General features: G+C 39.8%; 1 protein-coding gene across 1 annotated transcript; it reads right to left on the bottom strand.

The window, feature by feature from the left end:
* Nucleotides 1–11403: 11403 nt before the first annotated feature.
* LOC124606093 (fatty acid synthase-like) lies at nt 11404–78045 on the bottom strand. The gene is made up of 5 exons (XM_047138058.1): nt 78013–78045; nt 70064–70241; nt 66978–67178; nt 18529–18767; nt 11404–11519 (listed from the first exon to the last, which is right to left on the bottom strand). The coding sequence occupies exons 1-5, from the start codon at nt 78043–78045 to the stop codon at nt 11511–11513; spliced, it is 660 nt and encodes a 219-aa protein (XP_046994014.1). The 3' UTR covers nt 11404–11510.
* Between the last annotated feature and the right edge of the window lie 24960 nt (nt 78046–103005).

The following is a 103005-nucleotide window of genomic DNA, read 5'->3' as shown; positions in this document are numbered from 1 at the left end:
GAAGATAAACACGCTACGATAAGACCACGAGACATATTGCTGACACTCGCCTACTTCGTTAGAGCGACAAGTCAAATAATCTGATGGTGTGTGTACCAAAGGTCTTACAGTTCGCACACCACATTGGCGATGAGGTACTAAGGAAACAGATGATTTCAGCACAATTACAGATGACCACGTGTGAGCCTGAAATAAAATAGATTACAGTGGACTTATGGAAGATACATACTTGACTGCTAACCTGCTCTCGTGCAGCTAAAATATCATTATTGCATTAATCTAGTCGCACTTGGAATTTTCAGATAACCGTGGACCTCACGGCGCAGATCGTAAATCTCATGGCACAAATACAACAGACACAACAGGCGTTGCTTACAAGAGTCGAATGTTTGGAGTCGCAGCCTGCTGTAGCGTCTCCGCTACAAATTAAATTTCCACCACCACTTTTCGCAGTTTACAACAGCAAGGAAGAAGCGTGGCCGGACTATGCAGCACGCCTGGAAGAGCACTTCCTCACACACCAGATATCAGGTGATGTAGAAAAAAGATCTTATTTTTTGGCGAATTACAGCGCAGCTATCTACAACCTTCTCTTAAAACTGAGTCCGACTTGTGAACCAACAAATTTTTCATTCCCAGCTATTAAAGATTTGCTCGAAAAACACTTCGACAAGCAAACGCATGTCACTGCTGCAAGGCATAAATTTTACTTATGCAAGAAAAAGGCACAGCAGACATACACGGAATGGATTACACAGTTGGAAGGATTAACTACGAACTGCAAATTTATTTGTGAAAACGAAAAGTGTAAAAAGTCCTATGCAGATTCTTTAATACGTGATATGCTCATAATGCATTCACCAGACAAGAAATTAAGGAAAGAGCTCCTTAGTTTAATCAATGCGTCCTTGCAAGATTGTTTACCAATCATTCGAGCACATGAACAAAGCCAAGCTTGTGTGAGTGTGGCACAAGACGATGGCTGTGACGTGTTCGCAACACAGGCATGCGAAATGGGGCAATGCGGCCCGCGTACCCATGGCCGTAAACAGGACAGCAAAGCTAGGCTCACGTGATCTAAGAACGGGTCACACACCCAAACTAAAAGACTAAAGTTGAAATCATGTCGTAAATGTGAAATCAATCATCACAGAGACAATTGTTACTATCGTAACGCACATTGTGACTTTGGCAAACGTAAAGGGCACAAATCAGAAGTGTGTAATAAGAAAAGTGTACAGTCTAGAAATAAGTTTAGCAATAAGAAAGGGCTTCATTTTAAGAAGTATACCTCCAATGCATGTGATGATATGAATAGGCAAGACTATATTCAGGTTTCAAAAGTTAAAGACAAAGTTAATGCTATTGTACAAAACAGGAACAAGTCTTTGTATATCACATTACTGGTGAACAAAATACCTATCAAATTCCAGATTGACACAGGATCGTCGATCTCTATCATAAATCTGCACACGCATAAACGACTAGGTTCTCCTAAATTGCAGCATTTTGAAAGCTCGCTGTACAGATACAGTAATGAACAAATTCCAGTCAAAGGTGCACTGACGACGGATGTAACTTACAAACAGTTTACCAAGTCAGCTACTTTAGCAGTAGTTAACACCCCTAAGGCATCACACTTGCTGGGTCTGGATCTCTTTACCAAATTAGGCTTCACAATCCATGAAGCGAAACAGGTCACACATGAAGTTCCAAAAGGAAAATAACAAACAGTGTTGCAGAAGTACGACGATATTTTTTCCTGCACGACAGGCAGTGTAACGGCTTACCAGGCACACATTACGCTGACACCGAATGCAGTGCTGAAGTTTTGTAAAGCTAGAACTGTCCCTTACGCAATGAAAGACTTGTCCGTTTAGAAGGGAATGGTATTATCGAACCAGTCACATGTAGCACCTGGGCAACACCAATCATTGTCATAGAAAAGCCAAATAGATCATTACATATCTGTGGAGATTTCAAGAATACTGTCAATTCACAGTACATTATAGATACATAGCCGATTCCAAAACCGGAAGAACTGATGTATAAATTACCAGGGGGTGTGTATTTCGTCAAACTGGATTTAAAGGAAGCATATCTGCAGATCCCTTTAGACAAAGATACATAAAAGTTTATGGTCATAAATACTCCATTTGGATTGTACAGATACAAGTGCTTACCATTTGCTATCGCTAGCGCACCAAGCCTCTTTCAATGTTACTTGGAACAATCAATTAGAAACTGTCCTAACGCAGTTAACTATCTCGATGACATAATCGTCTCAGGAAAATTTCCACGAGATTTACTAGATAACCTGGAAGAACTGTTCAAGGTTCTCAGAAAGGCCAATCTCAGGTGCAACAAGGACAAATGTATATTTTTTGTCAAGAAAATCCAGTATTTAGGACATATATTGTCAAATAACGGAATCAGTCCGACACCACAGCATATAGAAGCCATACAGAAATTGCCAGCTCTGAAAGACTTAAAGCAACTAAGAGCTTTATTAGGCCAAATTAATTATTACTGGAAATTCATACCGAAAGCAGCTGAAATTTCCGAACTGTTGCACAGATTGCTTCACAAAGGAGTCGCGTGGAATTGGTCCAAAGAATGCCTGCACGCTTTCGGCAAACTGAAACAAAGTTTAGTAGACGCAAAATGTCTTACAACATATGACCCGCAAAAGCTGATCACTATTGCAGCAGACTCATCAGATTACAGGATCAGTGCAGTCATGTCCCATAAACATCAAGGAATTGAATGACTGATTGCATACGCATCGAAAACATTAAACTCAAGTCTACGAAACTATAGCCAAGTAGGAAAAGAGGAACTCGCAATTATCTTTGCAGTGAAGAAGTTTCATGACTACATATATAGACAAAAATTTATTCTGCTCACAGACCATAAGCCATTGGTGACAATATTCGGACCACATAATAGTGTATCCACTAAGACAGCACAGCGTTTATGACATTGGACATTGCTACTGTCTATTTACAACTACGAGATCTTATATAGATCGACGGCAAAACATGCCAACGCCGATGTACTTTCACATCTACCGGCGGGTCAAGGTGAACATTTTGACAAATCAGAGGATGTATGTTTTCAGATAGATGTAATCAGTGAGGACGTCATGAAAAATTTCCCCGTCAATGCCACCTTAATAGCTAAGTTAGTGCTCAAAGATCCAGTGTTATCAAAGATAAAGCAGTATATTCTTATGGAATGGCCAACCGATAAGAACATGTTAGCTCAGCAAGAAGTGAAATTTTATTGGAACATGAGACATGCTCTCACAGTGCACAAAGGTGTCATATTAGTTCACAGTGAAATGGGAAAAACAAGAGTAGTTATACCCAAAGCTCTCAGTGCTAACAATGCTACACCAATGTCATTGGGGCATAGTATGCACGAAACACATGTCCAGAGAACATTGCTACTGGAAGAACATTGATAAAGATATTGAAACAATGCTTTCTAACTGTCAATTATGTCAGACGCATCAATCAGCTCCACCAAGACAATATTTTCTGTGGCCACAGGCAACAGAACCTTGGTCAAGATTGCATATTGACTATGCAGGTCCTTTTCTTGGAACTTCTTGGTTAATTGTCATTGATGCATTTTCCGAATTCCCTTTTGTACTACAAATGCGTACAACTTCTTCAGCGAAAGCAATTCAAGCGTTCTCAAAGATCTTTTCAATTGAAGGATTGCCTCAAACCATAGTGACCGATAACGGCACACAATTTACGTTCAAGAATTCCAGTTATTCTGTCAGATGAACAGAATTGCATATTACAGGATTGCACCATTTCACCCTGAGGCTAATTGACTCACCGAACGATTCGTACGAACGTTCAAGGCACACATGACAAAGTTGGTGCAACAATACAACAAAGAGACTTCCTTATTAATTTTTCTGTCACAATACAGAGCTACTCCGCACGAGGCACAGTAACCAGCAGAAAAACTGCATGGGCGACAACACAGGACTTTCATGTCCCTCCTAAAACTCACTATGCATCCAGAAAATGATCAACGAATGTCAAAAGGACAATGATTCCACGTAAACGACAAAGTCCTCGTAACTGTCTACAGTCGAGGAATGCTTAGTTGGACACAAGGAACCATTGTAGAATGCATTGGAAATGTCATGTATAGAATAAGAACGCAAAGAGGCATAGTTATTTGTGATACTAATCAATTATGGCAGCAAAGACAGCAGTCACATATAGGCAGAACTCCTAGGCTGTTTTATTTTGCAGACTCAGAAGCCGATGTCAACCCCGAGCAGCTCGCAGGGTTCCAGACGCCATCACCAGCAGCCGCCGCCACCGCCACCACAGCCAATGCAGACACAGCACCTTCATGGGCAGCCGATTACACCAGCCTTCCACAGCCGTCAGCCCCAGAGAAGATGGACATCGAAGAAGAATTAGATTTAAGCTATGACCAATGTACCGATGTTCAAATGCAATTATGTAAGAAAATGTTTGCTTCTCCGGTTCCCTGTTCTGTAGGTTTTGAGTGGGTTTTCCTAGTGGGCCGTGAGCGAATGCCACATGGGAGCAACATGTGTGCACCCACAGACATACGCATGCCGGAAAGCAAGGAAGCAGAAAAAAAAAGGCTTTTCAAGCAAACTTCAAAAGCTTTTTTTCTTCCCCTGGAAGGGGGAGATGTTGTGTACATAGTTTTGCATAGTCAGCACGTACACAACTTTCCCACTAGAGCGCACCCCGCTACTAAGCACAACAGCATAGGCGCAATGCTCGTCCGTCTCTGCACTACGAGATGGCGCTGCCATAAAGACGGACCAAATTCTGCTTCTGCCGATTCATGTATTAATATGTAATGCAGCCAATGAGATTGCTGATAATGTAGAACCTTTTCTCCTCGCGGATCACACTCGTGCAGTGATATCTGAATGCGGGAGGTATTATAACGAGTGTACAGACCTCCGGTTAGTCAGTCTGCATTTGTCTGCACCAGTCTGCATTAGTCTGCATTTGTCTGTACCAGTCTATAGTCAAGTTTCAGTCTGCGCCTAATAAGATTATCATATTCCTGTACATAGCCATGAGGAAAAATGTATAGACACTTTGTCAAGTATCAGAGATATGTGAGAATAAGATTAACATACCAAGACCAAAGGAACTTCAGACTGTCAATTGTAAACAGCATCCAGAATCAAGTTACATAATGTCTATGCTTTTTATTATTTTAATAAATGTGTGTGAAAATTAATCAAGTTCTGTTTAAAGTTGGTCACCGTCAATTCGCTACTCTAAGCGTGCAAGTGGCATTTCTATCGTCTGACCTAACGGCAGAAGATAAACACGCCACGATAAGACCACAAGACATATTGCTGACACTCGCCTACTTTGTTAGAGGAAATCTCATATAAGATGTGAAACAAATACTAACAAAGAGATAGAGGTGCTGGCCAGTACTTACCTCAGCTCAGTACAGCCGATAGATTCACATAAAACAGAACTGAAAATTTACATTCCTAGCTTTCGGAACTTTGTTCCTTCATCAGGGAGGAGAGAGGGGAAAAAAGGGAAGAAGGGAAAGTGGATTCAGTTACTCACAACCCAGGTTATGAAGCAACAAGGAAAGGTAAACAGGGAGGGTAGCAAGGATGGAGGCATGGTTGTCAGAGGGACATTTCTGCCCCACCCGCGATCTTTTTTGCGGCACGCGCGATCTTTTTTGCGGCACGCGCGATCTTTTTTGCGGCACGCGCGATCGCTTTTGCGGCACGCGCGATCTTTTTTCGCCACTCGCTATCTCTGTTTTTGAGCTACGTGTGTTCTTTTTCCCCTGATCTGGACATACTTGCTTGGTCTGGTCAACTTTTTCCGTATGTTTCTTATTTACTGGTCTTCCTTTGGTATTGAACATTACCAACACAATTTCTTTCCTTCTCGTCCTTCCCTCCGTGTTTTACTCCTTCTTATGATTACTATCTCAACTTTAGTTATTTAATTTCCCTATCCACCAGTTACCCACTATGTACCCTAATCCTATACCACATTATTTACATTCATTCCGGAAACATGCATTCACTGTAGCCAAACTGCAATCCCACATACTTTTCCTCCAGTCCTGCTTAACCTTTGGAATTACCCCTAAAGGGCTTACCTTAAAAGTTCCCATCTCTGGGTGCAATTCCTCCTTCCACCAGTCTCTCCTGGACTTCCAGAACCTTCAATCCTTAGCCCTTACCCAACTTGTCCTGAATCTCTACACTACTTCATGTAACCACCACTCCCAACAGCTCCTATCTCTCTTCAAAGTCCTCCACCTCTCAAACCCTCGCTTGGAGAACACACTGAGGAACATCATCCTAGAAGCCAGCTGCAAACTTGAGTTCCATGCCACACAACACCTGAAAAAACTATCCACAGTGCTAGTGCAACACCTAAGAAGTGGGGGTCCCTCTCCCTATCCCTCACAAACACCAACCACAACAGAACCTTCAACAAACCCCCCTCATAGCCAACAAACCTAGCCTAGCCACCCTACTCAACCTCCCCATCCCAGCACATACCCCACACAGACCAAATCTCAACTATAACCACAGTCAAATGCCACATATCACCAGTCCCAATTCAGTCCTAAACCTCTCATCCAGATCCATCTCTCCTCCAGAGACATCTGTTCTATCAAAAGGCTTAACCTTTAGCCCCACACCTAAATTCAACCACACTGCCCTGGTTAAAGATCTCCTCTCATTCACCCGGAACCTCAACTGGAAATATCACTTCACTACCCAAACACAGCCCCCAAGTACTAGACCCAGTGTTGAACCCTGTCTAGAACAGTTTCGACTGCCTTCTCAAAGGGATCCTCCTCCCCTCCCCCAAAACCATCCCTTGCAGACATTTCAGGAATTCCTCACATCCAGTGTTGCCTCCCAGTCCTTCTTGAAGAACATCCCGACAACCCCCAACATCACCCCAGCTGAATCCCGTGCCATTAAAGAGCTGAAAATAGACCACTCTATTGTCATCCTCCCGGCGGATAAAGGCTCCACAACTGTCGTACTTGACCGTGTGGAGTATGTGGCAGAAGGACTGCGTCAACTCTCTGACACCTCAACCTACAAAGCTGTTACCCAGGATCCCATTCCCTCCATCCAGACTGAGCTGCAAAAAATCCTAAAAATCCAAGGTCCCTCACAAGGCCTCACAACGGCTTCCATAGACTTACTCACTCCACCTGAGCCACGTACCCCTACCTTCTACCTATTACCCAAAATCCACAAAGAGAACCATCCTGGCCGTCCCATTGTAGCAGACTTCAAATCCCCAACTGAACGTATCTCAGCTCTGGTAGACCAGCACCTCCAACCTATCACCCGCAGACTCCCATCCTACATCAAAGACACAAACCACTTCCTAGAACGCCTCAAATCCATTCCCACTCCTCTCCCACCTGAAACCTTTCTTGTCACCATAGATGCTACATCCCTTTACACAAACATCCCACATACCCATGGTCTCTCTGCCCTTGAGCACTACCTCTCCCAACGCCCACCCGAAGATCTTCCAAAAACCTCGTTCCTTATCACACTTACTAACTTCATCCTCACCCATAATTACTTCACTTTTGGAGGCCAGACCTACAAACAAATCAGGGGAACGGCCATGGGAACCAGGATGGCTCCCTCCTATGCCAACCTCTTCATGGGCCGCATGGAGGAGGCTTTCCTGAAGACCCAACAGCTGCTTCCCCTGGCCTGGTATAGGTTTATAGATGACATCTTTGTGGTCTGGACTCATGGTGAAGAAACACTCCTTAATTTCCTCCATAACCTCAACTCCTTTTCGAATCTGAATTTCACCTGGTCCTTCTCGAAAACCCAAGCCACCTTCCTGGATGTTGACCTTCATCTTGTTGAAGCTCACATCCACACCTCTGTCCATATCAAACCCACAAACAAACAACAGTACCTTCACTTTGATAGCTGCCATCCTTTCCACATCAAACGCTCCCTTCCCTATAGCCTAGGTATTCGTGGCAAACGTATCTGCTCCAGTGGCAAATCCCTCAACAACTACACCAATAACCTGACCAGTGCTTTCCTCTCCCGCAACTATCCTGCAGACCTTGTCCACAAACAGATTTCCCGAGCAATACATTCCTCCCCGTCCAACAACAATGTTCCTACCCCCAGACCACACAGAAGCATCCCCCTTGTCACCCAATATTATCCTGGCCTCGAAAACATCAACAAATTACTCCGCCAGGGATATGACTTTCTCAAGTCAACCCCTGAAATGAGATCATCCCTTGACAAAATTCTCCCCACACCACCCAGAGTTGCCTTTCGTCGCCCCCCTAACCTCCGTAACATCCTTGTTAAACCCTACAATATTCCCAGACTACCTTCTCTACCCAGCGGTTCCTACCCCTGTAACCGACCCCGCTGCAAAACCTGCCCCATGCATCCGCCCACAACCACCTACTCCAGCCCCGCTACTGGTAAAATATACACAATTCAAGGCAGGGCTACGTGTGAAACTACACATGTCATTTATCAACTGACGTGCCTGCACTGCACAGCCTTTTACATCGGCATGACAACAACCAAACTGGCTGAGCGAATGAACGGACACAGACGAACTGTCCGCCTAGGAGATGCCCAATACCCAGTAGCGGAGCATGCCCTCCAGCATAATTCTAGGGACCTAGGAACCTGCTACACCGTATGTGCCATTTGGCTTCTCCCACCCAACACCAGTCCCTCTGAACTGCGGAGATGGGAACTTGCACTCCAACACATCCTTTCATCCCGCCATCCCCCTGGACTGAACCTACGTTAAACAACCTCACTCCCATTCACTCTTCAGTCTTCTCCTCTTTCCCTTTCCTCTTTAGCCATTCACGCATCTTTTCATCCTACATAGTTGTGTTTATCTTTATACTTTACTTCTGTATGCATCCTCTTTGGTTTGAAGCTGGCACAGTACTTACAGTAGAATATCTTTGGCTTCCCTCTGACAACCATGCCTCCATCCTTGCTACCCTCCCTATTTACCTTTCCCTGTTGCTTCATAACCTGGGTTGTGAGTAACTGAATCCACTTTCCCTTCTTCCCTTTTTTCCCCTCTCTCCTCCCTGATGAAGGAACAAAGTTCCGAAAGCTAGGAATGTAAATTTTCAGTTCTATTTTATGTGTATCTATCGGCTGTACTGAGCTGAGGTAAGTACTGGCCAGCACCTCTATCTCTTTGTTAGTATTTACTTTGTTAGAGTGACAATTCAAATAATCTGATGGTGTGTGTACCGAAGGTCTTACAGTATGCACACCACAGAGACACATATTGAAAGATACAGAGACATATTAAATGATACACAACAAAAATTTTTACTTGACTGCATTTACATGTTGGCCCCCAATTAAATATTTGTGGACAGTCATTCAGTAGTGATGAACTGAGTTCCAGCAAAAAAACACAGATGGCTGACAGAGGTACTTTGCTAACTACAAAAAATATTGCTTTCTCACCTACAGACACAAGAGCTGAGATGTTGGATAACATTTGTTTAAACAAATAAGTACCTATTTATGAGCTAAATGCACTGACAAATGAAAGGAGACACCAAGTAATACAATTACCACCTTATCACCCCCAATACAACCCAACTGAGTCCATTTGGATGCAAGTCAAGAGAGAAGTAGCCACGAGAAATAACATGTTTAAAATCACAGATGTTGAGTACTCACTTAAGTTCAGCATTCAGAAAAACTGCAGAACAAGTTTTTCAGAAAGAAGTCATCTGGTGCACCATAATCAAACTTAAAAACATCACCTTCAATGATGATTCAAGAACAACAAACAATGAGAGCAGCAAGAAGTAAACAAATAAGAAAAATGCAATGAGGAAGATGACAAGAGTGAAGACAACTGACATGGATGCCTGACACATTTTACACTTTTATCTCAAGTTACTGTGCAGTTTTTACATCAACATTTCATAAGTAATAATTTAATAAAATATTGTATTGTAAATAAATTGTATTATTAGTGTTATATATTTATTCACAAGCAAAACCCATGTACAGCAGATTTGATTCCACAGGGAATTGTTGTGCTCAGTGACTGTACAATGATTTGGCAAAGAAGTTTGGTGTTTACTGCAATCAGCTTATAGTAATCTTGCTTTATTGCAGATATATATTTCAGCTATCTTATAGCTGCCATCAATACGAGAGAAGGAAAGCTGTTACTCACCATATAGCGGAGATGCTGAGTCGCGATAGGCACAATAAAAAGAGTCACACAATCATAGCTTTCGGCCATTGTCAGCAGTAGACACACATACACACACGCGTGCACACACTCACGCAAGTGCAACTTGCACACACGTCTACAGTCTCAGAGAGCTGAAACTACACTAGCAGTGTGTGTGTGTGTGTGTGTGTGTGTGTGTGTGTGTGTGTGTGCGTGTGTGTGTGTGTGTCTGCTGCTGACAAAGGCCTTAGTGGCCAAAAGCTATGACTGTGTGAATCTTTTTATTGTGCCTACCGCGACTCAGCACCTCCGCTATATGGTGAGTAGCAACTTTCTTCTCTTGCATTGTTAGTTTGCATTGTGGATTTTCCATTGTTTGATTATAGCTACCATCAATGAGTTTAGCCCCTTTGTCAGAAAAATTCCAGGACTGTTTTCTTTATTTCTGAGATTGCAACACTAAAAAGGAGCAAATGTTATTTTTATGTCACCTGGTCTTTGTGTGTTCTTGAAATGACTTTGGCCATGTTTCCACACAAACTCACTAGGTGCCAGGGCTGTGCTTAGCAACACACTGTTTGGTTTCGTGGCACATTAGTCATGGTGACAAAATGGATGCTGACTGTGAGCAAGTGTGAACATTAAGTTCCACATTAAGCTTGGGAAAACTCCTAGTGATCCATGGACAAGGATTGAGCAAGCATATGCAGGTGAGGTGCTTCCAAGAAGTTGTGTTTTCGAGTAGAACAAAAGGTTTCATAAAGGCAAAGATTCAGTGCAAGACAATCGGAGAGCTGTTCATCCATCTACAGCACATACCGATGCAAACGTGAAGCATGTATGGCAGTTCCTGCAAGAAGACAATCATGTAACTGTGCATGCAATATCAGAAGAACTTAATTTGAAGTGGGATGTGTGTCATTAGATTTTACCCACAAATTTAGGGAAACGGAAACTTAATGCAATACTTGTCACTCATCCACTAAGAGACAAACAGAAAGAGGAAAGGCTAAGAATTTCTGCTGAACTATTGGATAAAGCTATACGTGATCCCACATTTCTATCAAAGATTATTGCTGGGGATGAAAGCTGGTCCTACCAGGTAAAGATGAAGAATTTCTGCTGAACTACTGGATAGAGCCAGACATGATCCCACACTTCTGTCGATGATTATTGCTGGGGATGAAAGTTGGTGCTACCAGTATAACCTCACATGAAATGTTGAAGTGCTGAATGGCAAAGCCTCAATCACCTGCCCTGAAAAAAGTCAAATGACAACCTTCAAGAACAAAGACAATGTTGATCACACTCTTTGATAGTAATGGATCAGTCCACCATGAGTATGTTCCTCCAGGTCAACCAGTGAACCAAATTATTTACATCAAAGTCTTGAAACATTTGTGACAATGAGTCTGATGTCACAGCCCTCATCTGTGGCATTCTTAGGACTGACAAAGCTTTTTAAATGTTTTCAAATTCAAATAATGCATACTTACATTGCTTCCATAATGATAAGACTGACATAGCCTAAGTAAACATTCCACCACAAAAATGTAATGATATTGATTTTTACCAATGCAGAAACTATTACAACAAGTACAAAAGATGCATGCACCTATCAAAAGCATGTGTCTCACGTTTTCCAAACAGAGCACTAACAGGAGCCCACTTGTGTGGCTCATGTGAGCTATAGATGAAGGAAAGAATATCATGGGCATGTTTTTATATCTCATAAAGGCTTGGATGCGATCAAGCACGCACTTCTCTCATGGAAACTGTGGTCACATATCATGCATACATCTCTTTAACTCTTGTTTACATACCCAAAAAGCCATAAACAATGCATAAATATAAACTATCAAAATGAGATGAGAAAGTCTTTATTCTGTCTATGACTGAAACAGTAATGTAGGGCATGCCACAGGGCAATTTTCTTTTCTTCTGTATGTAAATGATAATTCCTACATAACTTTCAATGCTGATGATACCTGACTATTGTTTTATGGTGACAATGTGGAGAATATAACATATTTTTCAACACGGAGGGGATCAGAAGTGATTAAATATTTTAGTACTCAACGCATAAATGTCAACATAAAAAAGTCACAGTTACTGGAGATCAAAGCGGGCAAACTAATGCCACAGATGTGAAGGAAATATTTGCGGAAAGGCCCAGAAGTCAACACCAAAAATCAAAATTACTGGCCTTCAAAGCAGGCAACTAATGCCACAGCTGTGTATGAAATATTTATGGAATTTCATGTACAGACAATGAACTCTATAATTTCCTTGGACTATACTCGGAAGGCAATCTTTGATGGGAAGACCATGTTAAATTTGTATGTAGGAAAATAAGCAGTGCGCTGTCCTTCCTTTGCCAACTGTCGAAAACAGTGTGTAACAAAACTGTGAAAACAGGATACTTTGGGGTAAATTTCCCATTTATAAGTTATGGGCTAGAGCTATGGAGGTGGGCCACTGATGTGCACTCGAACAGAATGCTGGTGCTATGAATAAGAGCTGTTAGGGTGATACATAGTCTCCGTATATAGAAAGGCTATCATCATATGCTCATCAAAATTAATATGCTTATCACATTTTTGAAAGCCATCAGGGTCACAAATGCTAATGGTATGACATACAACCCAAGAAATAAGCATGGTTATCACAGACAAAAAGTAAATGTAATAGACCACTGTCCATACATCAGAGCCTCAATGTAGTACAACAGATTGCCAGAATCCATAACATCACATGTTGAAGAACCATTTAGAACCAAATTACATTTTCTTGTAAATGCCTGTATACAATGAAAGAATCCTAAACTATGTATGTTATGTATAAACCTTTGTAGATAAATATGTTATGTTTAAACACGTGTATTGTTGTGGTCTTCAGTTATGAGACTGGTTTGATGCAGCTCTCCATGCTACTCTATCCCATGCAAGCTTCTTGAACTCCCAGTACCTAGCACAACCTACATCCTTCTGAATCTGCTTAGTGTATTCATCTCTTGGTCTCCCTCTATGATTTTTACCCTCCACGCCACCCTCCAATACTAAATTGGTGATCCCTTGATGCCTCAGAACATGTCAAGTTGTGCCACAAACTTCTCTTCTCCCTAATTCTATTCAATACTTCCTCATTAGTTATGTGATCTACCCATCTAATCTTCAGCATTCTTCTGTAGCACCACATTTCAAAAGCTTCTATTTTCTTCTTGTCCAAACTATTTATCATCCATGTTTCACTTCCATACATGGCTACACTCCATACAAATACTTTCAGAAATGACTTCCTGACACTTAAATCTATACTCAATGTTAACAAATTTCTCTTCTTGAGATACGCTTTCCTTGCCATTGCCAGTCTACATTTTATATCCTCTCTACTTCGACCATCATCAGTTATTTTGCTCCCCAAATAGCAAAACTCCTTTACTACTTTAAGTGTCTCATTTCCTAATCTAATTCCCTCAGCATCACCCGACTTTATTCGACTACATTCCATTATCCTCGTTTTGCTTTTGTTGATGTTCATCTTATATCCTCCTTTCAAGACACTATCCATTCCATTCAACTGCTCTTCCAAGTCCTTTGCTGTCTCTGACAGAATTACAATGTCATCGGCGAACCTCAAAATTTTTATTTCTTCTCCATGGATTTTAATACCTACTCCGAATTTTTCTTTTTTTTCCTTCACTGCTTGCTCAATATACAGATTGAATAACATTGAGGAGAGACTACAACCCTGTCTCACTCCCTTCCCAACCACTGCTTCCTTTTCATACCCCTCAACCCTTATACCAGCCATCTAGTTTCTGTACAAATTGTAAATAGCCTTTCGCTCCCTGTATTTTACCCCTGCCACCTTCAGAATTTGAAAGAGAGTATTCCAGTCAACATTGTCAAAAGCTTTCTCTAATTCTACAAATGCTAGAAACGTAGGTTTGCCCTTCCTTAATCTAGCTTCTAAGATAAGTCATAGGGTCAGTATTGCCTCACGTGTTCCAACATTTCTACAAAATCCAAGCTGAAGTTCCCTGAGGTCGGCTTCGACCAGTTTTTCCATTTGTCTGTAAAGAATTCGTGTTAGTATTTTGCAGGTGTGACTTATTAAACTGATAGTTCGGTAATTTTCACATCTGTCAACACCTGCTTTCTTTGGGATTGGAATTATTATATTCTTATTGAAGTCTGAGGAAATTTCGCCTGTTTCATACATCTTGCTCACCAGATGGTAGAGTTCTGTCAGGGCTGGCTCTCCCAAGGCCGTCAGTAGTTCTAATGGAATGTTGTCTACTCCGGGGTCCTTGTTTCAACTCAGGTCTTTCAGTGCTCTGTCAAACTCTTCAAGCAGTATCGTATCTCCCATTTCATCTCCATCTACATCCTCTTCCATTTCCATAATATTGTCCTCAAGTATATCGCCCTTGTATAGACCCTCTATATACTCCTTCCACCTTTCTGCTTTCCCTTCTTTGCTTAGAACTGGGTTTCCATCTGAGCTCTTGATATTCATGCAAGTGGTTCTCTTATCTCCAAAGGTCTCTTTAATTTTCCTGTAGGCAGTATCTATCTTACCCCTAGTGATACTCGCTTCTACATCCTTACATTTGTCCTCTAGCCATCCCTGCTTAGCAATTTTGCACTTCCTGTCGATCTCATTTTTAAGACGTTTGTATTCCTTTTTGCCTGCTTCATTTGCTGCATTTTTATATTTTCTCCGTTCATCAATTAAATTCAATATATCTTCTGTTACCCAAGGATTTCTATTAGCCCTCGTCTTTTTACCTACTAGATCCTCTGCTGCCTCCACTACTTCATCCCTCAGAGCTACCCATTCTTCTTCTACTGTATTTCTTTCCCCCATTCCTGTCAATTGTTCCCTTATGCTCTCCCTGAAACTCTGTACAACCTCTGGTTTTGTCAGTTTATCCAAGTCTCATCTCCTTAAATTCCCACCTGTTTGCAGTTTCTTCAGTTTTAATCTACAGATCATAACCAATAGATTGTGGTCAGAGTCCACATCTGCCCCTGGAAATGTCTTACAATTTAAAACCTGGTTCCTAAATCTCTGTCTTACCATTGTATAATCTATCTGATACCTTTTAGTATCTCCAGGATTCTTCCATGTATACAACCTTCTTTTATGGTTCTTGAACCAAGTGTTGGCTATGATTAACTTATGCTCTGTGCAAAATTCTACCAGGCGGCTTCCTCTTTCATTTCTTAGTCCCAATCCATATTCACCTACTACATTTCCTTCTCTCCCTTTTCCTACTACCGAATTTCAGTCACCCATGCCTATTAAATTTTCGTCACCCTTCACTATCTGAATAATTTCTTTTATTTCATCATACATTTCTTCAATTTCTTCATCATCTGCAGAGCTAGTTGGCATATAAACTTGTACCAAACACGTGTATACCTATATAATATGTACTATACCTTTGTAAACAATATCAAACAATGTAAAATGCAGGATGGGATGTAACAATATTGTAAAAAGGAAAGTTGCCACTCACTGTATAGTAAAGATGCTGAGTCGCAAATAGGCACAACAAAAAGACAGTCACAAATAAAGCTTTTGGCCAGTAAGGCCTTCATCAAAGATAGATGACACACACACACACACACACACACACACACACACACACAAATGCAACTCACAAACACAAGACTGCGGTCTCAGTCAACTGAAGCAACCAGTGACAGTCATTCTGCTGTGCCTATCTGCGACTCAGCATCTCTGCTACATGGTGAGTGGCAACTTCCCTTCTCATAATTTTGTAAACAATATGATGTTTGCGAAAGTCATCCTGTGATGACTACATGAATAAAGAAATGTAAATAAGAAATAAAAAATGGTGAAGTTGAAAAACGTTTTTAAATGGTACTCTGCTGTTTTCTATGTTGTGCCATTAACTTCTCGGAGGACCCTAACACTTTTAAATGGTAAGAGGCATTTCACATTTTAAAAGTCCCATATTTTAACATAAACATCACTCAGTTTCCACGAAATTTAACAGGATGAACTGACAAACTATATACTTCAGGGCAGCTTGACACATTAAAATTGTCTGTCAAAGCAGAAATGTAACACAGAGATTGGTATTTCATGGTCAATGTTCTACCAACTGATATTACTTGGTACAGCAATTGTTCATGAAAGGTAAAATATTTTGTTTGACTCCCGGTGAGGCACACAGTTTTAACTCCCAGTTTAGTAAATGTCCCTTTTATGAGCTAAAGTTTCATGCCAGAAACAAACGCAGCTATTGTTAGTTAAAGCCCAGTTTAAAGTGGGTAGTATGCTAACTTTACCGACAGTTGCAAAATAATTACTCTACACTCTAAGACAGAAAAAATCCTGCACCACGAAGGAATTATCCAAATGGGATGGAAATCGGTAAATGTGATGTACATGTACAGACAAACAAATAATTACAGTTTCAGAAAAATCATATGATTTACTCAAGAGAAAGAGTTTCACTAATTGAGCAAGTTAATAACATATTGGCCCACCTCTGGCCCTTATGCAAGCACTTATTCAGCTTTACATTGATTCACAGAGTTGTTGGATGTCCTCCAGACTGATATGATGCCAAATTCCATCCAAGGGGCATGTTAGATTGTCAAAATCCTGAGGTGGTAGGGGGCAACTGCCCATAATACCCCAAAGATACACAACTGGGAAGCACAAAGACAAGCTGTAAAACTATTGCCACATGCAGGTGGCCTTGTCATGAATGGCAACAAAATGGGGTGCAGAATATTGTTGAACTACTGCTGTGCTGTAAGGGTGCCATAGATTACAATCAAAGGGTTCTGCCATGACATGAGATGGCTTCCCAGACCATCACTCCTGGCTGTCGGGCCACATGGCGAGAGACAGGAAGGATCCCACCACTGTCTGGGGCATCTCTAGACAGTTCCTTGCTGATCATCAGGGCTAAGTTCAAACTGGGACTCATCACTGAAGACACTTCTACTCCTGTCATTGAGATTTCAGACTGTAGACACATCTGGAGAGGTCCTGGACAGTCTGCCATACAGCCCAACAACCAAGAGTGATGGCCCGAGCTGCCATTTCTTTCCATAGCAGGATTCACTTTGTTGTCACAATGATACTCTCAAAGCACAACAGTATGTTGATGATACTGTATGGCCTGTTTTGTTACCTTTCATTGCAAGCCATCCTGGGCTTATATTTCAGCAAGATAATGGATGCCCAGACAAAGTGAGAGTTTCTACTGCTTTTCTTTGTGCTTGCCACACCACACCCTACTTTGGCCAGAAAGGTCACTGGACCTCTTCCCAATTATGAAAGTTTGGAGCAGTATGGCCCTCCAACCAGCTTGGGACTTTAAAGATATGACACACCAATTGGACATAATATGGCATGATATCCCTCAGGACATCCAACAACTCTATCAGACAATGCGAAGCTGAATAACTTCTTACAAATGGGCCAGAGATGGACAATGCATTAATGACTTCCTCAATCTGTGAAGCTCTTTCTCTTGACTACATCATCCAATTTTTCTGAAATAGTAGTCATTTGTTTGTCTGTATATGTAAACCACATCTGCTTGTTTCTGTCCCAATTGGATAATTCCTTTGGGGTGCACCATTTTTTTCATTTTTTTTTTTCATTTTTATTTTATTTATTTATTTTGAACAGTGTAATTCACTTGCACCTTACAACTCAGGTAAGAGTACTTAAATGAAACTAATGTAAAATCAAGTAAACACACATAAGAAATCTGGGAGTCAAGAAAGCAATAGACAAAAGAAGGAAAGAATAGTGTGTCACAGAATACAGATAAGAAGAAGACAGACATCAAAATACACTATCAAAAGGAAAAAAAAGACTCTTAAGGCATGAAAACAGAGAAAATACAAGATAAAAACTGACTGAAATACAAATGAAGGAAAGATACAATTACACATAAATGAAGACAGAATGAGAAATGCAGAATAAGGAAGGTCACTCAGTCTATGAACTAGTCTTAGAGACATTTCTACATTTTTCCCTTCTTCCATTTTCTCTCTGCTGTACAAGAAGGAATATCTGGACTGAATTAGTTTTTTCTACTTGTGGAGGTACCTATGCAATGATGTCAGAGAATACATCTTTGATCTGACTTTTCCCAGCCTGTAACTTAACTATTTGAATGGAATGCTGATATATCATCGTAAGTTTAAAGAGTGGCACCTTACATACTCTAAATATAATTACAAATACTTTACAGAATTGATACCTTCGTGCCTGTCCCATGGGCTTCAATATAATCCACACTTGCTGGGTCAATAGCAGCTGATCGGTAGGTCTCCTCAAACAAACGTAACTGCATTTCTCTTGATGGATGAGATATGCTTGTGGTTTTATGGCCATCAGTGTTTGTGCCAATAGCCACAATTTCAGCATAATGACGATAAGCAACATCCGATTTTTGAAGAAATATTGCTGCTACTGCTTCACTTCTTAGATATCCATCAGCTTTAATCAAAACAGAGATTAAATATTAGCATCAAGTATAATTACAATCAGCTTTAATCAAAACAGATTATTAAATATTAGCATCAAGTATAATTACATGAAACTGTATATGTTGTTGTTGTGGTCTTCAGTCCTGAGACTGGTTTGATGCAGCTCTCCATGCTACTCTATCCTGTGCGAGCTTCTTCATCTCCCAGTACCTACTGCAACCTACATCCTTCTGAATCTGCTTAGTGTATTCATCTCTTGGTCTCCCTCTACGATTTTTACCCTCCACGCTGCCCTCCAATGCTAAATTTGTGATCCCTTGATGCCTCAAAACATGTCCTACCAACCGATCCCTTCTTCTAGTCAAGTTGTGCCACAAACTTCTCTTCTCCCCAATCCTATTCAATACCTCCTCATTAGTTACATGATCTACCCACCTTATCTTCAGCATTCTTCTGTAGCACCACATTTCAAAAGCTTCTATTCTCTTCTTGTCCACACTAGTTATCGTCCATGTTTCACTTCCATACATGGCTACACTCCATACAAATACTTTCAGAAATGACTTCCTGACACTCAAATCTATACTCGATGTTAACAAATTTCTCGTCTTCAGAAACGATTTCCTTGCCATTGCCAGTCTACATTTTATATCTTCTCTACTTCGACCATTATCAGTTATTTTACTCCCTAAATAGCAAAACTCCTTTACTACTTTAAGTGTCTCATTTCCTAATCTAATTCCCTCAGCATCACCCGACTTTATTCGACTACATTCCATTATCCTCGTTTTGCTTTTGTTGATGTTCATCTTATATCCTCCTTTCAAGACACTGTCCATTCCGTTCAACTGCTCTTCCAAGTCTTTTGATGTCTCTGACAGAATTACAATGTCATTGGCAAACCTCAAGCTTTTTACTTCTTCTCCATGAATTTTAATACCTACTCTGAATTTTCTTTCGTTTCCTTTACTGCTTGCTCAATATACAGATTGAATATCATCGGGGACAGGCTACAACCCTGTCTCACTCCTTTCCCAACCACTGATTCCATTTCATGTCCCTCGACTCCCACAACTGCCATCTGGTTTCTGTACAAATTGTAAATAGCCTTTCGCTCCCTGTATTTTACCCCTGCCACCTTCAGAATTTGAAAGAGAGTATTCCAGTTAACATTGTCAAAAGCTTTCTCTAAGTCTACAAATGCTAGAAACATAGGTTTGCCTTTTCTTAATCTTTCTTCTAAGATAAGTCGTAAGGTTAGTATTGCCTCACGTGTTCCAACATTTCTAAGGAATCCAAACTGATCTTCCCCGAGGTCGGCTTCTACCAGTTTTTCCATTCGTCTGTAAAGAATTTGTGTTAGTATTTTGCAGGTGTGACTTATTAAACTGATAGTTTGGTAATTTTCACATCTGTCAACACCTGCTTTCTTTGGGATTGGAATTATTATATTCTTCTTGAAGTCTGAAGGTATTTCACCTGTCTCATACATCTTGCTCGCCAGATGGTAGAGTTTTGTCATTACTGGCTCTCCCAAGGCCATCAGTAGTTCTAATGGAATGTTGTCTACTCCCGGGGCCTTGTTTCGACTCAGGTCTTTCAGTGCTCTGTCAAACTCTTCACGCAGTATTTTGTCTTCATCTACATCCTCTTCCATTTCCTTAATATTGTCCTCAAGTACTTCGCCCTTGTACAAACCCTCTATATACTCCTTCCACCTTTCTGCCTTCCCTTCTTTGCTTAGAATTGGGTTGCCATCTGAGCTCTTGATATTCATACAAGTGGTTCTCTTCTCTCCAAAGGTCTCTTTAATTTTCCTGCAGGCAGTTTCTATCTTACCCCTAGTGAGACAAGCCTCTACATCCTTACATTTGTCCTCTAGTCATCCCTGCTTAGCCATTTTGCACTTCCTGTCGATTTCATTTTTGAGACGTTTGTATTCCTTTTTGCCTGCTTCATTTGCTGCATTTTTACATTTTCTCCTTTCATCAATTAAATTCAATATATCTTCTGTTACCCAAGGATTTCTATTAGCCCTCGTCTTTTTACCTACTAGATCCTCTGCTGCCTCCACTACTTCATCCCTCAGAGCTACCCATTCTTCTTCTACTGTATTTCTTTCCCCCATTCCTGTCAATTGTTCCCTTATGCTCTCCCTGAAACTCTGTACAACCTCTGGTTTTGTCAGTTTATCCAGGTCCCATATCCTTAAATTCCCACCTTTTTGCAGTTTCTTCAGTTTCAATCTACAGATCATAACCAATAGATTGTGGTCAGAATCCACATCTGCCCCTGGAAATGTCTTACAATTTAAAACCTGGTTCCTAAATCTCTGTCTTACCATTATATAATCTATCTGATACCTTTTAGTATCTCCAGAATTCTTCCATGTATACAACCTTCTTTTATGATTCTTGAACCAAGTGTTAGCTATGATTAGGTTATGCTCTGTGGAAAATTCTACAAGGCGGCTTCCTCTTTCATTTCTCCCCCCCAATCCATATTCACCTACTATGTTTCCTTCTCTCCCTTTTCCTACTGACTATTAAATTTTCAGCTCCCTTCACTACCTGAATAATTTCTTTTATCTCGTCATACATTTCATCAATTTCTTCATCATCTGCAGAGCTAGTTGGCATATAAACTTGTACTGCTGCAGTAGGCATGGGCTTTGTGTCTATCTTGGCCACAATAATGCGTTCACTATGCTGTTTGTAGTAGCTAACCCGCACTCCTATTTTCTAACCTACCTGCCCGATTAAGGGATCTGAAATTCCACACTCCGATCCGTAGAACGCCAGTTTTCTTTCTCCTGATAACGACGTTCTCTTGAGTAGTCCCCGCCCGGAGATCCGAATGGGGGACTATTTTACCTCCGGAATATTTTACCCAAGAGGACGCCATTATCATTTAATCATACAGTAAAGCTGCATGTCCTCGGGAAAAATTACGGCTGTAGTTTCCCCTTGCTTTCAGCCGTTCGCAGTACCAGCACAGCAAGGCCGTTTTGGTTAATGTTACAAGGCCAGATCAGTCAATCATCCAGACTGTTGCCCCTGCAACTACTGAAAAGGGTGCTGCCCCTCTTCAGGAACCACATGTTTGTCTGGCCTCTCAACAGATACCCCTCCGTTGTGGTTGCACCTACGGTACGGCCATCTGTATCGCTGAGGCATGCAAGCCTCTCCGCCAATGGCAAGGTCCATGGTTCATGAGGGGGGGGGGAACTGTATATCCCTTCCAACAATTTCCACAGCATCAAAACTGTTAAAACTATAAAATTTGAAGAGTATAAGCACTAATATTTTTCTGTGCATGAAAAGTGAGATGTTTCATCTAAATAAGAAATACTCCAACAGGTTAAGACATATTACTCATTTTGCTTAATTTAGGAAATACATAGACCATATGTATACTGACACTGTTCCAAACATATACATACATCCTTCATTTCACAGCCATTGGCCAAACTTTATCTCATTCAGTTTGTATTTACTGCCATACTTCTTTCTAAACTTCCGAAATTTTCAACTTGCCTCAACTGCCTCCTCATGACCGTCTCTGAAGATATCAATCTAGTAATGATCAAAACAATTGCCACTCAAAGTCTCAAAGTAATTACTCAAATAACCATTCTCTCTAGTAAGGAAGAGTCATATGGCATTGTTGGCAGGTAGAAACTGAGGAGTAGGTTCAAATACTTTATTTCAAGCAGTTTGTATGCCTATGGATATGCAATTTGTACGCTTTTAATGGCCTAACTCCTTTCAATTTTCCAAAGTTTTCTAATTTATCTCAGCTGTCTTCTCATGACCATCTCCAAAGACATCAGTCTTGAAACAATTGTCATTCAAAGTCTCAAAACAGATCCTGAAATAACCATTCTATCCAGAAAGGGGGACACACAACACACACACACACACACACACACACACACACACACACGCATGCGCGCGCGCACACACACACACACACACACACACACACACACACACACACACACACACACAAATGCAACTTGAACGCATATCTGCAGTCTCAGACAACTGAAAACACACTGCGAGCAGCAGCACCAGTGCATGATGGGAGTGGTGACTGGGTGGGGGTAAGGAGGAGGCTGGGGCAGGGAAGGGGAGGGTTAGCATGGTGGGGTTGACAGACAGTGAAGTGCTGCAGTTTAGACAGAGGGCAGGAGAGAAGGTTGGGAGGGAAGAGGGGGAGGTGGTAAGTAGTGGAAAGGTGAGAAATAAAAAGAAATTATAAAACTGGGTGTGGTGGTGAAATGACTGCTGTGTAGTGTTGGAATGGGAACAGGGAGGGGGGCTGGACGGGTGAGGACAGTGGTTAACGGAGGTTGAGGCCAGGAGGATTATGGGAATGTAAGATGTATTACAGGGAAAGTTCCCACCTGCGCAATTCAAAAAAGCTGGTGTTGGTGGGAATGATCCATATGGCATAGACTGTGAAGCAGTCATTGAGATGAGGGGTATCATGTTTGGCAGCATGTTCAGCAACACGGTGGTCCACTTGCTTTTTGGCCACTGTTTGTCGGTGGTCATTCACATGGACAGACATATTGTTGGTTGTCATGTCCACATAGAATGCAGCACAGCGGTTGCAGCTTAGCTTGTAATTCACATGACTGGTTTCACAGGTAGCCCTGCCTTCGATGGGATAGGTGATGTTAGTGGCTGAACTGGAGTAGGTGGTGGTAGGAGGATGTATGGGACCGGTCTTGCATCTAGGTCTGTTACAGGGGTATGAGGCTTGAGGTAAGGGATTGGGAGCAGGGGTTGTCTAAGGATGAATGGTATATTGTGTAGGTTTGGTGTAAGGCGGAATACCACTGTAGGAGGGGTGGGAAGGATACTAGGCAGGACATTCATCATTTCAGAGTCCATCTCTCTACTTACCCCTACCACTCCCTGCACTCCCACCTTCTACATGCTTCCAAAAGTCCATAAACCCAACCACCCAGGACGTCCCATTGTGGCTGGTTACTGTGCCCCCACTGAGAGAATCTCTGCTCTCATAAACCAACACTTTCAACCTATTACCTGGAACCTATCTTCCTATATAAAAGATACCAACCATTTCCTCCACCGACTCTCCACAGTACCTGTCCCTTTACCACATGGAGCCCTGTTCTTCACTATTGATGCCACCTCCCTGTACACTAACATCTCTAATGCCCATGGCCTTACTGCTATCAAACACTATCTTTCTAGACACCCTATTGATTCCAAACCAACAACCTGCTTCCTATTCGTCACGACCAACTATATTCTCACCCACAATTACTTCTCCTTTGAAGGCATTACCTACAAACAAATCCATGATATGGATATGGGCACCCACATGGCACCATCCTATGCCAACCTATTCATGGGCCATCTAGAGGAATCCTTCCTAAAAACCCAGAATCCTAAACCCCTCACCTGGTTCAGATTCATTGATGACATCTTTTCTAACTGGATTGAAGGTGAGGGCACCCTATTCACATTCGCCAGAACTTTCTCCCCTGTTTTCTTCACCTGGTACTACTCAACCCAACAAGCTACCTTTCTAGATTTTGACCTCCACCTCAGAGATGGCTACAACAGTATCTCCATCCATACCAAATCTACTAACTACCAGCAATACCTCCACTTCGACAGCTGCCACCCATTTCATACCAAAAGTCCCTTCCGTATAGCCTAGCCACCCATGGTTGTCGCATCTGCAATGATGAACAGTCCCTCTCAAAATATACTGAGGATCTCACTGAAGCCTTCACTGACTGTAATTATCCTCCCATCCTTGTACAAAAACAAATCTCCCATGCCATATCTTTCCAGTCTGCCACCACCTTCCAAAGTTCCACAGTCCAGCCACAGAGGAGTGTTCCCCTCGTAACTCAGTACCATCCAGGACCAGAGCAACTGAATTACATTCTCTGCCAGGGTTTTCATTACCTCTCATCATGCCCTGAAATGAGAAATGTCCTGCCCACTATCCTTCCCACCCCTCCTACAGTGGTATTCTGCTGTCCACCGAACCTACCAATATACTCATCCATCCTTACACAAATTCTGCTCTCAATCCCTTACCTCAAGGCTCATATCCCTGTAATAGACCTAGATGAAAGACCTGTCCCATACATCCTCCTGCCATTGCCTACTCCAGTTCAGTCACTAACATCACCTATCCCATCAAAGGCAGGGCTACCTGTGAAACCAGTCATGTGATTTACAAGCTAAGCTGCAACCACTATGCTGCATTATATGTAGGCATGACAACCAACAAGCTGTCTATCTGCATGAATGGCCACCGACAAACTGTGGTCAAAAAGTAAGTGGACCACACTGTTGCAGAATGTGCTGCCAAACATGATATCCCTCATCTCAATGACTACTTCACAGCCTGTGCCATATGGATCCTTCCCACTAACACCAACTTTTTTGAACTGTGCAGGTGGGAACTTTCCCTGCAATACATCCTATGTTCCCATAACCCTCCTGGCCTCAACCTCCGTTAGCCACTGTTCTCACCCGTCCAGTCCCCTCTCTGTTCCCATTCCAGCACTACACAGTCATCATTTCACTACCACACCCAGTTTTTTAATTTCTTTTTATTTCTCTCCTTTCCACTGCTTACCCACTCCCCCTCCCCACCTCCTCTCCTGCACTCCAACTAAACTGCAATATTTCACTGTCTGCCACCCCCACCATACCACCTCCCCCTTCCCACCCCAGCCTCCTCCTTACCCCCACCAAGTTACCACTCAAATGGCTCTGAGTACTACGAGACTTAACTTCTGAGGTCATAAGTCCCCTAGAACATAGAACTACTTAAACGTAACTAACCTAAGGACATCACACACATCCCTGCCCGAGGCAGTATTCGAACCTCTCGGCCACTCCGGCTCACTGTATGGTGAGTAGCAACTTTCCTTCTCTAATATTAGTAGAATGTTAACATTGTTTTAATGTTTATGTTAATTTTGTTTTCAGATAGGTTTCTTTTTTTAGTGTCTGTGTGCATCATTGTCATCTGCAATTGAGTTGTATGCTATTATAAATTTAATTCTACTGTTGTCGTTGAGTCAATATGACATGACAATAAATTCATCTTTCTATTACTAATTTAAATGTAATGTCTGGTGGTTTCAAATTTATGTATTTGATTTTGTTCATGACTACTCCCTATAAAACTCAGAACTATTGGAAAAACATTACTCCACTTTTTTATAGTTGAAATAGTTACATTTATGTTCCTTGGTTCATAACAACCCAATTGCATTCCTACTCGTTTCTACATTTCTTTCATTGAGTTTCATATCCTACTACATCCAAATCCATGTGCATGTCAATATACACAACAATGGAGGTCCCTGGTTGCTTTTGCAACAATAGACACTATACTGCAGTAAGTAATGGTGTATTGTTATCACAGTAAAGTACTGCCTAACTGGCAGTGAATTAGAAACAGCAGGTAATGCATTTGGTAGTTGGGAGGATGTTTCAGAAGAAGAAAACCGTACTAAGGAAGACAGTATTCACATAACGTCATAATCAGAAGATGCTTCAGGTAGTGAGGTTAGCAGTGATAATTTGCAAACTATAGAAGTAGTTAAATCTAAAGACAAGAGCATCTGCATCATTTTGCCACCTATTTCACCCACAACTTTGCCCAAGTGATCATTTCATTTCATATCCCTAAGAAGTGTTACACCAAGGTATTTGTAAGAGTTGGCTGAATCCAATATAGTCACTTGCCGATATCATACTCGTAGGATACTACTTTTTTTTCATTTGCTGAAGTAGACAGCTTTGCATTCCTGAACATTTAAAGCATGTCGCCAATCTTTGCACCATTTTGAAATCTTATCAAGGTCTGACTGACTATTTATGCAACTTCTTTCAAACAGTACTTCATCATAGATAACTGCATCATATGCAAAAAGTCTGAAGTTACCATTAATATTTTCTGCAAGGTCATTGACATACAACATCAACAGCAAGGGTCCCAACACACTTCCCTAAGGCAAACCTGAAATTACTTCTACATCTGATGTTGACTCTCCATCCAAAATAACATGCTGTGTCCTCCTTACCAAAAAGTCCTCAATCCACTCACAAATTTCACTTGATACACTGAGATTTCCTTTGTAAAGAAGCATTTGAAATGGAATTAAGCATTTCAACTTTTGCTTTTATACCCACAATTTCAGTGCCTGTCTCATTCGCTAGAGACTGGACCCTAACTGTGGTGACACTAACAGCCTTTACATACACCAGAACTTCTTTGGATTTTGTGAAATAGCATTTAACAATATTCTGCTACAAGTAGTCACTGAAGGCATCATGGATTGCTCTCTTGACAGTCAAACATGTTTTAGCCAGCATCTCTCTACTTATTGCCCTACACTTTGTTTTATACCTATTATGCAGTAATCTCTGTTTCTTTAGTAGTTTCTTTACAGTGACTGTACACCATGGAGAGTCCCTCCCATTATGAACTCTTCTACTGGGTACATATTTATCCAGTGCATGGTGAACCACTCTTTAAACTTGAACCATAGTTCCCCTACACACTCCTGCCCTGTGCTGTAAGTTTTAAATTCCTCATTGAGGTATGACACTACTGACTTTTATGTAGTTTCTTGAACATATATATCTTTCTGATTTTTTAGTTGACCTTTTTGCATTGGTAATCATTGTTGCCACAAACGTGATATGGTCACTGACACCAGTTTCTATGTGGAAATTATCAAAGAGGTCATGTTTATTTGTTGTTAGGTAGTCTTGAGATAAGGCATTTAGTAATGTTTCACATGATGTCTTAGCACACTCACCACTAACAAAACTGTAATATTTTGAATTAATTGTTGGATGACTAAAGTCTGCATTGATGATTACAGTACGATTTTGGACTTGCGTACAAGTGAACTGAGGTTTTCTCTAAGGTTTTCAGTTACATGAGAAGATGAGACTGGTGGGTGTTAGAAGGATCCAGTTATCATTTTATGCCCATACCTGATGCTTAACAATCTCACATGCAGCTTCAATATTTAAAAATAGATGCTCCTCACTGAAGGAAGTTCGGACTGGAGTGCCTCAGGGCTCGGTCCTAGGTCCTTTTCTGTTCATCATTGTAATTAATGACTTACCTTACCATGTAGGAGCAAATTCAATTGTGTGTTATGCAAATGATACAACATTGCTCAATACAAACCATGACACAACAGAACTGCATCAGGCAACACAGGAAAAACTAGAACTAGTAATGGATTGGTTTTCTTCTAATGAACTCCTGTGTAATCCTGATAAAACACAAGAACTAATTCTGGGTTTAACTACAGCTGTTGAAAGCAAATCAATAAAATTGTTAGGATTCCACATTGATTCAAAATTAAACTGGGAGGAACACATTAGCCATATCTGCAAGAGAATAGCAAGAGTGTGTTATCTCATCAGGAGACTGACAGATGTAGTCACTGATGAGTATCTAAAGGTGGTATATTTTGGCCTCTTTCAGTCACCCATTTCCTACGGCATATTGTTATGGGGACATTCTTGCTTTGTCAGTGAAATTCTGAAAATTCAAAAAAAAAGTAATCAGAATAATAAGCAAAGCTAAGCCCAAGGAGCACTGCCGCCCCCTCTTTATCAAGCACGTGATATTAACTGTTGTGAATCTATACATCTACACAGCACTGCTTTATGTCAAAAGCAACTTAAATGAGTTCGAGACCAGAGAGAACATACATCCCCACAACACCAGAGGTAAACTGGACTTCGACATACCAAGACACAGACTCACAAAGACTGCAAACTCACACAAAATAATGAGTTTAAAACTCTTCAATAAACTTCCAGCATCTGCACGGTCACTGACCAGTAATATTTTCAAACGTAAGGTTTATGACTGGTTACTCAAATACCCATTTTATAAGATAACAGAATATTTTGAAATAATCATTGACATTAGTAAATAAGAGTATTCCTAAAAGAAAATTAATTAAATTGTAAAAGCGTTACTGTAAAGTTATTGTTAATTGTATATTTAATGTTCAGACCTATTCCTCTGTAAGTGGTCAATGGTGAATAAACTGAATACTGAATATGGATCTTGATGGATTTGAGTTTCTCACTTGCTGTGACACAAATACCACTTCCATTTACCATTTGCCTATCATTTCGATATACCATTAAATATTCCCCAAAAACACAATGCTATCAATTTCAGATTTCAACTATCTTCCTGTACCTAGTACTATGTGAGCTTCCCTGCTCTTCAGGAGCACTTTGCTCTGGCACTTTGTTGCTAATGCTTTGGCAGTTAATCAATAGAGTTTTAATATTCTCACTATTAGGAGGCATTTCTTTTGATCTTACCCTGATACATCTGGATTTCCTACAGCCACCATTTGGATGGAGAGTTACCTAATCTAAAAAATCCTTGTGTGCATCCCACACACAGTCAGCTACCCAAGGAGCAGCCTCTCTCATGTTGTGCACACCTGACTCATTTGGGGTGGGGCTATAGTTCTCAACCCTATGGCGCTGATCCAGGAAGTCACAGCCTTCTAGCTTGTCACAGAAGCTTTGATGTCATTCCATTTTACTCAGAACCAATGTGCCACAATCAGTTCGGGAAACAATGCTGCAAATTGTGAGCTTTGTTGAACCCTCCATGCACAAGGCTGGTCTTCTCTGTCAATTGCTGGAATGACCCAAGTATGACCTCAGAGCACAGACAAAACATAACATTTGTTCCAGCATGCTGCCAGCCACTGGAATGACCCAAATATGACCTCAGAGCCCAGACAAAATGTATTTTGTTCCAACATTCTTGCTGGAATAGCCTCTTCAATCTGCTGAATGAGGCTAATAGGCATACACACTGAGTGCACCTGGTGTCCTTTCTTCTCCCTTGCTGCCATTTCCCTAAGGGGTACCATCATTTGCATATGTTTGAACTACCAACACTTAATAGACCCCTACCCTTTTGCATTTTCTCATCTTGACATTGAAAAAACAGGTTTCCCCAAAACAAGTGAAATGAGTCCCTCTGGCTCAGTTTCAGTTTAAGTGTAAGACAGCACCTGAAACTTATTGGTCAGGGAGGCCAGTACAACATTATGAGTCCTACCTGGTTCTCATCCCTCCTGTACAGGATGCCTAGATCTACAACTGACATGCCACTCACAGTCAAGTGGACAAGTAATGACAGATCCTAGACCTTTTGCAGATGAGATAGGATCTACAGGAAAGAAGAATACTTGAGGTACCTCTGGTACTGGTATCACAGGCTCATGACTATTGGGAGCTTTTCCAACACATCAATTCGCAGCAGCTGCCAATCATTTGACAGTAGTCAGGGTGATTTCCAGCTGCTTACAAATGTCAACCACCTCATCCCATGTTCAAGGACAATATTCACAGTGGGGCTGCATTTAGCTAGTGCAATGTACTATGGGGCAGTGAACAAATAACTTTAAATTAACCCCACTGATTGTCATTCAATCTGTTGAGCTAAAAAGTTGCTGATCCCCTATAAGAATTGAAACATATATAAAAAATGAGATTTCTTTTCAGGCAACACAAAAAAACTGGGGTAAAAATTACTAGTTCCCTAAAATATTTTGGAGTTAATTACAGTTGTTAGAAAAACTGAAAACAGAGTTAATTTATGATAAATGTAGTTAATATATATGGCTAAGTATAACCAATAATCACATTCCTTGTTGAGCACAATGTGCCTTTGGCATGCAGTCACCATGCATGACGTTTGTTTGATAAAATACAAAAATAGCCCCCAAGTACAATTGTGTGAGAACAAAAGCTGGAGAGCTAGTTAAAAGTGTGGCTTCCACATTTGAGGGAAAGGTAATGAAATTAATGAGACCCCAGCCCTTTGCCCTGGCAACAGACAGCAGTAACAATACGAATGACAAAAAGCTCTATCCAGTATTTGTGTCACTTTTTGATGCTGAAACTACACAGATTTCAACTGTAATTCTCTCAATTTGAGAATCCAACAATAATACAGGCAGAAGTGGCTACTATGTAAGAGCGCGAGAGCACATGAGCACCCTAACTGTTGACACCTTGCAGATTTATTAATTTTTTTTAATGCTGTTAAATGTTATGTGGATGCAATAATCTGAAATACATGGCAATAAATCTACTGTGCAATGTTACATTCTACTCCTCTAGACTCCATGAAACTTGGCATCAGGAATGTAAGCACACCTTCAGTTGTACAGGTCTTAAGGAGCCTTTCATCATACGCAACAGCCATAATGTAATTGCCTTATGGGCCAAATAAATACGGATCTGATTAACAATGAGCACAGCCCACAGTGTGCACAGTTAGCACTTACCACTCAACTACAAGTTTATGTCAATGCCACCAGATGGCAGCACACTGCAGGAGACTTTAATCCCCATTCGCTTGGCACAAATCCCTCTAGATAGTAGCATACACCTCAGATATGCCAATTCACTCACTACATAGTAAACATAGATCAGATATCAGTATACATTATAGTTATACTGATAAGAAACCCATTTTCTTGGAAATCTGAATGAGATGTATTATATTTAGTTTTGGACTTTATCATACAGTAATCCACTTGAGCAGTGAAAACCATAAAACACATCATTGTAGACTGTCAGGCTGTAGCATTTATTTATGCTTCTGACTTCTGTTTGTCTTATGGTGGGTCAGGTTTACCTGTGCAAGAGGGTCACACTGTACATATGAACTTTTGAAAAACATTTTCTCACTGGTTTCTCTGACATTCATTTAAATTTGGGATCAATAATGGTGTGCTTTTGACCCTTGCATTTCTCAGCATCTCATTTGCATTCTATTCAAGTGACCATCTTGGTAGACAGTACTACTTGAATTTAATCATTTCCATAAATGGCAGTACGTGTTTGGAGTTGACTGTTTACTATGCAGTAACTGGCTTTAGTGTGCAGTGTCAAAGTGAACTCTGTTGAATCTGTTTTAAGTGGGAAAAGAAAAGAAAATTACCAGGAAAAGTTAGTCACAAAGGAAATTCCCATACCAGGCATGTTGACTGGGAAAGTGATGAAATCAAATAAGTGTGACTACCAGCAAACATTTAGCAGTGAAGTGTATAATAAGCACAAGCTGTTGTGTTGGTGCAACGTAAGAATGTCTCATTTTGAGCCCGGAAGTTATTTCGTTAACTAGTACTTGTGTTAGGGATCTCACACAATTGTTAAAAAAAAAAAAAAAAATACACAGAAACTCCCACTTACACAAAAATGGAAAACAGAGAGTAGCAAAAGCTTAACCCTTTGCCCTCCATAAGGCAGACACAGGGTGGCTCCGCGCGCTCTTATTTAAATCGCCGCCACCTGGGCGGCAGTGCACCGCAGAGATTTGCGCAGATCTCTTTGTGGAAACAATGTGGCCACTGGCCAACAATTGGGGTGTACATTAAAACAAAATGTGTGCTTTCGTTCATATATTTACGTAAACTTTTACAGTACAAAACTTTCCATTGTGTGGTATTTTTTGAAACACTCTTCAGGTTGGAGAGCTGGGTTTTGTGAGCATTTTTTGCAGTAATACACAGTTTCATGCCTGCCACATTTCTTTTTTCTGTCTGATCACACTGCACAATCCTTATGCTTGTTCCCAGGAAGTTTGTTGATAATGTGCAACTTTCCATTCAAGCATTCCTCGTCATCAGAAGTTGAACGATGTCCTCGTTTCTGTCCTTGAGTTCTTTCTTCGGCAACTAATCCTCTTATAACAGTTCTATGGAATGCTTTGTGAGACAGTGTTGTCAAGTTGTTTTTCTCACAGTGGTTCTTGTATAGTAAATAGCTGTTTACAAGTCCTACCTCCAACAGCCAGAAGTATAGTTTTCGCCACCACTTGAGACTTTTCATTAAAAACCGTAACTGGAAATAAAATGGTCAGATCGATCAACTCCACCCATCTCTGAAGTGTAATCAATAATCACATTTGGTTTCTTTATTACTTCCCTTTCCTTTCTGTTTCTTCTTTCTATAAGTCACACTGAGTTATTGGCTTTTGTAGAAAGCATGAGAACTCTTCATTTATCTTACCATGCCAGAACCATCATTTTGTTGTTGCGGAGGCATTTTATTTCGTGCTTCCTTAGATGCAGAGCTCCTTTCTTGAATGCAGCTGGAAGGTTTTTGTGATTGGCCTGAATCGTTCCTGTGACATGCATGTTCTGTTTCAACAGCTCATCAGCTAATGCAACACTTGTATAAAAATGGCCAGTGTACAAATGATACCCTGATTTCCCTGTAGCATTTCTGATATTAGCTAGCAGCTGAAGAACTATTCTCTCAGAAAAATTCAAGTGTGGACAAATCAATGACTCAGTTGTTACAGTGCCAAAATAGGGTATCAAACTGCAGATATAACAATTTGATGAATCCGAAATTATATAAACTCTGAGTCCCCATTTAGTTGGTTTTTGAGGATTATACATTTTTAATAATGCACGACCCTTGAATGATACTGTAGATTCATCAGCAGCTAAATGCTGATATGGTCGATAAATTTCAAGAAACATGCCAGACAAGTAATTCAGTACATTTGTCACTTTACTCAGACGTGACTGAACCTGACTGTTGACATGCGTAGCACTCGTTGGATTAGAAACATGAAGTGCCCAGAAAATTTCCATAAATCGTTGGCGACTAAAACAGTCTGGAAAGAAGTTGGATGATTGTAACCATTATCTTGAAAAAAAGTCCTGCAAGTTCTTACACTTTTGTAATGCCATATTCAGTAGCACACCATGGAAGCATTTCATTTCTTCCATGGTAACATTCTCCAGTCCCACAATGCAGAATGTTGTGGAAGTGGTGTCACTTTACATATTTTTGATGTAGCATACCTATTCGTTTCATCTGCTATTTGTTGAAATAGGTTATCTGTAAAAATTAATTGAAAGAATCCGATGGGCAATGATGGAATAGAACTACTTTCTGTTATAAAACCACACTTTGATTTGTCAAAAGGAAAATCTGTGAAGTTAGTGTCAGTGTCAGTGTCGCTCCACATTCGCCACGAATCCTCTGCTGAATCACTAGAAACATGCACATTGTCAGTGTTTTCTTCATCATTGTCACTCGAATTGTTTTGAAATGAACCACTATCATAATCAAAATCATTTTCACTCTCGTTTTCACTTAGAGATTGCTCTAAAAGATCTAAAATCTCTTCCTCAGAAAGGACTGTATGTGAAGAACTAGCCATTTTGAGCGCGTGGACTTGAACGTAATAATTACAATCTTTGACTTAACACAGCTGCTACTGTTCGACACCGAGTTAACACTAGTTCTCCTAGATGGCAGCACACTGCAGCAATAGTGCCTAGTAGACTCAAAATACGTCTGAGAGCTTTGAAAAGTCATGTTGAATGAGGCTCGGCATTGGAGCGGAAAACAAATTTCGCGTTGTCGAGTGGCACTCGACATTGGAGTGGACAGGGTTAAACATTACTTTGTTCTTGCCCTACATTGTACTTAAATACGTATAAAACATCAAAATTCCACAAAAACAATTCACTCTTTTTTCAGACATGATATGTATATCACGTGAAAACCCAGATTGTATACTCATGAGTCACCTCTGAATACAAGCAAAGGAGTATTCAGGGTTTTGGATAATGAACTAAAGAAAAGGGAGATCTATGTGATGAATCAAGTACTATGACTGGTGTTTACAAAGGTGTAAGTTCCTTTATCTGCAAAGGAAATACTAATATGAACATGCAAAGTTGTGCTTATCATCTGGTACACTTAGCTGCTCAAAGGGTCTGTAATGGTCTTGTAAATATTAATATTTAACAGTTTTTAATTAACATTTCTTATTAGAGTTCAAAGAGACAAAATCCTTTAAAGCTATATCAGTAAGTCTTTGGTGAAATGCCACACAAAATATTGAAATATGTTTCTACTATGTGGTTTTCTTTGCTACAGTGTGTATTAAGGGTCTTAGAACTTGGGAATTCTTTAAACATTTTCTTCTGTGAATCATATCTTGGTAAGGCCACCTCAAAATTTCTAAAAGTTAAGCTTTATCTTTCATTTCTCAGCTCTGTTCTTACACTTCTCAACTCCTTAAATGTATTCCTCCAACAAGAGGCCCCACTTATTAATAAACTTCATTCAAAATTAAACAATCTTTTCAGTGACCTTATTATTCACTTTGTGAAAGCATCCTTAGTTACAGAGTCCAACAGCAATTTGTTTCATGTGAAATTTGGGTCTGTTAAGGTATAGAAAAGTGACAGTGAGTTGGTTATTAGGGCAAACACAAAGGATTACATAAAGAAAGTTCCTCTAGATGAAACTATGATGAAACATTCTTATTCCAAAGTCAGACTGTTCTATATAAAAATGTTTGTGCATGTTGTCAACAAATGGCCAGCTGAAGATAAGTTTTTTATGGCATGCTGATGTTGCTGATAATTTACAATGAAAACTGAAGAGTTTTTCATCTATAGAATATACAATTGACAAGTTTTCTACCATGCTACCAGAAGAAATTGAATTTTTGGAAACAGAGTTCAGTCATTACCAATTTGATGCATTCTCTTTTGAAAAGGATGAGAGGACTGACACAATTTGGTATGAGATTTCAAAACTCACTGATGCTTTAGGAATAATAAAGTACCCTTCACTGAATAAGTTGAAATGGCCATTCTTCTGGTACCACATAGTAACTACCCAGTGGAAAAAGTTTTTAGTTTGGTGAAGTAGGACAGGACAGAATTTCATGCTAATATAAACATATAACTGTTAGGTGCTCCATTAGTGTAGAAGATGTATATGATTTCAAAATAAAAAACATGTCACCAGTGTACTTTTAACAAACAGGAGCTGCTAGCAACTAGAGCATTCCATTCAAAAAATGATCCTTCTACTTCTACTTCAGATATGTAGTGCAGGTCTGATATGCTGTCAAACTCTAGCAGGTAAAACAAACAGGCTCCGTACATATCAGTCTTCGAATATACCACATTTGTTTAAAGTGTGCGTTTATTTTTCCAGTAATATCTGATTTAGCAATGCATCACAATGTCCGGCCACTACTGTCCATGTATCCTCCTCCGCCCTCACCACCACCTGCACTGAACTTGACATCTCTGTGCGCAGTTTTCTTTAATCAGAACACTATCAGAACTGTCAATGGTTACTCTGATATGGACAGATCAAACAACTCTATGACTGACAGCAATGACACTAGTGACTTTTTATCATTTAGTATTGATGGTGAATGTGAGCTAATTCTGGCAAATTTGCCTAAACATGCTGAAAATTTGAATGTACAGCATAATAAATTGTGCAATTAGAGCATTATGCATGTGAGAGGGTTATTGTCATGTAAAGGAGTGAACTTCATTGACAACTTTGTCACTTGGGAAGAATGTTGGTGGGTAAACAACATCACTTCCCTTTCCCCATCAGTTCATCAAGAGCTAATGACACTCTTGAATTGGTTCATATAGACATCTGTTGGCCTATGGGGAGGCATTGGCTTAGAGGTGCAAGATATTATTTGCTTTTGAGGAGTGACTGCACAGGTTAGCAAAAGCAGAGAGAAATTGGTCTAAAATTTAGAGTTCTATGAAGTGAAAATGAACAAGAAATTATGAATACTGATTTAGATATATATTTGAGTGGAAATGACATGACACGTCAAAGAAGCACTGTGTGGACACCACATCAAAATGGAAGAGCTGAAAGTGAAATGCACACCTTGATTGAAGCTGCTTATTCAATGATTACAGAAATGCCCAAAAATTTCTGGGCTGAAGCAGTTAACATGGCAGCTTATGTACTAAATAAAACTGATCCTAGTCTTGTCAGAGGTAAAGCTCCTCTCCTTTTTCACTCCATTTCACACCCTCTCTACCTCCCTGCTCCACAGCCTCCTGACACTGTGCCTGTTGGCAGTCCGGTCCCCGCACACTCCACAAGACAGTTCTCCTCTCCCCCCAACCCTTACCATGTTATGCCTTGCCCTTCCCCATCCCCTCCAGGTTGCAGCTTACATTCCACTTGACAGTTTCATTATGGTCTGAGCTGCCAGAGATGGTGCTCATGTGTGCGTGAAGCGTCCTTGCTTCTCTGAATGAATGTGTATGTGTTTCTCTTTCTTTTTCTGACAACGGCTGTGACTGAAAACTAATGTAAGTGTCTTGTAATTGTGCCTGTCTGCTACTTAAAGCATCATCTTTACAGAAGTAGTAATCTATGCCTTTTCTTGATTTGATTAAAAAAATTACAAAATGTGCCAGGTTAGTGAATCAAGAAATGTAAAAAGTAATAAATCAAGAGAGAACTATAATAATGAGTGTTGCAGGAACAATACAATTAAATTTGCTAGACATAAAGGACAGTGTTAAGTCAGTCATAAAGGAAAAGAAGCACCAGATAAAACAGCTGGGCTGTGTATAGTGTCGCTGTCATACATAAAAGATTTTATGTATGATGACGGTGCTATACACACCTCAATATTTGTAACAAGTGGCCCTTGGTCATGTAAATTCCAAAGATGCACATTGGTGGCTCTATATTTTAATTTTTAAAATAGACATGTATTACAGCAAAATAAAACTTGTTTAAAATGAGTTAACACTCCCATAATAATTTCATTCATTCCATACAGTGTCTCACATATTTCACAGTTATGACTCTAATTTTTATGAGTGCAGATGAAAAATAGTTTTTAAATGGCACCAGAGGATCATCAGGTCAAAATGCTCACTCGCTTACATGAAATGCATACAGAGTATGAATAAGATATCTTCATAAGAATGCTTATTTATGCACATGAAATTCAGTGCTGCCAACTAGTATCATGTTTTGATACATGACAATCAGCTGTAGAGGTGTCTTTGAAGGGCTTTTTGTCAATACTTTCTGTATTTGAAAAAGTGTAAAAATATCAGACAGTTGAGCATTACAGATGAAACTCCCCGAGTCATGAAGGGTAAACATGTAACCCCCAAAAGGCTCAGAGATGAAGCAATAACCTCGGTACATCAGCTCATTCAGAACAAAATGCACTGACTACAACAGTTGCCCTGTGAAGCATCTCGATGCCAACTCAAATATAAAATTTATATATCAATCAAACAATGGAAACTCCAGGTAGGCATACCAACAATAAAGGAAAAGACTGGTTGCTACTTACTGTAAAGAAGACACATCAACTTGCAGACAGGCACAATTAAGGAAACTCGCATGAAGATTTTGGCCACAGCCTTCGTCAGTAAAAAAGAGACACACATAGCCTTCAACAGTAAATAAAAGGCACACACACACACACACACACACACACACACACACACACACAGGGGAAGGGAAAGTAGAATATGGTTGGGAAGAGAGACGAATGTTAACTGTGGAGTGTGCAGGGACTAGACTGCCAACAGGCACAGTGTTAGGACATTGTGAGGCATGGAGATGGGCAAAAAAGAGCAGAAAAGGAGAGGAGCGGGAAAAGACAGGCCAACACATTGGTAGAGGGCTGCAAATAAACAGGGTGGGAGATGAGAAAATTGCGAAGATGATAGGAGAGAGAGGTTGGTAACTGTTGGGTGTGGGGACAGTATGTTACCATACATTGAGGCTGGGGCAATTGTGGCAGTGGAGAATGTGTGGTAAGGATAACTCCCACCTGCACGGTTCAGAAAAGCTGGTGGTGGAAGGAAGGATCCAAATGGCTTGAGTAGTGAAGCAGGCATTGAAATCAAGCATGTTATGTTCAGCTGCATATTGTGCCACAGCGTGGTCTACTTTGCTCCCGTAATCGTCCCAGCCTCAACATATGGTAGCATACTGTCCCCACACCCTCCACTCAACTGTTTCCACCTCCTCTGTCCTAGCATCTCCTCCCCATTCGTATCTCCCATTTATTTATTTACAGCTCTCTGCCAATGCATCTGCCTATCTTTCCCCACTCCTCTCCTTTTTTTTCTCGTGTCCTGCCCCACAACCTCCTGACACTGCACCTGTTGGCAGTCTAGGCCCTGCACTCTCCACCACACAGCATTCATCTCTCCCCCCACCCATACGCTACTATCCCTTCCCCTTCCCCACCCCTTTCAGATTGCTGCTTCCATCCTGTGTGATGTTGCATTCCAGCTTGAGATGCTGGAGCTAGCAGTCATGTGAGCATGAGGTGTGTTTGATTATGTGTGTGTGTGTGTGTGTGTGTGTGTGTGTGTTTTACTGATGAAGGCTGTGGCCAAAAGCTTTATGTGAGGGCTGTTTCTTTGTGCCTGTCTGCAACTTGATATGTCTTCTTTACAGTAAGTTGAAACATATATATGAGTTGTTCCAGCAAAAGCTTCTAAACGTGAATGTTTGTTACCAGTTTTATTATCAACTTTTGAATCATTTGAGCGGGCCATAAGCAGATCTCATTGTGCATGTGAACAACTGAAACAGTAATGGAGAAACCTCCATCTCAGTGAATGCAAACAAAAGGTCTGCAGAAATCATATCCTGAAGAAATCAGCCCCAAGTATCAAGATCGCCAAACAACCACAAGTTACAAAATGGTTTAGGCCAAAAACAGAAGCTTTGATGGAAGCAGAACTGTGTCAACCACTCAAAACCATCTCTGCTACTGAAAATTGCGTGCAAGAAGCCACACACAAAAATAAAATCTCGGCCAATTTTTTAGGGTGTCAGAAATATCTTTAGAAAAGAAATTAATTAAACCCTTAACTGAAAAGTCACAAAGTCCATCATTTCTTGTATTACACCATAATGTCCAGTCATTCAGAAATAAGATTCAAATGCTGGAAGTGTTACTTCAGTCTCAAATAAATCCAGATGTAATATGTATTACCGAACACTGGCTGTCTAAAGAAGAAATTCAGTCAACCTCTATTCCAAGGTACTCATTAACAAGTTTTTATTGTAGGAATTTCTCCACACGTGGCGGTACTGCTATATTTGCAAAGGACCAGATAAAATTCAGTGAGGTAGGCCTAAATGAACAGATTGCATTATCTGAAGATAAGGAATTTGAGCTTTCTATCGTTAAGCTGCCTGAACTAAACTATATAATTATAAATGTATACAGAGCACCAAGTAGTAATATTCCAAATTTTATGACCAAATTAGAAGATCTGCTGAATAGTGTCAGCTCATTAAATATGAGAATAATACTTTGTGGTGATTTTAACATTGATTTATCAAAAAACAGTAATGCTAAACTTGATCTGTTAAACATGACCAAATCCTTTAATATGATTCCCACAATACACTCTCCAACAAGATCAACAGAGCATACTGATTCAATAATTGATCAAATCTTCATAACTGATACTGGTTACAAATTCACTGGCGAAGTACTGAGCATAGGATACAGTGACCATGATGCTCAGCTACTGAGCGTTGACATGGAAAATAGTAAAATCAGCCCCAAAAAAGTATTTCAAAGAAGAAACTTTTCAGATGACAATATTAGGATTTTTAACTTCCTATTAGCTAAGGAAAATTGGGACAGTGTTTACATGCAAAGAACTGTTGATAATATGTTCTTAAGCTTCCATAACACCTTCCTTTATTACTTTAATACAGCATTTCTTTTTGAAACAAAAACTTCAAGCAATCAAAATAGAAAGTCGTGGGTAACAAAAGGAATCAAAATTTCTAGTGAGAGAAACAGATTTCTCCAATATTGCTCCAAAAAATACATAGTCACTGAAGAATTTTCTAACTATTGTAAAGCCTACAAAGAAACTTATCTTAGAGCGATTAGACAGGCAAAACTTTTATGGAATGACAATTTCATAAGAAACTCTTCAAACAAAATGAAAGCTATGTGGAAAGTTATTAAAAAAGAAACTTGTAGTTCAACACCTAAAAAGGAAAACATTTCTCTAACACTTAATGACTCTAAGGTCACAGATCCATACACAGTTGTAAACAAGTTCAGTGAATATTTCACCTCACTAGCAGAAGATCTCATTCAGGCAAACTGCAAGGTATCGTTCTTCAATTCCACCAATACATCAAACAGCACTAATGCTACAATGTTTGTTTATGAAACAAACCCTGGTGAAATTAGGAACATAATAAAATTGTTACCCAATAAAATCTCTAGTGGCTATGATGAAGTACCTGACCTCATATTAAAGGTGTGTGCTCCCCATATAGTAAAGCCATTATCAACCATCTACAACCAATTATTAAAAACTGGCATTTTACCAGATGCTCTCAAAATAGCTAAAGTCTCACCATTACTAAAGAAAGGTTCCCCTGATTTAGTATCCAATTATAGACCATTATCCATATTAAGCATCTTTTCAAAAATCCTGGAAAAACTTTTTTATGACAGGCTTATAAATTTCATAAAAAACCACGCACCAATCAGCATTCAACAACATGGTTTTAGTAAATCTTTATCCACTCAGACAGCAATTTTTGAACTGTTGGACCACATACTGAAATCAATTGACCAACATAATATAGCTGCAGGTATCTTCTTAGATCTCTCTAAAGCCTTTGACGTACTAGATCATAAAATACTGCTTGCTAAATTGGAAAGAAGAGTAATAAGAGGTGTGGCTCACAACTGGCTATGCTCTTACCTACAAAACCACAGACAGAAAGTATCACTTCAATACGATATTAATGTACAGAATAAAATAAATAACACAGTTTTCCTCTCGGAGGAAAGAACAATAAGATATGGTGTTCCCCAGGGTTCTGTTCTAGGGCCATTACTTTTCCTCATTTACATAGATGATCTTGTTGAACGTATGAGCCCACAAAAAACTATCCTGTTTGCTGATGATACAAGCATAGTGTTGACTGGATCTAGCCCTGAATCCCTTCAGACAATATCTGATAACTCTATGAAAAAACTTTCTGAGTGGTTTAACAAAAATGGCCTAATTGTGGGAAAACTGTATGTGTCAACTTCCATCTAATTCCCACATCCAATCAAAAAACTATCCAAGTAGAGTTAAATAATTGAAAATGTAAATGCAACAAAATTTTTGGGTCTATGGGTCCAACAAAATTTAAAATGGGACACACATATAAACAACTTATCAAAGAAACTCTCATCATTGTGCTATGGACTAAGAATACTAAAATCTACTACAAGTAAATCCACACTAATGCAAGCATACCATGCGCAGTTCCACTTATTGCTCCGCTTTGGAATCATCTTTTGGGGAAATTCAACTCACAGCACAAATATATTTAAACTACAAAAAAGACCACTGAGGATAATCTGTGGCCTCAAAAAGCTGAAATCCTGTAAATGTCAATTTATAAAACTTAATGTTCTAAGCATCCCATACCTATTCATTCAAGAAACAATCCTATTCACCAGGGAATACCTCTCAAGAACAGGCAAATTAATCCAAAACAATGATATACATGCTCATTATACCAGAGGGCAATCTAATATCCATCAAATTTTTTCAAGGACATCATCATACCAAAAAATATATAACTCATCTGGGTGTCGTATTACACAATAAAATTCCAGAACAAATAAAAACTGCTCCAGATCCAATATTTAAAAATAAACTAAAGGCATTTCTGACAAAGCACTGTTTCTATTCAGTACAAGAATTCCTGGAAATGAAAAATTATAAAGTTCCTTTGTAAAATACTGTGATTAGAGTAAAACATTCTGTAGGCAAAATAATAACCTAATTTCTACTATACACAACTATGTTTCAGTTTCACTTCCCCAAATTTTTTAACTCGCTTTTTGAATGTACAAGTACACATTCTATTAGTATTAAAACTTAATTGTCTGTGAAATCTCAATGTTAATTTCATGTTTAATGTAGTTTTTAAATGACATTGTCCTTCTGTTGTGTTTCCAGTTGACATTTTCACTATTCTGTAATCTCAGTGATTATTTGTATAAATTTAAAGTAGCACTACATTGCCTACATGTTTCTGTTGTGTTTCCAGTTGACATTTTCACTATTCTGTAATCTCAGTGATTATTTGTGTAAATTTAAAGTAGTACTACATTGCCTACATGTTTCTTAGTTCCCCATGTAAATCGTTTGTATTCTCTGTATGTGAAGTTACTATATTCATCAATGAACAATTTTGTGTACATTTTTTTAAATGGCAGTCCATTGCCTATTTTTTTTTCTCCAAACTACATATTTGTTAAGAAAAATGACTTATCCTATATCATGTGTACTTTGTACAATATGTGATCCACAGGATAAATAAATAAATACAATACAATACAACACATTTTTCACTTATGAAAATGTTATCACTTTTATGCTGCTACGAAAAGGGAAAATGAAGAAGGAGATAAATCTTCCAATCACTTATCAAATGCAATAGCTTAAATTCAGACACTCATCTGCCTGTTTCCCCAGTTCAAAGTTGGTTTTATGGGAATTAACAGTGCATCTATTTTGTATTATGATGTCAAGAAAAACAATGCTGTTGTGAATCATATCATGAGGGCATTGCCAGGAAAAGCCCTAATGAAATTTGTTCTTTCTGATTTGATTTCCTGTAAGATGTGCTGGGTGAGGTACAAAAGCTATACATATTTTAGATAACAGTGGTATCAGAATAAAAACCATATTTTTATTAGGTTCTTATTAGCATTAACATATGCAGGGCAATTTAAGAGAACTGAACATTTCTTTCCAATATGTGGAAATTGTTGTATGTCCTGTGACGGAGACTTTAGCGTGATTAAGAGAGTCTTAAAAAAAATGGTTGTTTATTATTTATAAAATAACAGATATTATTAGCGGACAAAAAACAAATTTGTCACACAGAAATATATGATTCAACAGAAGTTACAGATTACAAAACTTGATGGTTGTGCTATTGGAAGAAAATTACATTTTTGAAGCAACACAAAAAACAATCATTGCCTTGAGAGAGTGAGATTAAGTTTCTCATTCAATCACTTCACCATTTCATTTATAGGTTAAATGTATGGTGCTGTGTGATAGCTCTGCATTTGTTGCAGCATATATTCAGACTGACTCATTATCAACATGATGCTGTATGGCTAACAGCACCTGCCTATCTTCTTGAGAACACCCACGTCAAATAAGCTAAGATCGAAAATACTGAAAAATACTTTCATTTCTGTAGAAAAACAGGCATTCTAAAAATTATTGTCTTGCCTTTGCCTATACGTTTGCAAACAGGTAGTGATAGCAAGGGTGATAAGTGCAATAGACATATTAAAAAGTAGCCCAGAGACATAAAAGAAACGAACTAATGATTAAATTAATGTTATATTTTTGTTTAAAATATTTTTCTTTCGTTTTAACAAAAGTATGTAAAACAGTGAGCTTTTTTTTGAAAAGAACATAAGTCTTTGAATATAAGCATCAACAATCTTTCTTTTTTTATAAAATAATTTTGGTTCACATATACATACTTTATGTGCATAATAAGACTACATCTTAAAAAAAAAAAAACACTGTAACTGCAGTTTGGTGGTACAGAAGTTTTCAAGTTTTCTCAAAACTGTGTTTATTGAACTAGGCCATTTTTGAAAAAGAATGATACAAATTCTCACTCAGTTATACCATGCAGGGAAAACTTACAGAATGAAAAATGGAAAGAGGTTTACCAAGGACATACAGTAGATGAGAAAATAGAAGCTTTCCCAAAAACTATTCTTAAAACATCATGAAACCAGTTTTCCTTCAAAACTTAAGGTGGAGGTCAAGAGAAAGGTATCTGATGTATTTAATCAAATCATCTTGTGATACAAAAGAGAAGGAGTAGCTCTAACCAAAACTTAAAATTGCACTATATTCAGTATTGCATTTCTGCAGTGTTTCATTAAAAAGGCAAAAACTGTTCACTATGCATAAAAAAATTAAAAATTCCAAGACTAAGGCAAGGATGTTTGTAAGATTATTGGCATTAAACAAATAAACACAGCAAGGCAAATTATATTCAACTACCAGATGACAGTAGAGATGAATGATAGGAAAATCTGATCACTGACTACTAAATGTGACATATTTGTGGACAGTGATGCGAACAGGGAATCTTCTGCTAAATAGTTCATGTGTGAAGGATAAACTCTTTTGAGTCTCTGTGTGGCCTCTGAGCTAAAGCAGAACCAGCTGTTTATTTGCATGAAGTAGTGAGTGCTATCAATAGTGAATCTCTCTTTGATTCCAAATTTCTCCATTTTTCGAGGGTGTTTGACATAGTTCTTCACAAGAGACTTTTAATCCATTTATATGCCAATGGAGCATCATTTCAGTTGTGTGATTGGATTCATGAGTTCCTGTTAGAAAGGTCATAGTATGTAGTAATCGATGGAAAATCATCATGTAAAACAGAATTGATATCTGGTATTCCCAAAGAAAGTGTTACAGACCCTCTACTGTTCCTGATCCATATAAAGTATTTAGAAGACAATCTGAGCAGCTCTCTTAGATTGCAAACGATGCTGTCATTCACCACATACTAGAGTCATCATAAGATCAAAACCAATTGCAAAATGGCTTAAACATATTATCCATATGATGAGAAATGTGGCAAGGAAAAGTGTGAGGTCAGTCACATGAGTATGAAAAGAAATCTGTTAAGTTTCGGCTACACAATAAATCACAAAAATTTAAAGGCTGTCAATGTGACTAAACATCTAGAAATTACAATTCAATTAAATTACATTGGAACAATAACATAGTGTTGCGTGGAAGGCAAACCAAAGACTGCCTTTTATTGGCAGAACACTTAAAGGATGCTACAGGTGTACTAAAGAGACTGCCTGCACTACACTTGTTTGTCCTCTGGTAGAGTACTGCTTAGCTGTATGTCCTTACCAGACAGGGTTGATGGAGAACATCAAAAAAGTTCAAAGGGCAGCTCATTTTCTGATACTACAAAACAGAGGAGAGAGTGTCACAGATATGATAAACAAGCTGGAATGGCAGTCATTAAAATAAACACATCTTTCATTCAAGCAACATATTTTCATGAAATTTCAATCACCAACTTTCTCCTCAGAATGTCAAAATATTTTACTGCCACAAGCCTACATAGGGAGCAATGTTCATCATAATAAAATAAGAGAAATCAGAGCTCATACAGGAAAATTTAATTGTTTGCTTTTCCCATGCAGTGCTAGAGAGTGGACTGGTAGTGAAATAGATTGAAGGTGGTTTGAAGAACCTTTTGCCAGATACTTAATAGAAATGCAAAGTAGTCACATAGAGGTAGATGTAGATGTAAAAACAAAGTATTGATGTAGACATTCTTAGTAGTCTTTGTATTATGATTACTCATTCTAAGTAACCATTATGTTGTGTGCTTGAATAAATTGTATTTTCATAAAACAATGGGTGACTCTTGAGTTCCCAAATTGTATTGGAATAATTGCATCACACACCAAAAGCTGAGTAGTGCCAAAATGATAAGATGCATCAACAGAACCACACAGAATCTCTTGTGTACAAATCCACCACATAATCTGTGCCTACCATGACAAGCACTGACTTTAGAGTGACAAAAATGATCCTTTGTCCAGTTGCAATGAAACACATGCCCTTCTGTACAGATAATCCAGTATTGTGGTTCACCCAACTTGGGAGCCAATTTGTCTTGGCCCACATCACCTAGTATGAAACTAAACACCGTTACCTGAAGGCCACACTTAATGAGCAAATCGCTACTGAAGTACAAGACATCCTAGCTTCCCTACCAAGCACTGAAAAATATGGCTCTATCAAGCATGCATTTGTAATATGTATCAGCCACTTCATGTCTTCGCACGCTGCAGGTAATGCAGCTAACGACAATATTCCATGGAATATTTGGCTGTCGCAATTACATCAGGACACACAGAAAATAATCACAGTTTGCACTGATGACCTCAACACTCTCACTCAGACCGCTGACAGAATAATCGAGATCCATCCATTGACGGGCATCACAAATGTCTTCACCAAAATAGAGACCTCTTTGGCAGCACTGGAAGCGTGAGGGGTTGCACCAACTAAGGAAGTTGTGGTCTTCCAAATACTGTGTTTCACATGTGTGTCTTGATGGCAGTGGTCTTTCAGTAGAAAGAAGCAATCATCTACAAAGGAAAATGTCACCTAATATCATAAAAAATTTGTAGCTGAAGCTCAGTAGTGGCGATCCGTCTGTGCTGCCTGTTGTTGTTGTTGTGGTCTTCAGTCCTGAGACTGGTTTGATGCAGCTCTCCATGCTACTCTATCCTGTGCAAGCTTCTTCATCTCCCAGTACCTACTGCAACCTACATCCTTCTGAATCTGCTTAGTGTATTCATCTCTTGGTCTCCCTCTACGATTTTTACCCTCCACGCTGCCCTCCAATGCTAAATTTGTGATCCCTTGACGCCTTAAAACATGTCCTACCAACCGATCCCTTCTTCTAGTCAAGTTGTGCCACAAACTTCTCTTCTCCCCAATCCTATTCAATACCTCCTCATTAGTTACGTGATCTACCCACCTTATCTTCAGCATTCTTCTGTAGCACCACATTTCAAAAGCTTCTATTCTCTTCTTGTCCAAACTGGTTATCGTCTATGTTTCACTTCCATACATGGCTACACTCCATACAAATACTTTCAGAAATGACTTCCTGACACTTAAATCTATACTTGATGTTAACAAATTTCTCGTCTTCAGAAACGATTTCCTTGCCATTGCCAGTCTACATTTTATATCCTCTCTACTTCGACCATCATCAGTTATTTTACTCCCTAAATAGCAAAACCCCTTTACTACTTTAAATGTCTCATTTCCTAATCTAATCCCCTCAGCATCGCCCGATTTACTTTGACTACATTCCATTATCCTCATTTTGCTTTTGTTGATGTTCATCTTATATCCTCCTTTCAAGACACTGTCCATTCCATTCAACTGCTCTTCCAAGTCCTTTGCTGTCTCTGACAGAATTACAATGTCATTGGCAAACCTCAAGCTTTTTACTTCTTCTCCATGAATTTTAATACCTACTCCGAATTTTTCTTTTGTTTCCTTTACTGCTTGCTCAATATTCAGATTGAATAACATCGGGGAGAGGCTACAACCCTGTCTCACTCTTTTCCCAACCACTGCTTCCCTTTCATGCCCCTCGACTCTTATAACTGCCATCTGGTTTCTGTACAAATTGTAAATAGCCTTTCGCTCCCTGTATTTTACCCCTGTCACCTTCAGAATTTGAAAGAGAGTATTCCAGTTAACGTTGTCAAAAGCTTTCTCTAAGTCTACAAATGCTAGAAACATAGGTTTGCCTTTTCTTAATCTTTCTTCTAAGATAAGTCGTAAGGTTAGTATTGCCTCACGTGTTCCAACATTTCTACGGAATCCAAACTGATCTTCCCCGAGGTCTGCTTCTACCAGTTTTTCCATTAGTCTGTAAAGAATTCGTGTTAGTATTTTGCAGCTGTGACTTATTAAACTGATAGTTTGGTAATTTTCACATCTGTCAACACCTGCTTTCTTTGGGATTGGAATTATTATATTCTTCTTGAAGTCTGAGGGTATTTCGCCTGTCTCATACATCTTGCTCACCAGATGGTAGAGTTTTGTCATTACTGGCTCTCCCAAGGCCATCAGTAGTTCTAATGGAATGTTGTCTACTCCCGGGGCCTTGTTTCAACTCAGGTCTTTCAGTGCTCTGTCAAACTCTTCACGCAGTATCTTATCTCCCATTTCTTCTTCATCTACATCCTCTTCCATTTCCATAATATTGTCCTCAAGTACATCGCCCTTGTATAAGCCCTCTATATACTCCTTCCACCTTTCTGCCTTCCCTTCTTTGCTTAGAACTGGTTTGCCATCTGAGCTCTTGATATTCATACAAGTGGTTCTCTTCTCTCCAAAGGTCTCTTTAATTTTCCTGTAGGCAGTATCTATCTTACCCCTAGTGAGATAAGCCTCTACATCCTTACATTTGTCCTCTAGCCATCCCTGCTTAGCCATTTTGCACTTCCTGTCGATCTCATTTTTGAGACGTTTGTATTCCTTTTTGCCTGCTTCATTTACTGCATTTTTATATTTCCTCCTTTCGTCAATTAAATTCAATATTTCTTCTGTTACCCAAGGATTTCTACTAGCCCTCATCTTTTTACCTACTTGATCCTCTGCTGCCTTCACTACTTCATCCCTCAAAGCTACCCATTCTTCTTCTACTGTATTTCTTTCCCTCATTCCTGTCAATTGTTCCCTTATGCTCTCCCTGAAACTCTCTACAACCTCTGGTTCTTTTAGTTTATCCAGGTCCCATCTCCTTAAATTCCCGCCTTTTTGCAGTTTCTTCAGTTTCAATCTGCAGTTCATAACCAATAGATTGTGGTCAGAATCCATATCTGCCCCTGGAAATGTCTTACAATTTAAAACCTGGTTCCTAAATCTCTGTCTTACCATTATGTAATCTATCTGATACCTTTTAGTATCTCCAGGATTCTTCCAGGTATACAACCTTCTTTCATGATTCTTGAACCAAGTGTTAGCTATGATTAAGTTATGCTCTGTGCAAAATTCTACAAGGCGGCTTCCTCTTTCATTTCTTCCCCCCAATCCATATTCACCTACTATGTTTCCTTCTCTCCCTTTTCCTACTGACGAATTCCAGTCACCCATGGCTATTAAATTTTCGTCTCCCTTCACTACCTGAATAATTTCTTTTATCTCGTCATACATTTCGTCAATTTCTTCAACATCTGCAGAGCTAGTTGGCATATAAACTTGTACTACCATAGTAGGCATGGGCTTTGTGTCTATCTTGGCCACAATAATGCGTTCACTATGCTGTTTGTAGTAGCTAACCCGCACTCCTATTTTTCTATTCATTATTAAACCTACTCCTGCATTACCCCTATTTGATTTTGTATTTATAACCCTGCAATCACCTGACCAAAAGTCTTGTTCCTCCTGCCACCGAACTTCATTAATTCCCACTATATCTAACTATAACCTATCCATTTCCCTTTTTAAATTTTCTAACCTACCTGCCCGATTAAGGGATCTGACATTCCACGCTCCGATCCGTAGAATGCCAATTTTCTTTCTCCTGATAACGACGTCCTCTTGAGTAGTCCCCGCCCGGAGATCCAAATGGGGGACTATTTTACCTCCGGAATATTTTACCCAAGAGGACCCCATCATCATTTAATCATACAGTAAAGCTGCATGTCCTCGGGAAAAATTACGGCTGTAGTTTCCCCTTGCTTTCAGCCGTTCGCAGTACCAGCACAGCAAGGCCGTTTTGGTTAATGTTACAAGGCCAGATCAGTCAATTATCCAGACTGTTGCCCCTGCAACTACTGAAAAGGCTGCTGCCCCTCTTCAGGAACCACATGTTTGTCTGGCCTCTCAACAGATACCCCTCCGTTGTGGTTGCACCTACGGTACAGCCATCTGTATCGCTGAGGCACGCAAGCCTCGCCACCAACGGCAAGGTCCATGGTTCATGGGGGGAGGCTGTGCTGCCTGTGCTGCCTGAAATCAGTAGTGATGGTGACTGATTTCGGATCAGACAGCCATCAACTATTTATAACAGAGCACTGTACTGAGCTGCAATTTCTCATCGACACAGGAGCTGATCTTTCAGTTGAACCTTCTTCAAGTTTTCCACAGCAGAATACTGATGACAATCACCTGTATACAGCGAATTTACCTTCCATTAAGAGTTATAGTTATATCAATTCACCTCTAAAGCTCCATCTTTCACACGAATTAACATGGGAATTCATTGTTGCCAACATGCTGTTCCAAATTCTTGGAGCATACTTCTTATCTCTTTACAGTCTCCTCCAAGACCATTGCAATCAATGCTTGCTTGATTCTACAGCACAGTTGTCTAGTCATGAGAACCTACACCATGCCAACCGTGTTGGCATCAAAATGATTGCAGATGATTTGTCATACAATGACGTCCTTTGTCAATTCCCTGCAATCGCCTGCCCATTGCCTACTCCAGCACCAGTCAAGACACTCGATGGTACATTACATTGCCACGACACTAGGACCATCAGTTCACATGTGGTCTCACTGTTTGCACCCAAAAAAAACAGACTGTGGAGCAAGAGTTCTGTTTTATTTAAGCACAAGGGATGTGTTGTTTGTAGATTGTAGATTGTATTTTATTGGTCCTGTTGTCTACATAGCAGCTTATGCATAAGACATTGGACAAGTCAAGTTATAAATATACAGGCTGAAAGTAATTTCAAGTCATACATATTTAAGCTTACAATAATACACTTTACACACAAGTATTTATATAACACATTTCATAAATTTAAATATTCTTCAATGGAATAAAAACAGTGATGCTGTAAATATGACTTTAGAGATTTTCCAAATGTATTGACCTCAGTGATAGCTTTTATGTTTTCAGGAAGTTTGTTATAAAGCTTAACTCCCATGTGAAAAGTACCTTTTTGGCACAGTGCTGTGCTGATGTGAGTCATATGTAAGTTCCTGTTTTGTCTGGTAAAGTGCTCATGTATATCACAGTTTTTTTGTAGCCTCTGGTCCTTGCCTATTACATTTAATTTAAAGAACAAAAGGGTTTCCATAATGTATACACACGGTAATTGGGGAATACCAGATTTCTTAAACAGGGGTTTACAAGAGTCTCTAGGCTTGCACCCAAACAAGATTCTAATGGCCCTTTTTTGTAGTTTAAAAGTGCTATTAGCTATTTTAGAGTTTCCCCAGAAGGTGACCCCATATCTAAGACGAGAATGAAAGTACGCATGATATGCATTCAATACTGTTTTCTCACTACAGCATGATTTTAATGAACAAAGAAGATAACATGTTTTGCTCAGTTCTGCATTGAGACATTCAATATGCTTATTCCATCTGATGTTACTCTGCAGCCAAAGTCCTAAGAATTTGGTTTCAGTACTGTTACCAACTGGTTCGTCATTGATAGAGACTGATGGGATCAACATGTCCTTGTTAGGAACATTGTGGAATTTTAGAGCAACGGTTTTCTTACTGTTTATTACAAGCTGATTACTCTGTGCCCAGCTGCTAAGTTGTTTCGTGACCGTGTTTACTGTCTGCTGTAACTGTTCATCGTCGTCTCCTTTTAGTAGAATCGTGGTGTCATCTGCAAATATGATTGATTTGTGTGCATCAATATTTAAGCTTAGATCATTTATGTACAGAAGAAACAGAAGGGGTCCCAATATGGATCCTTGAGGTACACCACATTTTATTTGTTTATAGTCAGATAAGTGATTAGATACAGTTTTCAGTTCAATATTTGTGTGCTTGACGCACACTGCCTGCATACGATTTGTCAGGAAGGAACTGATCCACTTGTTGGACAGACCTCGAATACCATATCTTTCTAGCTTTGATAGCAGAATTTTGTGGTCCACCATGTCAAAAGCTTTTGACAAGTCAATAAAGACTCCTATTGTTTCCTGTTTTTTGTCCATCAAGTTTAGGATGGAATTGATGCACTCATAGACAGCAGTTGTCGTTGACCTCTTATTTCTGAATCCATGTTGTTCATTACATAGGATGCTGTTTTTATTTATAAATTTCATAAGTTTCTCATACATAACTTTTTCCAGTACTTTAGAGATGCAGGAGGAAATTGTGATGGGTCTGTAGTTATTTACATTGTCTTTATCCCCTTTTTTATATACAGGAATAACTTTTGATGTTTTTAACACATCAGGGAAAGTGCCTGCGTGAAGTGAGCAGTCGCATAAATGTGTGAGTACTTCAATTAGGTTTGATGCGCTCTTCTTTAACATTGTTGCAGGTATACCATCAATACCTGCCGATTTTGAATTTTTTAGTCCTTTTATTGCTTTAGCTACTTCATCTTGTGAAACAGAACTGATGTACATTGATCCTCTACATGTACTTATTTTATATTCATTTGCCTGGATGCTCTTAAAGTTTGATTGTAACATATTTTCAGCAACACCTGTGAAAAAGTTGTTAAATATGTTAGCTACTTCTAAGGGGTTTGTTACTTTTTTATTTTTATGTGATAGTGTTATATTTTTCCAAGGTTGCCTGTATTCTCCACATTCTTTTTTTATAACACTCCACATAGCCTTTGATTTATTAGCTGAATTATAAATGATTTCATCATTATGCATTATTTTTGCTGCTTTTATTACTTTTCTTAATATTTTGGAGTATTTTTTATAGTATGCGCGTACTACAGGTGAGGAATTTTTTGAGTTACATATTTCATGAAGTAGTCTTTTCTTCTGGCATGAAACCCTTATTCCCTTTGTGATCCAGCTGTTTGTTCTAGAGTTTCTCTGTATGGTTAATGTTTTCAGTGGGAATGCAAGTTCAAAGAAATGGATTAATGTATCAATGAAAGTGTCGAATTTTTCATTTATATCATTCATTTTGTACACTCCTAGCCATTTTTCTTTCTGTAATAAGTTGTTGAAGTAGTTCACATTATGCTGATTATAGCTTCGATATGCTGTTCTAAAAGACATGTTGTTAATAATACTGCCTTGTACTTTTATGCTTAATATTTGAGCAAGATGATCACTAAAACCTGCATTGAAAATTTTTAGTGAGGTGTTGTGTAAACTCTTCTTTACTAGAAACTGATCAAGAGCTGTTTGACAAGTTTCTGATACTCGGGTAGCTGCTTTTACTTCAGCCTTTAAATTGTAAGACGTTGCAAGGTTCAAAATGGTCTCCCTATTTCCACTATTCGTGAGGAAGTCAATATTGAAGTCACCACAGATTATCAATTCACAATCCATTTTATTTACTTTATTTAGCAATGACTCCATTTTGTTTAAGAAAAGTTCAAAATTCCCGGACGGTGATCGGTAAACTGTAGCAATAACCAGGTTGAACTGACTAATTTTTATAGCTGCAATTTCATAATCCTTTTCGACATTTGCCCTAGTTAAGTCGGGTAGTGTAATAAAATCTACATTATCCTTTGTGTAAATTGCTACCCCACCCTGTTTGCTGTTTTTCCTGCAGTAGTAAGCAGCCAAGACAAATTTGTTTATTTTCGTATTCTGGATTAATTCTGTGTTAAGCCAGTGCTCTGAAATGCATAACACTGAGATATCATTAAGTTCATGTGTTACTAGAACATTAATTTCATCGATCTTATTACGCAGGGTTTGCACATTATGGTGATAAATTTTTAGTTCGGGCATATTCACGATTTGGTAATTGGGAATCATATTTACAGCATCACATACCTCTAGTTTAAATTAGGAACGTCAGCAGCGTTGTATTTTCGTTCTTCTTTCTTGTTTATTTTGTTTTCCTCGCTGTTGGAAGGATGTTCAGGAAGCTGATAAATTGTTCTATCCCTTACAAGTCTTTCTTTGATTATTTCACTAACACGATCACAAACAAATCTTTTCCCATCATAGTTCAAATGCATTCCATGCTTCGTGTGCAGATTTCCATGTAGCTTGCTTATATCCAGTACATCGCACTTAGTGTATTGAGAACGCAGTTTCCTTATTTTAATGTTTGTTTTCTGAATTTCTTTGTTTACACACGAATTATAAATCAGATCATGCCTATGAGGAAGTGTGGCAACTACTGTGTTTCTGCATTTATTGGCTTGTAAAAAATTCTGTAGCGTTTTCACGCAAACCTCTGCTTCATTTTTTGCCACATCGTTTGAACCCATTATACAGACGATAAAGTCATTTTCTTGCATTAATTTCGTCTGAGAGTTAATGTCTACAACATTTTTACATCCCGCTCCCGGTTTCACTACACTAGTCACTGCTATGTCGCGATTTTTCTCACGGAGCATGCTGGATCTATTCCTGCCATGACTGTCTGTTAGTAATAGTACACTACTCTTTTTCCCTGATGATCTGTGTTTGTTGTTGACATTATTTGAAAAAACGCTATTCATTTTCAGTTCACTGTCTTTTTCAAGTTCACGATCATTTGGAGAGTCGTTATCACAGTCACTTGTTTGCAAAACATGATATTTGTTTTTCTCCGAAAATGTGACATTTTTAGCAGACTTTGTTGTTCTTTTTGTAGTTGGAACACTATTTTTGTACGGCACTTTTACCCACTCGGACGATATATTACTTTTGTCTTGCATCACTTCACTTAGTGTTGGCTTCGATCGCAGATCCCGATTTTCTTTCTTGAGTGAGTCAATATCGCTTCTTAAGGAACTGACTATGAATTGTAAGCTAGCAATTCGTTCTTTTAGCGTTGTTATTTCAGTGTTACAATTCTTACAAACACCCTTTTTAACAGCATAACTATAACTATTTCTCAAGTTAGATTCACACACTTCTACACTCGCGGCCATCTTGACTATATATCTATATTGCTCTTCAAATTGTAGCTGGGCCCCTCCATTCCATATACTACACAACAGAATTAAAGGATAATTTTTTTGAAACCTGGTGACTGTCTCCCATAGCATGGTGTATGTTTGAAATTTGGCTCAAAGGTGCTTACAGTCTTCCTCTTAGTTTAGATTAGATTCAGTTGTCATTCCATAGACCCAAAAAGTGAGATTGTTCTTGTGGGTGTGGAACATGTCAGAAAGTATATCATAAAAACATAAAACATTCGAATATAATACTTACTACCCTGATCATTTGTCAGGAGACTGTCGAAACAGGTGAATACAATGCGGTAAACTGGAGCATTTAATATTTACAGAATTAACATGCTGTCAGAATGAAACATTGTTATGCATTATTAATAAATTTATCATACACCAAATACCTAAGCATGACTGTTGTGTCCAAGTGCTGTCAAAACTGAAATCTAACAGGCATTTTTACTTAAGCTAGCTTAACAGTCTCTGTTAAAATATTCATCCATAGAGTAGAAGGAACTGCCTATCAAAAAGTCTTTCAAACTCTGTTTAAACCGTGCTTTTATCATCAAAAGAAGGGGTGAAATGTGGGTAAGAGGGGCTGCGATGACCTTCCCATCATGTGACATGTCCACAGTGGTGTTGAGTAGAATTTGTGGTGAAATTTGGTCCCAGTTAACACATCTTATATGCCACATGAACTTCTGGGTGGCCTTTTCTTCACATGTGTCAACACCTCGCTGCTTGAACTGTCATCGACCCAAAGGGTGACATTGTAGGACAGTACACTTTTGCACCAATGGGAGACAATTATGGAATTTTGAAGCAGTGATCCTTTAATTATGTTATGCATTGTAGTTCCAAAGAAGAATAATTGGTGGCGCCAATGTGGTGACTATCGTCAGCTAATGCCAGAATGACATCTAATCCTCATCCTGTGTCACATATTAAAGACTTTGCTATGCACATTCAAAGTAAGACTGTTTTCTCCACAATTCATCCCTGCTTTTTATGATATACCAACTGCACCATAAGATATGTCTAAAACTGCTATTTGTACTTCATTCTGATGAATTTGTGCAAATGTCATTGAGACAGTGCAGTGCTGCCTAGACTTTCCTGCTCCTCAGAGAGGAAATAACTAGAGATTTAGTGTTCTGTTATTTCTACACTGCTATCCATTTGTAATGTTGCTAGTGAAGCAGATCATGTAGCACAATTACAACACCTATTCACTAGACTACAAGAACATGGCTTAGTGATTAACCCACAAAAAAAGTGTCTTCAGATTGATAAAAGCGATATTGTTAGGATATTTATCAATGCACAAGGAATCCTACCAGCTCAAGATGGAGTGGAAGCTTTTTCTCAGTTTCTCCATCACACTATGATATGATAATTGTGTTGTTTCTTGGGCTTAACTAACTTCTACAGGTGTTTTGTGTCCAAACATCCATTGTTAGTAGCACCTGTCAATGAGATACTAAAACGTTTTGCCTAAATCTGGAGACACACTACAGTGGACTGGTGAAATGAAAGCATCCTTGGTCAAAGTAAAAGCTGCTATTGCAGGGGCTGCATTGTTAGCTCATTCTCTTCCTGATGCACTTCTCTCAGTTAAGGTAGATGCATAATCAGCTGCAACTGGAGCCATGCTACAACAGTGTGTGCAAAATGACTGGCAACCTCTAGCTTTCTTCAGCAAAAATTATCACATTCACAAGAAAACTAGCCAATGTATGATCTATGCAGCATATGGCCAAACTATAGCATTTAGGTACATACTTGATGATAGGCATTTTACACTTCTCACAGACCACAAGCCACACATATTTATTTTCTGTCAGAAGACAGACAAGGCATCACCACACCACTTACAACACTTGGACATCATTGTGTAATTTACTACAGAGATTAAACATGTTGATAATGAGTGGAACGGACCAGCAATGCACTATCTTGCATTGACTCCACCACGAAGGAACTTGAATTGCAGAACTTGCCATTGTCCAGAAAGGAGACAACAAGCTGAAGGCTTGCCTTGAAACATTGTCAGGCTTACAGTTCTGATACATCTGAATGAAATGTACAAATGTAGTCCTTCAATGTGATGCATCAACACCACAAGCATGACAATTCATTATGGCTGATTTTTGCAACCAAGTAATTTCTTCTCTTTGCAGCTTCTCTCATCCAGGAGTAAAGGCTACTGTGTGACTGGTGAAGAAGACATTTATTTGGTCAAACATTGAACAAGATTGTAAGGTATTTGTTCACTAGTGCAATAAATGTTAGCGCAACAAAGTAACTTGGCACATACTGGCTATGCTCGGTACCATCACCCCACTGAGTCAAAGCTATCAGCATGTCCACATTGACATCACTGGATCTTTGCCACCATCAGAGGCAACCAATATTGCCTGACAGCAAATTACCATTCTCTCGTTGGCCTCGAGTCGATCCTATGAAAGACACGATGGTGGCAACTGTAGCCATGACCTTCCCTCAGTGAACTGATCCTGCACTTGTGCAAATGTGTGTCACTACTCACCAGGCCAAGTAGTTCCAGTCTTTTCTCTTTGAAGCACTCTCATCATTGCTCAGCACGAACCATATTCAAACCTGCTGCTAATGGTCTTGTGGAATGGCTTCATTGGCAATTAAAGTCCTCCGTCTAATGCCATGTCACAGAGCACTGGACAGGCAGCTTACTTATTGTTCTACTAGGCCTATGGAAAGCATTCAAAGAAGATCTTGATGCAACAGTGGCTCAATTACTGTATGGGCGGACGCTTCAACTATTGGGAGATTTCTTTACTGACCCTTCAAACAGTATTATTGAAGACAAAGAGTTTGCGCAAAAACATTCTATCCAGCAATCACCTTCGTTCTGTGACTTAAAAGTCATGGAAATAGGTTTCTATGGAGCATGATGCTATTCAAAAATCTCTCCAACCACCATACAATGGTCCATGATTGGTATTAGCACGGCATCAAAACATTCGATGTCAATATCAATGTCTCTTCCCTCATCACAATGTCCTTTGAAAGACCAAAAACTCCTCCATAACTGCCCTTGCCTCCAAGTAAACCACAAGTCACAACAAGTTTTGAGAAACATGTAGTTTCAATCACACATACTGTTGGTACTTGGGCAGGAGTGATGTCAACAGTGATGTGAACAGTGAATCATCTGCTATGTAATTCATGTGTGCAATGTAAACTCTTTGATTCTCTGAACTAAAAACAAAGTATTGATATAGATGTCCTTGGTAGTCTTACAATTATGACCACTCATTGTAATTTACAATTATGTTGTGCGCTTAAATAAATTGTATTTTCATGTAACAGATTATTCCTAGCCATAGTTGGAAAGAAAAGGTCTATCATGGGTACATAGATTAAATTTACTTATACAGGCATTGCATTTTCTACCACCAGATTTCAGGTTTTCCAGACCACCTGTTAGAGAGATTGCACAAATCATTAGGTCACTATAGGGGGTAACTCTTTTGGGTGTGGTGGTATCTCAGCCAAAGTACTAAAATCTTGTGCTGACTTAGTAGCACCACCCTTGGGTTACCTTTGTAATTAGTTGATGTGTCAATGTCTATTTCCTGAAAGATTGAACTATGTAGTGATAACACTTATTTATACTTGTGAAAGTGTATTATAAGCAACTGAGCTCTAGTTGTGAAGACATCTCTTTCCTTCCTATGTTCTCAAAAGAGTTGAAGGTGGCTTACAACAGAATGTTGAACCAACTATCTGAGACCAACTTTTTAATTGTTTCTTTAAATACTTCCATTCTGAGAAACCAAAATATGATTTCTGAACTCAGTTCTAGCAGAACTAAACAAGAAATATTAAAAATAGCCAAAAGCTTTGATTAGGTAGAGCTTAAAATTCTACTAGCGAAATTGAAATTGTATGGTATTAAATGTCTTCCATTGCATGAATAGTTGTTACCTCGACAACAGAAAACAGAGGGTCCCATCAGAAAGTTACATGATGAGTATAAGATTAAATTCAGAGTGGGGGAAAAATTAAATATGGTGCACAGCAAAGTTCCTGACACACATAAATGATTTAGCCAGAACATTTGAGAACTCTTCAAAAACTGTAATGTTTGCCAATGAAAAGTGTATTGAAAAAGGGCCTGAACACATCAGTACCAGACTCAGACAGGAGAATACTAGAACATGCTCACAACAGGTTCACAGCAAATAGCCTAATACTTACCCTTACAAAAACTCATACTACACAACACCAAACAAACATAATGGCTTACAGTAAAAGTAGGAGAGATTAGTCGGCATATTCTAGATGAGTGAAATTCTTGGCATCCAGATGGATACTAATCATGCTGGAAGCAGAATCAAAATGTTCATTTCCATCTGCATTGTGCTTAGAAGTCTCTCTCATTCACTGTGTTGGCCTGCAGGCAGGACTACTAGCATCCTTTCGCTCATTATTCTCCTTATACATAATATTCAGGAGCAATGCTGCTAAGATGTAAAAAGTATTTGTTCTACAGAAGCATGAAATAACAATACTGAATGAAGTTGATAACTGAACATCTTCTAGAAATTTCTTCAGGGACCTAGGGATAGTTACACTTACGTTCAGATACATATACTCCCTAACTGAATTTGTCCTTAATAACAATAGTGAATTAGGATGAAATTCTGTAATACATATTGTGCATCATCAGAGTTTAGAATCGTCTTTTATTCTCTGATTAAAAGCCTTTAACAGTTTGCTCAAGACATGAAGTAGGGAACAGAAAATCCTCAAATATTAAAAAATGAAGTAAAAGGACAAACACTTCATCAGCCACTCCTACAACATACCAGAAATATCACTCAGACCCTAGGATGAGAAGGAAGCGCCTGTTGTAAGTAGGTATGTGTGTGTGTGTGTGTGTGTGTGTGTGTGTGTGTGTGTGTGTGTGTGTGTGTGTGTGTGTGTGTGTTTGTGAGTGAGTGAGTGTGTGTGTGTGTGGGTGGGTGGTAATTTATCAGCAAGTTGGTCAAGTTGCAAATGATTCAAGCCATTCTCTGTACCACACAGCATTGGCTGCATTGATCTTACTGTAGAAAGAACCTTATGGTAATAAATATAGTGACAAAAGGCTGGTGAGAGTGACCAGCATTCTGCTTAGGGCTATAGAGATCAAACCCAATCACTTATAGCTTAGCTGCCTGGGGCACTATTCAATACCAGTCTGGGAGCATTTTGAATGGATGTAGAAAGCATTTCCTTCATTCCTGCTATTGCTTTGAAGAGTGTGCTTTACAACAGGGCTTGGGTATTGTCAGCATGAGGTAAAGGAGAAATATCTCCTCCAGGCAGTGCAACATTGTGTGTTTTAGGTAAAAAATGCACTCAATTTATAATATAATCCCCCTTTAAGGTCAATATAATTTCTCATAAGTAGATTCCAACTCCGAAGTGTGATTCAGAATGTCTTCAAAATACTCACTACAATGAGGCACCAAACATTAGTGGTTCTAAACTATGTAGTGAAATGCCACAATCCACTATACAGGTCAATACAATGTTTACAAACTTTTAGTTGACCTGGTCTTCATTTGCAAGTATAGTTTGAGTTATTAGATCTACTCATGTTACAACTATGTCTGCCTAATTGCCTCTATTGAGGTGCAATGACACACAAATAAGAAAGCAAATTAGTTATATATAAATGAAATAATCCACAGATAAGTAGAACAGATTTAGTTGCTCTGAGTTATTAAGTACAGAATACTTAGTTTTTATGATTCATTTCAATAAAGTTATTTGCAAAATTTCTATGTAAATCCACTGAATACTCTCATAACTGTATGTTTTTCCACAATGTAGTTCTCAACAGAATTGGATCACCTAATATGGCCTCTCAACAATGTAGTTATTACAGAAGCCACAAAATTGTTATTGTTGTGGTCTTCAATCAAAAGACTGGTTTGATGCAGCACTCCAAGCTCATCTATCCTGTGCAAGCCTCTTCATCTCTGGAAACTACTGCATCATATATACATCTGAACCTGGTTTCTGTATTCATACCTGGGACTTCCCCTACAATTCTTACCCCCCCCCCCCCCCCCCCCCCCAACTTCTTTCCATTAGCAATCTGACAATTCCTTAAGAGTCAAAATGTATCCTACAACCAATCTCTTCTGATCTTTAGTTTCTTCTGTGCCACTATATTTCAAAAGCATCTACTCTAATATTATTTGAACTGCTTGTTATCAATGTTTCACTTCTGCTCAGATATACGCTCCACACAAATATCACCAGAAAATACTTCCTAATGCTTAAATGTATACAAAATGTTAACAGATTACTCTTTTTCAGAACTGTTTTTCTTGCTATAACCAGCCTACATTTTATATCATCTCTACTCAAGTCATCATCAGTTATTTTGCTACTAAAATAGAAAAACTCATCTACAGTAGAACCTCGATTAACGAGCACCTCCCATAATGTGTAATTCGCATAATGAACAAAATAAGTTGTAAAAAAAATGACTTGCTTAATGAGCAACATTTTGCGTTATGAGTGATTATGATTTAGTGTGGCATCACTACCTGTTCATGCCCGGCAGGGGAAATGTTAAATAATATGGACACCTTTGATTGATGGCAACAGCATATGAACAATGTTTTTAGTACATGCTCCAGCCTGAGTTTAGCACTGCGTCTGCTACTATCTTAGTGCAGCTAGTGATCAAATATTTTTCTAAACGTGTGTTCACACAGTGTTTCTTTCTGTGCATATTTTACTAACCTTCATAGAAATGTCCCAAAGATAAAGCCGCAAGAAGACAAGCATAAGAGAAAGAATATGACCTTAGAAATAAAATCACTGAAAAACGTGATTGCGGTGTGAGTGTTGCTGATTTAGCACAGCATACAATCAGTCTAAATCAACTATTTGCATTATCCTCAAGGACAAGGACTAGAGTAAGGAGACAGGTGCTTCAAAGGAAGTGATGTCAAATGGTGGCTCCGTATATGGATAAGCGAAAAGCATTTGCAAGGTGACACTATTAATGAAAACATCATTTGCATGAAGGTGAGAATGACTTTTGCTGATCTAGTTAAGAAGACACCAGGATGATCAGCAGCCAAAGAAGTGTTTATGGGAAGCTGTGGGTGGTTCAAGAAGTTTAAGAGGAGAATCGGCAATCACATTGCTGTGATGCATGGCAAAGCAGCCAGCTCTGACACAAAGGCAGCAAAGAACTTCATCAGCAACTTCAAGATGTTGTAGATTCTGAGGGTTATCTGCCACAACAAGTTTTTAATTGTGATGAGACAGCTCTATTCAGGAAAAAGATGCTGAAGTGTACCTTTATAACAGCAGAAGAGAAAGCATTGCCCAGTCACAAGCCAATAAAAGACTGTCTCACACTGCTATTCTGTGCCAATCCAAGCGGCGATTTGAAAACTAAATGCTTGTTGACCATTCAGAAACTCTATGGATCTTCAAGAGGTGTAAAGTCTAGAAGAACAAGTTTAATGTGATACGGAGGTCCAGCTACAAGACTTGGGTGACACATGATCTTTTTAGTGATCACATCAATGAACTGTTTGATCCTTCAATAAAAAAATATTTGCTTCACATTTATGTGCCACTCCACGTCTTGCTTGTTATGGATGAGGCTCCTGCCCATTCCCCAGGCCTACAAGATCACCTCCTTAAAGAATTTCAATCAATCAAGATCCAATTTCTGCTGCCAAACACCACTCCTTTACTCCAGCTTATGGACCAGCAGATTATTTCTAACTTAAAGAAGCTCTACACTAAAGCACTCTTTGGGCATTGCTTTGAGTTGATTGAAGCTACCAATATCACTCCCAGAGAGTTCCAGAAATATCACTTCAAAATCGTCGCCTGCATCAGGATGATCAAAAACGTATGAGAAGGAGTTACCAAGAGAACTCTCACTTCTGCTTGAAAGAAGCTTTGGCTAGAGCGTGTTGATGCTGAGGCATTTGAGTCAGTACCTGTGGAGCCTGTAGTCAATGAGATTGTGTCTTTGGCCAAGAGCATGGAACTAGAAGTGGATAACAATGATATCGATGAGCTTATGGAAGATCACAGCCAAGAAATGATGACCAAAGAGCTTATGGAGTTGCAGTGTGTTTCACAGCAGGAAGTTAGGGAGAGGAGTTCCTCAGAGGAGGAGTTGGAGGAGGCAGTAACAGCTAAGCATCAGTCTTCTGGCACAATAAGAGTAATGCTGAAACCATGGGAATTGGTTGCACTGTACACTGAACATCATTACATTAATAAAGCAGTGGTTACACGCACTACAAATTTATCTGACAATAATGATGTGTGTCATTTTTGCCAAGTGTTCAAGCATTGGAAGAAACAAATGACTATAGATAGCTTCCTAGTAAAAAAGAATTAGTTATGTATCACGAATAATAAAGTACATAATATTGTATGTATAATTTTCCTTGAATAAATGGCATGAATAAGATAAAATTTTTAGTACTTTTTCTGCATGAAATGCATTATCGTATTTTGTATTACATAATTTATATGGGATAAACTGTTTCAGTTAATGAGTTTTCACATTATGAGTAAGATTCTGGAATGAATTATGCCTGGTGCGCAAAGCTCCACAGTATTAATTTTAGTGTCTCATTTCCTTATCCAATTTGCTCAGCATCACCAGATTTGATTCGACTACATTCTATTACTTTTAATTTATTTGTGTCACACACACTTGTGCACCTACAGTATGCAGCTGGACACAATGCAGACCACCAGATGAACTGAAATCTTGGCACTGTGTGTCCAGTTTGCACAATGTAGAATTACAGTGCCACTGGCATCCCTCATAGTTTTATTTCTTTTCCCTAAACTTTCATTCCCTTTCTAAATTTCTTCTTGGTTTCATTTGTTGCTTGCTTAATATACAGATTAAATAATATTGGGGATGGGTTACAAATCTGTCTCACTTCTTTCTCATACACTACCTCCCTTTCAAGTTATTGTGTCTTATAACTGCTGTATGGTATCTGCACAATTTTTAAATAATCTTTCACTCCCAATACTTTATTCCCATTACCTTCAGAATTTCAGAGTGCATTCCAGCAATACTGTATAATGCTTTATCTAGACCTATAAATATAGGTTTTCTTTTATTTAATCTAACTTCTAAGATAAGTCATAGGGTCAATATGGTCTCACTTGTTCCTACATATCTCTGTCACTCAAACTGATCTTTACACGAGATTGGCCTCTATCAGTTTTTCCATTCTTCTAAAAATAAACCCTGTCATTATTGTGCAACCATATCTTATTAATTTGATGGTTCATTACTATTCATACTTGTCAGAATCTGCCTTCTTTGAAATTGGAATTATTCCGTTCTTCTTGAAATATGTGCCTGTGCGTCATTATAACGCTCCACTAACTTAAGATGAACTTTCATAATCCAAAACAAAGAATTTTATGATAGCATGATATTAAAATGCATATATTTGAACAAAACACACAGAAAATAACTACCATTACTTTCAAAAGCTTAATAAACAAAAGTATTCTACAGACAAAACTGACAACTGATATACACTGAAGAGCCAAAGAAACTGGTATAACTGCCTAATATCATATAGGGCCCCCATGAGCAAGTAGAAGTTCTGCAACATGATGTGACACCATGAATCCTGCAGGCCTGTCCATAAGCCTGTAAGAGTATGAGAGACTGGAGATCTCTTCTGAACAGCACATTGCAAGGCATCCCACATATGCTCAATAATGTTCATGCCTGGGGAGTTTGGTGGCCAGTGGAAGTGTTTAAACTCAGAAGGGTTTTCCTGGAGACACTCTGTAGCAATTCTGCAAGTGTGAGGTGGTGCATTGGAATTGCCCAAGTCCATCGGAATGCACAATGGACATAACTGGATGCAGGTGATCAAACATGATGCTTACGTACATGCCACCTATCAGAGTCAAATCTAGATATATCAGGGATCCCATATCATCCAACTGCACACGCCCCACCCCATTATAGAGCCTCAACCAGGTTTTGTAGTCGCCTGCTAACATGCAGGGTCTGTGGATTCATGAGGCTGTGTCCATACCCATACACATCCATCCCCTCGATAAAATCTGAAACAAGATTTGTCTGACCAGGCAACATGTTTCCAGTCATCAACAGTCCAATGTTAGTGTTGACAGGCCCAGGTGAGGCATAAAGCTTTGTGCTGTGCAGTCATCAAGGGTACACGAGTGGGTCCCGGAAGCCCATATCAACAATGTTTCATTGAATGGTTCACATGCTGACACTTGTTGATGGCCCAGCATTGAAATCTACAACAATTTGCAGAAGGGTTGCACTTCCGTCCCATTGGACAATTCTCTTCAGTCATAGTTGGTCCTGTTCTTGCAGAATCTTTTTGTGGCCACAGCAATTTCAGAGATTTGATGTTTTACTGGTTTCTGATATACATGGCACACTCGTAAAATGGTCATATGGGAAAAATTCCCATTTCATCGTTACCTTAGAGATACTGTGTCCCATTGCTCGTGCACTGACATAACATCATGTTGAAACTCACTTAAATCTTGATAACCTACCATTGAAGCAGCAGTAATTGATCTAACAACTGCACCACACTCTCTCTCTGTTGGTCTATCATGGCAAGGAGACATCAGTTGGTAAGTAATTTTCAGTCTCAATAAACTTCACCAACAGCTGTACACTTTAAAATATTTTATTTTATTCTGAGAGCAGCCAGTATTGGCATTTCATTTTTCCCTCTTCAGGCCCCACATACTTTTACACAATTAACAACACTGGTTGTATAGTGCCATGTCTTCACATGAAGCAACTGTAAAATGACTGGAATTTACAATATCCAGTGATTTATGGCGCTACGCGACAAGTTTGTTTATTTGGTTAAAAGCATATGGGGCCTGAAGATGACAAAATGAAATATTTGCTTTTAGAATAAAATAAAATATCTTAAAAGTATGCAGCTGTTGGTGACATTTATTGAAAAAAAAGTGTCAGACACTTGTTGTCTTTTATACGCATTGCCGAACACAGCACCATATTCTGCCTGTTTCCATATCTCTGTATTTGACTATGCATGCCTATATCAGTTTCTCTGGCACTTCTGTATGTATTACAGTAGAACATTTGTGATTGCAACATAAAGAGAATTTCACTGATATACATGTCATTCCTATAGAAAACAGAGAAATTTTATCCTTACCCTCCACTAAACTTTTTATGGCACTGACAGAGTAGCAGCCATTATGAACACAGAAAACCTAAGAACTAATTTAACAGTGATGGCAATAGAAGATTCAATAGAGATACAGGGTTAGGATGGTTACATTGATGTAGAAAGAATGACAAGGAAATGGGTTGAGTAGGAATCTGCATACAGTAAGTGAGTAATGAAAAACTGCGCTGCATTGACTATGTACAGACAATAAATTCTGCATTTTAAAAATATGGAAATGGAAAGAAATTTATGAAGTAACCACTTGGTATGAAAATGAACACTTAGTAGATTGGTACTAATGAATCGTTCTCTTATAAATAGAAACTATCAGTCACCCTTTGGGAAATAAATTTTATCGCATTCTGAAATTAGTGAACTGCATAAAAACGGATAAGCTCCTACATAATCTGACTACAGACTGAGAACTGAGGTACCCATGACAAAAGTATAACTTGTTTAAACATTAGTGTGGAATGAACAGGAAAGGGAAATTAAATAGCAAGTTAGAGAATTAGTTTCCTTAAAAAATCAATTTTTATGAAGCACACATTTAACATGGATTAATAACTTGGGAATGCAATTCCCCTCCCTTTGTATCAGTTATACAGTGAATTTTCTCATAACAACAACAATACACACCTGCTTCATCAAAACTGCTGCAACTGCCTCGTTGACTTATTGCATTGACGAGCTGTAGCATTGATGAATAAAGAGGGTTAAGTAGCAGGCTAGAGCCCACAACCACTGCTGCATCACATGATCCATTGTAAATGCTGGAGGTAGCTTTTTCTAGTGCATAGGCACTGGATGAGCAGGCAGTATCAAGTATTATGGATGGACCTGTACGAGAGAACATAAAAGAATTGTGACTATTTTGAACCATAATATGAACTTTTGGACATTTTAAAATTGAATTAATGAGGAAAGGTGAGGACAGACATAATATTATTTCCATAAGGACTGAATTAGTCTAATATACTCAAAATGCTAGTTAAACTCTTAAAAAAGCCACAGCACTGCATTGAAGTTTGAATATTTCTTGCCTTTTCAATTTGTCACACATTCACGTCTCAAAACAAAGTTATGGAATCAGAACACAGAGTTAGTAAGATCCAGGATCAGTATTTGAAAGACGCAAATAGAAATGCCTGTCAAGCTATTCTGGTACCAGTTGTTCACAATTTCCTTAAATTACTTCAGGTGAAAGACACAGCTGATTATTTATATTGTCTTTATCTTAATAAACTAGCTAAATAAAAATAATGTTAACAATAGAAATATAATAATGAATTACAAAAATATCAGCTCACAGCTGTGCTCTGAAACATCACTTCATTGTTCATAATATTACAAACATTAAACTCAAAATACACTAGAAAACGACAAGTGGTGAATGCTTTTGTACCAAGCAATATTAACATATCATAGAATATTTTTGAAAGTTTTAAAGGTGGCACCACGCCATGTTATGCCATTAGCAACAGTTAATGGCATTCCAATTGTACTACTTTATGATTCACAGTCCTTGGTCTCAATTATTAATCAGCCTACCTATCTCTGACTGGGATCTCCACTAAGCTGGGGACCTACATTCAGCATGAAATTCCAGTATTAGGCCATTAGTTCTGGAATTAATGTGCAGGGAAGTAACCAGAACCCTTACTTTCTTGTAGAGGCCACACCCTGAGTGGAAAATACTTTTGGATTTTTGGATTTGAAGCTTATACAGCATTTGGGTTTTCTGCCCAACACTCTGTTCAAGCAATTCACAATGCCATCCTTTGAGCAGAGATGAAGTCTTCGTCTCTTCATGATGCTCTGATACTTACTCCAGACCTGTTTACGCCACATCAATAGAGTTGGCAGAAATTCTTCAAAGGCCACCTGACATCTTTAGCACTGAAGAATGAAGTTAAAGAAGAGCTTGATTACTTAGAGGGATTACAAGTGCTGTCCAGATGCCTTATAGCAGATGAGCATCATTTCTAGTCATCATTTTCAAACCAGGTAATGATTTCTGCCTTTGTAGGGATTTCAAAAGCAGTAAATGCTTGGTCAACTGTGGACTCATACTCCCTTTGTGTCCTGATTAATTATTTTCAAAATCAGTAAGAGGTAACTATTTCTGAAGGATTATTTTTTGGAAGCTTATTTTCAGCTCCTTACAGATGAGGCTTCTAAAGTCATTCTGATACTAAATCTTACAAATAATTCTACAGCAAACTATTGCCAAGATTCAACAATGCAACAATTAATTATCTGGATGATCTAGTAGAGGCAGGAGCATATATCAAAGCTTTGCAAAGTATTTTCAGTTATTTTGTAATCCGGGTTAAAGTGTGACTTGTCAAAATGCTCCTTCTTTCAGTCTTCTATTAAGTATATAGGATATACCATTAGCCTGAAAGCCATTAAACTGATGTCAAAGAAAGTGGCAACCATTTCTCATATTCCAGTGCCCAAGAATGTAAAGGATCCGCAGGTTCTTATGGACAAGTTTACATACTATGCCTGATTTATTCCCCAAATTTTGGTTACAGCTCATCCACTGAATCAACCATGGAGAAAGGGGGTCCCTTCCTTGTGGTCCACAGATTTTCAACAAAGAATTTTGTAAGCTGAAGTGAAGTCTCCTAATTGCACCATACCTAACAATGTTTTAGCCATGGATGCCTCACCATACAGCATCAGGACCATTCTACTGCATAATTACCCAGATGGTCAGGAAAGGCCTATCATGTTTGCCTCTAAGATGCCAACCACAGCATACAAAGCTCATTCACAGAAAGAGTAGTGACAATTACACAAGGGGCAGTGAAATGAATACTGAACACCCGCCACAACAGGACCACAGAATGGCTCCATTCAAAAGTAATCATCATATTCGTTAAGACATTTATCACACTAGTAGATGAGACCATCAGTTCCTGTTTCATATAATGCTGTCAACTGCTGACAGACCCTCAAATGCACCTGCTCTTCCACTTCCTCATCTAACTAAAACCAACATTCACACATCTTTCTTCAGGTCACCAACGATGCAAAAATGACAGGGTGAAAGATCTTGGCTGTATGGAGGATTTTGATGTTGTTTCCCAACCAAATCACTGATGCATTAGCCTTCATCTGATTGGCAGTGTAGGAATGAGCATTATCATGCAACAGGATGATTCCATCGAACAGCATTCTGACAGCCCAAGGGCAAACACCAAAGCCAACAGTGGAAACATCCTGTATCTCCCCTGCCAAAGAAATCCAAAGCTGTAACTCTTCAGGTTTTCCCGGTGAGATCTTGACATGTGGAATAATTGGGTCTACTGCCGGATGTTTGTGTCACTCTGGAACAATATTTCGGCCATGTAACTCATTGCTTTCTTCAGGTGCTACCTGAGACTGCCGTATTGGAGGATCTTGTCCAGTATTTATGCTCAGAGGCCGCTGGGTGCTCTCTTTTCAGTCCGCGCCTGCCTGGTGCTGCTTGTAATGTGTTGTCTCTTCCCTGGTGCTCCATCGGATGTCTGCGCCCTACTTGGTCGCCATCTGTGGCAGCTCTCTGAGGCCCGTCCTGTGTTGTGATCTGCGCCTGCCAGGTGCTACTCCTGAGGTTTTGGCCACTCCTTGGTGCTCCCATGGACGTCCGCGCCCGGCTCATCCACTATCTATGGTCGTGGCACCTGTCTGGGGCCGGACCTGCATTTGGCGTTCTGTTCGTGGTCCGCGCCCACTTGGCGCTGCTCCTGAGGTGTTGGCACTTCCCTGGTGCTCCGACGGACATCCAAGTCCACCTCGCCCACCATCTGCAGTTGTGGCAGTAGTCTGAGTCCCGTCTTGCATCAGGGGGCTCTGTTCACGGTCCGCGCCTGCCTGGACAAGATCCTCTAATACAGCAGTGTCAGGTAGCTCCTGAAAAACGCAATGAGTTATGTGGCCAAAATATTGTGCCAGAGCGACACAAACATCTGGCAGTAGACCCGATTATTCCACATGTCAAATCCAAAGCTGTTCACACAATTTCCGGTAATGTCAGAATGACCTCCTTCTTTGATTTCAGGGGACCTCTGCTGGTTGACTCTCTCAAACATAGAACCATAATCAATGTGCAGATTATGAAAATACTTTGTCAGGGTCTATGTCTATACACTCCTTCCAAGGTGCAAATACATTTTTTCCATGATAAGTGACAGTATATTTTCCCTTGGACTATAAAAATATCAATTCTTTGAATGATAAAGGTTTTCTGCACCAGCTTGGAACATTATACACCAGCGCTGAACGTCATAGAATGAAAAAACTTGGCAAAATAAAGCTTTGGGAAGATCTGTGATATGTGGAAACATTTACACTGTGTGTTTTCATATTATGATACACTGCATATTTTGTTCTCATATTATGGAAGTATAGATTCGAAACAGCATTTTAGTTTCTGAAGCATTGAAATCAAGATTGAAATGGGCTTTTGTAAACCAGTCATAGCTAATGTCACATCATGTCACATCATCAGCCAATGACAGCAGATATTCAGAGCATAGGACACATGACGTTGTAAGCCAGCAGCAACATCACTGTTAAGAAGTAGTATGAACACACAAATATGAAAAGTTAATGGTTGAAATTAATGTATATAGTGTAGTTACAAGAAAAGTTAAGCTTTCACATATAATATCGGTCTTAAAGATTAATAAGCCACAAGAAAAGTTATGATTTCCGTATAATATTGGTCTTTTTTTTTACGTGTGTTACACTTTAAGATACATCACACAAATGTGCCAGTAAAATTTTAAATAATGACATTAATATCTGGTCTTCTGAGCTTGAAATTCTTCTGAGTGGCTAGTCGTCAATGTGTTAAGTTATAACTGAGAGTCAAACACTCTGTGATTTAAGAAATTCGTTGAACATTTACACACGTAATATAATTCATGTTGTGTAAAAGAAAATTTACTTTGTTGCTAACACTTTTCAAAGCACCATTCGCAATATGTCGCTGCGACCTATTATAAATAGCTTCATTTCAGCAGTTGCCAGAGGTGCCAGGAAACAGGTGTTACTGCATGTGGGCACCTATGATGACATAAGAAGCCCATATGTTCGTACATACATAGTATTAAGAGATCTTACATGACATCATAAAAGAAGTAAGACACTACAAGAGCAGTGGAAATTTGTACACCATACTAAAATGCATAATTTGGCTTGAAGTGCCCATTCATATGTCCAGATTCACAATGAAGTAGGCCCAATCTGATATTAAGATTTCATTGCGGTTTTCAGGATGCAAATTTTCTTGGAGTACCAGTACTGTATTATCTCATGGTTGGTCCTTTATTATGGCAGAAGATGAAAATGTGCTCCTGAAATTCAGTGAACAGTTGAAACTAGCCAATAGTGCAGAATGAAACACTTTGTTTCTAATACATTGACTGCCTCTAGGGAAAAGTCTAATAGAAGCCACATTTATTTAGCAAACTGACAAAGATAACTTAATTGTTCTGCAAGGCAACTGACTGCCAAAAATGTGGAAATAAAATGAAATCAGAAAACTGAAACTAATGACATATGTTAGCCTTCCACAATTATGTCAATGTATTTTAATTCACTTGACAGCTCCCACCCAAAGAAATCTGTTTTGTTTTCATTTCATGTGAGAAGTGTAAATGAAAAGGAATCGGCAAAATCATTAAATGTAAACACAACTTACATGGAAATTAACCCCCTTCCCACTACAAGCTCTGGTTGCTTGTTGCTAATGCTGATACAGCTAACAGCCACACTTCAAGCAGGCAGAAGCGGGAGAAGCTACTGCCCATATGCAACTCAACTGCACATGCACATGAGCCCATGGGAAACTGCTCAAACAAACAAGGTAAACAGTTGTGATGTCACATTTGTCAGCAGCAGTTTATTGTTATGAAGTATTTCGTAGTCTTTGTCCTAAGGCCTTTGACACATTTTGCTGTTTATCAGTTCTTACCAGTCAAAACTACAAAAATTTTACTGAAGTCTGAAACAATGAAAAATTGGTGGAATTCTAAAAAATTCCCAGGTTTCTCCTGGTTTTCTCCCAGATGAAAAAAATTCCTGGGTTTTTCCCAGATGTCCCAGAGCGTATGCACATTGTTTGTGGAATCTGTGACATGTTACAAAGTCAAAACACTCAGGGATGTTGTCAGGTGGAATAATCTTGTTTGACTGGAAAACAATACAATGTCCTGCTTATAGCCTAGATCTTCCACTGTGTGATTTTCACATCTTTGGTGACCTGAAGGAGACATGTATGGACATCCTCTATACACCAGGATCTTTCACTACATGATTTCCTTATCTTTGGTGACATGAAGAAAGACATGTGTGGATAACGGTTTCAGTCAGATTAGAAAGAGTAAGAGTGGGTGCAGTTGTAGGTCTGTCAGTGAAACAGGAATTGATCATCTCATTTCCTAGTGGGATAAATGTCTGAATGCATGTGGTGATTACTTTTGAATGGAAATATTCCATGATGCAGTTGTGGCAGGTGTGAAGTTTTCATTTTACTGCCTCTTATATTTGGTATCCAGAAATTCTGCATTTTCTTGTACAACAATAAATTTCATCTGGTAACAGATCATAAACAGTTTTGTCCATAGTTGACCCTAAGTCAAAGTTGTCTGAACAAACATCTCAGAGAAGACAACACTGGGCTCTTTTCTTATCAAATTACTAATATTCCATTTACCATTGTACATCAGCTCTGCATGTGTATGCCCAAGCTACACCCAAGTTACCTGTGAAGACCACATGAAAATTCGTTTAGTAATTTTGGAGAAGCATGTTAAAAGAGACAGACAGACCTGACAGTTTTACGGATTTATTATTCTATACATTAGCACAATCAGTGTAAGAGTTTCATATCACTTCCAGAGATGTCACAGCAGCCACTCATAGGGATCCACTCTTGAGACAGGTTTGCTAGTTTGCACAAACCAGCTGGCCACGTGCCCTTCCTTTGGCAACCACCACGAAAATTTGTTGATTCTTTTTTCTCAATGCCATAACCTCCATCTATTCAAACATGTCCTACTGTTGAATCTGTTGAATCAGGATGACCACCAGTGTCAAGAAGTAATTCCTGAGGTCCTCACTTCCATACACTGCAACTCCTGCATCAATCACATTGGGGCATTTCCAGAATGAAGAATCTTGGCCAACGATATGTGTATTGGCCACTTACAGATGGGGATATTGCATGAGTGGCTCAGAAACATCAGGGCTGTCAGTCACAGCAACTGGCACCACCACAAACCTACCAGCTGTGGCCTACACACCCGGCCAGTTGTAGGAATGGGTGCACGCACATTCTATGTGGCTGTTCTGTGGGGCCACATGGTCGATTTCATCAGATGGGTATTCTCATTTCCCATGTGCAAGTCAATACCACTAAGCCCCTCACAACTATTTTTTCTATAGGGGAGCCCCATGAATAATGGTCTACAGTTTATGTCTGTGAGTTATTAATGTGTGTGTGGGGTTTTTTTTTTTTTTTTTTTTTTTTTTTTTTTACCATGAATAGAATTGAGCATGTTATCACACTTATGTTTCACCCTGCTCTAATGGCATGCCAGAAAGTTTCATGGAAATGTTTAAGATGTGGATGGAAAATATCTTGACGTCCACTACTATTGATTGCGCACTGGTCTCCTTTTTGCCTTGCACTGGGCAACTCCAATGCAAGATTAAAGCCCACAAGAGCTTTTCTATGGATGCCCACATTTTTCCTTGTTAGATTTGCTGCAGCCTCCATCACTGCAAGAAGAGGAAGGAACAAATTTTAAAGTGGGTGTCCCCATCTGGGCAAGCACATTCAGACATACACTCGGCTGGATATGTCGCCCTATCTTCACCATTGGACTGTCAGCCAGTCTTGGTGTTTTTAGGAAATTTATGGTGAGGTCTTATGGGACCAGACTATTTAGGTCATTGGTCCCTAAGACTACACACTACTTAATCTAATTTAAACTAACTTACACTATGGACAACACACACACCCATGCCCGAGGGAGGACTCGAACCTCCGACGGGGGGAGCCGCATGGACCGTGACAAGCTGCCTCAGACCACATGGGTACCCTGCACGGCAGTCTTGGTGTCCAAATCTCGATGTATCCTTCACAAGCACCAGAACCAGCTCCATTTGTGCTTTATGGGACAAGCTCCATCTCCAAGCCAGCCACATCAGAGAGGCAGCCTACATTACCCACTCCAAGGACTGACAAAAGCAGACATAGTGTCCAGTTCTGAGGTGACATCCCAGGCAATGGACACTTGGCATTCCCACTTAATCCAGTTGTAGTATGTCACCTCTGGTAATCTGGACCCAGATGGCATACAGGAGGATCTCTAGTCTGCACAGGGTCTGATGCCAGTCTCACAACCCAGTCATGAACCAGAAGCAAAATGCAAGTCTGAGACACCACTGCTGCTTGCACACCTGGTACTGGACCGCTCATCAACCTCTTGCAACATCAGGAGCCACACCCAAGCCTCCACAGCAGGCAGTGTTACACACATCCTGTTCTCCCTCACACTGGCCAGGGGGAGGGGGGAATCTTGTAATACTGGTGGACATATCAATGGATCAGTTGATATAACTATGCATACAGCCAGCAAGATCACTAGCTGTGATGTGGAGTTATATGTCCACCATCATCAGGTCACATGGTTACACAACAGTAGTAGCAATGGATATCAAGGTCTCACTTGCCACAAGTCACTGATGTGTACTATCTGCTCTCTGGTAGATTTATTTACTATGACCTTGAATTACTTGGCTATTTTCTTGATATTTTGCTGCACTGTCATAACGGATATGTGTTTGTCATACATCTTGCATTAACTTCTGTGGCTATTTTACAAGTTGCTTATTTCTTAGCACTCACAACTCTGTGAAAACATCACAGCTCTGTCATTAAGTGAAGGCCATTGACCACTGTGTTGCTCGTGGTGAGAGGTAATGCCTGAAATGTGGTATTCTCAGCACAATCTTGACACTGTGGACCTCGGAATACTGAATTCTCTAATGGTTTCTGAAATTGAATGTCTCATGCATCTAGCTCCAACTACCAACCCATGTTCAAAGTCCATTAATTCCCACTGTGTGCCCATAATCACATTGGAAACCTTTTCGCATGAATCACCTGAGTACAAAAAATGGTTCTGTCAATGCATTGCCCTGTTATAGCTTGCATACATGATGACTACCACCATCTGTATATGTGCATATTCATATCCCAGGACTTTTGTAACCTCAGTGTAGATAGTAATCTCAAATAATGGTAATATTACATGAAATATGACTTCTGTGTACCTTCAGTATGGATCTATGAAATGAAAAGCAAATATAATGTAATATTATAGGTGATTGTTGTTCAACAAACATTATTAGATGAATTATCATATCAAGAAATCCATTGCTAATAATCTGAGTGGAAGCTGCTACCAAGCTAAAGGGCTAAAAACACAATAAACTGCTGCACATTTTTGGATAGAAGTATTTTAGCTGTTTCCATAGTGAGAGTTCTTTCCCAGTTCACCTGATAAATTATTAAATTGGCTTGTAACACAAGAAATGCTGGATATAATTACAGCACTACAACATTGAACAAATTTGCTCCTTTCATAGCAAGTGCTCATTAACATCTGTAACTGTCCATTGGCAGAAATGACAAAAGTAAAGCCCCTGTTCAAAAATTGGATAAAGCATACATAAACTGTTACAGGTCAATATTATCAGAGATCAGTAAAATTCATAGACAAAAATAATTAATTCCCTGCACATAACACAGATGTCATAAATCTAACTCAGCAAAGACTGCTTAATTTGCTATCTTACCTGAAGTTTTAGCTGTAATAGGCACCAAAGAGCACATTTTGGAAATATTCCTAGAAAGCATTAAATGTCATCATCCACTGGAATATGTAGGTATTAGTGGCAGAGGGTGTGATAGATAAAATCATACCAAGAGAATTGATAGCAATAGTTGAGCTTGTTCCAAGAACCAAATAATGTAATGTCCTACCATTTGTAAAACCAGAATATTAAATGTGGCATTCCTCAAGGCTCCATGCTAGGAACAATATTACACTCCTGGAAATTGAAATAAGAACACCGTGAATTCATTGTCCCAGGAAGGGGAAACTTTATTGACACATTCCTGGGGTCAGATACATCACATGATCACACTGACAGAACCACAGGCACATAGACACAGGCAACAGAGCATGCACAATGTCGGCACTAGTACAGTGTATATCCACCTTTCGCAGCAATGCAGGCTGCTATTCTCCCATGGAGACGATCGTAGAGATGCTGGATGTAGTCCTGTGGAACGGCTTGCCATGCCATTTCCACCTGGCGCCTCAGTTGGACCAGCGTTCGTGCTGGACGTGCAGACCGCTCAATGGGGGACAGATCCGGAGATCTTGCTGGCCAGGGTAGTTGACTTACACCTTCTAGAGCACGTTGGGTGGCACGGGATACATGCGGACATGCATTGTCCTGTTGGAACAGCAAGTTCCCTTGCCGGTCTAGGAATGGTAGAACGATGGGTTCGATGACGGTTTGGATGTACCGTGCACTATTCAGTGTCCCCTCGACGATCACCAGTGGTGTACGGCCAGTGTAGGAGATCGCTCCCCACACCATGATGCCGGGTGTTGGCCCTGTGTGCCTCGGTCGTATGCAGTCCTGATTGTGGCGCTCACCTGCACGGCGCCAAACACGCATACGACCATCATTGGCCCCAAGGCAGAAGCGACTCTCATCGATGAAGACGACACGTCTCCATTCGTCCCTCCATTCACGCCTGTCGCGACACCACTGGAGGCGGGCTGCACGATGTTGGGGCGTGAGCGGAAGATGGCCTAACGGTGTGCGGGACCGTAGCCCAGCTTCATGGAGACGGTTGCGAATGGTCCTCGCCGATACCCCAGGAGCAACAGTGTCCCTAATTTGCTGGGAAGTGGCGGTGTGGTCCCTTACGGCACTGCGTAGGATCCTACGGTCTTGGCGTGCATCCGTGCGTCGCTGCAGTCTGGTCCCAGGTCGACGGGCACGGGCACCTTCCGCCGACCACTGGCGACAACATCGATGTACTGTGGAGACCTCACGCCCCACGTGTTGAGCAATTCGGCGGTACGTCCACCCGGCCTCCCGCATGCCCACTATACGCCCTTGCTCAAAGTCCGTCAACTGCACATACGGTTCACGTCCACGCTGTCGCGGCATGCTACCAGCGTTAAAGACTGCGATGGAGCTCCGTATGCCATGGCAAACTGGCTGACACTGACGGCGGCGGTGCACAAATGCTGCGCAGCTAGGGCCATTCGACGGCCAACACCGCGGTTCCTGGTGTGTCCGCTGTGCCGTGCGTGTGATCATTGCTTGTACAGCCCTCTCGCAGTGTCCGGAGCAAGTATGGTGGGTCTGACACACCGGTGTCAATGTGTTCTTTTTTCCATTTCCAGGAGTGTATATTCACATTTTGTATATGACCTAGAATCAACCAACCCATTACATTTGCAGATAATACACAAGTGTTAACGAATGGAAGGACCAAAGAAAAGCTGAAATATGAAATTAAAAATTGTGCTACACATCATATTGCATGAGTGTCAAAACTGTACCTCATGGGGATACATACGTCTGGTGATGAATGTGTTTCCAGTTCAGGCATGTGATCACTAAACAATGTGTTTTTGTATATGCACAGATCTTAAAATATAAAGCAGAATTTAACCTTCAGTATTTATTGTTTAATGAGTGAGTGAATTCTGCACTTTTCTAACTAATTGATGCTGTAAGTGTAGAAGTAAAAGGCTTATTACAACTACTGTATCTCTTTCAAGTTAACTGTTTAGTGTCAACAGTCCTTTGTTTGAACTGAATTAATAGGAAACATTCCATTTTTGGTGAACATAAAAGTACAATTTTACATGTGTTACGCCTATTAATTTGCAAAGGTATTTAGAATATGGTATGTTACTGCTGAAGAAAAAAATATTACATTTCATTAGAATATTCTACTGTGTTAGGTTAGGTAACAAATATTAACTTCTCAACTCTTTGCATTCATCATGTGTGTACTGAGTCTGAGTAACAGAAGTAAATAGAAAATTGCTGTCAAACATCAATATTTCCAAGGAAAGTGGGAATTGGTGACTGTTATGGACTTTGAAATAATATTATTAATTCAGTATGTAGTAATGTTGTTAGTGTACCAAAGTTAAACAGCACCATCATTGTGAACAATACAGTCAAAATATGAAAACTATGAGCAACTGGTTAGACAAGAAATGTTGAAAGAACTGAAGTTGGGACTAGAAATGAAACAGTGGTTCAGGCTATCTGTGTTGTCAGAGTTGATAGCTAAATATCCAAAACCATTTACTCAAGACAATTTCATTAAAGAGCATCTAATTAGTCGGAATGTGCGAGATCAGGGCTGTATGGCAGGTGATCGAACTGCTCCCAATCAAATTGTTGAATAAGGTTTTGTGTGACACCAGGAGAATGGGGACATGCATTGTCATGAAGCAATACAGTGCCTTGACTGAGCATTCCACACCTTTTGTTTTGAGTTGTGCACCGAAGTTTTCTCAATGTTTCACAGTATTGTACTGTTTTGATTGCTTCAACTCTCAAAAGGAAGCAAAAGTCCCTCTCTGTCCCAAAACATACCGCACTTGATTTTTTGTGCCAGCAATGGTGTTTTTTTGGGGGACTGTGAGTGCCTCCTCTCCACTGGCTATTGTTGTGATTCTGGAGTGACATGACAAACCAAAGTTTCATCATCAGGCAAATTTCTGTTTAAGAATTCATCACTTTTATCACTGTACTGGGTAAGAAATAACAAAACATTTCCAAGTGAATTCATTTTGTGAATTCCCGCAAGAATTTGTGGAACCAGACAGGAACATTTATGAAATTTGTGGAAACTTATAATAAAGCATTCTTATTGTTAACCACCTGTTTTCATAAATTTTATCAATCACTTTCTCAACCAAATCATCATTAACAACAGAAGGCCACCCACTCCATGCTTTGTCATGAACAGTGATTTGTTCATCACTGAACTATTTCACCCACATTCTCACCATTCCATTAGTCATTACATTTTCACCATCAATCTCTACAAGATGACAATAAATTTTAGCTGGATTAGCATATTTAGCATTCAAAAACCATGTTACACAACGCACTTCACAGTTAGTGGGCTCAGACATAGTCTTAAACACTTTTGAACAATCACAAACAAATGCAAACACATCACAATCTGGCTGTAATGGTGAACAAGTGCAAAAGTGTGGAGCTATGACACTAGTGCTGCTGTGGTGGTAGAACAAAATGCTAAGTACTTTCTGGACACACTTTGTATTTGCTGGAAAAATCTGATATCTTTTCAAATTTCCATTGTCTTGAAATACAGTTCCAGGAAAAAATTTCTGATCCAACTGACAATTTAAGCATTCAAATCATGGCAAACTCATCTAGTTGCAAGATTTTTTTACTTGGCTCTAATGACAGCATACTGGGGACATTAATTCAGTCAGTTGTATTTCTTTATCCTTGTAAGATGAATTTCAGCGTTTTCAAAGATTTATGGTAACCAATCTGAATGTATAAAACTAACACAGGACAAAATATATTTAACTGTGTTTCCAAAATTCTACAAAAATACAACTTTACTCTGCCAAAATTAGAGTTGTAACTACAGATGAAGATACTTCTATAATCAGAAGGAATAACAGTTTTTTTCACATTGCTGCAAAAGGGACAAAGACAGATGCAAGATTCATCATAGTACATTACATACAGAAAAGTATGAGCATGGAAAATGTGTTGACACGTGCAAAAAAAGAAAATAAATAAATAAACTGGATTAAATCTTGAGGCAAAAATGAGTGGCAGTTCTCTACTTTCTGAAGTGGAATAGAAAACAAATATTCTTGTGTGCCCTACCAATGTGCAGCCATCCAGCCAATACAATATTCCAAACAATCATGGGACTTGGCAGAAGAAATAGGTTAGTTCTTAACAATTATAAATAAAGGCACAAGCCTATTTTTTATGCTGTATGATTGCAGGTTTATCCTTGATGAGCAAAATAACAAAATATTTGCATGATTTATATTTAAATCTACATGGAAAATATCAGACTATTATAAAAATGTGTAAGTAAATTAAGGCATTCAAACACTAAGTAGGGTAATTATTTAGAAAACCAGTTGAAGACTGAAGATTCGACACAGTTTCTAACATGCAACATGTAGAAATCCAATTCATGTAAGATTGTAATGTATCAGAAATAAGTGGAAAATGGTGAATCTAATAATTCCATTTGAAAGAAAGTTTTGCAGATTTGAAAACTTAGGAAGACAAGTTTTCTTACCCTTTTTTCAATAAATATTGAATTAGTGCATAATTACATGTAACTGTGATCCAGTGTGATTCACATTTAAAGGCAACTTAAATGAAATGGTGTTTTACCTATGTTTACCTGCACCAGATTGGAAAATACCAGAAAATTCAAATATGACATTATATCTATGTTTGGAATTACTTATCAGTATGAATATGATATTTAAAATCACATAGGGAAATTGCTCTCTGTCAGATCTAGAATTACGACAATACAACTCAGGTCAGTTTTCAACTAATCATTGCATGTAAAATTTCTCATGAACTTCAAAATATCAGTGTCAAGTGGCAGGAAATAGTCTTATTGTTTTAGCAGACAGCCTTGTAGGTAGGGCAAAGACAGCTATGAGTAATCATCTTAGGTATTAATGAACTGCTTCAGCTGTATTTAGCACTTCATTTTTAGATTACTACCAGTTTTGTGGGACTAAAGCCAAATCTTCAGGTGAACAAATAACTAAAAAATCAGAGATAAAAAAACTCAAGATTTTGTAAACAACATTCGTTGCCTATCAGAATGAAATACCGCTAGAAGGCAATATGTCGTGGAATAGCTCTCCAATATGGTGGATAGGTCCTAGACCAAATGCGTCACGTAAAAATGATGGGTTTGGTCTAGGGCCAATCCATCATACTGGAATCTGGCTGTTTTATTCCACGACACACTACCTTTTAGCGGTGTTTTGTTCTGACAGACAATGAATTCAGGGTACCAAGTTCTGAGCTTTTTAGCAATAATGTTCACATGAAGATGTGGGTGGCTTCTAGGCCCATGAAACTGGTAGTGATCTGAAAATAAAGGACTAAATATGGGTGAAGCAGTTTATTAATGCCCCAAAACTTAATGTTTTCACTGTTGTTCCCTTTTTTCTACTGTACACTGAAAATAAATCAACATTTCTATGCAAATGAAAGAGATGGCTTTAGGTTATATTTTGTGACAGGAAGAAAATATAAATCTTACTGTTATTATTGCTGCTTACGTATTGCAGTCTGGCTTCATGTTTGACATGCCTGCCTTACATACTGGTTTCCTAGGAGCAGGTTATTAATAAGCACCCAACAACATCACATGTCTTAATATCAGTGGCGTAGCGTGAGGGGAGACTTTGAGACTTAGTCTCCCCTGTTTTCATGTTCAAAAAAGATGCAATAGTAATTCACAACAAAAATATAAAAAAACTTTTTGCTAAGAACTCTAAATGCACAAAGACATTGGTTTTGTAGCCCGCGCCGCATCCTGAGTATTGGTGTATTTGCCTGCTTGAGACTCGACTGCTCTTAGTCTCTGCCTCCCTTCCCTTACCTGGCTTTGTTAGTGGCATTCTCAGCTCCCCTCCACTTTCCCTCTTCCATGAAGGCCGGTATGCTGCACTTGCTAGCAGGTACTGAGACTTGTCTCTGCCGCTTCTATGCTGGCTTTTAACATGGACGTCAACAGTCACGCGGTTTGTGTTCATAGTCAATCTTGTGTGATTTTAGTGCATATTTTTGTTGTGTTGCCACCATGAGTGAGCCAGCAACTGAACATCTTATAGAATTTTTATTAAAGACGCCTCTTTCTACATTAATGTACCATACGAAAAAAAGTGCAAATTGAAGGACAAACGACCTACTCCTATACTCAGTGTAGTTTTAAGTGAAGCCAAACAAAAACGCACTTTCCAGACAGCCTGGTACAAAAAGCATACTTGGCTGACTGCGAATGCAGTTAATAACAGATTATATTGTTATATATGTCTTCTGTTTTAGTGGTGAAAAGGAATGGTGCAATGAGGGCATTTGTACAATAAATAACTTTGACGGGAAAGCACCAAAGCATCACATATCAAAACATCACCTGCAGAACAACGAATCATTTCAGTTATTGGGGAAAAGTAGAATTAAGCACGCCCTTTCTGAAGCTGCTCATCTGACAGCAACAAAATACAACGAACAAGTTGCATCCAACAGGACAGTATTGGCTCGTCTTACTCAGACAATTGTATTTCTTTGTAAACAAGAGCTAGCCTTTCACGGCCATCGAGAAGACAAATCCTCCAGCTTCAAATGTAACTATGTGGAATTGTTAGATTTACTAGCTCAAGGAGAGCAGTTAATCCGAGACCATCTGTCATCATCTTCAACCTTTAAAGGAATTTCTCCAGATATACAGAACGATGTAATAGAAATGATAATGCTGGCAGTTAATGAGAAAATGAAATCTGAAATTCAGAAGTGCAATTTCATTTCGATTCAGGCTGATGAAACATTAGACGCGTCATGCAAGAGTCAAATGACTATAGTATTCAGATACTGTATTGCAGACAAAACTGAGGAAAGATTCGTTGGATCTTACAATGTTTCTGGAGATAAAACTGCTGCAGGTTTGTCAAACATTATTCATGCAGTATTGAAGGAATGGAACGTGGAAAAAAAAGTGGTTAGTCAAACATATGATGGCGCTTCAGTAATGGCGGGCAGAGAAAGAGGACTACAACAATTGGTGAAGCAGTTCTGTCCCTATGCGGTGTTTACGCATTGTTACGCACACCAGCTGAATTTGTTACTGTTACGTGCTTCCAAAATCATATGACAAGTACGCATGTTTGTAAGTGATCTTACTGCATTCCGTTCGTTTTTCAGCAAATCATCAAAATGAACTGTATTGCTAACTGAGAAAGGATTTAAACTGCCACATGCAAGCAACACTCACTGAAACTTTCGTTCCAGGGCAGTTTCAACAATATCTAGTCATTTCTCAGAGCTATATAGTGTTTTAAATTATATAATTGATGATTCAGACTCTCAGTGGGACCAGAATCTTTGAGCTGTGTTGTGGGAATGAAACGACGGGCGGATGATCCTACATTTGTCTACTTGCTTCGTTTCTACCAAGGGTACTTTGTTTATGTTGATCACTTCTTTAATGTTCTTCAGTCAAAATCTGTCAGTATAACTGCTTGCCATGACGAAATAGAACTGTTTTGAGAAACTTACGACAGTTAAGAATGGAAACATTTGTTCATGAATGCATTAAATGCAGCTTGTGTTTGAATGGCAATTTATCATTCTGTAACAGTCAAAAGACATCTCTCAGGGCACTAACTTAAGAGATACTGGATTTGCAAATTGTTCAGATGGGAAGAAGATTTCAAGACTTTCACCAAATTCATTTAGTTGAACTTTTGAACGAAAAGTGTTTCCCGAACTATCAAGAAGAATTCCCAAAGTTGAAACTGCATCAGTTATTAGAACAGTACCCTTTTTTAAACAAGAACAACTTGAAAATGAACTGTGTAACATGTATGCTGATGAGGAAAAACACTTATCTCCAAGAATCCTCTTAAAGTACATTGGCAACAATGATTTAGACTCTGTTTACGAAGAAACAATGAAGTTCCTGCTTTTGGTTTTGAACATTCCTGCAACTACAGCAAGCACTGAATGAAGCATGAGTACTCTTAAACGAGTGAAGAATTATTTAAGGAACTCTGTGTCCAGCAACCAGCTGTCATGTTTGAGCACGTTATCAATAGAAAATACACTACTTGGAGAGCTATCCAGTGATCAGATCTTTGTAGACCGAGTTATAGACTTCTTCGTGGAAAGAAAAGACAGGTGTATTGCACTTGTGTACAATTAAATATAAGTGCTTCTTCTCTTACTGGTGGAGTTCTACAAATTTGTCACTGTTTCTTGAACAAATTAGTTATTATTATTATTATTATTATTATTAGTGGTAGTGGTGGTAGTAGTAGTTGTTGTAGTAGTAGTTTTTGTTGTTTTGTTTCATGCATTTTCTTTCATTTGTTTAAATTACTGTTTATTGTACTATTTTGTCTCCCTATAATAAATGTAGAGTCTCCCGAACCTTTAAAACCATGCTGCGCCATTGCACAATATGAAGATGGGATTTTCATAGAGATCTTTTCTCAGATATTCTTGCTAACACCTCTTCAGCTGATGTCTTAAAGATCTATATCATGCACCAAGATGCTCTTCCCTCAATCATCAACAATACTAGCATCTGCTTCCCAGTTTGTGTCATTTGGTCCTTTTCAGCTTTGTGGATTATCGTCCTTAATAACAATATCCATTTCAGCATGAAATAATCTCCTCTACAGTCTTTCCATCAGCAGACATTGCACTGATGAGTAATATTTCTTCCAAACTGCTGAAAGTCGTCTTCATTACTACCATTATCTTACCGATACCTGTATTAAACAATGGAAAATCCAGCATGGAAAGTAACAATACCATAGAAGGAAAGTTGCTACTCACCATATAGCAGAGAAGCTGAGTCATGTTAGGCACAACAGGAAGATTCATACAATTAAAGCTTTCGGCCATTAAGGCCTTTGTCAGCAGTAGATACACTTGCACTCACGCACACACACACACTCTCACGTAAACGCAACTTGCACACACCTCTGCAGTCTCAGAGAGCTCAAACCACACTGCGAACAGCAGCACCAGTGCATAATGGGAGTGATGAGTGGGTGGGGGTAAGTAGGAGGCTGGGGTGGGGAGGGGAGGGATAGTATGGTGGGAGTGGCAGACAGTGAAGTGTTGCAGTTTAGACAGAGGGCAGGAGAGAAGGTGTGAAGGGGCGAGAGGGTAAGGAGCAGAAAGGAGAGAAATAAAAAGAAATTAAAAGACTGGGTGTGGTGGTGAAATATGGCGGTATAGTGCTGGAATGGGAACAGGGAGAGGGCTCGATGGATGAGGACAGTGACTAACAAAGGTTGAGGTCAGGAGGGTTATGGGAATGTAGGGTGTATTGCAGGGAAAGTTCTCACCTGCGCAATTCAGAAAAGCTGGTGTTGGTGGGAAGGATCCATAAGGCACAGGCTGTCAAGCAGTCATTGAGATGAGGGATATCATGTTTGGCAGTGTGTTCAGCAACAGGGTGGTCCACTTGTTTTTTGGCAACAGTTTGTTGGTGGCCATTCATGTGGACAGACAGCTTGGTGGTTGTCATGCCTACATAGAATGCAGCACAGAGGTTGCAGTTTAGCTTGTAAATCACATGACTGGTTTCACAGGTAGCCCTGCCTTTGACGGGATAGGTGATGTTAGTGACCGGACTGGAGTAGGTGGTGGTAGGCAGATGTATGGGACAGGTCTTTCATCTAGGTCTATTACATGGGTATGAGCCATGAATTAAGGGATTGGGAGCAGGGGTTGTGTGAGGGTGGATGAGTATATTGTGTAGGTTTGGTGGACAGTGGAATACCACGGTAGGAGGGGTGGGTAGGATAGTGAGCAGGACATTTCTCATTTCAGGGCATGACGAGAGGTAATCGAAACTCTGGCGGAGAATGTAATTCAGTTGCCCCAGTTCTGGATGTTACTACGTTACGAGGGGAATGCTGCTCTGTGGCCGGACTGTGGGACTTTGGGAGGTGGTGGGAGACTGGAAAGATAAGGCACAGGATATTTGTTTTTGTACAAGGATGGGAGGATAATTACAGTCAGTGAAGGCTTCAGTGACACCCTCAGTATATTTTGAGAGGGCTGCTAGTCACTGCAAATGCAATGACCACGGGTGGCTAGGCTGTACGGAAGGGACTTCTTGGTATGGAATGGGTGGCAGCTGTCAAAGAGGAGGTACTGCTCGTGGTTAGTAGTTTTGATATGGACAGAGGTACTGATGTAGCCATCTCTGAGGTGACGGTCAACATCTAGGAAGGTGGGTTGTTGGGTTGAGTAGGACCAGATGAAACAAATGGGGGAGATGTTGTTGAGGTTCTGGAGGAATGTGAATAAGGTGTCCTCACCTTCAATCCAGACAGCAAAGATGTCATCAATGAATTTAAACCAAGTGAGGGGTTTAGGATTCTGGGTTTTTCGGAAGGATTCCTCTAAATGGCCCATGAATAGGTTAGCATAGGATGGTGCCATGCGGGTGCTCATAGGCATACCGCAGATTTGTTTGCAGGTAATGCCTTCAAAGGAGAAGTATTTGTGGGTGAGGATATAGTAGGTTGTGGAGATTAGGAAGGAGGTTGTTGGTTTGGAATCCATAGGGTGTCTGGAAAGGTAGTGTTCAATAGCAGTAATACCATGGGCATTAGGAAGGTTAGTGTACGGGGAGGTGGCATCAATAGTGACAAGCAAAGCACCATGTGGTAAAGGGACAGAAACTGTGGAGAGTCAGTGGAGGAAATGGTTGGTATCTTTTATATAGGAGGATAGGTTCCGGGTAATAGGTTGAAGGTGTTGGTGTATGAGAACAGAGATTCTCTCAGTGGGTGCACAGTAACTGGCCACAATGGGGCATACTGGGTGGTTGGGTTTATGGACTTTAGGAAGCATGTAGAAGGTGAGAGTGCAGGGAGTGGCAGGGGTAAGTAGAGAGATGGACTCTGGGGAGAGGTTCTGGGATGAGACCTTACTGCTATCAAACACTACTTTTCCAGACACCCTATGGATTCCAAACCAACAACATCCTTCCTAGTCTCCATGACCAACTGTATCCTCACCCACAATTACTTCTCCTTTGAAGGCATCACCTGCAAACAAATCCACAGAATGGCTATGGGCACCCGCATGGCACAATCTTATGCTAACCTGTTCATGGGCCATCTAGAGGAATCCTTCCTAAAAACCCAGAATCCTAAACCCCTCACCTGGTTCAGATACACTGATGACATCTTTGCTATCTGGATTGAAGGTGAGGACACCTTATTCACATTCCTCCAGAACCTCAACAACTTCTCCCCCATTTGCTTTACCTGGTCCTACTCAACTCAACAAGCCACCTTCCTAGATGCTGATCTTCACCTCAGAGATGGCTATGTCAGTACCTCCATCCATATCAAACCTACTAACCACCAGCAGTACCTCCTCTTTGACAGCTGCCACCCACTCCATACCAAGAAGTCCCTTCCGTACAGCCTAGCCACCCATGGTCATCGCATTTGCAGTGATGAACAGTCCCTCTCAAAATATTTCGAGGATCTCACTGAAGCCTTCACTGACCATAATTATCCTCCCATCCATGTACAAAAACAAATATCCTGTGCCTTATCTTTCCAGTCTCCCACCACCTCCCAAAGTCCCACAGTCCAGCCACAGAGCAGCATTCCCCACGTAACTCAGTACCATCCAGGACTGGAGCAACTGAATTACATTCTCCGCCAGGGTTTCGATTATCTATCGTCATGACCTGAAATGAGAAATGTCCTGCCCACTATCCTTCCCACCCCTCCCACCGTGGTATTCTGCCATCCACTGAAACTACACAAAATACTTGTCCATTCTTACACAACCCTTGCTCCCAATCCCTTACCTCATGGCTCGTATCCCTGTAATAGACCTAGATGAAAGACATGTCCCATACATCCTCCTACCACCACCTACTCCAGTTCAGTCACTAACAACATCTATCCCATCAAAGGCAGGGCTACCTGTGAAACCAGTCATGTGAATTACAAGCTAAGCTACAACCTCTGTGCTGCATTCTATGTAGGCATGACAACCAACAAGTTGTCTGTCCGCATGAACGGCCACCGACAAACTGTTGCCAAAAAACAAGTGGACCACACTGTTGCTGAACATGCTGCCAAACATGATATCCCTCATCTCAATGACTGCTTCACAACCTGTGCCATAACACTCTTTCCCACCAACACCAGCTTTTCTGAATTGCTGTGTTTCCATAACCCTCCTGGCCTCAACCTTCGTTAGTCACTATCCTCACCCATCCAGCCCCCTTCCTGTTCCCATTCCAGCATTAGACAGCCGCCATTTCACCGCCACACCCGGTCTTTTAATTTCTTTTTATTTCTCTCCTTTCCACTCCTTACCCCTTCACCCCTCCACACCTTCTCTCCTGCCCTCCTTCTAAACTGCAACACTTCACTGTTCACCACTCCCACCATACTATCCCTCCCCCTCCCCGCCTCAGTCTCCTCCTTACCCAAACCCAGTTGTCACTCCCATCATGCACTCGTGCTGCTGTTCGCAGTGTGGTTTGAGCTCTCTGAGGCTGCAGACGTGTGTGAAAGTTGCTTTTACATGAGAGTGTGTGTGTGTGTGTGTGTGTGTGTGTGTGTGTGTGTGTGTGTGTGTGTGTGTGTGTGCGTGCGTGTGTGTATGTGTTTCTACTGCTGACAAAGCCCTTAATGGCCGAAAGCTTTAATTGCGTGAATCTTTTTGTTGTGCCTATCACGACTCAGCATCTCCATTATATGTTGAGTAGTAACTTTCCTTCTCTGGTATTGATACCTCTATTACTATAATTAAAAATAACATGTAGTCAGGAGTGATATTTTCTGTAATGGAGTGTCCCTTCATAATTAAAATCTCATTTTAAAATTTCCTGGCAGATTAAAACTGTATAATAGCTTGAGGCTCCAACCTGAAACCTTTACTTTTCACAGACTAATGCTCAACCGACTGAATTATCCGGGTCGGACCCACAACCCACCCTCAAAACTTCACTTCTACCAGTACCTTTCTCTTACTTCTCGAACTTTGTAAGTCTCCTACATACCTTGCAAGACTATCACAGCTAGAAGGAAGGATACTGCAAAGCATGGCTGGCTGCAGCCTAATGGATTGTTTCCAGAATGAATTTTCACTCTGCAGTGGAGTTTGTGTTGACTTGAAACTCATCTTTACTGCAATCAGTAGCTCTCTCCTCAAATCAGTGTACAGTCCTCTGCAGAGTGAAGAGGTCATTCTGGACAACTTAGGTTATTTGAAACATGCAACACATGTTTCTTGCTTGTTTGCTTACTGGTTTTCTAAAGATAAGTTATGCTAATGGGAAGCCCTGGTGGACTGTAAATAATGTTGGAGCAAAGGTAACAACTCACCTAATAGTAGGGGTAGAAAATCAAGGTTGCTTCAGCTGGTCCTCCTCAGCCCAATGTGCTGGACACTGACCTACACATTTCTGATGCTCCAGCCATACTACTGTCTATATCAAGCCCACTAACCATTAAATACACCTGCTTTTTGATAGCTAAAATCTCTTCCACATGAAAAAAAATCACTCCCATATAGTCTGGTCACTAATGAATATCTCTTCTACAGGTGACAAGAATTCCCTTACCCAGTATGATGAAGATAACACTAAGATCTTCACAGACGGCCACTATCTCCCTAACCAAGTCCGAAGACAGATTTCCCTCACCATATCCTCACATACACATAATCCTCCCACCACCTGCAAGATCCAGCACCACCTCCATCACCCATTATCATCTTAGATCCGAACGACTGAACCATATACTTGCAAGAAGTTCACCTCTTTATCATTGTGCCCAGAACTGAGGAACTTCCAACCCACAGGCAGCACTCACTCCCAGCCCCTTGACACATGGGTCATATCCATGTGGAAGACCCAGTTACAAGTCCTGTCTCATATACTCTTCCTGAAGATCTTATTCCTGTCCCATCGCTGGCTTATCCTATGCCATCAGTGGCAGGGCCACCTGTGAGTAGCCATATCATATACTAGCTTTTCTGCAATTTCTGCATACTACTTTATGTGGGAACGACCACCAACCAGCTGTCCACCCAATTGAATGACCAGCTCCAAACTGTGGAAAAGATACGAGTTGACCACTCAGTGGCACATCACTTTGCTGTGGACAACATGCGCAGTTTCAGTGGCTGCTTCACAACCCATGCCACCTTGATCCTTCCCACTCAATGTCAGCTTTTCTAAACTGCAAACATGGGAGCTGTCCTTGCAACACATTCTTCATTCCTACAATCCTTCTGTCTTCACTCTTCACTAGCCCCTGCCCCTTCCCCCACTCCACATCCACCTCCTACCTGCTCCAGGTCACTAACTTTGTTCATCCACCCACACTCTGTTTTCTGCAGTCTCTGCTCCCTCTATTCCATCACCCACTCCAACCCTCCATATCACCATCATTGTGCACTGTACTAATTCAGCAGTGTTACTGCCCATGTTGCATTGCTATCCTATGTACCTGGTGCCTCCCTCCAAGCAGTCAACCACACTTCCCCAAGCCTCCCACCTGCTTCCCTTCTCTCATCTGATGCAACCCCTCACTGCAGTCCAGCTGCGGAACTACAGCCCCAGCACTGTGCATTCAGCCTGCAGACTGTAGCTGTACAGGTGTGTGTGTGTGTGTGTGTGTGTGTGTGTGTGTGTGTGTGTGTTTGAAAAAAAAGGATTGGTCTGAAAGACAGCAAGTTTTCAGTAGTTTTACTATTCAGTGAGCTGTTACCTTTGATCCTTAATTATTTATGCGGAAGTTAGCTATTTTCAATTTTTACCAATGGATAGTAAGTAAACATACATACCTATGAAATATTTTCAATATTTACTGATGGATGGTAAGTACAAGCACATACCTTTGAAATCAAAGACGTATGATATTCTGTTTGCAATAAGACATCTGAAAGAATGTAATGCCTCTGTTTTGTTGAATGAGCGCATACCAGAAAACCAGTAAAACTCAGCATCACAAGAGCACATTGCCACAAAAACTCCAGTACGAGAGCCTCGGAGTGTTAGAGGATTCACACCTACAATAGAAGGATAACAGATCTGAAATAAGTCTTATTGAAGAAAAGCTTAAACAGCACATTTGCCTGTCAATGTGACATGTACAAAATTAGAATATTTTGTAGAAAGATATGTGAACAAGATTATTTTTTGCTTCTTATACTGTAGTTAGTTACATACCAGCATCAATTATAGCTTCATAAACAACCTCAGTCGTGATTCGAGCTTGTGGATCCAATTTATCGACTATTGCAGGGGGAAGATTAAAAAATTCTGCATCAAACTTTGCAAGACTGTGTAGCTTGCCTGTAACACGTTCCTCACCACACAGTCCTGTGAAAAAATTGAATACATGGTTATAGAACAGCAAATATTTTCACATGCTCTCTGTAAGATAATATAAATTGCAAAAGTTTTATCATGTTATTTCTATTTGAGATACACTGCATAGTATACAGATGTGCCCCAGTTGTCTGTTACTTTAATTTTTACTTTTATGGTTTACTTCAAACAAGAATGCCATTATTTGCCACACATAGAAGTGTGGACAATTAACAGGCCCCATCCCTTTTGCACTTGCTTCCTTCTGACAAAGTGTTATTGTAAGTGTGACAAAATTTTAAATAAGCAAATTGTAACCTTGGCATGGTTCCTGTATATCACTGAGCGAGGTGGCGCAGTGGTTAGACACTGGACTCGCATTCGGGAGGACGACGGTTCAATCCCGCGTCCGGCCATCCTGATTTAGGTTTTCCATTATTTCTCTAAATCGCTCCAGGCAAATGCCGGGATGGTTCCTTTGAAAGGGCACGGCCAGCTTCCTTCCCCGTCCTTCCCTAATCCGATGAGACCGATGACCTCGCTGTCTGGTCTCCTTCCCCAAACAACCAACCAACCAACCATCTCCTGTACATCAGACATATGTTCTGAAATTGTGTATGTTATGAGATGAATAAAACACATTTCACATGACACAGCTGGCTTTTGTTGCTTATGGGGATGGGAGTATTGCACTCCATTCTCTCTGGTCCAAGTCTCCCCTGCACAGCTCCCCTTAACCTATCACTGGGACACAACTTACATTCATGTCCACCAGTGATAATAGATCCTGTACTTCCTAGAGGGGAGCCACTATCCATTTGGAAAAGATGGTACTTGAGGCTGATATGTATCTCTTGGTAGCCTACTCCAAGATACCCATTTGCAGCAGCTCTCAATACTATAACAGATGTCAGGGCAATTTCCATATGTTTATAAACAACAACTAATTCATTCAGTGCTCAGTACTAGCATTCCCAGTCAGGCTGCATTATCATTGATGCAATGCTGTAGAAAACAATAAACAAATAACTTCAAGTAAGCTTGCTGACACTCTAATAATTTTGAGTTTGTCACACTATAAGAATTGCAATAACCCTTCAAGAAAACAACCAGTTAACACCAAAGAAGGTGATTTCTGCATAATAAGAGAAAAAAAAACTTGGGGTAAAATTTGCTGATTCTCTGGAGCTACATGGGATTTTGGATCTTGAACTTCTGTTTTGTCGATATGATTCTCTCTAACGAACATACCTAACAAACTGACAATAAAAACTGATTTTGAAGGAATAAACTAAATATAACACAATATTACTGTTACATGAGAGCGTGCTGAAAAAGAATGCCTCTGAATTTTTTATTCTGTTCTCAATATTGGTTGAGATGTTACATTTCATGCATATTACTCGGTCAACTTTTCTGATTCACTGACACAAGTAGCAACCCCCCACCACTAGAGGGCTTTGAATTGTAGTATGTAACACAGTGGTGTGTAAAATGACTAAGTCAATGCATGAGGAACAGCATGTTGTAATTGAGTTTCTAACTGAAGAAAATGTTTGCCCACATGTGGAGTACCCTCTCCTTCATCATGACACTGCCAGATAACACACAAGTACTGCAGCATCTGCAACAGTCCAACACCTTGGGTTTACTGTCATCGATCATCTTCCATACACTTCTGACTTGATCCATTTGATTTTCATCTGCTTCCAAAATTTTAAGAACACCTTCAAGGGCTTCACTTTGATAGCAATGAAGGGTACAAGTGGAGGTGAGAGTGCAGCTTCATGACCAAAGCAAACATTCTAAAGTGATGCTATCAACAAACTGGTCTCCTACTGGGAGAAATGTGTTTGTCCCAAGGGTGGCTATGTTGAGAAATAAATATATAGACATGAAAAATAAAGATGTAGAATTTTAGTAAAGTTTGTTTTATTTAAAAAGTTTTAAGAGTTAAAAATCCAGAGGAATTACTTTTCAGCATGCCCTTGTAGTAGGTGCAAAATACACTATTAATAGACAGAGTAGAGCAAAAGAGCTATGTTTACATCATGGAGACAGTACATAAAATATTGGATTCTAAATTTTTGAACCAAATTGATATGAAAAATGTGATCTTTCTTGTACACAAAGGAAAAACTGGAAGTCACCTTACATTTGTAAACAATAGTGTAAAATGCACAGATGTTGCATTAACTTGTTTTGCAACACCTCTCGCACTATGGTGACAAAGACAAATGGTCTAGTGCCAGTTTATTTCACTAAAAACAGAAAATTGTGGAACACAGTAAAGCATGTCTTTTGCAATTAGTTTCAAGAAGATTAGCAGAAGAGCCATATGAAACTGCCATTCAGTATCACTGACATACATTTGCGGCAGAATTTTAAAAATGTATTCTGAGTTCACATGTATGTAGACATTCTTCCTGCACACAATATGGGAATAACAGGGGAAGAAATCATAATATGCCACAGTGTAAAGTACCCTCTGCCATGCTCTTCACAACTGTTTAAAAACTGTGGGTGCAGATGTAGATTCTCTTTTTTCTCATCATTACTGAAGCTGAACATAAGATAGTAAAATTAACAGCCACACCATCTTCCATTCTAATGCTTTTGAGCTCATCGTTTGCATACATTACTATCTGGGGAATATTTATAATGTTGAGCTACACTTTGTACTTTATTCCAAAAACTGTTTCACCAAGTGAAACAAAAATACAGTTATCACAATGTCACACTGCTAGCCACAAAGTAAAATCCATACACTGTATTATTAAATATCTAGTATTTATTGACCACTCATGAGCAGCTTCATATTACCACTGCAGTGCCAGTATGATCTCCTGTTGCATTTTTGTGCTGCAAAGCTCGCCGGCTGCACTTTTTTGCCAATGTGGTCTGCAGAGAACCTCAATCTGGCCCCACCTCAATCTGGCCCCAAGTGGCCATCTGATGGCAGCAGGTGGGTCATGCCCAGGAGATGTTTCATGAGGAAGACTGTATGAGGCTGATGACCAAAAGGCAACCCACATACCTTGATGGAGATACTGCCTGCTGCTGATAATGAGAGAGAGCCAGCAGATCTCACTTCTCCTGCTCGTGCAGTGGTCTCTCCTCTGTCAGGGTCAGGGCACCCAAAAAGGGGAAAGAAGGGGTTATTAGTGGTAGGCAATTCCAATGTTAGGTGCATCAAGGCTTCTCATAGGGAAATAGTGTTCTGGGAGGGAAACAAAACAAATAGGTACTTGCTGTGTATCCCAGGAGGAATTGTCTGTCAAGTGGAAGAGACCATCCTAGGAGCACTTGAGATCAAGGTTGCAGTCAGCTGCAGACTGTTTCTCACATAGGGACTAATGATGTCTTTTTGGGGGCTGGTGGAGGTGGTGAATGCAGCTAGTCATACTTGGTGAGACCTCCATATGGCTGTGAGCAGAGGTAGCAAAACACTTGCCAGATCAGTCAAGTTGTGTCCCACTTTGGTGCCTCTACTATCATACAACTACAGACACACTTTTGGATAAGGTTGCTTTCATTATATTAGGAGAATGTCACAGGACAGGAGCACAGCAAACACATCGGTGCAACTCTACCATCTTTTAAGTGCCATTCCAATGCGACAGCAGTGGTGTCACAAGCCGCATAATAGTGGCCATGCATCTGTCGAATGGCATGCCTTTAATGTAAGTGAATTCAGCCTTTCTCAATAACATGTCTGTAGTGGCACAACAGCAGGGACACAAAAGGACTTGGCAAAGCAGTTGAGTCGTGCACCACTTTGGTTTCTCTACTGATGCACGTCAGCAGATGAACTTTTACACAAGGATTGCATTCATTAAATTAAAGGTGTGCCTTGGAGAGGTACATGGCCAATGAGTCAGTGCAATTATGCCATCTAAGGTGCAGTTCCAACATGACAGCTGTGTCAACACAGGCTGCACAGGAGTGGCCATGTGTCTCTCCAGTTGCACTCCTTTAATGTAACTGAATGCAAACCTTGTCAAAGTAGAGTCTGTAGTTGTGCAAAAACAGAAACACCAAAGCACTAGGCAGAGCAGTGAAACCACATGCTGTCCACTGAAAACTTTTACGTTTTTTTATATGTACTACTCATTTCTGCAGTATGAAGGTAGTTTGGGTATTCATTACAGTCCTAAATATTTAGGGCATGACTAATGACAATGTACATAAGCAAGTGGTCTACCCTGACATATGAATCATAACATACTGCTCTTAATGCAAGATGCCATAAAGATTAATAGTTCTCCAAATAGTTTACCATGTTCATCCTGTTTTATTTGACAGTCAACTTATCTAGAATTCTTAAAGTCAGTATTCGTCATCAATTGGCCACTGCAATGAAAGTGCTTTACAATTATTTAAATGTGTGGAAAACATTAACAAAATGTTAACAAAATTTTGCATTTTACTGATGTAAAGAACCATTCACAAACAAGTAAACATTTTGCAAAATATATGTTCATGTTGTTCATAAGGGCACCGTAATATCTGTAGTAAGATCCATCTCAATTTTTTTTCCAGTTTTGTAGAAAAACAGTCATACTGTGACACTGTGTTACTTTCTGATGTAAGACAAGCTATGATATGGAACACTAGTGCACATACTTGCTACATAGTCTTGTATTTGTAGTTTGTCCAAGTCAAGTTTAATGTGGACTCCATATCACACTGCTGCTTGGCAGTATTTCAGCATTCTTTGCAGATGGAAAAAAAAAATCAGGTTGTGAGCAGGTTTTAACACAATACCTCTGCGATCATTCAACAGCCTTCCTGTGTATAAGTTCTCTCATTATATTTCATCACAAGTTCTGTGCAAATGACACCAGCAATGAAACATTTACTCAGTTGATTACAGATGTTGACCAATCCCTTGACAAACACACAGACCTACGATGCCAATTACGAATGGAACCAGGTTGACAGTAGACTTGCTACTGTCACTTTACCCTTTACAAAACACATTGTCAGGTCTTTATATAAAGTTGATAGGTTCATACTTTCAAAGAAAGAAAATACACCAGTAGCTTCCAAAACTGCATTGGATGTACCAACTGAAGATATAATGAGGTGTTCCTTTAATTTGTCTGCAGGAATGGCTTCTGCAGTTTAGTGTCTCGAATGATCACAAAAGCCGATACACTAGCCCTGTCATCTTCAATACAGTATGTATATGTTTGGTTAATAAGCATACATTTGTAACAAGCACCAGTGTGGCAAAAACTTCCATTCAAAATCTCATCGATCTGCTTCATGTCATGTCAAAGACAGCAGACATAAAGCAAAAATTTTATATTCCGCACTTAAAAATTTATCTACACAATAGGATGCAACCGTTATCAGTGGTTCACCTTCACACAGACTCACACATGACCTGTATAGATATTAGCATCCTCGTTATTGAAAAACTATTGAGACTACCAAAAGTGAAAAAGCCACCACGCCTCAATGGGATGGGGGGTCTACATTTTTTCTTTTTTTCCCCTCCCCCTTAAAACAGCCTATGTCCTTCTTCAGGGTCCAAGTCATCTCCATACCAAATTTCATTACAATCAGCTCAGCTGTTTAGTCGTGAAAGCATAACAGTGTTAATTTCGCATTTAGTAATGCAAGTATGGATTAAACATGTTTAGGACTATGTAAACATTGTCTTGATTACACTGAATCATATTATGTAGAACATATCTGCCAATAAAAGCATTTTCACAAATATGATATGGTTCAAAAGTCAGAGGGGAAATAGCTTTTTCAAAGAGGAAATGTTTTCCCCTAATTTCCATAATATTCTTGTAAACAGTAAACATCTCCTACTACACACTTTCTAACATAGCCTATGATATTCCTCAGGGTTCAAGCTATCTCCATACGAAATTTCATTAATTCGGTTCAGCAGTTTAGTTATGAAAATGTAACAGGTGGAGTTACTTTCACAATTATAATATCAGCATGGATAGTATGAATTCCTTGTACAAGAATATCCCCAAGCACTGGAAAACAGCATATCTTACAAAAAGGACAATACAGTAAATAGTATGCTCAGATTTACAGACAAATATTGTGATGTTCATCTGCTGCAGGATCCTACAGATTGGTAGGGGTGTGGGTATTCTGATCTACATTGTTTAAATTTGTGATACTCATGACCTACGTCACTGACCTAGTGCCATCAACATCATTATCAGTGATATCACTGCTATCAGTGATGTCGTCATCCTTACCAGTGTGAAGTCATACCTGCCACATTCCCCCTCCCCACACCATTGTTATCTGCAGCCAATCACAATGCAGTATTAAAAATTTCCAAGATGATGGAAACAGTCCAATTGCATTAGTGGAAAAAATTGCACTCAACCCCCTTATCTCTAACCAATCACACAGTAGAACGTTCTTGTATTTTTTATCTCCAGCCAATCATAGTGCTGAAAAAAAACCAAGATGGCAGAAAGAGCCCAACTGTGTTAATAGGAAATTTAAAGCCTCTCCTCCCTCTTTCATCTACATCTACATCTACATGATTACTCTGCAATTCACATTTAAGTGCTTGGCAGAGGGTTCATCGAACCACAATCATACTATCTCTCTACCATTCCACTCCCGAACAGCGCGCGGGAAAAACGAACACCTAAACCTTTCTGTTCGAGCTCTGATTTCTCTTATTTTGATGATCATTCCTACCTATGTAGGTTGGGCACAACAAAATATTTTCGCATTCGGAAGAGAAAGTTGGTGACTGAAATTTAGTAAATAGATCTCACCATGGCGAAAAACGTTTTTGCTTTAATGACTTCCATCCCAACTTGCGTATCATATCTGCCACACTCTCTCCAATATTACGTGATAATACAAAATGAGCTGCCCTTTTTTGCACCTTTTCGATGTCCTCCGTCAATCCCACCTCGTAAGGATCCCACACCGTGCAGCAATATTCTAACAGAGGACGAACGAGTGTAGTGTAAGCTGTCTCTTTAGTGGACTTGTTGCATCTTCTAAGTATCCTGCCAATGAAACACAACCTTTGGCTCACCTTCCCCACAATATTATCTATGTGGTCTTTCCAACCGAAGTTGTTCGTAATTTTAACACCCAGGTACTTAGTTGAATTGACAGCCTTGAGACTTGTACTATTTATCGAATAATCGAATTCCAACGGATTTCTTTTGGAACTCATGCAGATCACCTCGCACTTTTCGTTATTTAGTGTCAACTGCCACCTGCCACACCATACAGCAATCTTTTCTAAATCGCTTTGCAACTGATACTGGTCTTCGGATTACAGCATCATCTGCAAACAACCTAAGAGAACTGCTCAGATTGTCACCCAGGTCATTTATATAGGTCAGGAACAGCAGAAGTCCCAGGACGCTTCCCTGGGGAACACCTGATATCACTTCAATTTTACTCGATGATTTGCCGTCTATTACTACGAACTGCGACCTTCCTGACAGGAAATCACGAATCCAGTCGCACAACTGAGATGATACCCTGTAGGCCCGCAGCTTGATTAGAAGTCGCTTGTCAGGAACGGTGTAAAAAGCTATCCGGAAATCTAGAAATATGGAATCAACTTGAGATCCCCTGTCGATAGCGACCATTACTTCGTGCGAATAAAGAGCTAGCTGCGTTGCACAAGAACAATGTTTTCTGAAACCATGCTGATTACGTATCAATAGATCATTCCCTTCGACGTGATTCATTATGTTTGAATACAGTATATGCTCCAAAACCATACCGCAAACCGACGTCAATGATATAGGTCTGTAGTTTGATGGATTACTCCTACTATCCTTCCTAAACACTGGTGCGACCTGCGCAATTTTCTAATCTGTAGGTACAGATCTATCGGTGAGCGAGCGGTTGTATATGATTGCTAAGTAGGGAGCTATTTTATCAGCATAATCTGGAAGGAACCTAATTGGTATACAATCTGGACCTGAAGACTTGCCTGTATCAAGCGATTTGAGTTGCTTCGCAACCCCTAAGGTATCTACTTCTAAGAAACTCATGCTAGCAGCTGTTCTTGTTTCAAATTCTGGAATATTCCATTCGTCTTCCCTGATGAAGGAATTTCGGAAAACTGCATTCAATAACTCCGCTTTAGCGGCGCAGTCATCGGTAACAGTGCCATCGGCACTTCGCAGCGAAGGTATTGACTGCATCTTGCCGCTTGTGTACTTTACATACGACCAGAATTTCTTTGGATTTTATACCAAATTTCGGGACAATGTTTCGTTGTGGAACCTATTAAAGGCATCTCGCATTGAAGTCCATGCCAAATTTCGCGCATCTGTAAATTTTAGCCAATCTTCGGGATTTCGCATTCTTCTGAACTTCGCACACTTTTTCCGTTGCCTCTGCAACAGCGTTCAGACCTGTTTTGTGTACCATGGGGGATCAGTTCCATCTCTTACCAGTTTATGAGGTATGAATCTCTCAATTGCTGTTGCTACTATATCTTTGAATTTGAGCCACATCTCGTCTACATTTGCATAGTCAGTTCGGAAGGAATGGAGATTGCCTCTTAGGAAGGCTTCTAGTGACACTTTATCTGCTTTTTTAAATAAAATTATTTTGCGTTTGTTTCTGGTGGATTTGGAAGAGGATTGTTTGTGTCTAAGAGGTCAAGTGTGTTTTCGCAAACATTTACAATTTGCGTGGGTTCATGGACTAACTGCTCGAAATAATTTTCGGAGAAAGCATTTAGGACAATCTCGGAAGATGTTTTCTGCCTACCACCGGTTTTGAACAAATATTTTTGCCAACATATCGATGGAAGGTGGAAGTCCCCACCAACTATAACCATATGAGTGGGGTATTTATTTGTTACGAGACTCAAATTTTCTCTGAATTGTTCAGCAACTATATCATCAGAGTCTGGGGGTCGATAGAAGGAGCCAATTATTAACTTAGTTCGGCTGTTAAGTATAACCTCCACCCATACCAATTCGCACAGAGTATCTACTTTGACTTCACTACAAGATAAACCACTACTGACAGACACAAACACTCCACCACCAATTCTGCCTAATCTATCTTTCCTGAACACCGTCTGAGACTTCGTAAAAATTTCTGCAGAACTTATTTCAGACATTAGCCAGCTTTCTGTACCTATAACGATTTCAGCTTCTGTGCTTTCTATTAGCGCTTGAAGCTCAGGGACTTTCCCAGCACAACTACAACAATTTACAACTACAATTCCGACTGTTCCTTGCTTGGGCATGTCCTGTATTTGCCATGCACCCTTTGAGATTGCAACCCACCCCGTACTTTCCCGAGGCCTTCTAACCTAAAAAACCGCCCAGTCCACGCCACACAGCCTCCGCTACCCATGTAGCCGCCAGCTGAGTGTAGCAAACTCCTGACATATTCAGCGTAACCTGAAACCCCACCACCCTATGGTGCAAGTCAAGGAATCTGCAGCCAACACAGTCGCAAAACCATCTGAGCCTCTGATTCAGACCCTCCACTCGGCTCTGCACCAAAGGTCTGCAGTCGGTTCTGTCAACGATGCTGCAGATGGTGAGCTCTGCCTTCATCTCGTAAGCAAGACCGGCAGCCTTCACCAAATCAGATAGCCACTGGAATCCAGAGAGAATTTCCTCAGATCCAAAGCAACACACGTCATTAGTGCCAACATGTGCCACCACCTGCAGCTGGCTGCACCCTGTGCTCTCCATGGCATCCAGAAGGACCCTTTCCACATCAGGAATGACTCCACCCGGAATGCACACGGAGTGCACACTGGATTTCTTCCCCTCCTTAGCCGCCATATCCTTAAGGGGCGCCATTATGCGCCTAACATTGGAGCTCCCAACTACCAATAAGCCCACCCTCTGCGATTGCCTGGACCTTGAAGGCTGAGAATCATCCTCTGGAACAGGGCAGGCAGCTCAATCTGGCTCAGCCAGAGACAGTACCTGAAACCTGTTTGTCAGACGCACCGGGGAGGCTTTCTGGTCAGCCTCCGGGGATGTCTTTCGCTGCCTGCCACACCTTGGAATGACCTCCAAATCAACCACAGGCAAGGGCTCAGCCCCACTGCGGGCAGCAACCGGGGAAACCACAGCGGCAGACCGATCTGGGGGCAGACGGGACAAGGTTGACATCCCCCTGATACCCAAGTCCGGCTCCCCACAGTGGTGCCCATTGGCAACAGCCTCAAGCTGCACGACCGAAGTCAGCACCACCTGCAGCTGTGAGCGAAGGGATGCCAACTCAGCCCTCATCCGAACACAGCAATCACAGTCCCTGTCCAATCTAATCGATGTTCAACAACAGTTACTGAAACACGAGTGCCTAGATAACGCAAGGGAAACACGCAAAGAATGTATGAACTAACCTGTACAAATGCCTAACGACTGCGCTACAATCTGCCTGACTTTACGATTACAGTAACTAAAACCCGAAATTACACCTCCTATACGAAACTCACACGCAATTTAAGTAAGAATTTCCCCCCATATCTCCAACCAATCACAACACAGTGTTAAAAATCCAAGACAGTACAAACAGATGAATTGTCTGCTTTATATTCCCTCTTTTTTCCAATGAGCCTGCATGTACTATTTAAATGATGCGTAAAAATGGCTCCAGGTATGAAGTAAAAAATAATGTGTTTTATACCTTATGCCTCCTTCTAATAATCACTGAAAGATAAACACTAAACACAAATAGTAAGCTCTAAATGGTAAACACTAACCTATAAATTCTAAACAATAAATGCTAAATGCGGAACAGGAAATGCTAAATGGTAAATGCTAAATGTTAAATTCTGAACAGTAAACACTGAACTCTTAATGCAGAATGCTAAACAGTAAACTGTAAACACTAAGTGCTGAACGTTAAACAGTAAATGCCAAATGTTAAATGGTAAACATCTAATGAGTAATGCTAAATGGTATATTTTTTTCTCTTTTTCTCTATTGGTATCATAACTGTTGCAAGGAAGTGCTCAGGCCATTCCCCTTTGTCATGTATCTCGTTACAGAGGTAGACTATTTCGCTTCTTGCCTTGTTTCCCAGACTCTTCAACAGTTCTGCTGGAAAATCACCCATTTCCACATGCCTTCCTATTCTTCATCTCCTTCAGCGCCTGTTCTGCTTCTGCTTACAAGATGGTGAATCCCTACCTCTTCAACCTTAATTTCACTTTGCATTTCATCCCTTTTACACAGACACCATCTGCTCTTTCTATTTCCATGTTATTCCTCTTTCTTTTACGTTCAAAAACTATCTCACTAGCCAGTATATACATCATTTCATACTCTCCCTCTTTCTCCATTTTCTCTATTTTGTCACATTTCTGTTTCATCCATTTTTCCCTTTCTTCTCCAGTTTCTCTTCTTAATTCATTATTCAGTTTCCTGTACCTCTTTTTGCCTTCTTCAGTCTCTACACTTTTCC

The sequence above is a fragment of the Schistocerca americana genome, chromosome 3 (assembly GCF_021461395.2).
Source record: "Schistocerca americana isolate TAMUIC-IGC-003095 chromosome 3, iqSchAmer2.1, whole genome shotgun sequence".
NCBI lineage: Eukaryota > Metazoa > Arthropoda > Insecta > Orthoptera > Acrididae > Schistocerca > Schistocerca americana.
Note: the sequence above shows the minus strand (reverse complement) of the source record. Positions and strands in the feature narration are given on the sequence as shown.

What these genes read in the sequence shown, in the direction of transcription:
- LOC124606093 (XM_047138058.1), bottom strand. Translation starts at nt 78,045, where the DNA reads ATGCCTGAACTGGAAACACATTCATCACCAGAC. An exon ending in AAACACATTCATCACCAGAC is followed by an intron (nt 70,242 to 78,012) that starts GTATGTATCCCC and finishes TGCGTTTTTCAG; the next exon opens with GAGCTACCTGACACTGCTGT. An exon ending in CACCTCAGGAGCAGCGCCAA is followed by an intron (nt 67,179 to 70,063) that starts GTGGGCGCGGAC and finishes TCTCTCGTACAG; the next exon opens with GTCCATCCATAATACTTGAT.